The 133718-nt window shown below is 34.2% G+C and overlaps 8 protein-coding genes, 1 long non-coding RNA gene and 1 pseudogene across 15 annotated transcripts; 3 read left to right on the top strand and 7 right to left on the bottom strand.

The window, feature by feature from the left end:
- Nucleotides 1-24278: 24278 nt before the first annotated feature.
- Nucleotides 24279-24851, bottom strand: LOC126723683 (uncharacterized). Its single transcript, XM_050427411.1, has one exon. The coding sequence runs from the start codon at nucleotides 24849-24851 to the stop codon at nucleotides 24279-24281; it is 573 nt and encodes a 190-aa protein (XP_050283368.1).
- A 1671-nt stretch (nucleotides 24852-26522) lies between these two features.
- Nucleotides 26523-27003, top strand: LOC126723641 (uncharacterized). The gene is made up of 2 exons (XM_050427270.1): nucleotides 26523-26638; nucleotides 26796-27003. The coding sequence occupies exons 1-2, from the start codon at nucleotides 26523-26525 to the stop codon at nucleotides 27001-27003; spliced, it is 324 nt and encodes a 107-aa protein (XP_050283227.1).
- Nucleotides 27004-42017: 15014 nt separating this feature from the next.
- On the bottom strand, nucleotides 42018-46947 carry LOC126723190 (uncharacterized). The gene is made up of 3 exons (XR_007654192.1): nucleotides 46826-46947; nucleotides 42494-42734; nucleotides 42018-42405 (listed from the first exon to the last, which is right to left on the bottom strand). It is a non-coding gene; the product is annotated as an uncharacterized LOC126723190 (long non-coding RNA).
- A 5673-nt stretch (nucleotides 46948-52620) lies between these two features.
- On the top strand, nucleotides 52621-53260 carry LOC126713725 (uncharacterized). Its single transcript, XM_050413574.1, has 2 exons — nucleotides 52621-52932; nucleotides 53080-53260. Exons 1-2 carry the CDS (start codon nucleotides 52632-52634, stop codon nucleotides 53145-53147), a joined length of 369 nt encoding a protein of 122 aa, XP_050269531.1. The 5' UTR covers nucleotides 52621-52631; the 3' UTR covers nucleotides 53148-53260.
- A 1174-nt stretch (nucleotides 53261-54434) lies between these two features.
- Nucleotides 54435-69664, bottom strand: LOC126723167 (uncharacterized). 5 transcript variants are annotated; one of them, XM_050426486.1, is made up of 11 exons: nucleotides 69642-69664; nucleotides 60674-60786; nucleotides 59224-59290; nucleotides 58565-58630; nucleotides 57417-57510; nucleotides 57161-57277; nucleotides 56766-56866; nucleotides 55510-55584; nucleotides 55330-55422; nucleotides 54817-55155; nucleotides 54435-54715 (listed from the first exon to the last, which is right to left on the bottom strand). In XM_050426486.1, exons 2-10 carry the CDS (start codon nucleotides 60685-60687, stop codon nucleotides 54853-54855), a joined length of 930 nt encoding a protein of 309 aa, XP_050282443.1. In that variant the 5' UTR covers nucleotides 60688-60786; nucleotides 69642-69664; the 3' UTR covers nucleotides 54435-54715; nucleotides 54817-54852. The 5 variants fall into 5 exon arrangements, with proteins under 5 accessions (XP_050282443.1, XP_050282418.1, XP_050282437.1 ...); XM_050426461.1 differs by lacking the exon at nucleotides 69642-69664 and adding an exon at nucleotides 62364-62518; XM_050426480.1 differs by lacking the exon at nucleotides 69642-69664 and adding an exon at nucleotides 62268-62289.
- Nucleotides 69665-72581: 2917 nt separating this feature from the next.
- On the top strand, nucleotides 72582-84923 carry LOC126723139 (uncharacterized). 3 transcript variants are annotated; one of them, XM_050426444.1, is made up of 3 exons: nucleotides 72582-72936; nucleotides 83688-83808; nucleotides 84601-84923. In XM_050426444.1, exons 1-3 carry the CDS (start codon nucleotides 72745-72747, stop codon nucleotides 84771-84773), a joined length of 486 nt encoding a protein of 161 aa, XP_050282401.1. In that variant the 5' UTR covers nucleotides 72582-72744; the 3' UTR covers nucleotides 84774-84923. The 3 variants fall into 3 exon arrangements, with proteins under 3 accessions (XP_050282401.1, XP_050282396.1, XP_050282389.1); XM_050426439.1 differs by lacking the exon at nucleotides 83688-83808 and adding an exon at nucleotides 73173-73293 and having other exon boundaries at nucleotides 72607-72936; nucleotides 84601-84916; XM_050426432.1 differs by lacking the exons at nucleotides 83688-83808; nucleotides 84601-84923 and adding exons at nucleotides 73173-73293; nucleotides 74082-74644 and having other exon boundaries at nucleotides 72614-72936.
- LOC126723122 (serine carboxypeptidase-like) lies at nucleotides 75039-79418 on the bottom strand (annotated as a pseudogene).
- Nucleotides 84924-85751: 828 nt separating the features above from the next.
- Nucleotides 85752-90137, bottom strand: LOC126723129 (serine carboxypeptidase-like). The gene is made up of 9 exons (XM_050426422.1): nucleotides 89842-90137; nucleotides 89539-89707; nucleotides 87369-87491; nucleotides 87082-87225; nucleotides 86853-87006; nucleotides 86583-86671; nucleotides 86203-86467; nucleotides 85962-86095; nucleotides 85752-85874 (listed from the first exon to the last, which is right to left on the bottom strand). The coding sequence occupies exons 1-9, from the start codon at nucleotides 90135-90137 to the stop codon at nucleotides 85752-85754; spliced, it is 1497 nt and encodes a 498-aa protein (XP_050282379.1).
- A 9112-nt stretch (nucleotides 90138-99249) lies between these two features.
- Nucleotides 99250-103109, bottom strand: LOC126723158 (serine carboxypeptidase-like). The gene is made up of 9 exons (XM_050426454.1): nucleotides 102607-103109; nucleotides 102310-102478; nucleotides 101010-101129; nucleotides 100745-100888; nucleotides 100519-100669; nucleotides 100256-100353; nucleotides 99877-100141; nucleotides 99637-99770; nucleotides 99250-99547 (listed from the first exon to the last, which is right to left on the bottom strand). The coding sequence occupies exons 1-9, from the start codon at nucleotides 102915-102917 to the stop codon at nucleotides 99428-99430; spliced, it is 1512 nt and encodes a 503-aa protein (XP_050282411.1). The 5' UTR covers nucleotides 102918-103109; the 3' UTR covers nucleotides 99250-99427.
- A 19239-nt stretch (nucleotides 103110-122348) lies between these two features.
- Nucleotides 122349-127552, bottom strand: LOC126723113 (serine carboxypeptidase-like). The gene is made up of 9 exons (XM_050426400.1): nucleotides 127242-127552; nucleotides 126946-127114; nucleotides 124129-124248; nucleotides 123840-123983; nucleotides 123610-123760; nucleotides 123349-123437; nucleotides 122987-123245; nucleotides 122746-122879; nucleotides 122349-122658 (listed from the first exon to the last, which is right to left on the bottom strand). Exons 1-9 carry the CDS (start codon nucleotides 127550-127552, stop codon nucleotides 122569-122571), a joined length of 1467 nt encoding a protein of 488 aa, XP_050282357.1. The 3' UTR covers nucleotides 122349-122568.
- Between the last annotated feature and the right edge of the window lie 6166 nt (nucleotides 127553-133718).

The following is a 133718-nucleotide window of genomic DNA, read 5'->3' as shown; positions in this document are numbered from 1 at the left end:
TCATCTGTTTTTCTTGATCCTACACCTTCTTCTTCAGTTTTTGCTGATTCCATTGTTCAGTTTCACACTACAAAAAAAGCGGGCTATAGCCGTGTTTACAAAAAACGCGGCTATAACTAACCTATAGTTGCGTTTGAGTCGAAAAATTTTGAATTTGAGGGTGACCTGTAGCCGCGTTTTAAAAAAATGCTACTATAGCTAACTTAAAACGCAGCTAAAGTTAAGCTGTAGCCGCGTTTTAAAAACCGCAGCTATAGGTCCAACCGAATGATTTTTTAAGGTGGAATTGTAACCGCATTTTTTAAAAACGCAACTATAGGTAACCAGTAGCTGCGTTTTTCGTGTTTTAAAAAGCAACTAAAGGTTACCTACAGCCGCGTTTTTAAAAAACGTGGCTATAGTTCTAGCTATATATTATCTTAAAGGTGACCTATAGCTGTTTTTGTGATTTAAAAACGCGGCTATTGGTCACCTTTAGCTGCGTTTTAAAACCCGAAAAATGCAGCTACAGGTTACCTATAGCCGTATAAATTTTTTAAAGGTTGATCTATAGTCGCGTTTTTAAAAAACGCGGCTATAGGTAACCTGTAGCTGTGTTTTTGCGATTTAAAAACGCAGCTATAGGTAGCACTTAAAAAAAAAAAAAAAAAATTCCTGAAACTTCCCACATACACCTCCTTTCCCACCTACACCCCCACTTTCCCACCTACCCCCACGTACTCATCTTTTCTTTCTCTTCCCTTTCTTTCTTCATTCTTTAGGTTTTCGTTCTATCTTTTTTTTTTTCTTTTTCTTTCTTCGTTCTTCACATCTGGGTAGCTCTTTCTTCTTCCTTTTTTTTTTTTTTTCTTCCTTCTTCACATCCAGGTAACTCTTTTCTCTTTTCTCTTTTTTTTTTTTTTTTTTTCTTCACAGGTTTGTGTTCTTTTGTGTTTCTGAGCTTGTGCTTTTGTTTTCGTGAATGGAATTAGTGTTAGATTTGGTTGGTTTTGTTGAATGAGAGGAGATTCATGGGTTTGTGTTGTTATATTTTAGAGCACGTTGTGTTTGATTTTGAATTTCCTGGGTGTGTTTGTATTGTGAGTATGTTGTGTTTGATTTTTAATTTTCTGGGTTTGTGTTTGATTTTGAATTTTTTGGGTTTATGTTTGATTTTTAATTTTCTGGGTGCATGTGTTTGTATTGTGAGTATGTTGTGTTTGATTTAGAATTTTCTGGGTGTGTTTGTATTGTGAGTATGTTGTATTTGATTTTGAATTTTCTGGATTTGTATTTGATTTTGAATTTTTTGGATTTGTGTTTAATTTTGAATTTTTTATATTTGAATTTTGAATTTTCTGGGGAAAAAAAAAACCCAGAATTTTTTTTTTTTTTTTTTTTTTTTGTTTTTTGAAAAACCTATAGCCACGGTTAAGAAACGCGGCTATAAGGCAAACCTTTAGCCGCGGTTACAAAAACGCGGCTATAGGCTTATTGCTGCACTGCTTAGGCCGCTTTTGTAAACGCGGCTGTAGGAAACGCGGCTCTACCCTATAGTCGCGTTTTTGGGGTCTATAGCCGTGTTTTTTAAATGCGGCTACAGACCCATTTTTTTGTAGTGTCATCATGATTTTGATGAAGACATTTAGGATTTTCTTGATGCTCTTGAAAATCCTATTTCTGAGCTTCCTCTTGTATCTGATGTTCCTAGAAGGTCAACTAGGATTTCTAAGCCTCCTTCTTATCTTAAGGCTTATCATTGTAATCAAGTGTCATCTGCAACCATTTCTAATCAACCCCATTCAGGTACTTCTCATCCTCTCTCTTCTTATCTTTCCTATGCCAACTTATCTCCTACCTACAAATCTTTTTGTTGTTCTATTTGCACTAGCACAGAACCAGCACAATTTTCACAGGCAGTTTTTGATCCCAAATGGCAAGAAGCCATGGATGCTAAGATTGTAGCCTTGGAAGCCAATAATACTTGGACTATTACTCCTCTACCACCTAACAAACATCCTATAGGGTGTAAGTGGGTTTATAGAATTAAGTACAAGGCTAATGGGTCCATTGAAAGGTATAAGGCCAAATTAGTTGCTAAGGGGTTCACTCAAAAGGAGGGTTTGGATTACATTGAGACTTTCAGCCTTATTGCCAAAATGGTTTCTGTCAAGTGTGTGCTTGCAGTGGCTGCCGTGAAAGGTTGGTTTCTCAGCCAACTTGATGTCAACAATGCATTTCTTCATGGTGATTTGCATGAAGAAGTTTACATGGCTCTTCCACCAGGCTTTCACAGCAAGGGGGAACAGCTTGTATGCAAGCTTAATAAGTCTCTCTATGGTCTCAAGCAAGCTTCAAGACAATGGTTCTCTAAATTTTCAGCTACATTGATTCAGCTTGGATTCGTTCAATCCAAGGCAAACTATTCCCTCTTTACCAGACAACAAGGAGCTTCATTTATTGTTTTGTTGGCGTATGTTAATGATGTTCTCATAGCAAGCAATGATAAACAGCAAGTTGATCAGTTTAAGGTGCTGTTAGATTAGAAGTTCAAATTGAAGGATTTAGATGAGTTGATGTATTTTCTTGGGTTGGAAGTTGCCAAGACAGCTAAAGGTATTTCTTTATGTCAAAGGAAGTATGCCCTTAAGATTTTGGAGGATGCAGGCCTTCTTGGTTGTAAACTTGTCAAGGTTCCTATGAAACATAATTTAAAACTTAGTAAGTATGAGGGCTTATTACTTGATGATCCAGGGAAGTACAGGAGGTTGGTAGGAAGATTGTTGTACTTGACCATCACCAAGCCTGATATCACTTATGCAGTGCATAAGTTGAGCCAATTTATGGCTAAACCAAGACAACCACATCTTGAGGCTGCACTTAAGGTTTTGCAATACTTGAAGAATGAACCTCGTAAGGGTGTTTTCTTTTTTGCAAATTCAGAGCTTCATGTGAAAGGTTTCATGGATTTAGACTGGGCATCATGTCCAGACACTGGAGATCAGTCACTGGTTACTGCATTTTCATGGGGGATTCATTGGTTTCTTGGAAATCAGTTGAAGCAGAATATAGGGCCATGGCCATTTCAACTTGTGAAATTGTTTGGATTCTTTACTTATTGAAGGATCTTCAAGTTAATCATAACAAAGAGGCATTCTTGTTTTGTGATAGTTAGGCAGCACTACATATAGGTTCTAATCCTGTTTTCCATGAAAGAACAAAACATATTGAGATAGACTGTTATGTTGTGAGAGATAAGGTGTTGGCCAAGGTCATCAAGCTGATTCATGTTAGAACTCAGCCTTTAAGTCAAGCAATTTTCAGAACTCTTGTCCAAGATGGGACTGATTAACATTTATCAACCATTAGTCCATCTTGAGGGGGAGTATCAAGGTAGTGTGCATCAACATAGCTTACATACAAAGCAAGTTCATGAACCAGAGTAGAGTGAACAAGCTTCAGCAATTGCTCGCAGCAGTTGCAAATTAGTTAGACACCTTCAAGCATCAGTTGCAGAATGTAGCAGTAGCAGATTTAATAAGGAGGAAAAGAGTTGGATCAGAAACGACTGTAGTTTAGGCTAAAATACGACATGTAGCTTTAGTTTTCTGCATAAGTGTTCACACGTACACACGTGCCTGAGTTTGTTAGAAATTTTGTTTTGGTTGGTTAGTTAGTTTTGCTCTTCTCTCGTCTGGGTTTAACCCGATACTTTATATACGGCTAGTACCATTCAATTAATAATTAATTTACCTTTCTCCCAATTCTGTTTTCTGTTACCCACACCATAACTATTATATAAAATGCCAGCTCTTGCAGCTTCAAACTGATCTGCATCTCCAACCCCCAATATCTACTAGTAATTCTAATTCTATGATGGAATAAAAGTAAAACCTTATTATCGGTATTTGCATTCCCATTGTGTATGACGTTATATTATGTAATTACACATTAATATTTTAAGATTAATTTTACATTAAATGATCAAATCTCTTAATCTTGACCCCCTAAATTAAAATCCTGATTCGCCACTAAGTTGACGTGTCCCTAACATTATTCTTTACAAAAACCAGATGATAAGGAATCTCTTCCATTTGAATGTGGCCTTGAAATTTGACATTTGCAAAGCTTGGGCTTATATATTCAAACATAGTGGGAAGGATTACGTGTCTTTCACTATATAAGTATGTAACTGTAGGGATTGTCGTTTGAGAAAAGCATGCATGCATATGTATTCATAATGATCTATATCTATTAGATAACTGAAGGAGGATAGCTAAACTTTATTGCTTCGTCAAATATATATATGGGTCTGGATCAGGCACGTGGTCCACTAAAACTCAAAAGCCTGTCAATAAGATGGTGGCATCGGGTCAAAATATGTTGTTCTAAGAATTTAAATCGCGGTCCTAATTTTGAGAAGATCAATTTTAGGATGTTGCCTAAACATAATCCTGTTCCTCCATCTGGGCCTATCATTCAATTGTCTCGTGGTACTCCCCTTAGTACTCTCACATAGGTGTGAGAATATTTGTCATTAGTTGAAATTCTCTTAATAAAAAGAAAAAGCCCGGAGAATATTGTAAAAAGAAGTCACGGTAGGGACTCAAAAATGTTGGATCGCTGAGAACTATGTTTTTTTTATTGGCCCTACAGTACTTCCTACTTCAACTTTGTAACTCCAACCACCTCTTTTTTATTCTATGGTGTAATGTAATAAATCATAAATTAATTTCTTGATCTTGTAATAATCCAACTATGATCTTATAATATATTTTATGTGTTCTTTTTATTGGTTAGTCTTATACAAAACTTGCCCACCTTTTCACTTGGCTAACCTCATGTTTATATCTTTGCAACGTGCGCTAGCTAGTAGTGTGCATCCAACCCACTAAAACAGCGAAACCAATCAAACCCGATGACTTTGATTGGGTTTTTATGGGTTTGTTTGGGTTGATTGGATTTTTATTTTGAGTTTTTGATTGAATTAAGCTGAAGTTGATATTTTTTCAACTCATCTAACCCAGCCCAATCTAACATATATAATTTTACCTTTTATCCTTATTTTAATGTGTTTAGTTTGATTTATTTTGATTTATTTTGAGAATTAGTTTTAATATTAATCTAGAAATCTGAAAAGTAATTTAGCTTTTATTATGTGAAGCGTAATAATTTATTTTAAAAAAAGTTTTTAGATAATTTATAAAAGCCAAAATTTTTACAAGACATAAACATTCTAGCACAAGCACAACTCGTCTACTCAATCTGAGGTGCTGATGGTTTTTACACATGCAATGGTAACAAGTTTGGGTTGGGAAATTTTCATCATGAAATTAAAAAGTCATGTTAGATTGAAAACGCTTCAATCTTACCCATGTACACTCATAGTTCAGTTGACACTTAACTATCATGTGTAGTGGGTTGCTTCAAATTTCTGATATTTTGGGATATATTCTACAATTTTATGTGTGAATAATCAAAATATTAATATTTTAGGTTTGAAAAATATTTTACTTCAAATAGAGTGTAAGTTTCTCTTTGGGAGTTTTTTCACTAGCAAACGACTTAGATTATGGAGAAATTTTAACATCAGAGTTTCTTCTCCACATTTGAAGCATTTGCTGGTGCAAATTCAGAGAACGGATCTCATGCCCCAAATTCATAAAAATATCGAAAACAAATTAGCACTTCAATGAAAAGATTCTTAAAGAAAATATTAAAACAAAAACTATCCAATACCATACCACAATCGTAGTTTTAGGTCTTGATAATTCAGTTATTGTCTACAAATTTTTTTTTTTTGGTAATAAGTTTTTGTTAAATATTTTGGGCCAAAGATCTATGGTTGTTTAGGCTGGTATGTGGTTTTGTAGTCTGATTTTTAATGTTATTTGAGCCAGTTTTTGGTCCAAAACTGGCATGATTTTGGAAGGGGCCAATTTCTTTTTTCTTTTTTTTCTTTTTTTCCTTTAGGCCCAAATTCAAATTCAGCCCTAATATATATATACATACTATTAATAACTAGATTTCTAGTTTGGGTTTCAACATTTTATGAACTAAAATACCCTCCCACAAATTCTTAAACTTTCTTAAATACCCATATCTTTTAGTTAAATAATTTAAATTAAAAAAGACAAACTGGTTAAAAGAATAATTATTGTTCCTAAGTTTTAGTTTTTTTCCTTTATCTTCTCCAGACTAAAACTTAGGACATTATTTCTATCTCATTTTAAAATATTATTCTATATTACTTTACTTCTTTCTTTAAAAAAAAAAAATTACAAAATGGTTATTTATATATCACTTTTAAAAATTATAACACTAAACCAAATAAAAAAATATAAAAAAGAGTATTATGATGAGTCTAGTATATATATAACTATATATATACACATACTAGACCCATCACATGTGCTTTACATGTGCGATGAGACTCTTTTTTATTTTTTTATTATTTTGAGTCTAGTGTCATAATGTGAGATAAAGATAATGTCATAATTTTTAGATTTTTAGTTGATAAAAGTTTGAAAAATTGAATTAAAAATAAAAAGTGATAATTCAAATTTGAGAAGAGAAAAGAAAAAGTTTAAAACTTAGGAACTTTTTAAAAAATAGTAAATTACTCTTTTAATTCATTTGTGTTTTTAAATTTATAATTATTCAACTAAAAGATAGTGGTATTTTAGAGAGTTTAAGAATTTGTATAAGGATATTTTAGTACGCAAAATGTTGAAACTTAAACAATGAATCTAGTTATTAATATATATAGTGTGTGTGTGTGTGTGTGTGTGTGTATACAGATACTAGACTCAATAATGCTCTTTTTATTTATTTATTTTTTGTTTATTGTTATAATGTTTAAAAGTGATATATAAATAACCGTTTGCATATTTATTATTTTTTCAAAATAAAGAGGTAAGGTAAAATGGAATAATGTTTAAAAATGAGATAGAGATAATATTCTAAGTTTTAGGCTGAATAGAGAAGATAAAGGAAAAAACTTAAAGGCGGAAATCACATTTTCATCTCTACATTTTCGGGCGATTCCTACTTTGGTCCCTAGATTTTATTTTTACCGCTTTTAGTCTCTATCCTGAAAAACGATTCCCGTTTTGGTCACTGCCATTACATCAAAGACGGAAAATGCATACGTGGCAAACGACAGAATTAAAAAAATATTAAAAATATTTTATTTTATTTTAAAATAAAATAAAATTTTAGTTATCAATAATTTTAAATAAATAAAAATATTAAAAATTTTAGTTAAAAATAATTATTCTTCATGTTCTTCCCTCAAGAACATGGTTGCCCAGAAAATAAGAAATTCAAGATTTTCTTCTCTTTTATTTCATTTTCTTAGCATCCAAACAAGCAAAAACATGTACTCTAACACAATCAACTAACAAAACCCAAAACTTATACCACAACCCCTCTTCAGAAACAATGTTGTACCCACCATTCTCTCTCACAGCAAACAAAAGCTTTAGCAAATCCACACGTTGCCCATTTCCAAGCATTGGAGGTAGAGGTTGAAAACAGTCCTGACCGTAGATCTCCTTGCCAAAACGTAGAAGAAACCCTTCGAACTCGCATCGAAGCTTATCGGAATCTAGTTGGATATCGGATCAATTGGAACCCTGTTTTAGATTGACCCAAAAATTGTTTTGCTTTAGCTTCTTTTCTGGGGTTTTGAAGCAATCTAAAGCAGACCCATCAGCAAGCATCGACCACCTTGCCATTGGATTTCGAATTCAAACCCTAAAAACCAAATCACACTCTGTTTTGTAAACTTTTTTTGTTTTCTTCAACAACAAAAGCTATCAAAACCCACTTACACACACACACACACACACACACAAACCCATAAATAAATATAAAAAAAAAAAGAGAAAAAACGGATTTGAAAGAGTTATGAAGTGAATATGAAGATGAAAGACGGAAAAAGGGACCGATTAACCATTTGGGTCATGCTTGGAAAAAACCATGTTTTGTGTTTTGTTAGTTGATTGTGTTAGAGTATCTGAGTTTGATAATGGTTTTGTATACGTTTTTGCTTGTTTGGATGATAAGAAAATAAAATAAAAGAAAAGAAAATCTTGAATTTCTTATTTTATGGGCAATGTTCTTGGGGGAAGAACATGAAGAATAATTATTTTTAACTAAAATTTATAATATTTTTATTTTAAAATTATTGATAACTAAAATTTTATTTTAAAATAAAATAAAATAAAATATTTTTAATATTTTTTTAATTCTGCCATTTGCCACGTGTGCATTTTCCGCCTCTGATGTAACGGTAGGGACCAAAACGAGAAGCGTTTTTAGGATAGGGACTAAAAGCAGTAAAAATAAAATCTGGGGATCAAAGTGAGAATCACCTGAAAATGTAGGGATGAAAATGTGATTTTTGCCAAACTTAAAACTTAGGAACAATAAATTACTTTTTTAACCAGTTAGTTTTTTTAAATTTAAAATCATTTAACTAAAAGATATGGGTATTTTAGAGAGTTTAAGAATTTGTGTGAGAGTAGTTTAGTACACAAAATGTTGAAACTCAAATAGGGAATCCTCTTATTAATAGCATAGATAAAAGAAAAAGCATGTGACTTTTTTTAAGAAGTTATTTGTATGTGGTTTAAAGTTTGAAAATTTAAATTTAAAATAAAAAATGGTAATTCAGATAATAAAGATAAAAGAAAAAAACTTAAAACTTAAGAATTGTAAATTACTCTTTTAAGCAGTTTGTATTTTTTTTAGTTTAAAATTATTTAACTAAAGAATAGGGATATTTAGAGAGTTTAAAAATTTGTGTAAGGGTATTTTAGTACACAAAATGTTGAAAACCAAATAAGGAATCTTGTTATTAATAGTATGTGTGTGTATATATATATATATATTAAATTTGATAATTACGATAATTATTGATGAACATTTATTTTGATTTTCTTTATATAGAAAATATTAAATATAAAATTTAATAATCATGGTAGTTATTATTTATTAATAATTAATAGGTATATTATGATTATGCGTTTATAGATATTTATTATGATAATTATTATCAAAAAATATTTATCATAATAACCATGTTAGCTTCTTTTTAATTTTTAATTTTTTTAGGGTGTAATTCATTATGTTTTCTTTTCTTATTGAATGTAGTTAATATATCATGTTTCTTTCCTTAGACATCTGTTTTGGGTATTTGAATCTACAAAAACGATAAGGAAAATATAGGGTTTTGATGAGTTGTTTGAAAAATGATATTTAATTTTCATTAGGAAAATTCATAATCTCCTTAATTTATTTTCCTTTGAATCAGCAATCAAATTTCAAATTGAAAACCCTCCTCAACAGGAAGATGTTGATTATATGATCATTTGTTAACTTCCTATTCTAACACATTTCATTTAGATTTTGCCTCTTTGAATTGGCAAATCCACATCGGGTGGAATCAACCTTAATTAAAAAAGTATACTATGAAATTTCAATATATTTAAATTTACGGCAAGATTATATGGGTGAGATTTTAAAACAATTTATTTTATCACAGATTCATTTTGCCAAAGAGTCAAAGTTATCCAAAAAAGCAATTGAACTAATTAAAGCTTCAATTTCAATTTTAAAAAAAGGAAATAAACATATACAATTACATCCCTATTGGGATAGGTTTAAATTATTATAATATATTTAAATTGCTTAATTTTCAAATTAGCTAATGAATTTAGGTTTGACTTGCATGTTGGTAATCTAGTTTAGCCAAATTCCTTGTCATGGAAGACCAAATTCAAAATGGGATTCAAATTTGGAATTAAAGTTGAGCATTTTGATTAGTGATTTATATTAAAACTAGTGTATAGCTCTGTGCATATGTATGGTATAATTAAAAATAATCATAATTATACGGTTCAAATTATACCATTTGTTTTAGAAGATGTTCAAATTATACATGGTATTAGTTTACATTTTTTTTAAAACCATACATTTCTAAAATATGTAATGGCTTCTCATTATATATATATATATATGATTTAGAATTTAATTGCACTCGATAATTCACTTGCCATAAAAATTAAAAACTTAAATGGACACATGGCAAAAAATTCGACTCTAATTGAAATCTAATTTTGAATATAATTGAATTTGAAATTTTTAATTTTTACATTTAATAATTCACTTTGCACAAAATTAAAAATCCAAAAAGACAGATGGTACAAAATTGAGAATCCAATTAAAATTTAATTGGATTTTTCTTGAGTTTCGGCTATTAATATATGTATGTGTGTGTATATATATAAATTCCTAATAATTCTTCAATTAAAATTTAATCTTTTACATAATTAATTATGTTCGCAGAGACTCTATAATTTGGGTTGCTAGAAACCTCGTTGTGGCAAATGTAGGGTCTGCTGGTAGTGGATGTATATTAAATCATTATGTAAGCAGAGTGATACAAATCCAGCTGCAGGACACAACTACCTTCATTCCTTTGCTTAGCAAACCAGTTCTGCCATTGTAATTCAATTCGCAAACCAGTTCTGCCATTTTAACTGAATTCGCATAATCCATGCTAAAGTCCTGAAGCTGCTATCTTTGATGGGCGGTCTGAGGGTGAATTGGTAAGTACTCCATATTGTGTTTTCATATAAAATTGGGTCAGTAATATTTGGATTTCAAATTTGAATTCTGTGATGGTCACTCCACAAGTATAAGGATACGTTTGGTACATTGAATGTGGATTACAACAAGAATGGTAATTTTTATTACCGGGAATAAAATGTGTTGTAATGGAATAATTAAACCTATTCATTAATTTGGTTGTGAATTGTAACATTAGAATAAAACTTATGATCTAGTTTATGAAATATCTCATTCATACAATTATATTTCCTAGAAAATAATATATTTTAAATTTTAGAGAGATGAGTTATTTTTTGATGATTTTTTATTTCCATAATTGTTAGGTGGATATAGAAAGTTTATTTAGTTGGAAATATATTAATGTTAGAAGTTATTACATCTATTAAGGAATAACTATTACAACTCTTTTAGAGAGGAATAGTTATTCCTCATTTTAAAGAATAGCTATTTATAATGAATGACTATTTCCTGTAATAAAAATATAACCAAACCATTGAATAGCTAAACCATAAGAATAACTATTACATTACAGTACCTGTTACAATCTACCAAACGTGCCCTAAGTGTCTGTGGGGTGTAGGGGTAAGAGCTGAGATTTAAGTCTCCAAGAGGGAGTTTTACATATATATACACTTAGATTAGGGCCGTTGGAGTATAATTTCTATTTTGTATATAATAAATTTTGAATCCTAAAAATAATTGTAAAATGCAGAGGCTTTAATGAGGTGATTTCTATTGGAATTAATGAGGTGATTTCTATTGAAATTAAGTTCTTTAATTAAATTTTAAGTTGACATTTCAATTGGGAAAGTTTTAAGAAATAATAAGTAATTGAATTTTTTCTCAAATAAGTTAGGCCATTAATACCAAGAGATTTCCTTTTAAGGTTTAATTCAAATTTGAATGGGAAATAAAACATGGAAAGTATAAAAGATTTTTAGGTATTAAATGAGGAGATTTGGTCAAGGTTTTAAATGGGCAAACAAAATAAGAGGGAAATCCATTCTCAAAAAGAAAAAAAAAAGAAAAAGAAAAAAAGAGGGAAATCTATAATAGGATTTTTTATTATTTATAATTGGAAATAAAAATATATAATTTTTAAAAGATGATATTTTTTTGGGTTTGAAAACATTATATTAGGGAATATTAAATCAAACCTGCCAAAGGTACAAAAAATCAAAAAGAAAAAAAAGAAAAAAACGTAATCGGTACGTACGTGTTGTGGCATTTACAAAGCCAGATGTTAAGGGATGTCTTCCATTTGAATGTGACCTTAACATTTGACATTTGCAAAACATGCATCATATATGATTTCCAAATACAGCAGGAAGGATTACGTGTCTTTCATTCGATGAAGTAACTGTAAGATTGTCATTCAACCAGAGGCTAGCAAAGGAAAGCATGCATCATGCATGCATTGCATAATGATCTATCTGATTAGGTAACTGAAGGGTCGCTAAGGTTCATGCTTTTCTTCACACCTACTATTATCTATAAAGTCTCTGGATCAGGCTATTGTGTCCATCACTCAAAAATTCCTGTGCAAAAAGATGGAGCTAGCTAGTCAGAATAAGATGTGGTGGCCGGCCTTATTTGCTATGCTAATTGTCATACTCCTAGCTTTTCCTGCAGAGGCCTCTAGAGTGCTTGATGAGAATGTGAAAGTAAAACGAGGTCCTAATTTTGAGGGGCTCAATTTTGGGATGTTACCCAGAGGAGCTATTGTTCCTCCCGCTGGGCCTAGCCGTGGATTGTCTCCGGGTACTCCCCCATTACCCCCACATAGGCCTAGGCCTGAGAATGTAAGATCTGAGAGGATCAATTTTGGGATGTTACCCAGAGGTGTTATTGTTCCTCCCGCTGGGCCTAGCCACGGAACTTCGGGTCCTCCTCCACCTCTCCCTCAAGGTCTGAGAGGATCAACTAGGAACTGAGAATTAATGTTAAATCGCCGAGAACTAGGACTTTTATGTACTGGCCTACACCATAACTATTACCTAAATATCACCTCTTGCAGCTTCAAACTGATCTGCAACTCCAACCACCTATCTACTACTAATTCTATGAAGTAATAAAAAGTAAAACCTTGTTCTCGGTATTTGCATTCCAATTGCGTATGATGTTATAATATATGTTTTATGTTTGTTCTTTTCGCCTTGCTTGGCCTAATGTTTATAATTTATATCTCCTTATAGATTAGCAGTGCACTTTCTGGTTCAAGCTGCTTAGATGTTCTATACTTTCATTTAGAAAATAATTTGAGATCACAACCTGCAACGTTGACACTATCCAACCCACTAACCTGATGTAACTGACCTTAAAAATATTGATGTGTAATGACCTTAAAAACTTATAAGACAAAATATTATGTAGGCACACGGTGAATACATTACACATCAGTAGTAAAATCTCAAACCTCCTACCCTCCCAATAAGGTTACTTTCCACAAATCAAAATGACTAAAAATTTATAAAACAAATAAACAAGTGAAACAGAAACATACACACACAAAAAAACCAAATAATAAAGGAAAACTAAACTATTGTACGTACGTGTGACATTTACAAAGAATATACTTCTCTTATAGACACATCTAAATTCACAATATGTTTGAGTGTAAACTTATAATTAAATGTCAGTACTTAATTAACACAAATGATCATCATAAATACTTGTGGGAGGAAACAATAAAAAAAAAATGCACCAATCATAATATAATACTTTAACATATTGTAATTTTGAGTGTGTAATTGATGCAATGGCGGAAGAGGGGTGGGGGTGGGGTGGTGAGAGGGGGCAATTGCCCCCGAGCTCGAAAGAAGACTAAAAAGACTGAAGACTTCTCAAAAGAAAAATGCAACAATTATTTTCGTTTTTTTCCTACACAAAAGAAGATGACCAGAGGGGAAAATCTTTCCAGTTCATAAAAAAGAAGATGACCAGCGGTCCCATTAAAAATAATTTATTAAAATTTATTTGCCATATCACATACTCACTCTCCTCACAGCTAGTCAAGACTCACGTCATTCAGCCATAAAGAAATAAATAAATAAATAAGTCAACAGTACTCACGTCAAGATTAAATAGCGGGTTTCACAATATTTTTATTTTTATTTTTAAAAATAATCTCTATGCAATATTACGTATAAAATATTTTATAATAATTTTATTAGTTATTATTTATTTTTATTTGCATCTATCACTGACATATACCATTTACAACTTGTCTCTTCAATGGTCGGAAATATTTTGTGGCTCTATACTTATTGCTAAAAGAAACCTTAAAAGTTAAAACATCCACTAACCTTTTCTTTCTCTTCCATCTCTTCATATTTTCACAGTATCAAATATTAAAATTTTCCATAATCACAAATTTCAACTACTTAGAAGAATAAAAGAAGAAAAGTTGAATTTTACAGAATTTTTTAAAATCATTTAAGATTGTGAAACACATACAAATTTTTTGCTATTTTGCTATATTCTCTTCCTTTTTAGTATTTGTCAAAAAACACTTTTATTTATACATTTTCAATTTATTTAAAGAAATCAAATTGCAAGTTTAAACTTTATATATGCATACAAAATAATTTCTCAATTTGATTTTCATCAAGGATTTACATCGACAATTGAGTAAATTAAAGTAAGTATAATTTTTTTCTTCTAGAAAGTATGAAAAAATAAATTAAAGTTGACATATATATTAGATTATGTGTAGTAATATTCAGGCTCCCTAAATTAATATCCTGGCTCACCACTAAGTTGCTGTATCTCTAACATTATTTTTTACAAAAACTTGATGATAAGGAATCTCTTCCATTTGAATGTGGCCCTTTAAATTTGATATTTGCAAAGCTAGGGTTGATATATGCAATCATATATAGTAGGAAGGATTACGTGTCTTTCATTATAGATAAAGTATGTACTGTAGGGATTGTCGTTCAACCTGTGGGTGGCAAAGAAAGCATGCATGCGTGTGTATTCATAATGATCTATTATCTATATCTACCAGATAACTGAAGAAGGGTAGCTAAACTTTATAGCTGCGTCAAATATATATATACACAACACAAGACCTGGATCAGGTTTGTTCAGGTCCACCAAAACTCAAAAGCTTGTCAATAAGAATATAAGATGGTGGTAGCCTGTCAAAATATATGTTGTTCTGAGTGGCCTTTGTTGTGCTTGTCCTAACTATTGCTTTTTCTACAGATGCCAGAACGCTTTCAAGTTTCAACATATGGAGAAAAGGCTTCCTTTCAACTTGGTGCATGCATGAGAATGAAAAATAAAGATGCTCTTTTTGAGAGGGTGAGATTTGGGATGTTGCCCAAAAAAAAAGAAGAAGTCAAAGTAGGGACTCAAAAATGTTGGATTGCTGAGAAATAGGCCTTTTATCGGGCGCCCACACGGTAACTGTTTCATAAACACCTCCACCTCCTACTTCAACTCTGTAACTCCAACCACATATTACTTATTCTATGCTGTAATGTAATAAATCATAAATTTCTTGTTCTTGTAATAATCCAACTATGATCTTATTATAATATATTTTATGCGTTCTTTTTATTGGTTAGTCTTATACAGAACTTTTATACCTTTTCACTTGGCTTACCTCATGCTTACATCGCCTCATAGATTAGCATTGCACTTTCTACTTCAATCTCCTTAGTCCTTTTATTTAAAAAGGAATATGAGATCACATCTTTGCAATGTTCACTAGTAGTGTGCGTCCAACCCACTAAGACAGCAAAACCAATCAACCAAATCAAACCCTTGGCCTTTGGTTGGGTTTTTGTGGGTTTGTTTGGGTTGAGTTGGATTTTATTTTGAGTATTGGATTGAATTCAGCTCAAGCTGATATTTTTTCAATCCATCTTACTCAACCTAATCTAACATATATAGTTTTACCTTATTGCCCTTATTTTAATGTGTTTAGTTTGATATATTTTGATATTTTGAGAATTAATTTTAATGAATTTGGAAATTTGAAAAATAATTTTGGCTTATTATGTGAATCGTAATAATTTATTAACGAAAAAGTTTTTAGATAATTTATAAAAGCCAAAATTTTTACAAGGCATAAACATACAAGCACAAGCACAACTTTACTACTCAATCCGAGGTGCTGATGGTTTTTACAAATGCAATGGTAACAGGTTTGGGTTGGGAATTTTTCATGATGACAAAGTCATGTTAGATTGAAAATGCTTCAAACTTACCCATGTATTCTTGGAGTTTAGTTGACACTTAACTATCATGTAATGGGTTGCTTCAAATTTCTGATATTGCGAGATATATGCTAGAATTTTTATGCGTGAATAATCAAAATATTTTACTTCAAATGGAGCGTAGGTTTCTCATTTGGGAGTTTTTTCAATAGCATATGGCTTAGATTGTGGAAAATTTTTTACATTTTCTTCTCCACATTTGAAGCCTTTGCTCATGCAAATTCAGAGAACGGATCTCATGCCCCAACTTCATAAAAATATCGTATACAAGTTAGCACTTTTTTTTTTTTTTTTAGAGAGTTTCAACCTATGACATCCGCTTCTGATAATAGCTCTTTATTATCAGACCAAGATACCAGTCAGTTTTTGGTGTAAGCGGAGATTGAACCCAAAAATTAGCACTTAAATGAAAAGATTCTAGAAGAAAATATTAAAACAAAAACTATCCAATACGTACCATACCACAATTGCATGCAGTTTTAGGTCTTGATAATTTAGTTATCCTTTGCTATTTCATTTTTTTGTAAAAAAGGTTTTGTTAAATATTTTGGGCCGATGATCAATGGTTGTATAGGTTGGTATGTAGTTTTTTAGGCTGATTTTTAATGTTGTTTGAGCCAATTTTTGGTCCAAACGGGCAAGATTTTGGAGGGGGACAAATTTTATTTTCCTTATGCCCAAGTTCAAATTTAGCCCTAGCATATTTTCAAAAAAAAAAAAAAAAAAAATTAGACCTAGTATATATAATTAGGTATATTAAATTTGATAATTATGATAGTTATTAATAAAAATTTATTTTGATTTTCTTCATATAAAAAATATTAAACATGAAATTTGATAATTATGGTAGCTATTATTTATTAATAATTAATAGCTATATTATGGTTATAGTTTTATAGGCATTTATTATGATAATTATTATCAAAAAGTATTTATCATAATAAAATTATCTATCATAATAATTATGATAGCTTCTTTTTAATTTTTAATTTTTTTAGGGTGTAATTCATTATAATTTCTTTCTTTATTGAATATAGTTAATATATCATGTTTCTTTCCTTAGACATCAGTTTTGGTATTTGAATCTAAAAAACCAATAAGGAAAATATAGGGTTTTAATGAGTTGTTTGAAAAATGATATTTAATTTTCATTAGGGAAACTTATTGAATATTCCAGGAGTACCATAAATACATACTTCCCTTCTCACATGAATTGTGGGTCCCTCTATAAATTTAATTAGTAGGACCTACAGTTATGTAAGAGGGAAAAATACGCATTTATGATACTCCAAGAATACTCATTAATTACCCAATTCAAAGACCCTTCCCAGTAGGAAGGCGTTGATTATATCATTTTGTTAACTTCCTTTTCTAACACATTTCATTTAGACTCTACCTCTTTGAATTTGCAAATCCACGTTGAGTGGAATCAACCTTAATTTAAAAAGTATACTATGAAATTTCAAAATATTTATATCAACAGCAAGATTATGGATGAGATTTTAAAACAATTTATGTTAAGGACAAAGTTTAACTACAAAATTGATTGTAGTCTAAGATTATAACCTACGTTATAACCAATTTTGTAACTAAATTTTGTTCTTTATTTGATCACTTATTCATTTTGCCAAAGAGTCAAATTTATCCAAAAAAGCAATTGAACTAATTAAAGCTCCAACTTAAGTTAAAAAAAATAAAAATACAATCACATCCTTAGAATATATTTAAATTGCTTAATTTTCTAATTAACTAATGAATTTAGGTTTGACTTGCATGTTGGTAATCTAGTTTAGCCAAATTCCTAACTATCAAGGGAAGACCAAATTCAAAATGGGATTCAAATTTGGAATTAAAGTTGAGCATTCCGATTAGTGATATATATTAAACTAGTATGTAATCTTGTGCATATGGACTGGTACAATTAAAATAATAACAATTACACGGTTTAAGTTATACATTTTCTTAAAGAAAATGTTGAAATTATACATGGTATTAGCTTACACCATTTTTAAATCATAGATTTCTAAAACATGTAATGGTTTTTTATTTTAAAAATATATAAAATTTAATTGGATTAGAGTCCGTTGGAAATAGCTTATTTAGCTGAATTGAAAAATTTTTGCTGAAAATACTGTAGATAAAGTTAAAAGCTAACTGAAATAGTACAGTGAGATCTATGAATAGTACCAAAAATTACAATAGGATCCATAAATAGCAGTAAAAATAAGCTGAATAGTAGCAAAATTAAGATAAATAGTAAAAAAACTGTCTTTTTTAGCCAATACCAAACGCAATCTTAGACGCTTCGGTTTTTGTGCCCAATAATTCATTTGCTACAAAAAATTAAAAAATTAAATAGACACAAGGCGCAAAATTAGATTCCTATTGAAACTCAATTTAGAATCTAATTGGATTTAGATTTTCGATTTTTACACTCAATAATTCACTTGGTAAAATTAGTTAGGACACATGACGCACAATTGGATTTCAATTGAAATTCTAGTTTGATTTTCTTTGAGTTTTGCCTATTAATATATATATATATATATATATATATATATAGACAATCACAATTACATAGTTTAAGTTATACACTTTTTTAAAATAAAATGTTGAAATTATACATAATATTAGCTTACACCATTTTTAAATTATAAATTTCTAAAATATGTAACAATTTCTCATTATATATATATATATATATAAATAATTGGATTTAGATTCTTCGGTTCTTACATCCAATAATTCATTTGACACAAAAATTAAAAAATTAGATGGACACGTGACACGAAATTGGACTTCAATTGAAATTTAATTTAAAATTTAATTGAATTTGGACTCTTTAATTTTTACACTCAATAATTCACTTGGTACAAAAAAAAAAAAAAAAAAAAAAATAGGACACACGGCGCACAATTGGACTCCGATTGAAATTCTAATTTTTGACTTTCTCTAAATTTTACCTATTAATATATTTATAGATTCCTAATAATTCTTCAATTAAAATGTAATCTTTTACATAATTAATTATGTTCGCAAAGACTATAATTTGAGTTGCTAGAGACCTCGTTGTGGCAAATGTAGGGCCTGCTGGTGGTGGGTGTGTACTAAATCATTATGTAAACAGAGAGATACAAATCCAGCTGCAGGACACAAGAACAGACTTCAGTCCTTTGCTTAGTAAACCAGTTCTACCTCTGTAATTGAATTCGCATAATCCATGCTAAAATGGACCTCATTCTATATATGTTCAACAAGTTTATTTATTTATTTATTTATTTATTCTTTTGAGGGGAAATGTTGAACAAGTTCTAGGAGTAAGAACTCCTGAAGCTGCTATCTTTGATGGGCAGTCCGAGGGTAAATTGGTAAATGCATATTGTGTTTTTAAATAGAATCTGGTCAATAATGTTTGGATTTTAAATTTGAATTCTAAAAATCAATTTGGAAAATGTAGAGGCTATAATGAGGTGATTGCCATTGGAATTAAGTTCTTAAATTAAAATTTAAGTTGATATTTCAATTGGGAAAGTTTGTAATAAGTGATTGAATCTTTTCGCAAATAAGTTAAGTCATTAATGCCAAGAGATTTCCCTTTTAAGGTTTAATTCAAATTTGAATGGTAAATAAAACATGGAAAGTATAAAAGATGTTTGGGTCTTAAATGAAGAGATTTGGTCAAGGTTTAAAATGGGTAAACAAAATAAGTGGAAAACTATAATAGGATTTTGTGGGGCCAGAGAATTTGTGACCCTGGTCCACTCTACATTAGGGCCCAAGGCTTGAACCGAGGAGAACTATTGCCGATGACGCATAGTTAAAGTCCAAAAAAGGCCCAAGAGCATGGCCGAGGACGATCTTATGCTCGGCACCCCATAGAGCCCCTAAAGGAAAGGACGAGCTCAGTGCAGGAGCAGGCCAAGTGAAAAAGCTGCCAATATTGCAGTAAAAAACTCTGTGTCTGACAGGTTCATGCTCTTCACCATGCTATTCAGTTTTTACAGCCACCCCCAACCACTTTAGGTATGGGTTGATAGGACAAGTTTCAACCCTAGAAAGTGGAGCTTGCATGTGGACACTGGAAGGAGGGTAAATGTTAGTATAAAAGGAAAAAAGAACCAATTGAAGAGGAGGTCGTCTCCCAGACCAAAAAGTCTAAAAGAAGGAGAATAACAAGCACACTAAGCTCCTCGGACGAGGTCTAAAGACCGGAACTACACATGCCGCATCAGAAGAAGGTCTTGTTAGACACGTCAGGTTCACCTTCATGTAAATCTCCATAGAAACCATGGCTAACCGCTGTTCGGTGACCCAGGCCTAGCCTTTCAAACCCACGCTCTACAAATTATATTGTTTGGGCCTTTAAACGTACGAACCCAATATCATTTTTGGGGTCGTTACAAATTGTGTCCTTACAGATTTTATTATTATTATTATTCATAATTGGAAACAAAAATATATAATTTTCAAAAGATTTTTTTTTTTGGTTTGAAAACATTATATTAGGGAAAATTAAATCAAACCCGCCAAAGGTGTAAAAAATCAAAAACAAAAAAAGAAGAAGAAAAGAAAAGATATATATATATATATATATATATATATATAGAGAGAGAGAGAGAGAGAGAGAGAGAGAGAGAGAGAGAGAGCTGTAAGAAGGAGGTAAGGTAATGTGGAATAATGTTTAAAAATAAGATAGAGAACTGTAAGAAGTTGAAACTCATGAGATATTTGAATTTATTGATTGGGATAAGAATTGTGATAAGTAAAAAAAATTGAAAACAAAAGAAAGATGATATACATTAGTGTGGATGGATGAAAATTTGTGATAACTGTATAGAATTTGGATAACAAAAATTTTGGAATGTTTTAAGAGGGTTTTTTGTTTTTTGTTTTTTTTTTTGTAAAGATAATTGAAGTATTTGAGTTCAAATAGATAAAAATATAGATAGGAATCAAAAATTGGAATACAAATGGGTGGTGAGAATAACAGTGGTGTCTTTTTTTTTTTTTTTTTTTTTTTGTATGTGAGATAGTACTACTGTTTTAACCTTATTTGGTTTTTTGTGGGGGCAAAAAAAAAAAAAAAAACTAAATGGTATATTATTTCAGAATTTGATAATTATGATAATTTTTTTTTAGAGAGTTTTAATCTATGGCGTCTGTTCCTGATAATAGCTCTTTATCATTAGATCAAGACAGTAATTAGTTTTTGGTGTAGGCGAGATTTGAACCCTAGATCTTTTATTCAACTATCAAAGACTTTACCAATTAAGCTAACTGGAACCCACACGATAATTATTAATAGACTTTTACTTTGATTATCTTCGTATATCAAATATTAAATAGGGAAAATTATAACTTACCCACCTATGATTTGGCTGAAATTTAAGTTGCCTACTTGTGGTTTAACAATTGACACTTTACCTACCTGAGGTTTGACCAAAATTTAAGTTACTCACCTGTAGTTTGAAATCTCATAATGTAAGTGTTCTATTTTATTCTTTTTGAACCGATTTGATCTCGTATTTTTATGTTTTTTGTGTTTTTGGAGGAAAGAAACATAAAAGTGAAAGCAAAATCATATATTTAATCATGTTTTTAATAGATGTGGGTTAAGGAAATCTAATTGAACTAACCTCAAGTGGGTAAAATGTCAAATTTCAAATCACAGATAGGCAACTTAAATTTTGGCCAAACCATAGAGGAGTAAGTTATAATTTTCCCTATTAAATATGAAATTTGATAATCATGGTAGTTATTAATAATAGGTATATTATGATTATACTTTTATAGATTTTTATTACAATAATTATTACCAAAAAATGTAGTTATGGTAAATTAATATTAATAGATATTTATAATAATTATGTTTGAATATAAAACTATCAATTCTATTATTTAAAAAAAATATGTGACAAGATTCTAATTGTACGTTTAATTATAGAATAGAATTCAAACTCAATTACAATTTACAAATAGACATTAAAATATTGATATATGAAATCTTAAAAGCTTATGTGATATTATATTACCAAGGCACACAGTGCATAAATTACATATTAGTAATAAAATCTCAAACCTATTACTTAATTTCCTAAAAAGGTTACTATCCACAAATCAAAATGACTAAATTTTAGAAACAAATAAACAAGTGAAGCCAAAAAAAAAAAAAATGTGCCATTTACAAAGCCAGCTTTTGACAAATCTCTTCCATTTTTTTTTTTTTTTTTTGAGAAGGCCCTTCCATTTTAACGCGACCATAAAAGTTGACATTTGCAATGCTTGGGTGATAGGAGTAACTATAGGATTAATACCATTCAACTTGTGGTTGGTAAAGGACAGCATGGATGCATGTATCCATGATGACCTATATCTATCCGATAAGGTAACTAATGAAGGATATGTAGCTAGATTCATGGTTTCATCACACACACACATATATGAGATCTGGATCAAGCTTGTGTTCCACCAAAACTCAAAAGCTTGTAAAGATGGTGATAGCCAGTCGAAATATCTTATTTGTGGTCGCCTTTGCTTTGCTTGTCCTAACTTTTGCTTTTCCTACAGAAGCCAGAAGGCTTTCAACAAAGGCTTCTTCCAACTTGGTGCATGTTGAGAATGAAAATAAAGGTCTGACTCTTTTTAAGAGCATGAAATTTGGGATGTTGGCCAAAATACCAATATTGCCTCCTTACTCCTCCACCGCCCCTATTACCACATTTCACCCCACACTAAAGGCTGAGAGTGCAAAATCAGGTCCCAATTTTAAGAGTATCAATTTTGGGACATTGCCAAAAACTGTTCCTAGTACTTCATCTGTGACTACCAATGCAGGTCCTGTGCCTACCAGTCCAGGTACTGACCCTACCACTCCTGGAACTGACCCCTCCATTATCCCCATTATCCCCCCTCCAGGTACTGACCCTACCACCCCAGGAACTGACCCCATTTTCCCCGAGAATGTAAAACCAGGTCCTGGTAGGGACTGAGAATGTTGAATTGCCAAGAACTAGGCTTGTTATTAATTGGCCCACATGGCAAATATACCTTAATACCACCTCCTATTTCAACTCTGTATTTCCAAACACCTATTACTCATAAAGTTCTTGTCATCGGGATTTGCAATTATTGCATTCTAGATATGAGGCAATAGTATCATTAAAAAAAAAAAAATTGTACTCTTTTTGTTGGTTAGTCTTATATCAAAATTCGTCCACCTCTTCACTTGGCCTCGAACTTACGTCGCCTTATAAATTAGCATTGCACTTTCTACTCCATGCCGCTTAGTTGTTTAATTTAAATGGGAACATGAGATCACATCTTTGCAACGTTGACATTAGGAGTGTGCATCCAACCCACTAAAACAGTGAAACCTATCAACCCAATCAAACGTGATGCTTGTAATTGGGTTTTCGTGGGGTAATTTGGGTTGAGTTAGAATTTTATTTTAAGTTTTAGATTGGATTGAGCTCAAGTTGATATTTTTTCAACCTATCAGATCTAACCCAATTTAACATATATAATTTTATTTTATTACCCATATTTTAATGTGTTTAGTTCGTGGCTGATTTTTTCTTTAATGAAATTCACTGTCTTCCTTCTCAAAAAAAAAAAAAAAAAGAAGTTTGATTTATTTTGATATTTTGAGAATTAGTTTTAATGAATCTAGAAATTTAGATAACAATTTAGGCATATTATGTGAAGCATAATAATTTGTTGACAAAAAAGTTCTTAGATAATTTATAAAAGCCCAATTTTTCATGTAGTAAAAAAAAAAAAAAGAGGCTTTCAACCACCAAACATACTAGTTACAAGAGAATACATACAAGGGTCAATTACACTTTACCCTCATATTGTTTAGGCTAGTTTTAGGTTGCTTAAGAGCATTAGTATTAGTGGAGGCAAATAGGTAAAATGCTATATTTAGCAACTAAATATAACAAAAGTGGAAAAAAAAGGCTAATGCATAAGTGGAGCAAAAGCCATATTTTTTTGCTGTTTTTTGGTTGTGCATTGTAGCTAAGATGGTAAAAAAAAAAAAAAAAAAAAAAAAAAAAAAAAAATTAAAAGATATATTATTTTATTGTGGTGGTGGTGGTGGTGGTTGTTTATTGTAATAGATATATTATTTTATTGTGTTGAATACTAAAATAAAACCACTAATGTTGGGTGTTTTGTAAAGTTAGGTGGTAAAATAGATAAAATAGCTTTTTATGGTGTCAAATTGTTAAATTTTTGGCACCACCAATGTTGATGCTCTATTACTTGTGACTTCAAAAGTGTCACTTTATCCATCTAAGCTTGGCTCCATTATGCAGCTGTAATCCATCTCTTTCTTTTTTTTTCTTTTTTTTTTTTGAGAAAAAGGTAAGCGAAATTTTATTAATAATAAAAAAACGAACTACAAAAAAAGCAACGAAACAAAAACCCAATTCAAGGAAGATCCGACTGGAAAACAACATCCACGTCCTCGGGTAAGTCTTCTACCCAAACCTCAAAACCTGCAGATAAAACTGCTTTTTTAGCTAGACAGTGAGCTAATCTATTCCCATCCCTCCTGACATGTTGGAACATACAACGTCGTAATACTCCACCAAGTCTTTTTGTCTCATCAATGATATGGCCAAACAGCAGCGGGCAGGGGCCAACACGCAGCAAAGCCTGAATAACAGTAAGCCAGTCACCTTCAACAATAATGTCAAACAAACTCATCTCCTTGGCGAAAATCACAGCTCTTCGAGCAGCCAAAGCTTCAGCCATCTCAGCTGACTGCACCTTGCCCAAATTCTGACACAGAGCCGCAATAGCTTGCCCGGAATGATCTCGACAAACTACACCAATACCTGTTGAACCCGAATCCTCAAAATAAGCTGCATCAAAATTTATTTTGAAACGATCCTCAGGCGGAGGAGACCAGCGAACCATTGAACGAGGGATAGACGCACCATGCTCTTTTGAATTCACGTTCCAAAATTCATCAACCATCCTATGCGCATGTCCATCCATCTCTTTTTATTAATTGCCGTTAGTGTTATTACTTATGAAACTAACAGAACAATAGCGTGGCATCATTTTTTATTAACGTGACATTTATTTTTATTAAAAGGAAGAAAAATAAATTTTACATGTGTTATGCCACAATTAACTTTTAAATAACCCCCTTAAAAAAAACTTTTAAATAAATTTACACTTACACGTTTTAATTAATTAATTCATCATTTTGTTAAAATCTTAAAAATAAAAACTCAATAAGTCTCCCCTTATCTCTTTCTCCCCTTCTTCTTCTGCCATCTGCAAGCAATACCCAAAATCAAATTAACTCTAATCTGGCTGGTTAATTCGCACAAAACTAGAGTACCTTTTGAGTCAGCAGTGAATCCAATTGTTTCAATTTCAAAATTTCTTCTTCTCAAATCTGAATTTAATATAAGTCTCCCCTTTAGTTTCAATTTCACTGGGTTTCTAAAATAATATAACCTTGATTTTCTTCTCAAATCCAAATCTATGTGTTCACAAGGCATGATGAAGCCATATGGGAAAAAGGAGGAGGAATAGCTCCATATAGGCATATACAACCAAATTCAGATCCTTTTTGTACTAAAAAGGACCACAATTGTTTCGGATACAGTTGCTTCAACCAAAAAAAAAAAAAAAAAAACTAAAACAGAAAATCTGGAATGGTGTTTGAAAGTTCAAATACTAAACAGGCATATTCGGTATATGAAAGTTCAAAAACACCAAAAAAACAAAGACTACCCACTCTTGGTTTTGTGTCCAACGCAATAATAACCCAAAAGAAAATCAACATTGCCAATAAACCCACTCTCGCCCTCTTCAACCTCAAACAAAAAACTAAGGGAAAAAAAAAAAAATCAATAAAATCTCAAATAAAGCAAATAGAACTTATGGCAAAATGGATGTTCCATAATACGGCGAAGTAGACAGAATGGAGATGAATAGTCGGCTTACATTGGGGAATTCTGATGTTTTGGTGTTTTAACTCTTTTAGGTTTTCACCACAGTTTTTTTTCTACACTTCAGGTTGATGTAGCTGGTCTTTCTTAATTTATGCCGATATGTCTTTTCTCTCCCAAAAAAAAAAAAAAAAAAAAAAAATTTATTTTAAATCTTAAAAAAATAAAATATGACCTGTAAAAGTATTTTTTTTTTTTTTTTATAAATATTTCAAAACTGCCACATTAGTTTTGTAAAGCACTTGTAGTAATAAGATGCCACATTATTGTTCCTTTAGCCACATAAACCTTAACAAAATGACTAGGCGTTAGTCCTTACATTTTGATTTTTTTTTTTTCTATTTTGATCCTTACATTTTAATTTTACCACTTTTAGTCCCTAAATCAATTAACACGTGACATTTAAGTCCTTTTTGCCACCCAAGTAACGGGGAAAGCTGAAGTGGTTGACGGAGAAATAAAATAATAATATTTTTTTACACATGGCCCCAAACCTAGTCACGTGTATGTCACGTGAGGCACTTACCAACCAATCTGGCACACAGGTAAAGAAAAATCCTCAAATCAGACTTTAATCCCTAGATCGGCCTCTTTGTCTCTCTCGAACCATTAGCCTCTCTCTCAAACCATCTCTGCCACTTGAAGCCACCATCATAATCAACCATCTCTCAAGATCTTCAACCATTTCGAAGTCCTTGATTAGATGGAAGCAAGCTCTTCAACCAGTTCAAGCTTGAGGAGGAGAGCTCCATTTAGGTGCTACTATGCTGAAAAACCAGTGTTAGTCATTTCGTGGACAGCAGACAACCCTGGCAGAAGGTTTTATGGCTGTCCAAACTACTGGGTATTTCAATTTAAGTATTTTGTTTTACTGGGGTTCAATTTTTTTTGTTTAAATTCTTCTTTAGTGGTGGAAGTTTATTTTTCAATTTTCTTGTGTTGTGTTTCATTATTAAGTGCTTGGTTTGCATTTCAGGTTGGGCGAAAAGTGTAAATTCTTCCAAAGGCATGATAATGAGATATGTGAACGTGATAAAGTGCTCATCCCAGAGCAAAGGCAACAGATTATCAGACAAGAGGCCGAGGTTGCAAGATGCTACAAGAGAGAGAAGTTTTACACTGTGACTTTGGCATTCTTATTAGTGATATGTGGGATTTGTCTCTTTAATTGTATGCGTAGTTAGATAGGTAGTGGAAGTTTGGTTAGGCAGCAAGTGGGAAGTGTGGAAGTGTTTATGTTTGGTTAGGTGGGTGGTGGAAGTGTATGTTTGGTTAGCATGTTACATAGATAGGGGAGTTTCAATATCCTATAATTGCTAATGCATAGGGCTGGCAGTGTGTAAATTTTTTGGTTAGGTAGTTAGCATGGAAACACCTGTTGTTGTTTTTTTTTTTTTTTTGGTACCATTCCAGGAATGAAATGAATACCCCTGTTCCTTGATGACTGGACTAGCAGTGTGAAGTTCTCTCCGTGTTTTGGTTGGTCAATGTTTTCTACCTGTGTTTTTCAATGGTAAAGTATTAATAATGATCCATTCTCTCCTTTGTAACATTTCTGCCACATTGAATGATTTGGAATTTTTGTGTGCTTAACATTTTTTTTTTTTTTGTATTCATCAATGTAGGGCTACTGGAATGTGTGTATCTATGTTCCCTTTCCATGGGTTTGTCTCCCAAAAACAGAACATTAAATATTTTTAATAGTATTGTCTATCTGTTTGTGTGTTTGATCATCTGAACATGTCAGTCCATTCCAGCTGCCTATGTGAACTTTGGCAGACCAGTTCTCAAGAACCCCTGTAGGATCAATGCTGAAGGAACAAAAAGTTAAAGAGAGACCACTTGTGCTGAAGTGAAACATATAATTTGTCCTTTTCTTTTTCTCTAGGCTCTACTTGCTGTGAAGTTTAGAATGGATTTCTACCATAGAACAAAAGATTTTCTATAGTTGTACAAATTATAAATGAAAAATAAAAAAGAAGAAAGGTTCCCTATTATGTTTTACTTTTAATTTTGTTTTAGAATCTACTAGAATTATTCTAAAAAAGATTTTTTTTTTTACTACGTAAGAGAGGTGGTCAAAATAACCTCATAGATTGTCAACCAAATAGCCATAACCCCATCATGTTACTGAAATACTAGGATGCTTAAGTTGATAATTGGTCATTCTATATTTTTTGCTTTGCTAAACAATTCCTTGACCAAGTTTATTCGGCTATCAAATGGTGAGTATGAAACCATCAAATCAAAAGATAAAAGAATACAATTAGTGAATCAGATTTAGGCCTTTCTTTTATGTATTTATTTTATTCCTTTTTGCGTGTCTCCAACTTTGAAAAATTCCATCTCAACCTAATGTGATAATAGACTGTTCCAAAACAAAAAATCTCCTCACTCTTAACCTAAACTACCTAATTCCAGATTAAATACAAGAAGAAAACAGAAAAACAAAACAATCACAATGCTCAATTTCACATGATAATTGATACTAGCTGCATCAATCATGTTCATATACAAATAAATACAAGAGCATGTGCTCAATTTTGCCTGCTACTTGCTGCTAAAAATTTTTGCCTCCTAAAATTTCTACTTGTTGCTTGTTATAAAAAGCATTAAATAAAAATCCTCCTTGCAATACAAATTTCTGCTGTAAATAAAATTTGTTGCATAGAAAATATTCTGCTGCATTAAATAAAACTCAGTAATACAAATAAAATTTGCTGCATTAAATAAAACTCAGTAATACAAACAAAACCTGCTGCATTGAAAAAATTCTATCGTATTAAATAAAACTCAGTAATACAAATAAAATTTACTGCATTAAATAAAACTCAGTAATACAAATAAAATTTGTTGCATTGAAAAAATGCTGCTGCATCAAATAAAATTTATGTTGCAAATTTCTTCAAATAAAAATTTTGCTGCATTGATTAAACATATATAATGTTATCACTTTCTACAAAACAAAGGGCATTGTTCCATAGTTAACCCTATCACCATTACCATCACTTTCTACAAAACAAAGGGCATTGTTCCATAGTTAACCCTATCACCATAAATACACAAAACAAGCTAAAGACAAATGATCTTATGCTCTCTTCATTTCCTTGGACCATGCACAGATGATTGACTCCCACCATGTTTGATTGCTTCCATGTATCTGGATGCATTCTTAGAAGCCTTTAAAGTCTCTGATGTGACCACTCTTGTCTTTTTCTGCCTTGGATTTGAGTTACTGCTGCTGGAGTTCTGATTTGCACCTAGATTCTGTGTAGTGCTACCTGACCAGTGTGGCGCAGCTGGAGTGGAGCTGTGTTGCTGTGTATATGAGTGGATGAATGTGCTTCTGCTGGCCTGAAATGGATTGGATGAGCTTGTCCTGGCATGAGGTATTACATTTGGACTGGATTGGTGCATCCTGGTCTGAGATGGTGCAAACTGAGTGGCTAAGCTTGTCTTGGCTTGAGATGGTGCACTTAGCCTGAAGCTGAGCTTGCTGCACTTAGACTGGCTGGGCTATGCATGTTGGACTGAGGTGGTGCACTTGGATTGGAGCTGAAGCTGTGCATGCTGGCCTACAAATAAGAAATTCACACACATTAATATTGAATATTGAAAAGAAACTATTTCACATACATGTCCATATATTACCTTATTAGATGTACTAGTTTTGTTTGTGGTGCCTAGTAGTGAGGAGTTCCCTCCAATCTCACCCTTGTAACTTCTTCTATTATGCCCTAACTTACCACAGGCCTTGCATTGCTTAGAGATGCCAGCTCTCCTACTTGTTGGCTCATTAGGTTCCTTTGCTCTCTTCTTCTTAGGTTTGCCAGGTGGTCTTCTTTTGATGGGTGGCTGAACTGGGGTCACACCACTAGGTCTCCACATATTCTGTCCATTGATTGATGATATGATTGGTTCATAGCAGGCCTTGTATATAGAGACATGATAACATGAGTGAATATACTACTCAGCATCTTGTCTGTTGAAAAATATGTAGGTGATTGCATGAGCACAGGGTATGCCACTTATATCCCACTTCCTACAATTGCAGTGTGCTGTGGCCAAGTCAACAGTGAAACTTTGCAGACCATTTTTTACTTCAAACTGGGTTTGCCCTGCCCAACAAGCTAACCACCTACTGGCTGCCAGTTTTTCCTCGTGCAACCTCTTCAGAACCTTGGCACAAATATCTGACTCTACTCTCAGAATCTTCTCTTTATTCTCTTGAAACCTAGTCATGAGATATAGCCTGATACACTCAAGCTGTAAGCACATACAAGTACAATGAAACATTAAATATTAATTGCAACACCTGCTAAAAATAGTACAAAACAATTAACCTAATTAACTGTAGGTGATCACAAAGACTCTTACCATGCTAATTATAGGCTTAGACTTGAATTTAAGAATCCTGCTGTTGAAACTCTCACACATATTGTTTACTATAGTGTCAGTCAAGGCATCCTCACTAAACATGTGTCTGGCCCATTTTATTGTTGAATGAGCATCTAACCAACTATGTGCATCAGTATTAATACCCTTCAGTTCATCCATCACCCTATTAAACTTTTCTTGATAAGTTGCCTTGGCTGCCCTTCAAAACAGTTCTCTGATCAGAAGACAAGGATGGTTCTTCCTGAAGTTGTTGTAGAGGTGCCTGCAGCAAATCCTATGTTCATACTGTGGCCAGTTATCAATGAAAGTTTGTACCAACTCTTGTCACAAACAGTATCAAAGTAAAATATGTCTTAGAGATAGATACAATAAGTAAATGAAGAAAAAAAACTAAATAGAGAATAAACTACACACCTTTTGTTAGTCTGACATAAACACTCATCTCTTATTCTGACCTATGTTTGCAAGAAACAGATTGATAAACCAAGTCCAAGAGTCATTAGTTTCAGCCTCTACCACTGCATATGCAAGTGGGAAATACTCCTCATTAAGATCTCTGCATACTTCAGTAATCAATTGCCCTCTGACTTGTTCTTCAAATGGCAAGCATCCAAACCAATGAATGGTCTGCATCTAGCCAAAAACCCCTTCTTGCAGCCCTCCAAACATATGTATAGCCTTTCAAAATAAGGCATCGCACACACCAAATCCATATCAGTTGCTAAATCACCATCATAGAAGGTATGTACCTTCATAAGTATGGTACTACCAGGACTAACCCTCCTTAATTCCTCACAGTACTCTCACAGCTGGTTGTACTATTGTGTATAAGCCCCATCAACATATTCTCGAGCCTTATCCCTAGCCCTCCTTGCTTTTCTTGCACTTATGTTTAGGGTATATTTGTCATGGATAGCCTCTTAGATGTCTCTCAGCTTGATATTAGGAAGTCTTTTCACATTCTTCATCAACTTCTTCCCAATGTATGATAAAATACATTTAAGATTCTTATAACTTCTAGAACAAGTGTGTTCCAATGTCAATGTCCTTAGTTGGCAGCTCCTCTCCCTTGGCACTTTTGTTAGATAAGTAATAAACTTGCAACCTTTTTGGCAAACAGCTCTTACCCTTTGTAGATCATTTTTAACAAATCTGATCTCCCATTCACCATGAACTGCATAATATGTTATAACTTCCTTGAATTGCTTAGGTGTAATAAACAACATATCTTTCTCAAAATAAATATGCTCAGCCTTAGCCACTGGCTTAAACACAGGGGACTTCCTTACTTGCTCTTTTTTCTATTCCCTTTCATCTTTCACATGTGTCCTATTATCATCCTCAGACTTATCATTACTATCATACCCAAGCTCATCATCAGATGATGATTCCACAAGACTATGCAATTCCTCACTCTCATAATTAGAGTTCATTACACCAACACCCATTTGGCTTGGTTCATTAACATCAGCATCATCCTTACCATCCCAACTATCACTACTATCTTTAACAAAGTACGTCCCTAACACCATGGTTCAACTCTACATCATCTTCTAGGCCACTTTCCACACTATCACTACTATCACTTATATGAAAGACCTCAGGTGGGTGCTCAATGATAGGTTCTTTACCTACTCTCCTTGAACCCACTTGAGAAGCAGCCACCTCAATAGGAACATCAGCATTAACCTCAAGCTCATCCTCATTGTTAAAAGTTTGATCATTAGCATACATGCCATCACTATCATAAAAACTGTAAAAATCATCCCCTATCATAGTCATCATGTTCACTGCCATCATCATTGTCATAATAACCTGTAAAGTCTTGTTCCAATGCCAATGGCTGCACGCCCTCACCAACATCCTAGCCTTCATCAACTAATATAGGGTCATGTATTGGGTGCTCTATATACACATGAATATTTTCATGACCCCTCACTAATTCTGTCAGGTACATGGTATCACTATCATCAACAATCAAATGGAAGTCTGCCAGTTCTTGGTCCACTCCAGGCATTTTATACCACAGTCTACTAACAAATGTGTACTAAAAGTCCCTACATATACTCTCTATCTCAACCTTGGACCACCTTTCAGGGTCACAATTATCAACTACATCTACTGCACCTCCCACATATTTTCGGCCATTCTCAGTAAAATGGCCACCATGATGCGCAAATATACTAAATAGCTCATCCATTTTGCATGCAACAAAACCCCAAAACCAATTAAACAATGCTAATTACAAAACAAAATATATATTATATTTAACAAAACAACACTCATACCTAATAAAATATTCCATTCTGCATGCAAACAACACAACAATTAATCAAATATTTAAGTAATAATACAACACTTACTTCAATAGTTTTGTCATACTAAAAGAAACATATGCATAGTTATCAACACTTGAATTACACAAAAAAAAACCCTCATACAATAACTCTCTTCAACAGGAGCACGCAAGGAACACATGGACCACAATGTAAACCATAAACAAACACATGCAGACAAGGACTAACAGATAGTCAAAAAGCCAAAATATACAAAAACATTGTGGCGCCTACTAGGAAAAAGCCAACAAGCATATTGTAAAGCTATAAATAAGGACAGAAAGAAGAGAGAGAAGACCTTTTCACAAAGACAGAGGTCTCCTAGCTTTCATTTTCTCCACTATTTGAAAAGTGTGGGTACCAAGTGACAGAGATTGACAGAGATGGTGGTTTTGAGAGATGGTTGATGATGATGGCACTTCAAGTTAGTGTCTTTCAGAGATGGGTTTTGAGAGATGGTTGATGATGATGGTGGTTTGAGACAAAGGCTGTTCGACAGAGGTAGAGAGGTTGATCTAAGGATTAAAGTCTAATTTGGGATTTTTCTTTACCTGCGCACCAAATTGGTTGGTGAGTGACATACACGTGATTGGGTTTGGGGTGAGAAAGCCACATGTCGAAGTGGGTGGGGCCATGTGTAAAAAAAATAATCATTATTTTATTTCTCCGTTAGCCACTTCAACTTTCCCCGTTAGTTGGGTGACGAAAAGGACTTAAATATCATGCGTTAATTGCTTTAGAGACTAAAAGTGGTAAAATTAAAATGTAGGGATCAAAATGGAAAAAAATCAAAATGTAGAGATTAAAAGTGCATTTATGCCAAATGACTAATAATGCTTATGTTTAAAATTTGAGGGATCAATAGTGCTCACCTAAAATTTAAGGGACTAATTGTGCTCATGGAGCAAATTTAAGAGACCGGTTTTATCCAATTTTTGTTATCATTGATTCATTTTGCAAAAGAGTCAAAGTTATAAAAAAAAAAAAAAAAAAGAAAAAAAAGCAAACCGAATGTAAGGTTTTTTTTTTTTTTTTTGAGAAAGGAATACTTGCTATATTAATAATCAAGGATTTGGAAAATCAATCAAAACAAAAGACATAATATCTGGTGGAACACACTAACTAGATTTGAGATGAAAAAGATTGTCTTGCTCTCTAGGCTAAAGTATGTGCAACTGTATTGCCTTGCCGACCTACATGAGTGAAAGAAATACTTTAAAAAGAGTTTGATTAGGACATAATATCCTTGATGAGATACCCTTCCTGAGAGTTTTCCATGCCTTTACCCTTTAGCGAGTTTATGATAGATTCAGAGTCACCTTCATAGACAAACTGTGCATAGCCTGATTTTGCAGTGAATTTTACTGCTCGCCTGGCAACAAGAAGCTCAAGGATTTCCACTTTTGGAGGTTTCACAATCAGCTCTGACAGGGTAGTCAGCACCTGGCCTTCACTATTCTAGATTACTACACCTATTCCAACCTTATCTGACTCCTCGTGCATGGCTCCATCATAGTTTATCTTCACCAAACCCGTTGCAAGAGGAAGCCACCTTCGAGGAACAGCCCAATGTCTATAGGAGGAGGTGCTTTCCAGGTCCCTAAATTTGTGGAGATAGTCCTTTGCAAAACCTACAATATTGCGTAGGGGCAGGGTGTTTTTTTGGAGGCGAGATTTATTTCGTTGATACCAAAGTGACCAAGCTGTTACTGCAAATAGAGATAATAATGCAAGTTTGGCTTGGACTTTTTGTAATAAATCCGAGAAAGATTCTAAGCCCATTGAGCTCCAATCCACCCAACCAAAATCATTATCCTAAACCACTTTTATGCATTCACAACTCCAGAAAGCGTGCACTACATTCTCTAATTCTCTAGAGCAATGATGACAGATCGATTCTTGAAGAATTTTCCGCTTCAATAATTTTCTTTTGTGGGTAGCGAGTTAGTGCATGCCTTCCAAAGAAAATGTTTTATCTTACTGTAGGATGATTAAATTTCTAGTTCGAAATAAGTCAAACAAGTAAAATAGTTTCACAAATGCGAATTTGTATTGATGAATATGTGGTACAATTCTCTGTGATTACAAAAGAGTGATCCTCTGATTTGATCTCCTTGAAAGATTTGTTGATTGGAATTGTGGTAATGTAATTTTGACTTGAACACCAAATATCCTTCAATTTGGTTGAAGGATGAATCGAAGACCCTTGAAACAAAATTACAATGAATCTCTGGCTATGAGCTTGATAGAAATTCTTTGTTCTTCGTGTTTGTCTTCGAAGGTTTGAGGTGGAAGTTCTTTGGTGCTTTGGAGGCTTGAATCCATAGAGTTTTGCTGATTTATGGTTTGTTGAGGTTTCTGGAGGCTTTTGAGCTTGATTCCAGTTAACTTTAAGGTCTAGGAAGATGATTTGGATGATTTCTCTTCGAATGTTTTTCGTATTCGAAGGTTTGTGGCGGAAGTTCTTCGGGGTTTCGGAGGCTTGAATCCATATAGCTTCACCAATTTGTAGTTTCTTGAAGTTTCTGAAGGCTTTTGAGCTTGATTTCAGTGACCTTTGAGATTTAGGAAGATAATTTGGATGATTTCTCTTCGAATGTTCTTCGTATTCCAAGTTGAAGTTCTTGAAGTTCCTAGAGGCTTCAAGGCTTGATTCCAGCAGAGCTTCTGTACTTCTGAACTTCTGATTAGAGGAGTTTTAAGACTTTTTCTCCAAGAAACGTGGCATCTTTTGATTGGCCAAAATGTTTTTATTTTCAAGGTGACACATGTTAGCAGCCGATTGGACTACTTATGTCATTGCTTACATGCGTCAGGTTGCTTATGTCATTGCTTACATGTGCCGATGTGTGATTGATTTTTGCATGCATTTTATGTCTCTATTTCAATGACACTTGGCAAATTTCCGTTGGTTTCTAAATAGTGATAGCAAAACCTAGTAGCAGTACGTGGCGCTTTGTAATTGGCCGTACTTTGTGGACTTGGTAGTATGATGTGTTAGCTTGTGCTAGGTCGGAAATTTTCTCTCTCTACAGTTACCTGGAACCTTCAACTTCCAAATGCTTTTCCAAAAACCTTTCTATGATTCCAAAGCTTGTGGTCTATTCATGTCAAGATCATGAAGCTCACAAAGAATTTTATATCCTGACTTCACTAAGTAGCTACCCAATTTTTCTGATTTTCAAATCAAAGTATCAGGTTATAGGGTAGAACACAAAGCCAGAGACTTGATAAGTTGAGCTTCAGGTGGGTAAAAGCATAAATCAATCAGACTAATGTTCCACCAACCCATTGCAGCATTTATCAAAAATCTACTATGGAATTAGATGCTAGGTGCGATGCAAGAGAACTGATTCTGCCTTCAGGTCTCGACAGCCAGGCATCTTGATATATACGGACAAATTCACCACTACCAATTCTCCAAGTTAATCCTTTGTCAATTAAATCCTTAAACCAAAGAATATTTTTCCATGCAAAGGAGCCGGTAGAGGGGTTTGCTTCAAAAATTGAACAATTTGGGAAATACTTCGCCTTAAAAACTCTATAAAACAGAGAATTCGTATCATGTATCAACCTCCACACCTGTTTAGCTAACATGGCTTTATTGAATTTGCAAAGATCTTTAAAGCCTAATCCCCCCTCACTTTTTGGTTGACACAAGACCTCCCATTTTGCCCAATGAATTTTTCTCCTATCTCCCCTTTGTCCCCACCAAAATTTTCGAATGAGCATCTCAATATCTTGGCAAAGACCTATTGGCATCCGGAAATAACTCATGGAAAACGTGGGGATGGCTTGAACCACCGCCTTCAATAGAACTTCCTTGCCAACTTGCAACAATATTTTCTCTTTCCATCCTTGGAGCTTACCACAAACTCTATCTTTTATGAAGTTCAAGCTCATCTTTTTTTTCCTTCCAACCACTACAGGTAAGCTCGAGTATCTTTCAAGCAGATTTTTAATTTGTTCCTTTGTAGTATCAGAGGAGTTGTTGCTAAAAAAGAGAATAGTCTTGTTCGAATTTATTTTTTGTCCCGATGCCCGCTCATATTTTCCCAAAATCTCCTGAATTTTTTCAACATCCTCCACTCTTGCTTAGCAAAACAAATGGCTATCATCTGCAAAAAAGAGGTGAGATATCTTTGGGCCATTTCTACAAAGAGAAACACCCTCAATATGTTTACCATCCACTGCATGTTCAATTAAACCATTTAGACCTTCAAAGCATAATAGAAAAAGATAAGGGGAAAGAGGATCTCCTTGACGAATACCTTGAGTAGGAACAATATGGCCTTTTGGTTTGCCATTGACTAGAATAGGATAGGTCACAGATTTTATGCACTCCAAAATCCAGGCTAACCAAGTCGAATGAAAACCCATCTTCTCCATGATCCTTTGAAGAAACACACATTCCAAGCAATCATAAGCTTTGCTCATATCTAATTTTAAAGCCATATGCCCAATTTTTCCCTCTTGTTCAGCTTCATATGATGTAAAGTCTCAAAAGCCACCAAGATGTTATTGGAAATAGCTTTATCCGATTGAAAGGCACTTTGAGGTTCAGAAATAATCTGGGGTAAAAATTTCTTCAACCTGTTTGCCAACACTTTTGAAACAAGTTTATATAAAATATTACAAAGGGCTATGGGGCAAAATTTAGTAACAAATTCAGGACTCTTCACTTTGGAAATTAGAGTGATAAAAGTATGATTCAAACCTGCTGCTATTGAGTTTGAGTTTTTAGACAAGATAAAACAACTCTGACTACATCATCCCCTATACTCTCCCAATAATGTTGGAAGAAAATTGGTGGCATTCCATCTGGGCCCGAGGCTTTCAAATGGGTCATTTGCTTCAAAGCTATCTCTACTTCATCCTTTGTAAGCAAAACTTCAATTTTGGTTTTTTTTTTTTTTTTTTTTTTTTTTTTTTTTTTTTTTAAGGAAATAAACATATACAATTACATCCTTATTAGGGTGAGTTTAAATTATTAAAATATATTTAAATTTCTTAATTTTATCATTAAATAATGAATTTAGGTTTGACTTGCATGTTGGTAATCTAGTTTAGCCAAATTCCTAATTTGTCTTGGACGACCAAATTCAAAATGGGATTCAAATTGGGAATTAAATTTGAGCATTCTATATAGTGATTTATATTAAAATTCCTAATAATTCTTCAATTAAAATGTAATCTTTTGCATAATTAATTATGTTATCAAAGACTATACTTTACGGATTCAGCTCCCTTCTTCGGCTATAATTGTTGAGCTCTTGGCCTGCCGCAGGGCAATGTTGTTTGCAAAAGAAATGAGGATCACGCACTGCACTTTTGAGGGTGATGCTGAGGTTGTTCTTAAAGCAATTTGGAAAAAAGACTCGACGCATCCGGTATATGGTCATGTCATCACTGATGTCCTATCACTAGCTACAGATTTCCAGTTTTGTAGTTTCTCTTTTGTAAAACGTATAGGCAATGTAGTTGCCCACTATTTAGCCAGAATTTCTAAGTCTGGTAATGAGCTCCAGGTTTGGTCAAATTCCATCCTTGAGGATATAGCTCCTCTAGTTGCTCGGGATTCATTGTAATTCATTGTTTTTCCATTCAATAATACAGGGCCTTTAGGTCCGGTTTCTCATTAAAAAAAAAAAAAAAAAAGACTATACTTTGGGTCTAGAAACATTGTTGTGGCAAATGTAGGGCTTGCTGGTGGTGAGTGCATGTTAAATCACTATGTTAGAGTGATACAAATCCAGCTGCAGGGCACAACTACCTTCGGTCCTTTGCTTATTAAACTAGTTCCGCCACTGTACTTGGATTTGCATAATCTAAGCTAAAATGGACCTCATCCTATGTTCAACAAGTTCTGGGAATGTCTTCTCATAAAAGAAGAAGGTTCTAGGAGTGAAAAATCCTGAAATTTTTATCTTTGATGGGCGGTCTGAGGGTAAATTGGTAAATTTATATTGTGTTTTTAAATAGAATCGGGTTAGTCAAAGTTTGGATTTTAAATTTGAATCCTAAAAACTAATTTGGAAAATGCAAAGGTTTTAACAAGGTAACTAAAGATAAGATCTTTCCATTGGATCCAAATTTAAGTTAACATTTCAATTTGGAAAGTTTTTAAAGGGTGATTGAATCTTTTCTCAACTAAGTTAGGTCATTAATGCCAAGAGATTTCCTATTAAGGTTTAATTCAAATTAAGTGGTAAATAAAACATGAAAAGTATAAAAGATGTTTGGGTCTTAAATGAGTAGATTAGGTCAAGATTTTAAATTGGAAAATGAAATAAGTGGGAAATCTATAATAGGATTTTTATTTATTTATAATTAGAAATAAAAAATGTATAATTTTCAAAAGATGATTTTTGGTTTGAGAACATTATATTAGGGAATATTAAATCACACTTGCTAAAGCAGTAAAAACTCAAAAAAAAAAAAAAAAAAAAAAAAAGAAGAAGAAGAAGAAGAAATTTCAGGATCGGGTGGGTCGGGTGGTTAAACCCAAGACTAGCTTGAAAGCTGAAAAAAGCCTGAACTTGAGACCCGAACCTGACCCGAATGTCCACCTAACTTACCTAAAGCCCTTTGGTTAGGGTAGGGTCAGGCAGGTCCCTGCTAAAAAAGTCAACATTTTATAATATATATAGATTAGTAATGAAATATTCTAAATGTTTATAAAAATCTCTTTACAAAAATTTAACCAGTAAAAAATAACTAATAAATTTAGAGTAAAAGAGAAAATTTATCAAACACCAAAATACTTGCAACAGAAAATCTCTCCATGTCCTATTGAAAAAAGAAAAGAAAAAGAAAAAAAGCAAAATTCACACTTGATATTTTAAAATACTCTTTAATTAAAAATTAAAAAAAAAAGAATTTTAATTATGAAATAAGATAATTTTAGAAACCCTTTAAGCTAATGGCAAGTTAGTACATAATATTTTTAATATTAATTTAACAAAGTTTGGTCAATCAGATGTTATGTCCTATTGAAAAAAGAAAAGAAAAAGAAAAAAAGCAAAATTCACACTTGATATTTTAAAATACTCTTTAATTAAAAATTAAAAAAAATGAATTTTAATTATGAAATAAGATAATTTTGGAAACTCTTTAAGCTAATGGCAAGTTAGTACATAATATTTTTAATATTAATTTAACAAAGTTTGGTCAATCAGATGTTAGGGGGAAAATGTTTTTTCCTTTCAAATTTGGGGTGAACTGTTATTTCCCCAAATCTTAAGGGAGGGAGTTTAGCCCAAGAAAATATGATGTGACAAGATTCTAATTGAACATTTAAATATATAATAGAATTCAAAATTATTTAAAATATACATTAAAATATTGATGTGTAAAATTATGAAACCTTAAAAGCTTGTGTAAATTATATTATATTAGCAAGGCATACCAAATTACCAAGGCACACAATGCATACATTACATATTACTAGTAAAGTCTCAAACCTCCTACTTTCCCAAAAAGGTTTCTATCCACAAATCAAAACGACTTAAATTTAGAAAAGAAATAAACAAGTGAAACCAAAAAAGAAAAAAGAAATAAACAAGTAAAACCAAAAAAGAAAACGAAAAAGAAAAAATCAAGAAATATGGCATTTACAAAGCCAGCTGTAAACGAAACTCTTCCATTTTAATGTGACTTTAAAATTTGACATTTGCAAAGCTTGGGTGATAGGAGTATATAATTTCCAAACACAGTAGGATTGCGTATCTTTTATTATATAAAAAAAAAGGTAACTGTAGGATTGTCATTCAACCTATGGCTGGCAAATGAAAGTTTGCATTCATGTCTGCACAATGACCTATATCTATCAGATAAGGAAATTAATGTAGGGTAGGTACGTAGATTCATGGTTTCGTCACATAAAAATATATATGGGGTCTTGATCAGACTTGTAGTACACCAAAACTCGAAAACTTGTCAAGATGGTGATAGCTAGTCAAAATATGTTGTTCTTGGTGGCATTTGCTGTGCTTGTCCTAACTTTTTCTTTTCCTACAGAAACTAGAAGGCTTTCAACAAAGGCTTCTTCCAACTTGGTGCATGTTGATCAAAATGAAAATAAAGGCCTGACTCTTTTTAAGAGAGTGAGATTTGGGACGTTGGCCAAAATACCAATATTGCCTCCTGACAACTTGGTGCATGTTGAGAATGAAAATAAAGGCTTGACTCGTTTTAAGAGGGTGAAATTTGGGATGTTAGCCAAAATACCACTATTGCCTCCTTACTCCTCTATTATCCCTGAGAATGTAAAACCAAGTCCTCGTAGGTACTAAGAATGTTGGATCGCCAAGGATTAGTCATGTTATTGGTCCACACAGCATATATTACCTAAATACTGCGTCCTACTTCAACTTATATTTCCAACCACCTATTACTAATAACCTATGGTGTAATGTAATAAATCATAAAACTTCCTCTTCTCGGCATTTGCAATTATTGCCTTATTCCAATGATGATGTAATAATATATATTTTTTTCTTTTTATATGTTAGTCTTCTACATAATTCATCCATCTTTTCACTTTGCCTATTCTCAAGTTTACAACGCCTCATAGATTTGCATTGCACTTTCTACTCCATGCTGCTTAGTTGTTTAATTTAAATGCGAACATGAGATCACATCCTTGCAATATTGACACTAAGACTAGGGGTGTGCATCCATCCCACTAAAATAGCGAAACCAATCATGAATCTTGGTCTAACCCAATCTAACATATATATTTTTATTTTATTACCCTTATTTTAATGCATTTAGTTTGATTTATTTTGATATTTTGAGAATTAATATTAATGAATCTGGAAATTCGGAAAATAATTTGGGGATATCATGTGAAGCGGAATAATTTATTGACAAAAAGGTTTTTAGATAATTTCTAAAACCCCCTTTTTTTTTTACAAGGTATAAACATACAAGCACAAACACTACTTGTAGACTCAATCCAATGTGGTGTTGGTTTCTACACAATGCCATGGTTGGGTTTGGTTGAAGAATTTTCATCATGACAAAGTCAGGTTGGATTGAAAACACTTCAATCTTACCCATGTACACCCCTTGTTGACAATGGCACTTAATAATCTTGTAAAGGGTTGCTTCAAATTTCTGATATTGCAGGACCTATGCTAGAATTTTAAGTGTGAATAATCCAAATATTCTCTTTGCTCATTAGATTGAGGATCATTCCCAATCAAGCCGATAACCCCCTAAATCCAAAAAAAAAAAAAAAAAATTCAACCACCACCCAACAAGCTACCTTTCTTTCTAACAACAAGATAATACATATATAAGAGTGAATTACACTTTATCCACCTATTGTTTAGGCTAGTTTTAGGTTCCTTACAAGTGACTTCAAAAGTGTCACCTTATCCATCTAAACTTGGCTCCATTATGCAGCTATAATCCACCTCACAAACAAATAAAAAAAAAAACATTTAAAGAAAATATGATTTAGGTCTCACTAACTTGCCGAGTAAATTTTAAATATATATATTTTTCATCACTAAAATCACCATCCATACAAAATGCCTATAATCTCACGTGAAATCCCATTCGGGATTCCACAATTCAACTTCTCAAAAAAATTCTTGACCAACCTATAAAGCAATCCTTCATCTAATTTCATTTTATTTCTTAAATTAAAAAATATATAAATACTCATTATTTTCCAGCATCAAGGCTTAAGCGCAAATAACGAGTTCATGTCTGATTGTCTTTGTGTTTGTCCATTCCTCTACTCTTCCTCAGTAGCAGACTCAATACTCTTGCTGTTGTGCTTCCTCGCGTACCTCTGATTTCTTCAGAACTTTAAAAATTCCATTCTACACCTACAATTTACTGAAACCCAAAAAATAATTGATTTTTTTTTTAAAGATTAAATTATATGCATAATAATTTTGAAAAAAATAATAAAAATGCAAAGTACCCCTTTGGTTGACAGCACAAAGGCACACCCTGTAAATTTAAGGGATCTTGATATCTTGCAGAAGTCAAAGCTGCCATTGAGCCATATCTTTTAGCTTCAAATTCATTAAGTTTTTCATTCAGGAGTTTTTTCATTAGCATACGATTTAGATTGCGGAATAATTTTTACATCAAAGTTTCTTCAACACAACCGAAGCATTTGCTCATGCACATTCATAGAATGGATCTCATATATGCCCCACCTTCATGAAAATATCAAAAACAAATAAGCACTTCAATAAAACAATTCTTGAAGAAAATATTGAAACAAAAACTATCCAATACCATACCAAAATTGTAGTTTTAAGCCCAGATAATTCATTTATTGCCTGCAATTTCATTTGTTTGTAACAATTTTTTGTTAAATACTATGTGTAAAGTTGTGATTTACAACTATGTATTTAGTTGGCTTTTATTTCGTGCCAAATTTGATTGTAATTTTATTCAATCTTTTGTACCCTATATTTATTGTGGGATTTGATTGTAAAGGTTGTGTGATAGAGAGAAAGAGTGTGAAGACTCAAGCTATTGAAGACTGAAGAGGTTTTCGCGGGTATCTCGCGACTTAGCATCCCGCGAAGTAATGCATGTGCCCTGCACATGACTGGAATGCGAAGAGTCAGTACAGATAGAGACAGCTGTGTCTCGCGCGTATCTTGCGGGTAAGGCCTTCCCGTAGGACACCCGCGAGACATTCTGTTTTGCTAGATTATACTATCTGATACACACTTTCTATACCTACACTATATATACCTACATTACCCACAAATGTTAAGGAGTGCTTCTGAGAAAAAACTCTAGCCAAACACCTTGAGAGTTAGAGATTGTTATACCTACAATCCTCTACACAATAGCTTAGCCAAACACCTTGAGAGTTAGAGATTGTTATGCCCACAATCCTCTACACAATAGCTTGTCGATTTTCCTCAACTTCTACCTCTCCATTTCCATACCATTGAGAGGTTGATAGTTCAAACACTTATCACACCTTTTCAGAGTGTCAAGTGATCGTTTGGTACTGCTGGGAAGCAATGGAAGAAGCCAAGGATGGCAGATGCAACATGGAGCTTGTTGCGGGATCCGGAGAGCTAGACAAGACACAGTTCCGAGAAGCCTTGTTAGAATAGGAGCTTGGAGGGTTTAGGTACAACGGGTAGATTAGGCTTGGAGGGTATTTTGCTAACCCATGTATTCCAACTGATTGTCTAGTGGATCGATTACCGCTTGGAGGGTGGCGGAGAGGTTTTTTGCCGAGTTCTTCGGTTTCCTTTTCGATAACACATCGGCGTGTTATCTGTATTTGCATTCTTCTTCCCTACTCTTTTACATTTCATTTTACTGCTGTAATTATATGAATATGTGTTAAAGTAGCTTGTTTGTTTATCCGCTCGCATTTACACTATTCCGCACTTAGAATTAAGTTAGTGTAAAATCTATCAAGTCGTAACTTTTATTTGGGGGTCTAAAAAGCTCTTGTGTTTTTAACACATTTTCGAGCTTTCACTTTGGGCCAATGATCTATGTTTGTTTGGGCTGGTATGTGGTTTTTTGGTCTAATTTGTAATGTTATTTAAGCAAAAGATTGTGGAGGGGGGCCAAGTTTTATTTTAATAAGGCCCAAATTCAAATTCAACCCTAATATGTAGGTATAATTTTATATATAGGAAATTCGATAATTATGATAATTATTAATATACATTTATTTTGATTGTCATTGTATAAGAAATATTAAATATGAAATCCGATAATTATGGTAGTTATTAAAAATTGGTATATTATGATTATGATTTTATAGATATTTATTATGATAATTATTATAAAAAATAATTATTGTAATAATTAATAGATTTGTACCATTATTTTTGATTATATGTAATTATGGTAAATATTAATAGATATATTTTTTAATGATTATGTTTGTATATAAAACTATCTATTATACTAATTAAAAAAAAAAAAAAAAAAAAAAAAAAGACAACTTAAAAGCTTGTCAAGATGGTGATAGCCAGTCAAAATATGTTGTTTTTGGTGTCATTTGTTGTGCTTGTCCTAACTTTTTCTTTTCCTACAGAAGCTAGAAGGCTTTCAGCAAAGCCTTCTTCCAACTTGGTGCATGTTGATCAAAATGAAAATAAAGGCCTTGGTGTCATTTGTTGTGCTTGTCCTAACTTTTTCTTTTCCTACAGAAGCTAGAAGGCTTTCAGCAAAGCCTTCTTCCAACTTGGTGCATGTTGATCAAAATGAAAATAAAGGCCTTGGTGTCATTTGTTGTGCTTGTCCTAACTTTTTCTTTTCCTACAGAAGCTAGAAGGCTTTCAGCAAAGCCTTCTTCCAACTTGGTGCATGTTGATCAAAATGAATATAAAGGCCTGACACTTTTTAAGAGGGTGAGATTTGGAACGTTGGCCAAAATACCAATATTGCCTCCTTACAACTTGGTGCATTTTGAGAATGAAAATAAAGGCCTGACATATATTAATAAGGTGAGATTTGGGATGTTGGGCAAAATACCAATATTGCCTCCCTCCAACTTGGATCATATTGTTAAGAGTATCAATTTTGGGATGTTGCCTAAAAATGTTCATACTCCATCTGAACTGAGGCCCACACATAATCCTGGTGATCCTCCATTGACCCAATTACCCACAATTCACCCCACACTAAAGGCAGAGAGTGTAAAACTAGGTCCTAATTTTGAGAGTATCAATTTTGGAATGTTTCCTAAAAATGTACCCGCTCCATTTGGACCTAGCCCCATACATAATCTGGGTGATCCTCCATCAACCTCATTACGCACAGTTCACCCCCACACCAAAGTAAGAGAAGTGTAAAACTATGTTCTAATTTTGAGAGTATCAATTTTGGGATATTTCCTAAAAATGTTCCTATTCCTCCATCTGGGCCTAGTAGTGGATAGTCTCCCTGTACTCTCCCATCACCCTCACAAAAGGCTGAGAGTAAAACGAGGTCTAGGTGGGGACTAGAATAAATTTATATGTTTGAATACACACACACATCTATATATATATATATATATATATACTGAGTATGGATGAAGTACTATACATTTTTCGTCTTTTGTAGATTTTTTTTTTTTTTTTTTGTGAAGATATGTTTGTATTATTGCCATAGATTTTATTGCAATAGTGACGATATTTTTTCATTGCAATAGAGGTTTATTGCAACAATTTGAAGTCTATTGCAACAAAAAATTTCATTGCAATAAATTTTTTTTTTTTTCTTCTTGTGGTGCAAGGACTAGGCATGTTATTGACCCATGCAGCAAATATTACCTAAATACCACGCCCTAATTTAACTCATATTTCCAACCATTTATTACTAATAATCTTATGGTGTAATGTAATAAATCATATAATAATTAAATCATAATTAATCCACTTTTTTACTTTGCTTGGCCTCAAGTTTATATTGCCTCATAGATTAGCATTGCACTTTCTACTCCATGCTGCTTAGTTGTGTAATTTAAATGGGAACATGAGATCACATCCTTGCAATGTTGGCAATAGGGGTGTGCATCTAACCCACTCAAATAGCAAAACCAATCAGTCTAAATAAAGTCGATGCCTCTAGTTGGGTTTTTGTGGGTTAGTTTGGGTTGAGTTGGAATTTTATTTTAAGTCTTGAATTGGGTTGAGTTCAGATTGATATTTTTTTCAACCAATCTGGTCTAACCTGATCTAACATATATAATTTTATTTTGAGGATACCTTCTGTTCGGAGCTGGCAGAAAATGGCTTGTTTACGCCACCAATTAGGAGCTGCCACGTCAGACATTTAATGAGGAAGCAGTACACTCAATAACATAGGATTATAACCCAAACCCATCTAAAACATTCTTCTCAAAACCACGTAAAAGGTAGGTTTGGAATTGAAGAGAGATGACACCAGTACAAATTTCACTTGCAATGTGGCTTTTTAAGATCTTCCCTGACCCCACTGCTCACCTTTACCATCTTAGCCAGGGTCCAGGGACCTTTCCACTATTCAATTAATTGATAGTATTATTACTAATGTCTCTCTTGTTAAAGTAACTCCAAACCCAGACCCAAACAACAAATCTAGGGACACATCCAAGATTTCTATAGAAAACTTTGGGGAAATAAAAATCCATGAAAATACCAAAAAGAAAAAAAGCAAAATCCATATAACTCAACAAAACCCACACCAATATGAACAGATTGATATCCAAAAAATAACCCAAACCCATCAAAATTTCGAAACCTAAATTTTGGGGAAAAAACTAATCAAACAATAAACAAAAATCAGCTCAAACCTTGAGGTTCGGTGCGTCGGCGCCGGCTCAGAATGACGCCGCCACGGCTCCAGCGATGAGGTAAAGCTCCGGTGTTCAGAGGAGAGGAGGAGATGGCTTGGTTAGGCATTGGTAAGGTATTCTCCAGGTTTGCTTTTGAATACGTGTTTGATAATTTTAGATGGGTTTGGGTTACAATCCTATGTTATAAAGTGTACTGCTTCCTCATTAAATATTTGACGTGGCAGCTTCTGATTGGTGGCATAAACAAGCCATTTTTTGCAAGCTCCGAACAGAATGTATTCTCTTTTATTTTATTACCCTTATTTTAATGCATGTGTTTAGTTTGATTTATTTTGATATTTTGAGAACTGGTTTTAATGAATCTGGAAATTTAGAAAATAATTTAGGCATATTATGTGAAGCACAATCATTTATAAAATCCCAATATTGACAAGTTAATATAAATGCTCTTAAGGTCATCAAAGAAAAAGGGCTAGGTTTTCTATTTTTAGGGGACAAAGATGGTGTTTTAACAATAATGTTGTTGTTGTTGTTTTTTTTTTTTTTTTTTGAGAAATAAATTAACTTATACACACACATTTAATTACTTTCTCTCACCAAGCTCAAACACATTAACGTTGTTAAACACAATTGTTTATATATATGAATATTGATAATGATGATTGTGGGGCCAGAGAGTTTGTAACCCCAGCCCATTTCATGTTAAGGCCCAAGGCCCGAGCCGAGGAAGGTTATAGCCGAGGATAGGTAATAAAAGTCCAAATAGTCTTGAGACACAGCCGAGGATGATTCTGTCCTCGGCATATCCGAGGTCCCCCTGGAAGGAAGGGCAAAAACGATATAGGACCAGTTTGGGAAAAAATCTAAAATATCTATGTCAATAAAGAAGGGTACGCTGGATAGTATAACGACCAAGGACAAAGGGAAAGCTGCCCTTACTGCCATTCAATACTCTGCACTTGACAGAGCCATACTCTTCAACTTTTACAACCACCCCCAACTACTCTGGGTATGGGCTGATGGGACAAGTATCAGTCCTGAAAAGTCGAACCCACACGTGGACGTTGGGTAATGGATACAAGCCAGTATAAAAGGAAAAGTAAGCAATTCAGAGAAGGGGGCTGGGAAAAATGGCCAAAAACCAGAGCCTCCCAGCCCGCCTCCAAGAGAAAGACTCCTAGGGCGAACACGATTTAATTATGTATGAACACCACGGAAAACTACTGTCTTGTGACCAAGGCCTAGCCTTTCAAACCCACGTTCTATAAATGATATTGTTTGGGCCTTTTTACGTGCGAACCCAACATTATTATGGGTCATTACAAATTGTGTCCTTACAATTGGCGCCGTCTGTGGGAAGGCTTGTGTGTTGGCACAGGCGGTAGGTCGAGACAGTCCCCTTGTCATTTCTAACAGCCGGTTGTAGTGTTCTAGCGTAAAGTTCCACTAGGGGCTGCGCTTCGTAGCGTCAGCAGCACGGATGGTTCTAAGGGCTTGGCCGAGGAGCTAATTCCCCTTAAACCAAGGTCCTACACCACAGCCGAGGGGTTGATTCCCTCAACTACTTATCAAAATCAAGTTTTGGACAGAACCAAGGTATTGCATGGTCCTCGGACTCAAACCTATGGGGAAACCAACTACTTATCAAAATCAAGTTTTGGACAGAACCAAGGTATTGCATGGTCCTCGGACTCAAACCTATGGGGAAACCAACTACTTAAATATCAAGTTTTGGACAGAACCAAGGTATTGCATGGTCTTCAGACTCAAACCTATGGGGAAACCAACTACTTATCAAAATCAAGTTTTGGACAGAACCAAGGTATTGCATGGTCCTCGGACTCAAACCTGTGGGGAAACCAACTATTTAGAAATCAATTTTTGGACAGAGCCAAGGTATTGCATGGTCCTCGGACTCAAACCTATGGGGAAACCAACTACTTACCAAAATCAAGTTTTGGACGGAACCAAGGTATTGCATGGTTCTCGGACTCAAACCTATGGAGAAGTCAGCTACTTAAGAAGAATTCTAAGTCACTCAGTCCTCGGGCCAAATACCAGAAAAGGTTAAGGCTATGAAAGTTATTAGGAAGGTGGCGAAACGCCTTATTATTCAGCGACCTACAGGGGCTGTACATTTTGGGTTATATATCCTCGGATGATTACTTCCTACATGGCATCGAGCATTCAGCCCTCACCTCGTTCAAGTTTGGGATATACAACCCATTTTCAGGTCGGTTTTATTTTACACGATACCTCTAATAAGTTCATAATGGCATCTTTTTTCTTGGTAAGGGATTTCGGCCCTAAGTATTGTTTTCTCAGGTCGGCGTTATTATGCCAGCCAGCTCTAATAAGCTCATCATAATATCTTTTCCTTCTCTTCTTAGTAAGGATTCCAGCCCTAAGTATCATTTGTTCAAATCGGTATTATTATGTCGGATAGTTTCGATAAGCACAGAGCAAGGTCTTTTTATTAACTGAGATTTTGGCCTTAAGCATCGTTCAGAGTATAAAAATAAAAAAGAAATCACAGGGTAGTACGTCTATTCACGGCATAACCATTTCAAAAAGAAGAGATAGAATATACGAAATAAAGCAATGATGACTTTTATTAGTATAAAGAGTTATTACAGCGTACAATGGAGGGCTTAAACAAGTCTATATAGAAAACGAATTACAAAAACAACAGAAACAAACAAACGACCAGAAGTCTTTTTAAGTTCTGCTCCGAAATCTTTCCAAATTCTGCCCCAGTAGCACCCATATTGAGAGGAGGACCTCCCTTGATGGAATAAGAGAAGAAGAGGAAGAAGGAAAAGCACCAGGATGGATCTAGTGATGGGAAAGAAGAAGAAGGGGAGGCAAAAGGAGGAACCAGTGAAGGAAGAGAGGAAGAAGCAGGGATACTTTGTCCTTGCGTCAGTCTTGACTCCTAACACGCTGGTGCCATGTTAGTTATGCTTATAAGAGAGCGGCTGGTACTGATAATGGGTGACCCCAGCTCAGTCGCACCAAAAGTTGGACGCGACGAGCCCCTGCTTCGGATTTTGGCTGAAGGAAGGATGAGAAGTATCTTGAGTCTCTGCCATCCCTGCCCTGACCGTGCCATTTTGAGCTTCAGAAGAACATGGCATTTTTGGGAAGGGTGTGGTCCCTTCATTCCCGCTTCTATCTCAAAAGTATCACAATTTAAGGTGTAAACTAGCAGATAAAGTAAACTCTGGGGAAGGCTAAGGGTTTCAGACTTTAAAAGGATTAAAAGGGTCTCTGTGTAAAAGAAGTAACCTCTTACCTCTCTTCTTATATGAGGGACAAAACGGGAGGCATTTAATCTATCCAAATTTCCAAGAAAATCTGTAAACGAGAATATGCCCATTCCACTTCCCCACGCCGTTAATAACCGTCGAATTTAAATGGTCTCATAAAGGGAAATCATTAAAGGCACGTTTCGAATAATGAAACGGCAGGAACGCAGTGTGAATGAATTCAGAGGAATATCTCGTAGCCTGGTATGTTCCCTGGATAGATGAAGAGACACCCGCATTAATGAAAGGCAGATCTAAGTAGACCGCAATAAAGGCGTGGCATTACCAAAAGCCTCCTCTCCGACCAAGAGGTTGGACAGCAGGATTTTGAGGGGCTATTGTGGGGCCAGAGAGTTTGTAGCCCCAGCCCATTTCATGTTAAGGCCCAAGGTCCGAGCCGAGGAAGGTTATAGTCGAGGATAGGTAATAAAAGTCCAAATAGTCTTGAGATACAGCCGAGGATGATTCTGTCCTCGGCATATCCGAGGTCCCCCTGGAAGGAAGGGCAAAAAAGGTATAAGACCAGTTTGGGAAAAAATCTAAAATATCTATGTCAATAGAGAAAGGTACGCTGGATAGTATAACGACCAAGGACAAAGGGAAAGCTGCCCTTACTGCCATTCAATACTCTGCACCTGACAGAGCCATACTCTTCAGCTTTTACAACTACCCCCAACCACTCTGGGTATGGGCTGATGGGACAAGTATCAGTCCTGGAAAGTCGAACCCACACGTGGACGTTGGGTAATGGATACAGGCCAGTATAAAAGGAAAAGTAAGCAATCCAGAGAAGGGGGCTGGGAAAAATGGCCAAAAACCAGAGCCTCCCAGCCCGCCTTTAGGAGAAAGACTCCTAGGGCGAACACGATTTAATTATGTATGAACACCATGGAAAACTACTGTCTTGTGACCAAGGCCTAGCCTTTCAAACCAACGCTCTATAAATGATATTGTTTAGACCTTTTTATGTGCGAACTCAACATTATTATGGGTCGTTACAAATTGTGTCCTTACAATGATAATTATTAATAGACATTTATTTTAATTGTCTTATAAAAATAAATGATTATCCTTTAATATACATTTATCATTATATAGGCATTTATCATTATATCATTTAATAATATGTAATTTTGGTAAGTATTAATAGATATTTATAATGATTATTTTTTTTAGAACCGATATTTATAATGATTATGATTGTATATAAAACTATCTATTCTACTAATTAAAGAAAATATGATATGGCAGGATTCTAATTAAGAGTTTAAGTATTGAATAGAATTAAAACTCAATTAAAAATGAGTAATGCTAGAGATATAAACTTTTTTATAAAAAAAAAAAATTACAAATTGCTAATGTGATGAATAATTATTGGTAAATAAAAAAGTAATATTAATGGTGGGTTTAGATGAAAACCAATAAAAAGTTTGTCACATCAGCAGTTTGTAAAAATGTTGTAAAATAGTTTGTGATTGTAGTATTACTCATTAAAAAAAAATATATTAAAATATTGATGTGTAAAATTTTGAAACCTTAAAAGCTTGTGGAAAAATATAACATGAAATTTGATAATTATTAATATAAATTTATTTTGATTAGATTTTTATATGAAACTTTAAATATAATATAATAATTATTATGGTTATTAATAGGTATTTATATTTATTATGATTGTCTATTTATAGATATTTAGTGTGATAAGTATTATCAATAGATGCCATTTATTAAGTGTGAAAGAGATGGAAAAGTTAACGTCCTATTCACCCTTAAGTTAGTGGATAGGTGTTTAAATTTTAAAATAAATACATAAAGAATAATACCTAAAATACTGTATCTAAGTTTCACCCTTTTAGTTTTTCAAAAAAAAAAGTTTCACCCTTTTATATTAGTAGTAAAATCTCAAATTTCCCATTCCCAAAAAAAGTTACTATCTACAAATCAAAACGAATTAAATTTAGAAAACAAATAAACAAATGAAAAAAAAAAAAAAAAAAAAAAAAAAGGAATGTGGCATTTACGAAGCCAGATGTTAACAAATCTCTTCCTTTCGAATGTGATCTTAAAATTTGACAGTTGCTAAGCTTGGGTGATAGGAGTATATGATTTCCAAATACAATAGGATTAGGTGTCTTTGAGTAGATAAAGTAACCGTAGGATTAATACTAGCATCACCATTGGTGCTGATAAAATAGCTTTTTATCACCTCAAACTCTAATTTAGTGCCCAAAATCGGTGGAGTAGCCAAATTTGTTTGCCTTCTTGCTACAGTGAACTACTAGTGCATGTATGTATAATGATCTATATCTATCAAAAAAGGTAACTAATGAATGGGACATAGCTAAAGATCTATATCTATCAAATAAGGTAACTAATGAAGGGTACGTAGCTAGATTCATGGTCTCATCACACACATATATATATATATATATATATATATATATATGAGGTCTGGATCAGGCTTGTGTTCTACCAAAACTCAAAAGCTTGTCAAGATGGTGATAGCCAATCAAAATATGTTGTTCTTGGTGGCATTTGCTCTGCTTGTCCTAAATTTTGCTTTTCCTACAGAAGCCAGAAGGCTTTCAACAAAGGCTTCTTCCAACTTGGTGCTTGTTGAGAATGAAAATAAAGGCCCGACTCTGACATCTAGACTTAGCCGCAGAATGTCTCAGAGTTCTCCTCCATCACCTTCAACACCCCCATTTCCCCCAATATTTCACCCCATTCTAAGGGCTGAGAGTGTAAACTTAGGTCCTAAATTTGAGAGTTTTAATTTTGGGATGTTGCCTAAAGGTGTTCCTATTCCTCCATCTGGGCCTAGCCGTGGAACATCTCCAGGTACTCCCCCATTACCCCCGACTCTTACATCTAGACTTAGCCACAGAATGTCTCAGAGTTCTCCTAAATTTGAGAGTATTAATTTTGGGATGTTGCCTAGAGGTCCTGTTCCTCCATCTGGGCCTAGTCGTGGAACATCTCCGGGTACTCCCCCCTTGCCCCCCATATAAGGCTGAGAATGTTAGATCGCTAAGAACTAAGCCTATGTTGTAATGTAATAAATCACAAAACTCCTTCTTGTTGACATATTCAATTATTCAATTCCAACTATGATGTTATAATATATTTTTGTGCTCTTTTTATTGGTAATTCGTATACAAAACTCGTCTACTTTTCACTTTGCTTGGCCTCATAGATTAGCATTGCATTTTCTACTTCAAGTTACTTAGTCCTTTTATTTAAAAAGGAATTTGAGATCACATCCTTGCAACGTTCACCAAGGATGTGCTTCCAACTCACTAATACAGCAAATTCAATCAAATCTTATGTCTCTGGGTTTTTGTGGATTGGTGTTTGGTTTGGTTTGGGTTGAAATTTTATTTTAGTCTTGAATTGAGTCAAGCGCAAATTGATATTTTTTTTCAACTCATCTGACCCAACCTAATTTAATATAATTACCTTTATTTTAACATTTTCTTTTAATATGAATTAGTTTCAATGGATCTGAAAATTTGGAAAATAATATAGGTTTATTATATGAAGTGTAATAATTTTTTGACAAAATAGTTCTTAGATAAATTATAAAAGCAAGATTTTTTAGAAGTCATAAACATTTTTGAGCTCAAGTATAACCCATCGACTTAATCCATGGAGTTGTTGGTTTCTACGCATACAATGGCTAGATTTGGTTGGGGATTTTTCATCATGACAAAGTTAGGTTAGATTGAAAAGAAAGAAAAAAAAAAACGCTACAATCTCTGCTCGTTAAGATTGAGGACCATGCGCAATCAATCACGAGCAAGTAATGGCCTATCGTAAAATCAAATTTAGACATGAATATCTTTTTATATATAGTTATATAAGTGAATTCTAAGTAACTAAACTAGTAAAACCTCTAATTATTGAGGATCATCTCAATAACAACTTTGTCTCTTAACATGCCCAGTAAATTATAAATATACATCACTCGTCATCACTAAAATCATCCACTATCCAATAATCTTCCTAATAACAACTTTGTCTCTTAACATGCCGAGTAAATTATAAATATGCATCACTCATCATCACTAAAATCATCCACTATCCAATAATCTAATGTAACGTCAACCCTCGTTCAAAGCCTTAGCAAACAATCTTAACCAAGGTATAAAACAGAATACAAGCTCTCGTGTAATTCCAATTTATTTCTTAAATCAGAAAATATAAAATTTCCATTATATTTTCAAGCATAATCATTCATCAACTTCACAAATTTCAACCACAATAATCAATTCCAAAAAAAGCACAAACAAAGACCATAGGCTCCAAACAAATGCTTAATTAATACCTTTAACTAAAAGCATTTTTAAACAAACATCAGTAACAAGGTGTGAGAAGTACTGCCCTAGTTAGGAATTGAAAATAACCCATCAAATCCCTATCTAAAACGTAAAGTAAACCATAGATCTTAAAACAAAAAACAAGTTCATTGATATTGTCTTTCTGTCTATCCATCCCTCCACTTTTCCTCGGTAGCAGATGCAAGACTTTCGTTGTGCATCCTTGCATACATCTGATTTCTTCAGAACTTTGGATCCAACTACACCCACAATTTACAAAACCCAAAAAATATATACTAATTAATTAAATTAAATTATATGAAAAATAACTTTGGTGAAGAAAAAAAAGGAGGCAAAGTACCCTTTGGTTGACTTCACAAAGGCATGCCCTGGAAATTTAAGATATCTTGACATCTCGCAGAAGTCGAGCAGCCATTGAGCCATATCTTCTAGTTTCAAAATCATTTAGTTTCTCATTTGGGAGTTTTGTCACTAGATCGCACCCTTCCTCCACTAAATCACCAACAGAATCGGTCACTTTTTCCTCCTCACTGCTTCTCCCATCATTCTCCTCCGTACTTGTTTCAACCTTGTCACTTTCTTGACCACTCCCCTGATCTGTGTTTTCTGTATTACTCTCTGGAGGTTTTGATCCCATGATGAACAGTTGAATACTTGGATGCTGGAATGTGGTGTGCATCTGCATAGAATGAGTGGTTAGTAGAGTCCAAAGAGTTAGTGAGTGAAGTGGTAGTATTTCTTCTTGCAGAATATTCGGTTCTGAACTTTAAATTACATTTAAAAGGTATACACTGTTAAAAAAGAGGACCAAAGTACTTAAGAGTAGAGAATTTGCATAAAACACTATGCATACCTTAGATTGTGGAACAATTTTAACATCAAAGTTTCTTCTCCACATCTGAAGCATTTGCTCATGGACATTTGTAGAACGGATCTCATACCCCAACTTCATGAAAGAATCAGAAATAAATAAGTGTTTCAATGAAAAGGTTCTTGAGGAAAATATTAAAACAAGAACTATCCAATACCATACCAAAATTGTAGTTTTAGGTCCTGATAATGCAGTTATTGTTTGCAATAGTGGTTCCAATAGACGCTCTGCATAAACCTTGAATCCAAAGAAATTAGAAATTCACTAGATCACATTCATCACAGAAATGCTGAAGTAGCAGCAAATCAATCAATTAGCAAGACTTTCAATACTTAAATTTCTTTAGAAGAAGGTTGGAAACTTCATGTGTCTGTCACTTACCAAGTAAAATTTAAATTTGCAAAACCATTTAGTGGGGTAATTTAAATTTGGGACTAAGGCTTGGCTATTGCTGTTGTTTTGTTGTTTAACAATTTAGTTGGGTAGGCAACAATAAAGTTTGAATAAACCAAAGCTACCAAAATTGCAAAGTCAATACAATAACTTATAGGAAAGCACTACAATAACCCAAATGTAGGGAAAATTTTAAACCGCAGCATGGTCTACTGCCCAAAATAAACCCCACCATGTCCTTCACATGTTGCTTTTTGCACCTTGAATTTATGACTTAATATACTGAAAACACGCCAAAGTTCCAAACCAAGAGTTGAATATTTTTAGGTCCCCATTCCCAAAACTAGAGACCTCCATTCTCAGGGAATGAACATGCACCAATTAATCTAAATCAATAAAAGATTATATCTGAGAGGCATCAAACACGATCGTCATTTATCAGTGATGTCTCATCTAACATTAAGCATATTTTCCCAAAAATCAGAGTATCATTGCATCCGTGTTATACAAAAGAGAACACGGTGCCACCATAAAGGTTTTGCAACAATTTCTGTTTTTTAAGTAAAAGAGGCAATTTTTTTGGTGCAAAGCTCAAAAGTCTATGACTGTCAAACACAAGCACATGGGTCTAATTCTGGGCTAGCGAGCTGTCAGTTTATGTAAAAGGGTTCAAGGATTAAAATGTATTCAGATCTCCACTCTCAAAACCTTACTTTGGTAGGACCAACACTTGGTAATGAACTTTTAAGTAAAGGAGAAAGCATGCACTTCATACCCCTCAGAAAATCACAAGGGATTTCATAATCATAAGCACATAGGCAGCAAACAGAATTTGCAAAACCAAGTTTGATCATGAGAAATCCCAAATTCCATTTATATGTGTGTATGATAACATCTGATACATAAGAAACATAATTAAGAAATTATTTGTTTCTTAATCTGGGAACAGTCTGTAATGGAGATAACTCAGTTCCTTTTTTTCTTTTATCAGTGCAAAAAAAATGTTTAACATTTCATAAACTTACAACATCAGTGCCAATGATGTAGTCAAACGGTGGACCAACAGCCCTAATATGATCATCATTTCCCCAGTCTAACTCTGCAACCTGAATTGAACCAAATGAATCTACAAAGAACATAAAGATTCAGGTAAGATACAAGTCATACTGCTACTCAAAACTCTCTAAAAAAATAATTGCCCTAATTTGCCAAACGATTCTATAACTAGAGTAGTTAGAGTTATCACTCCTATCACTGATCCATTCCAAGTATAAAATATGGTCAAACTCAATATGACAGTTTTACATAGAATTTGGCACTACCATGGAGCAATGGGTAAAAAGAAGGGGGGGAAAAGACGTATACTGAAACTGTAATATGCAAAAGGCAATGAAAATTGTTTCAAGGTTGAAGAGCACACCAGAACCAGGATTCATCTGTAAAATTCTTGAAGTATTACGTTCAATATTTCTCATAAGCAATGGCAAAACTTCAACTTGGTCTGTCGCCACTACATCACATCCCAGCAAAGCCATGCCTGAAAAGAGCAGTCCAGATCAGACTAAGTAGGACCTACATCAAAAAGCTAGACCCTCTTCAAGCAGGAAAAAAAAAGTGTACAATGTACAACACTGAATAGATTAATTCTATTTAAGAAATCAGAAATAGATACTCACCAAAGCCAGCTACTCCACAACCTGCCCCAAGTTCAATAACACGTTTCCCTTTTAGTTTAGAAGGGCAGAACCTTCCCTTTCTGCAATTTTTCTCCTGAAAAGAAAAAAGAAGGGTGTCAAAAAAGATTTAGAAACGTACAAATTTTCAAATAAATGTAAAGTAGGTTTGCAGTGCATGACCTTTGAAGAAAACAAATACGTCAACAACAACAAAACCTCAATCCCAAAAATCTTGGGTTCGGCTATGGATACTCAATAGATTAATTAGGGTCGGTCATATGTATTTTTTCCCTCCATTCCATTCTATCTTAAGTCACACTCCTCTTTTACTTCCTTAATTGACAAGTCATTTTTTACTACTTCTACTAATGTTATTTTTAGTCTTCCTTTACCTTTTTTTCATTCCCTCAACTTGAATCAACTCACTCTTTCTTACCGGTGCATTAATCGCTCTCCTCTAAATATGACCAAACCATCTAAAGTGACTCTCCCTCATCTTTCCATCAATAGGGGTCACTCCTATCTTTAAACGAATATAAAGGAAATCCTAGCTCCCACTCTGCTTGAAAGGATCTGATTAATTGAATATTGTGATATTGTCTCTACAGAAAAAGGAATTTGTTGTATTGATAACATGAGGCTTGCTTGAGGAACGGGGTTTCCCTTCAAAATAAATGTAATAATTAATTGTAAAGCTTTTCGGATAACAAGGTTATATCTAAGAACCAAAGTAATAAGACTGAATGGAATACACCATCAAGGACCAAACATTATTGATTACTTCCGAACAGAATCAGTATTCTCCTCATTGGATTATATAGCAATTTTTTGGAAATCATAAGCAGAATCTCATGGAAAAATCAGTTTTAAGGCTTTATAATATCTTAGGCACCATGTCTGCATTTTTTTTTTTTTTTTGTCTCTACCCTTGATTAAGGAACATTGAAAAAAAAAATTAACCTGATCAATGCTTAAGGTTCCCATACTGCATTCAACTTGACAAAAGTTGGCAAAGTTAAATCCCACTCACCTAAACCTATATAAATGAAAGAAAGCTATCACATACCAGCTGATTAAGAGCACAGAATATGAGGAACAAAAAGTACCAACAATGTTTTTAAAGCATACAAAGGGATAATAGACCATACCAGAAATTTGACAAACACAAGTGACGCATCCCAAACTGTCGTTCCTAAATGCTTGGAATTTGGATCCTACCACAACGATAACAAGTTTTGTCAGTGTTGGGAACTTATTAAGAGAAATTCAAGAGAATCAACGTAACCAAATACTAAGAGATGTAGACAAAATTAGTGTTCCTAAAGTGACTGACTTTTATACATGGTAACCGAAGTAACAAATATAGAAAAGGCAAAGCCATGGTATTTGATAGCTGATAAAAATGTCGTGTGCAGATTTAAACATACTTTCAATCAGATTGAAAATAAGCAACAAAAATTTCTCTGGCAAAAATAGATTCATGAAATGAAAATTCTCCATTCTGTTATTACTTATTAGCAAATACTGAATTGACTAGTTTTCCGTGCTTTCCAAACTTTAGGGAAATGCGTACTTTAAAATCTCTATTACAAAGACAAATAAAAAACTAGTTTATTATTGCCTCATAGGCGATCCTTCATGTGGTGTATTGTAAGTTGAATTTCAGAAGGCATAAAATTGCAAAGGTCAATACTCTACTCTAGCCCCACACAAACCACCCCCCCCCCCCCCCCCCCCCCCCCGCTTTTTCTCAAAAAAGAGAAAAATGTTTTGCATATAACAAATAACATAAAAGCAAAATCCATACCTGAGAGAACTGCAATTCATGGCCTAAAACCTCAAGAGGCATTGAAAAAGTAGCTGGAGAATTTAACCTGATGAAGAAAATCATACAGCATAAAAACCATTCTTCAAAGAAATATGTGATGTAAGACGTTGCACAAAATCAACCAAGTATGGTCACATGAGATCATATGTATCCACGAGAAAAAGGTTATATGTCCATATATAGTATCAATATTCACCACACTACCACTCAGTAGTACCCAGAGGCCATAGCAGTATTTCATCATGTTAGGAAGGAGTGCAACACAAAGGTTGTCAGACTTAAATAAAAATCATAACCTCATTGTATGATATGTAGACATGGGAAGGAATGATTAAACATAAAGTAGAGAGTAAAACTCAGGAAGGCTTCATTCTGTAGACAGAACAACTCTACACATGATGAGTTTAAAATTTTCTAAATACAGCAGATTTCTTTAGTCATAAAACATAAAGAACTACATTGATGCATGGAAATATGTCTCATGTGTCAAATAAGAGAAAGCCAAAGTTCAAAGACTCATCTTATATGTGAAGGAAAATAATCAAGTCTCTAATAAGTATATATAGGATGATTAGGATCTTGACCAGATAAATTGACATTGAGAAATGAAAGCACTTTCCACAATTTTTTAGGAGGTCAAACTACATTTGCAATACTCTAACCTTGGGGTTGGTTTATGAGCTCTAGCAATGTCAGAGGCTCGAATTTTCTTAACTTGGAACTTCAAAGACCAAATATTAGCAACCCAAATGTTGGAGGTTTAAGAAAGTACCCCCTTCCCCCCATCCTTAAAAAATTATTACAGTTCTGGTACAATTGTTTACACATTTTGGGGGTAAGTCAATACCTGTAATTGCTTAGGCCAGATTAAATGTCTGGAAAAATTTCTTAAAAGCTAGCAGTCTACAATAAAATGCCTGATTAATTCATCATTTAAACTTGAGAAGCAGTATTTTCATCACAAATCCTAAATCTTAGAAGCAAAAACCTCGTGTGATTTTTAACATAGGTATATAACATAGAGACAGATGTAAGAATCAAACAACCGTTGAAGTGCTGAAGAACTTAGAGCAACACATCTCTATTCTGTCTCTCTAAGAAATCAGATCTAATAGAATATTTGTTTAGCCTGAGGCAGCAAATTGGAGAAAATGGGTGGGATGACATCAGAAACTAATAAGCAAACAACAATGGAAGACCTTAATTTAGATCTAAAGGAACTTAGTCTGCGTATTAAGTCCTAACACAGCACCCCACCCCCGCCACAGCAGGGGTGGAGGGGAGAGGGCAACTGAGGAAGTAGATAATCTTTTAAAGCACAAAATTATTACTTGCACATAAACATAGAATCAGGTTGCAATTTGACCGTGAAGAGTTGAAAATCATTCTCTTTTAAATATTACTAACTGGAACAAAATATGTAAAATACCTGTCAGGCTCCATTTGAATGCTGTTCCTTGAAGCAAACTGAGATTAATACTGTACTAGACTCAAAAAGCCTTAGACCCTAGCTAAAGAAACCTCTTGATCTGAGCTAATTTGCTGTAACATGTGAGACAGAAAGAGGGTAAATTAAGTAGAGAAATGCAGACCATATGACAAATAAAATAATTATATAAAATATTCATCTACAGCCATAACTAGAGGCATTAGAATATAGTGAGTAGAATTTATACTTGTTGATGAATGTCGATGCTTGAATAGGGATGCAATATCAATAATTTGTGATCATCTGATTGCAACTGTAATATGAATTTTTTCTTTTGAGTCTGTGTTATGTTTTCCTAAGAAAAGAAACTCCCAAAACACATGTATGTGGGTGCAAGTGTGTATAACCCAAACACATCAGTTAAAGCATTAAACAAGGCTATGACATTTACATAGAAGTGTAAACATATTTTGAAAATAAAAGTTCATTCAAAAATCCAATATTAATCACTCACAACCTGGATGCAATCAACCCAATATTAGGGGCTATTTGGTAGTGTATTTTGAACAACAATTTTTAGTGTTTAAACAACATTACACGTATTTGCACACATTTTTTCACCCACACATATTTTTAAAAAATACAACAACATTACTAGAACAACATTACCAAACATGCCCTTAATCACTCAAAATCCTCATCATTTTTGTCAATGTAAAAACTTAAACAAATCCCAGACACGTGATCATGCATGCAAAATCACTCACAAACATACATACCCCCAAAGCACAAAGTAGCTAAAGTAGATTGGCATAGAACATATTCTACTCAATTGTTGAAGCATAATAAAAGAAGGTACCTTACTCCACTGCAAAGTTGTATTTTACTTGCATAACACCTCATTCACCCTATAGCTAATTCTAAAGATTAAATCAACTGAGTAAGGGCCTTGTATCTCAGTGGCATTGCCTACTCTCCTTTATAAGAAGAACCGGGGTCCGAATCCCTCCTCCTCATCATTGTTACTATTGAATTGTCAAAAAAAATTGACACAACTGGACCCATCAATTTTTATCATTAATGGGTTTTTTATTATTATTTTAAACTCACACAGTGCCTCTACTTTTCCCTTCAAGAAAAAATCCTATTGCTGCTTACAATTATCTTTACTTATAGCATATTATTGCTACTTCTAGTTTTTATTTATTTTTAATTAAATAATTAATCCTTAAACCTTAATCCACACACCGACAATAAGCATCATTCTTGTCTGTACTGTGTTACATTCAAACCATAGCACGTAAGAAACATCTAAGAATATTTAATATTCAGATAAAAAGTAAAGCTTGCATTCGTCAATCAGTTAGAAAAATAAAAAGTGCACACCAAAATCCAAATTACAAAGATCAAAGAATATACTGCAATTTTATTCATTGATCCAACCCCAAGTCAAAAAGTGCATACACATCAATAGTAAAATTTCAAACACACTGACACTCCCAAAAAAAACAAAACAAAAAAAAAAAAAAAAAAATACCCACAAATCAAATCGACTTAGAAAACGAAATTAACAAGAAAAAGAATTAATCTTTACCCATTTAACAAAAAGAAGTAATGAAACGAAAAGAAGAAGAAGAAGAAGATTAAAGTATAGAAAGAAAAATGAACAACGCATAGCTTAAGAGCTAACCTGAAATGGGTCTGAATAAACTCGGTGGGATATTGTGCTTGTTACCTTCTCACAGAGCAGGAAAGGGTGCGTAAAAAAATGAAAAATGGGTCTCTTTAAAATTTTAGGTAAAATTGAATTAAAATACTTTTTTTAAATTGCCTATTTTTCATTTTAATTAATTTTTTTTAACAAGCCTATTTTTCACATCCACCACATTCTCTCTATTTTTTTTTTTTTTATGTGTGTATATATATACATATATATATATATATATATTATATTTAACGGATATATTTGTTAGTTTTCTCCCCCCAAATAAGCTCAGGCTGGTTTATGAGCTATTAAATTAATTTATTCTTACATATAATTAAAACTAAATTAATAATCAAAATTATATTATTAATGTTAAAAAGATAGAGTGATTTTCATTTATTTACAAACTTATTAAAGTCAGATTCACCAAACTTGTATTTTAAAAAATTATATAATTTTTACTTCAAAATGCATTTTTTGTATTATCAATAACATAAGAATATTAATCTAATATCTTATTTACAAATTTATGCAATCCAAATTAAATCTATAAGAGTACATTTTTATACATATAAACATATAATGTAGGGATAAGGGTCCAAGATCATATATTGGGTCTTGAGTTTTGTCCGAGGACATTGAAAGATCTGAGGAGGAACAAATAGTTATTAGGGGTTTCAATTTAAAGTCTCATAAGTAAGGAACGAATGGAAGGTGATTTGAGGGGGAACTCCTCCTCGGAGATATGATGAATGCAGCTCAAATATCTATTCCAACAATTAGAATGACCTTCCAGAAAGCTCCAATGATAAGAACATGCCTCATGAACATACGAGAATGAAGGAAATCCAAAAATATCTAAGGAAAAATTGCTACCACTGCATTAAATGTACTGCAACTACTTTTCTAGCCGCATTTATGTGGAAAAGACCTCTGAACAGTGCTGTCTTGGCTATCACAACTCATAGAAAGCCAAAGAGGGTGTCTGATGGGACAAGTACTCAAGTAAGAGCTTAGACGATCAATAAGTGTAGGATCAAGATGATCCTAAGGGTGCTATATAATATGAGAGATCCTCCATGAGAAAAGGATCGAAAAAATAGAAAGAGAATATTGTAGCAATCTAAATTGTTTTTATCTCCAATTGTGATCAATTTATACAAGGTGACCTCCTCAGATTGAAAGACTATTGGTATCAAAACCTTTTATTTGTTTTGACCGTCATTTAATTCAGTACTAGCCATTGTTCAACTCACTAGGGTTTAGTTCTTTGACTTACTCTCTACAAATTTATTGTACTAGGCTTATTGGGCCAAGATCACATACATCTTGAGCTTGGACTGTAAATCTGGTCCTTACAATTAGCGTCGTCGTCTATGGGAAGAACTGGTGTGAAAGTGAGTATGACGTCTAAATATGGTAGGATCAGGTCCTCATTGAGAAGAATCCATGGGTTTTAGGCGACAGGATGATTTCCTTAATCTTGAACGCAAGCGAGATCGAGAAGGTAGCGCACACACCACGCATGCTAGTAAAAGTCACTCTCGGGTTGGGAGTCATGTCTCTCAAGAACAAAATGAAAGAGCCATGCAAAGGGAGATTGACGATTTAAAGAAGAAGTTGCGCCATGCATAACGGAAACAAACCTCTTCCAGTTCTGACGTCTTCTCCAATGATGAAGAAGATGCTAGTTATAGGCAAAGGTCAAGAACTCCACCAAGCAAGTCTTTCTCCTATGATGAAGAGCACTACCACAGGCAAAAATACAAGAGCTCGCCTCATAAAGGCTTGGGAAACAACACTATAAGCAAAGCGTTGAATCAAATCTCCAAATCACCTTTCATGAGCAAGATAGAAAGGGCAAAACTTTCTCAGCGATTCCATCAGCCCACGTTCACCATTTACAATGGTCGAACGGACCCTGTAGAACATGTGAGCCAGTTTAACCAAAGGATAGCTATCCACTCTAAGGACAAGGCTTTGATGTGCAAAGTATTTCCCTTCAGTTTGGAACCTGTGGCGATGAGATGGTTTGACGGTCTGAGAGCCAATTCCATAGACTCCTTTAAGGAACTCACCCAGGCCTTTAACTCTCATTTTATCACGTGTAGTAGGGTACCTCGGCCCTTGGATTTGCTATTGTCCTTGTCCATGCGAGAAGGGGAGACCTTGAAAACGTACTCAGACAGATACTAGGAGATATATAATGAGATAGATGATGACTTTGATGACGTGGCCATCAGCACTTTTAAGGTTGGCCTCCCGGCCGAGCACAATTTAAGAAAGTCTCTGACTGGCAAACCTGTTACTAGTGTGATCCAACTCATGGACCAGATTAATAAATACAAGAGGGTGGAGGAAAACCAATAGCAAGGAAAAGGTAAAGTAAAGGTTATCCCTCAAGAGAGGAGGGATTTCAAGTCGGATCAATTTAATAATAACCGACCTCGGAGAGATTAGCTAGACAGTCAGGGTCTGCCAACACCCAGGCAGTTAATGCAGTATTCTAAGAACTGGTGTATTAGGTTTTGGAAAAGATTAAGAACGAGCTATTCTTCAAATGGCCGAACAAGATGGTTGGAAACCCCACGAGGCACAACCAGAGCCTTTATTGCCAATACCATCAAGACCAGGGGCACACTACAGAGGACTGCAAGAATTTATGGGACCATCTGGACCAGTTGGTCCGAGAAGGGAAGTTGAAGCATCTGCTACACCATTCTAGTGGCCAAGCGGAGCAGACAGATTTAGATCCCCGAAGGGATGCTTCTTTAAGACCTCATCTGGGAACGATTAATGTCATTTTTGCTGCTCCTAGTAGGACCGGTTCTCGTCCCTCCAGAGTGATGTCTGTGGCTCGGCTATCTACCGAGGACAACAATTTGGAGCCAAAAAGAGCCAAGAAAGAAGCCCCACAGGTTCTGGGCTTCTTGGATGAAGATAAGATCAGAACCATCCAACCCCATAATAATGCTCTAGTGGTCACACTCAGGATAGGGGGATATGATGTGAAGAGAGTGCTGGTAGATCAGGGCAGTGCTGTCGAGATAATGTACCCCGACCTGTACAAGGGACTGAATTTGAAACCTAAGGACCTAACAGCGTACGATTCCCCTCTAGTAAGTTTCGGGGGGAAGACTGTTACTCCAAGAGGTCAGATTAAACTGCCCATATAGATCGGTTCGAACGTGGTGGAAATGGATTTCATTGTGGTGGACGCTTACTCACCCTACACAATTATTGTGGCTAGACCTTGGCTTCATGCCTTAGTAGCCGTCTCTTCTACCCTACACCAAAAAGTGAAATATCTGTCTGAGGGGGTTAAAAGGATTATGAGGAATCAGTCCATGGCTAAGCAGTGCATGGTGGCTACCATCTTACATTGGCCCAAAGCTGAGCGCTCGGCTTCTGATGAAAGGGGCATATAGCAATCAAAAACTCTGGTATTGCCCGATAATGGATCAACTGAGGAAGCAAAGTGCGAAGATCTAGAAAAGGTTATTGTTAGCAATGATCCGGAGAAGTTCTTTCAAGTCAGCTTCTAGCTACCTCCCCAAGAGAAGGAAGAGGTAATTGAGTTCCTTAGAAAAAATGATGATGTGTTTACATGGAGTGCCTATGAAGCTCCGGGGGTGGACCCAAACTTCATTTGCCATCATTTGAATGTCAATCCATCTGTTATCTCCAAAAAACAACCTCCTCGGTGCTCATCCAGAGACCATTCTGATGCTATCAAAGATGAGGTGACAAAGCTTAAGCAAGAATGGGCTATCAAGGAAGTTTTCCACCCTGACTGGCTGGTCAATATTGTGGTAGTGAAGAAAAATAATGGGAAATGGCGAGTGTGTGAATTTCACGGATTTAAACAAGGCTTGCCCAAAAGATCCTTTCCTTATGCCTCGAATAAACCAACTAGTAGATGCGACTGTAGGCCATCCTCGGATGAGCTTTTTAGATGTCTTTCAAGGATACCATCAAATACCACTAGCTAGACGATCAAGAGAAGACAACTTTTCTTACTCCCACTGGAAATTACCATTACAAGGTGATGCCCTTTGATTTGAAAAATGCAGGATCCACCTATCAAAGAATGATGACTAAAATGTTTGAATCCCATTTGGGCAAGAATATTGAGGTCTATATAGATGACATGGTGGTGAAGAGTAAGGTGGTGCCTGAGCATGCGAGAGATCTCGGAAACATTTTTGAAATTCTGAGGAAGCACAAGCTACGCCTTAATGCTTCCAAGTGCTCTTTTGGTGTGGGATTAGGCAAATTTCTGGGCTATATGGTGACTCATCAGGGAATCGAGGTCAATCCCGATTAGATTAAGGCAATAAACAGTCTATAACCACCTCGGAATCCCAAAGAAATTCAAAAGCTAACCGAAATGACTGTTGCTTTGAATCAATTTATCTCTCGGTTAGCAGGCAGATGTAGACCCTTCTTCCTATTGATGAATAAATAGAAGGATTCAAGTGGAACGAGGAGTGTGCTTTGGCCTTTCAGCAACTTAAAGAATATCTATCTTGGCCACCTATTATGTCCAGTCCTCAGGTAGACAAGGTCCTATTTACTTATATCGCTGTGGCCCTCCATGCCGTAAGTTTGGTGTTGATACGAGTTGATAGTGGCGTACAACGACCAATTTATTATATGAGCAAATCACTGCATGAGGCTGAGGTTTGTTATTTACCACTGGAGAAGGCCATCTTGGCGGTGGTGCATGGCACACAAAAGCTCCCCCATTACTTTCAAGCACCTACAGTTGTCATCCTGACTTAGCTTCCACTTAGAACTATACTTCAAAGTGCTGATTACACGGGGAGGATTGCTAAATGGGGCACGGTCCTAGGAGCTTTTGATATCAAATACATGCCTCGTACCTTTGTCAAGGGCCAGGTCCTCGCGGACCTAGTGGCCGAGTTCGCTAAACCCTTACTAGAAGAAGTAACAAAAGCACAGCACATAGATGAAAAATCAGTTGGTGCAATCTCCCTACAAGAACCTTTATTCTGGAAGGTATACGTTGATGGTGCGGCAAATCAAAGGGGTTCTGGAGTAGGGCTAGTTCCGATCTCATCTAAGAAGCTCACCATTGAGAAATCATTAAGATTAGGCTTTTCAGCCACAAATAATAAGGCTGAATATGAAGCTTTGCTGGAGTGAATGTCCATGGTTCAAAGAATGGGAAGAAAGTCAATAAAAATGTTCTCGGATTCAAGACTAGTTGTCGGCCAGGTGAAGGGCAAACTAGAAACAAAAGATGAGAGGATGCAAGGTTATTTAAGTCAAGTTAGGCATTTGCAATCAGAATTTGAATCCTTCAACCTATTGCACGTCCCCAGAAGTGGAAATACACATGCCGATTCCCTAGCCACGCTTGCAACCTCCTTGGCGCAGAGCTTGTCTCAGGTTATCCTTATAGAAAACTTGTGCAAACCTACAGAGTTAAAAGGAAGGGTGGTTCATGTTCACCAAATCAAAGTAGGGCCTAGTTGGATGGATATTATAGTACTATTTCTGAAAGAGGACATCTTGCTAGAGGATAAAACAGAAGCTGACAAAATACGGAGAAAGACGCCTCGTTTCTAGTTATCTGAGGACCAAAAACTATACAAGCACTCTTTTTTTGGGCCGTATCTACTCTACATTCACCCTGAGGCATTAGAGTTACTTCTTGAGGAATTACATGAAGAGACCTATGTTTTTTGCGGGTCAATTTGACCTGACCCGCGACCTAACTCGAACCCAAACCATTTTTTAAAACTATATTTTCTAGAATGTGTCTAGCTGAACAATGATATGATATTCATAAAAGAGACCAAATATAAATAAGTAAATAATGAAACTTTAATGTATATCTCAAATTGAAATAGAGTGCCAACCACAATTGATAATAGATTATAAAATTAATTTTCAAGATTATAAATTTCTTATATGTTTTTATTCTTTGTCAAATGAGTTATCCAATAAGTTTTTTATAATTTTGTTTTATATTTTAGGATAATGATATTGTGTAGAAATAAAACTTGTATATTTGTTTTACTTATCTTTGTGTTATTTTGTTTTAAATAACAATGTTAGGATTTGTATAATTTTAAAATTATTGAATAAGTATTAATAAGTTTAACTGAGTTCATTATTGATATAAGTGGTGAATTCAAAGTAATGCATTTTACATCAAGTAATTTGTTGCATGACTTTCTAAATGGTAAATACATGTTTTCTTTATTTATTTTTTTAAAAAAATCATGTGAAAAATATGGGTCAACCCGACCCAACCTACAAACCCACCCGACTCGCAACCCGATTGACCTGAACCCCTTTTTAACTTGCTTAAAATGACCCATTTATGACTCGCAACTCGTTTGACCCAACCCAAACCTAACCCGACCTGCCCATTTTGTCATGTTTATGTTGCTCTAGCAAGAGAGAAAGACGTTGAGACAAAGTGCAAAATGCAAACCCCACTGCCCAAAAAAAAAAAAAAAAAAAAAATTGTTGGATTAAAGATTAAACAACAATTATGAGAGGGGAAAAAAAAAACTCATTTTGGTAAGCTATATGGTAGTTAGAGTCACCTTTGTCGATGTAAGAGCATCTCCAACAGTCACTCTATCTCTATTTTTTCTCCAAAAAAGTCATTGTTCACACAAAAAAAACCCCTCCAACAGTCTCTCCATCTCCAAATTTTTTTTATAAATTTGCTATAGTAGCTCTCCAAGCTGGAGAGCTACTGTAGCTCCTCTAAACAATATCCTCCCTTAAAATATTACCCGGCTAAATAAAAAATTACTTTTTTTCTCTTTCCTCCCTTTCTCTTTCTTCCTCACTCTCTTTCTCTCTTCTTTATCTCAACGGCTACAAAACGCAAAATACAATCCAAACATGAAAATAATTTTTTCATAAACCAAATGAAATCAGAAAAATGAAAGAAAAAAAAAAAGAAAAAAGAGAAAATAGAGAGACCTGTTGAGCAAAAGAATTAATTCAGTCTCAATAATCACAACCGATTAAAATATTTAATTTTCACTCAATAATCACAACGGTAACAACATAACTATTCTTGATCTTTTCTCTCAAACATCTCTAAACTCAGTCTCAATCAAATATTCAAAACGGCTACAAACACTACAATCATTTCTCTTAAACATCTATAAACTCAAGCATAATCAAAATACAAACTCAAAAACACAATCTTAAAATTAATCAAATCATAACAATAAAAGCAAAAAAAAAAAAAGACAGAAGCCATCTGACCCACGGTGGAGCAAAAATGAGACAACGCCTGCCTCTGTCCTTCGATCAACGATGGAGCAAGCAATCACTTGTTCTTAATTTCTCTGTTTCTTATCACTGTAGAGAGTGTTCTAGAATCAAGTAGAAATATAAAAAGTAAAAAAAAAAAAGAGAGAGCTAGAGAAAGAATGAGAGAGCTGAAGAAAGTGAAAGTGAGATCCGGAATGAACTAGAAAAAGGAAAAGAGAAAAAAAGAAAAAAGAAAAAAGAAAAGAAACGTATGGATGTAATTAAGTTTGGAAAAATAATATAAAAAAAGAAAGAAATTGCAATTAAGAAATGTTACCACAATATTTTCACAATAAATTTTAAGTAATGGAATGTTATTAACTAATATTGGTGAGTAAAAAAATAATTTCAGTGATGGGTTCAAATTAGAACTAGTAACAATTTTCCACATAAGATTTTGATGTGATTCTTGTGAAAGTATTACGAAAAATATTGTGAATATAACATTTTTTATTGAAAAATATAATTGTTGGGAATGAATATAGGAAGAATAAATGATGATAAAAAAAAAGAATAAAGAATGAATGAAGAAATAATATTTAAATGAGATAGAGAAAAGGATAGAGAGTTTGTTGGAAAGTGTATTTGAAAAAGTAAGTAGGCAAAGGTAAAATAAACTGTTCACTCTCCAAACAGTATAAAAATTTGAAGAGGTTGCTGGAAATGCTCTAACTAGCAATTGTTTTGGCTAGTTACAAGCTAGGCCAATTTTTGGATTAGAAATCAAAATTTAGTTTAGCTAACTAGATCATGACTATTAGGATATTTAGTGTTAGGGTAAATTTCGTTATAAAAATTTTTAGTTGTAATTGAATAATGTCATTGTAATAATATTTCAATTTCAATTCTAATTGTATAGTGTTATTAAGGATAATGTTCAGATAAAAGCTATCCAAAGTGCTTAAAAAAAATGAATTTCGATTGAGTGAGTTTGCCTTGTCGAGCAAGCTATCAAGAGAGTTTGATAGATGCCAAAAATTAAGTACACATAAAGTTTCGTATGTAACTCGGTTGGGCAAGTATGTTAAGGAAAGTCTATTTTATATCGTTTTCACAGTTAATTTATAGCCAATCAAGCCTCAATTGTGACACTTACATGAACAAAATCAAAACCCTAAAATCATTATGGAGGCTAAGACTATCTATTTCCATTTAGAGAAAACCTACATAACTTGCTTACCTTAACCCTTTCCAAATTGATTTGCTCTTGAGAGGAGATTCCATCAAAACACCTTGGTCATTAATAGCCTGTTTGGAAGTTTAGAGAAGGAGGAGAGTAGAGGGGAGGAGAGTAGTGAGGAGGAGAGTAGAGGGGAATGGTTCCCTTCCACCTTGTTTGAATGTTTTTATAATTTGTAAAGGGGAAGGGAGTAATTAGCCCTTCTCCTTGTTTGGATGTTTTAAAAATTAGGATGGAGAGGAGAGGAAATGATTAAAATAGACAAATTTACCCTTATTTGAAAATAGACTTGCAACATTGGTCTATTATTAATTTAGAAAGGGTAAATTGGGAAATTTATCTAGTCAATAATTTATCTACTCTACTCTCCTTCCGAATCTCTCCAATTTGGGGGAATTAAAAATGAGGGGTTAGAAGTGGTTGAAACTCCTCCAAACTCCTCCCTCTCCTTCTTTAAAAAAACTTCCAAACAAGGAAATTGAATTACTCTCCCTCTCTCTACTCTATTGTCCCTCTTTTTCTAAACTTCCAAACAAGCCATAATTGTGTATTGGATTATTGCTAGAAACAATAGAGGCAATTACAAACCTTCAAGAAGCAAAGAGACTGGCTTTGCAGTTAGCGATAGACCTATGGCATTAGATTGCTTTGAAGAGAACCGGCTGGTGTAGCCTTGTTGTAGCATGATCAGGGAGCTTAGATACAAGTGTATTACCTATACAAGAGGTTTTGTAATTTGTATTGTATCACACTTATCTTTTAAGTGGATTTGACCAATTGAGCGTGGCCTTAAAGTGTTTTTCTTATTTAGATTTATACTTTATAAACAATTCATCGTGTTTAGACACATGAGTTGTGGTTTGATTCCGATTTATCGTTTGTCCATATCATGCATGAAAACAGTTAATTAACTACTTGAATAATTGATTGTGAATTTGATAATACTATCAGTAAGCTGTGTGTAAGGGGTCTAAATGTAACTTCATTAACAATATATATTTCTTCAATGGACAAAATTTAAATATAATATTTAGGTAGTGTTCCTTAGGTTCTATTATTAAAATTCAGCCTCAATAAAAAAAAAAAAAAAAAATTCAGCTATGTGGTTTTTATTTTTTCATATGATGGAAGTGTACTTTTAATTAAGTATAGCCATGTGGCTAAATTTTAAAAAGAGAATCTAAGGAATTACACCTAAGTAATGTATTTAAATCTTACCCTTCTTCTATTATATAATTGTTCTATTGTGTAAATCATAAGTTGAGTATCATCAAACAAAGAGTTAAAAAAAAAAAAAAAAAACTTTAATCTCCTTGTTTATTACCATAAAAGCAAACTAAATTAAACATTTGATCCCTAAAGTTTATGATTGTTTTGATTTTGGTCTTTTAAGTTTAGATTTTTTATTTTGGTCCACCGAGTTTGATTATGTTTTTTAAATTGTAATTATGTTTATGTCCATGACCATGGCTAACAGAACAGTTAAAAAAGAGAAGTAATGTCGTTTTATTGGCACTTAACGATTAGATCAATTGCATAGATGGATAGAAGGACCAATTTAAAAATAAAATCAAACTTTTTATTTTGAGAAGGAAAAAAAAAATAAAATCAAACTTTTGTTGATAACCTAAAATGAAAAAATTTTCACAACTTTTAAAGCACCAAAAATGAACAATTTACTAGTGGTGTATGTTTCGCATAATACAGGCAGGGAAAAATAAATGGGTTACTTATAATGGCAAAGACAAGAGGCCCAAACCTAGTACCAGTCCAAATTTCCTTGTTCGTTTTCCATAGAGAGTTCAAGTTTCAAGTTTCAAGTTTCAACAAACCCTTTGAGTTTGAGAGGTAGAAACCCATCCAAAAAAAGAAGCAATGGAAGGTGAGAAACCAACAACGCTAGTGTGCACAGTGTTAGCCATAAACCACACCAACTTATGCTACAGGGTCTGCGCTGTCTGTGAGAGGACTCGCCCTGACAACGATCCCACTTCTCTCTGCAAATTCTGCAACTTCAATGCCTTCAACTCCGTCTCCTCTGCTTCCAAACGCCTCTTCCGTGTCCTTGTAAGTCACTTCCCAAACCAATTTCCTCTCTGTTTCCATTGAAATTACTTTCTCCAGAAAATTAGTTTCTATTTTGTGGAAATGGAGTTCCAAGAGAATTGTGTTTGTTTCTACAGAATAAAACATATCGATTTTATGCTTTCTTGGAAAAAATTTCAATTTTTGGAAATATGGGGTTTCAAGAATTTCCTTTTTTTAATAACAAAATGTTGGGTTTTATTGGATTGGTTTGGTAGATGTCAATAGCATCAGATACAAAGGTGTTCACGGTGATATGCTTTGACAGAATGGCTAAAGTTATTTTTGGGTGCTCTGCTGATGAGTTCTTTGACTTTGCCAAGCTTCATCCTTTTGCTGGTAACCTCATTTCCTCACTGAAATTTTCATCATTAATTTTTAAGATAAAATAATGTCTTCACTATTTTAGCAACTAGCAAGTAGCCGCATGAATAGTTTTATCTGGTACATGTTTATGAAATCATGGTGAAACATATAATGCCTTTGTTTTGTATATTTTTCTTTTTTCTATTTCGGTCTTTTTGCGGTAAGTGCCTTGTGTTTTGGTAGATAGCTTGTTGAAATCGAGGGTAAATTGGGTTCCTAATATAGCCACAAAAGCTTAGTCTTGTTTAAGCTTTTCATATTCCAATTACTTCTGCAAGTTTTTCTAGGTAATCTTAATGGAAGTTTTTACCTTCCCTTTTGACTGGTGAGGAGATGCAGGCTTAAGTGTTTCAAAGAATCAGTATTTTACTTAGTTGCGGTGTCTTGGACAATTGGTTTTTAGTTTTCCCATGGATCATATTTTGCTGTCATATTCAAGCAAGTTGCTCTGCGATCATCACCTGGAATTCATTTGTGCACTTTAGTAGTTTAGTCTTCCATAAAAGTCTCCATGAGATTTAGGCTCCATTTGATATGTAAGTTTAAATACATGTTTTTAATTTTTAAACAATATTACACATATTTGCACACACTTTTTCACCTACACGCATTTCCAAAAAAACTAAAAACTGTTATTTAAACACATGTACCAAACAGGCCCTTAACCTCCTTAGCATATGCCCCATCTTGGTAGAATTATTTGATAGTTGAGGTGCACCAAACATGACCATGTCCAGATTTTTTTTGAATGTTTTATGCAGCTGTATCTGCTAGTAGAATTCTTGAGGGAGAGATGTTTAAAATGACACTGTCCAAACCAAAGAATGGTAATGCACAACATCTGCGAGTTGTTTCCATTGTTCCATTGAGAACAGGTTTTCAGCCAGCAATTGAGACATTAAGAAAATTATATGGAAAACGAGTTGGTTGTTAACTGTTTTCGCTTATTGTATCTATCACTGGGACTTCTATGTACTTATCTAAGGTTGAAGGACTCTGTCATTTCGTCTTATACTTGGGAGGGCTGGTTTAGATGCCTTGTCTCAGTGTTAGAGGGATTTAAGAAAAACAAAAGCCAAAATCAAAAAAGAAGAAGCAAGATTTACTCAGTGGCTGTTTCTCACAGGTATTTAGACTGGGATTGTTGATGATTTTGTGATCAAATTAGTTTCTAATGTATGAGACCTCATCTTTGGGGTGCAAATCATGACGAGATACAAACATATATGGTAAAACTACAATTTTCTCCCCTCTTAATGAGATCCAGCCTTTGTACAAATTATAATCAAAGACCATATATCATGTTCAACTGAGTTTTAGTTAATGTAGATGCCAGAGTAAATCAATGATTAGAACCATGGCGTCTTCTTCTCGATTTGTTGAAGTTGAGAACTTGCATTTTTTAAATGCTTACAAATTCATAATTGTGCCATATGGAATCAAGGGCTTTCTCTTGGCATCATCTATTATTTTTCTTATAATTTTGATCAATTGTAACTGAAATTCTGCTATAGGTTGTTTATAGCAGGTCCTGCTATAAGTTGATGTTACAGACTCTGTGTATCTTCCAATAACACCAGAATTTCCAAGCTCTTATTTTATAGCCACGTAATGATCTCACAAATCAAGCAATCGTTATCATTTTGTGCAAACTATGCCCATTATGAATATGACAGTATTTATAGCCCAAATTAATATATAGCATATGATATTAAACGTGTGTATTCACTGAACATTCATATGTGTAAAAGAATCTTTATGTTCCATTCTAGCAATAAAATATTTTAAGGAGTTGTTGAAAATAACAACCTTGTGGTCACTGGAGGACAAACATGTCACAACTAGTCCTACCCAGACACCATTCCTGAAACCCATAAATATAGGCACCAGCTAAGAAAGATTATGCCGGGTTCATTGAGGCCATCACTTGGGAGAACCCCTATGTTTGCCTTAGACTTGGTTAATTTCCCTTTCATCCACCTCCTCAGCATTTGTAGTGATACATTGGGCTGATCCATTGGAACCAAATGACCTGCATCACGGACCTATGTGTTGCGACATGGAACAAAGTTTGGCAAATTAGGACAGACAGAGAGAGAGAGAGAGAGAGAGAGAGAGAGAGAGAGAGAGAGAGAGAGAGAGAGAGAGAGAGAGAGACCTTGAGGAGAGTGAGAGGCCCATGGCTCTTGAGCAATCCTGCTTCCGCACCATCAACTACAAATGGAACAGTTGGGGATGCCTCATACTGTTTCTGTCCTGACCATTCAAGGGCTTGAACCCACCGTGAATTCCCTGTTGAGAGAGAAAGGAATCAATTAGATATACTAAGAAAAACAAGCACTACATTCCTTGAGGTGTTTATTTCAAGTTCCTACTTCTGTTGATCCAAAGAGGCTTACCCAGCCAATTGCACATGAGGTCATACTCCCCAGCATACACAAGCACCTTGATTCCATCCTCCAGAAGAGCAGGAATACCTACTGCAAGATTCTTTGCCCAGTCAGTTCTCATGGCTTCATATACTGGACCACTGCATGAAACGAATGTTATGTTCCCAACCCCTAGAGCATTCCTAACTAACTCCTTGTTCAGGAATTTCACCATGGTCGAGAAATCATAACAATTGTCATAGGTTGCGATGCATTTCTTTCTAATATCATAGGACTGCAGATCAAAGATATAACAAGTTTTTCATCAAAGTTGAAAAGCATTTTATATGTAATGATTTCGTAACAACTACAAAGTTGAAAAGTTGAAAAGCATTTTTTATCACAATGTAATGATTTCGTAACAACTACAAAATGATAGTTGTTTTTTGTCTTCTTACATTTATACCAGCGTTGATTCTTAAAATCTGATCCAATAATTCTGCGCAAGTGTCAAATGAAGTATTACAAGCTTTTCCGCCATAAGTGCCTGACAATGCAGTTCCATATGATTGATCAATGGATAATGATAGAGTAGTTGCAAATTTATTAAATCTGCTTGTAGGTCATAAAAGTTACAGAAATCAGTAATCTTTGAAAGTCATATGATGTTGTACCTACATGAAAATAAGAATGGGAAGTAATTAGAAATTAAGAATTAGAAAAATTACCACACTCTTTTACCGCCTGTTCACATTGTGGCAATTTCATCTTGTTAACCCAATTGTAATCATCATTATTAAGTAACTTCATTTCCAGTGCATAGTCAGTGTATGATCTGTACTGGATTTCGGGATTGGTTAGCCCATTACCAATAGCAAATCCCTGTTGGAGCATATGAGTTAAATTTCTGAAAAAGTGGGACTAAAGCAAGTAACTCTGGTTAAATCTACCACTGAGAGGGGTGGCCTGGTGGTTTGGGTGTGTGATTGCTGCTATGAGGTCCCTAGTTCAAGCCCGGGCAGGTACTTGGGGAGGAATGTGGGAATCCTCTTGTAGCTAGCCTCTGGCTGCTAGCTCTCTCGTGGTGCTAGGGTGAGGTCTATGGTTACCTCGGATCACAGTAGTTATGACTCAATCCAACATTCCCTGGGGGGAGGGGGTGCCCCTATGGTCACGCCAAGGGGGGTGAGTCATAATGGTAGCCCCCGCCTCCCCTTCTTCCATTCATAATAATAATAATAATAATATAATTAAAAAAAAAAAAAAAACTCTGATTAAATCTAAGAGCTACCTTCAACTTTATATGAATTCCTTCCTTTGCTTTGTTTCCTTGGTGAATCCGAGTAGCTAATGCTGGAATGAAGTGCCCAGCATATGATTCTCCTGTTATGTAGAATTTATTTTTAGCAAATTGAGGATGCTCCTTGAAAAATGCCTGAAACAATGTAGAAAAGTTTGTGAATCTTTAGCTCAGAAACCTATCCTGACAAATTCCAGTCACATGTAATCAAGCATGAATGCATGATTCATGTTTCTTTTTTCATGGAAACACAAATACACATGGGAAAGAAAGCAGACCTACAAAAAGTCATACAAGTCATTGCTAATTCCGACTTCATCACTGCGAATATCACTCGTATTATTAGCAGTGTAACTGAATCCAGTTCCTGTAGGCTGGTCCACAAACATAATGTTTGATGCTTGAGAAAAGAGAATAAAAATTTTATTATTTTATTGAGTAGCTTGAAAAGTATGTACATCATGAAAGGTTTTGACAATGTTAAGCCCGCTTTGTACAAAGCTGACTGTATAGAATCCATAGGTGTTATACTAGCATGAAATTTAAAGTTTTTTTAGTTACAAGTTAACAACATGGAGGAATTTGAACCTTGAGTATTTTTATTGGAAACACTAAAATGTGTCAATCAGTTAAAATTTAAAGTTTTAATATACTATGAAGTAATTGATGTTCTCGTTTGCCCAAATAAAATATCGTTAAGAAAGCCTTTGAATCATTTCTGTTGAATAAAAGGACTATAAATTTTCAGTATATTCTTAAATTTTATCAAAGTTTTGCTATTAACATATAGTAGCAACTAACAATTGTAATATATATACACACACGTACGCGTTCAATTGGCCTATAATTTCTCTTTTTTGTTTGGTGATTTTTATAATTTCTCTTTTAAAAGATGGAAGATTCAATGTTTTTTTTTATTATTATTATTTTTTAATTTTAGAATAATCCTTTTGGGAAAAAGTTTTTCTTCAATACATTATACATTGTCTCATAAAACTATTTATGTATATTTTTTAAACAAGTTACATAACTCATTAAATAAGTCATATAACAAAATATACACATGTATGGTTTTATCAGTTGTCATGCTTTCCTCCAACTTTTTCTATCCTTTGTTGCTTGGGATTTGTTTTAACTAAAAGAATAATGTAACATACTTATGACTTTAGAGTTAGAAAAGTAAAAGGATAGAAAATGAGGGAGAGGAAAAAAATAGGGGAGTTAGAAGAGATTTTAGTTTTCTTTCATGGGGTTTGGTTTGGACCAAGGTGGAAAGTGCAAGAATGAAAAACTCTTTTGTTATGATAGAAAATATTGTTTGTTGAAATTTATTCTCATTTCCTTATTAAATAATTTTTTATATAAATATTTTATTAGGAAAAAACACTTAGAGTTGGGTATAAAAAATCATACCAAACGTTAACTCAAGTGAAACAAAAATATAGAAAGAGAGAGAGTTAGGGGCTAATGTTAAACATTGGGGGAAGGAGTGGGGGCAGAATGGAAATTACCATCAGACCCCCATTTTCTTTCCTATTTTAACTCTCCTTTTTCTATCTTTTCTATTTTCACTCCAATAAATTAGACCCTTATAAATACCATTTCTCTCTTTCTTTCTTTTTTCCTCACTATTGCCTGAAAGCTTAAAGAACATTTCAATAATATTTTATTTCCAGAAATCTATCCAGGAACATTTCATGGTATGAGTCTAAGAGATTCTTGAATAACTTGTAAGGAAATTACGCAAAATGCAGATACAAATTATGCTGCAATAGAAAATACTAGCTGATTTTCTAGCTTATTGAATTATATATTCAGTACATACCATGTCCCAGCCATAGTTATTCCACTCTAGAGAAAAGTTGTTTGTAATGTGGAAAGGACCATTTTCAAAGAACAAAGCCATTTCACTGCCCCACCCTGGCCCTCCAGTCAACCATATGACAACAGGGTCTTTCTTCTTAGTTCCGTGATTCGAAGAACAAATAAAACATCCTGCATATAGTAAATAACCCCTCGAAATCATTATTAAAAAAAATATTGGAACTATGTATATTCCCAAAATAATAACAATCAAACCAAGTAAAAGTCAAGGAACTAATTTATATGAACAACATTGTAAGGCCCACCTTGCTGCTTTGGAATGTGGAAGACTATAGTAACCAGCATGGTGACCAAGATCTTCAACTGAAACGCCAGAATTATTCAGAGAAGGAAAACAAAACGATTTCTCTACAATCTTTGGGGCAACAAATGAAGGGTCAGGGGATGCAATGTTAATGGAGTCCGTAGGGAACAAGTTGAGGCTTCTTATGAGCTTTTCTGCTAAGTGATGGTGGTTGTTTGCATGTTTTGCACATGAGAATGGTGAAGTGAGAAGAAGTAAGAGAAAAGAGAGAGAGAGAGAGTTGAATGAAAGTTGATGCCATTGTAATTCGTAACGTATCAAAAGTTTAGAGTATGGAATAGCGGGGATTTATAGTGTTTTGGTTAGGCATTTTGGTAACATAAAAGCGTGTTTTCAAAACTTAAAATTTTGTTTCACAACAGTAACTTCTCGTAATTTTTTTTTACGCACACTCATTTTAAACCAAAAATTCCGTTTTGCAACAACTCCTCATAAGTTTTTTTTTTATAAACACTTGTTTTAAACTAGAAATACCGTTTTGCAACAGCTTGTACAACCCATGAACAAACTTGGCAAATAAAGCTGAAAGAAAGGTGGAGTGGGAAATGTATATAATTCCATGTTAAAAAAAAATTATAATAAAAAATGTCTAATGCTATATATATATATATATATATATATATATATATATAATTTGATATGGTCGAAGGTAAATAAGGCTGAAAGAAAGGTGGAGTGGGAAATGTATATAATTCCATGTTAAAAAAATCATAATAAATGTCTAATATATACTATATATAGTTTACAGCAAACAATAGATGCATCTTAGTTAGAACCTCATGGAGTGTGTCATTGCTCCATGAGCAAAGATTATATATGTATGCTAAAATATATAGTTCTATATACACACACTTGTAAGGACTTGGTTTAGAATTTTAGCCCAACAGGTATATGGACTTAAGCCCAAAAAAGCCCAAAACCATAAATTTGTAGAGAATGGGTTGGAAAACTAGGCTTTAGTGAATCAGATAACAAAAAAATAGATTTTGATGGCAAAGAGAGAAAGGTAATAGAAGTTTATTAAGGAACTATGTTCTCGGATTGGTCCAAGGACACTGATTCTTAAATATTTGCTCTTAAAACTTTGTTACAGGTTTGTTTCCCAGTTTGTGATGATGTTTTTCTCTCCTTCCCCCCCCCCCCCCTTCCTTATGGGGGGTTTCTCACATTATATAGCCCTCTTTGGGCCATCTTGATCCTACACTTGTTGATCATCTGAGCCATTGCTTGATTACCTGTCCCATCAGATACTCTTTTTGGCTTTCTGTGAGTTGCATTCGCCAAGACAGCATTGTTCAGAGGTCCTCTCCACATAAATGCGGCCAGAAAAGTAGTTGTAGTGCATTTAATGGGATGGTAGCAACTTTCATTTAAATATTTTTGAGTTTCCTTTCCTTCTTGCACGTTTATGAGACACATTCCTATCACTAGAGCTTCAGGGTTACCCTAATTGCTGGAATATATACTTGAGCTGTATTCATCATATCCGAGGAGGAGCTCCTCCTCGAACCATCTTCCATTCGTTCTTCACTTATGAGACTTTAACTGGGAACCCCTGATAACTATTTGCCCCTCCTTGAACCATTCAACGTCCTCGGACAAAAGCCCAAGGCCTAACATATTATTCTGGGCCTTTATCCCTACAACACTTATTAATAATAAATTTATATTAATAACCATCATAATTATAAATTTTCATATTTAAACCAAAAAAATATAAATAAAAGAGGGATAAAAATTATATTATATTAAATTACTTTTGATTGACGTAATGATATTTTGTCACATAAGTTTTTGAAGTCTCAAAATTTTACACGTTAATATACTAATAAGTGTATATATATATATATATATTTATTTATTCAGTTTAAACTCTATTCTATATGTAGGTTTCATTTAGTTCAACTAGTAAATCTCTCGTCGTTAAATAAGAGATTTGGAGTTCGAACCCTGCCTATACCAAATATCAATTAGTGTTTTGGCCTGGTGATAAAGAGCAACCATTATGGAGTGGATGTCATAAGTTGAAATTTTATCATATTTATCAAAATAATTCTATATATTTAAAATCTCAATTAGAATCTTGACACATCATGTTTTCTTTAAAGGGGTTGTCTCACCTCTGGTTTGGAAATATCATGTTTCCTTCCATTTTTAAATAGATGATTGAAGTGTGGAAAAAAAGTGATCCAACAGTTAGAAAAAGCCAACAATTTCTCATCTCTCTTGCCTCTCCCCTTCACCATCTCTTGAGCCAAACTGATCTGCAACTTCACCTAAAACCACCCTACCACCATCGACCAAAAATCCACCATACAACACAAATCATGGTTACCAACATCACAAATCCACCATTGTGACCCATGATTCTGCCAAGTCTGCAACCCATACCTAGACATGAAAATTAGTTGTTCAACAAAAGACCAATGCTTTTGGTCCTACCTTGGATTGCCACTGGCCATCGTTCCTTTGATGTTAATCATTGATGGGAAATGTGGTGTAGAGAATAGAGAGAGGTGATCTATAGAAGAGCAAGGCAATGGCTATGAAGATCTGTCTCAAATTCATCGTTGCCTCGGTAAGGTGTTGTTCCCTAGTGATGGCTACGATGGTTAATTTTCTCCCACTGTCAACTGTTGGCCCGAGTCTGATGGAGTCCTTGCCTTTTTCCTCCACTTTTTGGGTCTGTTTAAATACCGCTTATTGCTGAAAACTAAAAATTGAAAATACTGTAGCAAAATAATTTTTAAATATCTGAATAGTGCCGTGAGACCCAGTTTTAAAGTTGTTTTTGCTGAAAAAAGTACTTGCGGGTCCCGTGAACAGTGCACAGGACTCACAGAAAAACAACGCAAATGTGCAACGCAAGCTCAAAAACGCTATCCAAACTCCACCTTTATTGCAAAAGAGGTTTTCTTTTATTTTTGAAACCACACGTTGCTTATTTTTCTCCCTTTAAGTTTCATATTTATTCAATTAAGGCTTTCCGTTAATTTTTGTTAATTTTTTTTTTTTAAATCTGGAAAATATTTTTCAATCATTAATTGAATATTTTTAATTTAAAAAATTTGAAGAAAAATTTATAAAATTGAAAAATTAACCACAACATATAACAAAAGTTGATGGAAAGCCTTAATTGAATAAAATTGAAAGTTAGAGGATTGAAATAAACAAAAGGAAAGTTAGAGGACTGAAATGAAATCTGAAAAAGCTTAGAAGGTCAGTTTTGCATTTTACCCTTTTTTTTTTCACATGTCACTAATTTATTTAAGGGTTTGGCTTACCTCCAATATTTTTTTAACTGAAATCTCTTTTTGTTTTAATAAAATAAAATAATAAACAAAATTAGCCTTTCACAATTGTCATTATTATACTTCCACAAAAACTAAACATGAAAATCACTATAACAAACTACAAAATTTGTACTAAAATTATAAACTTTGACACTTTCATTGACGATAACTCTTAAACAGGTGTAGGAAAAATTAAATTTGAAATCATAATGGAGATTAAATTATAAACTTACTATTGCAATCAAATTTAACAAAAGATTGGAATAATTAAAACAAAACAAAAAATTACCTCTCAAATTGCCCCCATAGTTTCAGAGTCCATTAAATCCTATGCAGAATCAAAAATTGTCCAACAATAATGAAACGAATCAAAGGAGATTTGGCAATTCTAGGTCACGTGATATGATCATTCTTTGTTGCTTAGCCACCAAATAGGTGAATGTTTTTTGTTGTTTAATTTAGTCACCAATTAAGTAATTCAATAAAAAATAGAGAAACAAAAGATACCAATTTTAAATTCATTCTTCAAATGTTACACCAGCAAAATCATTAGAGAGAGAGAATTACAGACAGACAATGACAAAATTGGTGAATCTGCCAGACAAAATATGATTTTGAATAGCATATTACGTGCTTAGTTTCAGCCTTTGTGTGTTCTCTCTGAGTTTGAGAGAAGCGGATGAAAGGGGATGTGCGAGAGTGGTTGGTGTTTTAGGGTTTCAGAGAAGCGGATGAGAGAGGTGCGTGAAAGTAGCTTTTTAAAATAAAACGTAAAATAAAAAGAAAAAGAAAATAGTTGTGATGTGAAAAATTTTAGGAGCTTCAAAAAAAGTCAACAAATAGTCAAAGACTTAAGTTTTATAATATATATATTTATATATATATATATGAGAAATTGTCACGTCATTCACTAACTAAATAAAAGGTAAAGATTAAAACCTACTATCATTTGCCATTGTGTATTTAAAAGAAAATGAGACTTCCAATTAAAAAAATACTAGAGGTAAGTCAAACCCTTTATTTAAAAATGGGAGGAAAAATGAGATTTCTAAACTGGATGTGAGCCACTCCCTTCTTTAAATTGCGTTTGTTTCTACAAAATAAAACATATCGATTTAATGCTTTATTGGAAAAATTTTCAGTTTTTGGAAATGGGGTTTCAAGAATTTCCTTTTTTTAATAACAAAATGTTGGGTTTTATTGGATTGGTTTGGTAGATGTCAATAGCATCAGATACAAAGGTGTTCACGGTGATATGCTTTGACAGAATGGCTAAAGTCATTTTTGGGTGCTCTGCTGATGAGTTCTTTGACTTTGCCAAGCTTCATCCTTTTGCTGGTAACCTCATTTCCTCACTGAAATTTTCATCATTAAAGCAATTTTAAGATAAAATAATGTCTTCACTATTTTAGCAACTAGCAAGTAGCCGCATGAATAGTTTTATCTGGTACATGTTTATGAAATCATGGTGAAACATATAATGCCTTTATTTTGTATATTTTTCTTTTTTCTATTTTGGTCTTTTTGCGGTAAGTGCCTTGTGTTTTGGTAGATAGCTTGTTGAAATCGAGGGTAAATTGGGTTCCTAATATAGCCACAAAAGCCTAGTCTTGTTTAAGCTTTTCATATTCCAATTACTTCTGCAAGTTTTTCTAGGTAATCTTAATGGAAGTTTTTACCTTCCCTTTCGACTGTTGAGGAGATGCAGGCTTAGTGTTTCAAAGAATCAGTATTTTACTTAGTTGCGGTGTCTTGGACAATTGGTTTTTAGTTTTCCCATGGATCATATTTTGCTGTCATATTCAAGCAAGTTGCTCTGCGATCTTCACCTGGAATTCATTTGTGCACTTTAGTAGTTTAGTCTTCCATAAAAGTCTCCATGAGATTTAGGCTCCGTTTGATATGTAAGTTTAAATACATGTTTTTAATTTTTAAACAATATTACACATATTTGCACACACTTTTTCACCTACACGTATTTCGAAAAAAACTAAAAATTGTTATTTAAACACATGTACCAAACGGACCCTTAACCTCCTTAGCATATGCCCCATCTTGGTAGAATTATTTGATAGTTGAGGTGCACCAAACATGACCATGTCCAGATTTTTTTTTGAATGTTTTATGCAGCTGTATCTGCTAGTAGAATTCTTGAGGGAGAGATGTTTAAAATGACACTGTCCAAACCAAAGAATGGTAATGCACAACATCTGCGAGTTGTTTCCATTGTTCCATTGAGAACAGGTTTTCAGCCAGCAATTGAGACATTAAGAAAATTATATGGAAAACGAGTTGGTTGTTAACTGTTTTCGCTTGTTGTAACTATCACTGGGACTTCTATGTACTTATCTAAGGTTGAAGGACTCTGTCATTTCGTCTTATACTTGGGAGGGCTGGTTTAGATGCCTTGTCTCAGTGTTAGAGGGATTTAAGAAAAAACAAAAGCCCAAACAAAAAAGAAGAGGCAAGATTTACTCAGTGGCTGTTTCTCACAGGCATTTAGACTGGATTGTTGATGATTTTGTGATCAAATTAGTTTCTAATGTATGAGACCTCATCTTTGGGATGCAAATCATGACGAGATACAAACATATATGATAAAACTACAATTTTCTCCCCTCTTAATGAGATCCAGTCCTTGTACAAATTACAATCAAATACCATATTTCATGTTCAACTGAGTTTTAGTTAATGTAGATGCCAGAGTAAATCAATGACTAGAACCATGGCGTCTTCTTCCCGATTTGTTGAAGTTGAGAACTTGCATTTTTTAAATGCCTACAAATTCATAATTGTGCCATATGGAATCAAGGGCTTTCTTTTGGCATCACCTATTATTTTTCTTATAATTTTGATCAATTGTAACTGAAATTCTCCTATAGGTTGTTTATAACGGGTCCTGCGATAAGTTGATGTTACAGACTGTCTTCCAATAACACCAGAGTTTCCAAGCTCTTATTTTATAGCCACGTAATGATATAACAAATCAAGCAATCGTTATCATTTTGTGCAAACTATGCCCATTAGGAATATGACAGTATTTATAGCCCAAATTAATATATAGCATATGATGGTAAATGTGTATTCACTGAACATTCATGTGTAAAAGAATCTTTATGTTCCATTCTAGCAATAAAGTATTTTAAGGAGTTGTTGAAAATAACAACCTTGTGGTCACTGGAGGACAAACATATCACAACTAGTCCTACCCAGACACCATTCCTGAAACCCATAAATATAGGCACAACCTCAGAAAGAGTATGCCGGGTTCATTGAGGCCATCACTTGGGAGAACCCCTATGTTTTGCTTTAGACTTGGTTAATTTCCCTTTCATCCACCTCCTCAGCATTTGTAGTGATACATTGGGCTGATCCATTGGAACAAAATGACCAGCATCATGGACCTATGTGTTGCAACATGGAACCAAGTTTGGCAAATTAGGACACAGAGAGAGAGAGAGAGAGAGAGAGAGAGAGAGAGAGAGAGAGACCTTGAGGAAAGTGAGAGGCCCATGGCTCTTGAGCAATCCTGCTTCTGCACCGTCAACTACAAATGGAACAGTTGGGGATGCCTCATACTGTTTCTGTCCTGACCATTCAAGGGCTTGAACCCACCGTGAATTCCCTGTTGAGAGAGAAAGGAATCAATTAGATATACTAAGAAAAACAAGCACTACATTCCTTGAGGTGTTTATTTCAAGTTCCTACTTCTGTTGATCCAAAGAGGCTTACCCAGCCAATTGCACATGAAGTCATACTCCCCAGCATACACAAGCACCTTGAGTCCATCCTCCAGAAGAGCAGGAATACCTACTGCAAGATTCTTTGCCCAGTCAGTTCTCATGGCTTCATATACTGGACCACTGCATGAAACGAATGTTATGTTCCCAACCCCTAGAGCATTCCTAACTACCTCCTTGTTCAGGAATTTCACCATGGTCGAGAAATCATAACAATCACCGTCGGTTGTCATGCATTTCTTTCTAATGTCATAGGGCTGCAGATCAAAGATATAATAAGTTTTTCATCAAAGTTGAAAATGCATACTTTCTTTTCACAATGTAATGATTTCGTAACAACTACAAAATGATAGTTGTTTTTTGCCTTCTTACATTTATACCAGCGTTGATTCTCAAAATCTGACCGAATAATTCTGTGCAAGTGTAATATGAAGTATTACAAGCTTTTCCGCCATAAGTGCCTGACAATGCAGTTCCATATGATTGATCAATGGACAATGATAGAGTAGTTGCAAATTAATTAAATCTGCTTTTAGGTCATAAAAGCTACAGAAATTAATAATCTTTGAGAGTCATATGATGTTGTATCTACATGAAAATAAGAATGGAAAGTAATTAGAAATTAAGAATTAGAAAAATTACCACACTCTTTTACTGCCTGTTCACATTGTGGCAATTTCATCTTGTTAACCCAATTGTAATCATCATTATTAAGTAACTTCATTTCCAGTGCATAGTCAGTGTATGATCGGTACTGGATTTCAGGATTGGCTAGCCCATTACCAATAGCAAATCCCTGTTGAAGCATATGAGTTAAATATCTGATAAAGTGGGACTAAAGCAAGTAACTCTGGTTAAATCTGAGAGCTACCTTCAACTTTATATGAATTCCTTCCTTTGCTTTGTTTCCTTGGTGAATCCGAGCAGCCAATGCCGGAATGAAGTGCCCAGCATATGATTCTCCTGTTATGTAGAATTTATTTTTAGCAAATTGAGGATGCTCCTTGAAAAATGCCTGAAACAATGTAGAAAAGTTTGTGAATCTTAAGCTCAGAAACCTATCCTAATAAATTCCAGTCACATGTAATCAAGCATGAATGCATGATTCATGTTTCTTTTTTCATGGAAACACACATACACATGGGAAAGAAAACAGACCTGTAAAAAGTCATACAAGTCATTGCTAATTCCGACTTCATCGATGCGAATATCACTTGTATTATTAGCAGTGTAACTGAATCCAGTTCCTGTAGGCTGGTCCACAAACATAATGTTTGATGCCTGAGAAAAGACAAGGAAAATTTTATTATTTTATTGAGGAGCTTGAAAAGTATGTACATCAGGAAAGGTTTTGACATAATGTTAAGCCCACTTTGTACAAAGTTGACTGTATATAATCTATAGGTGTTATACTACTGTGGGTACCCAAAATATGGCTGTTGGGCTCAACCTCTACTTGGGCTTACAATCTATTTGTATTGTGGGCTTTGGGTTTCCTATTATGGGTGGCCCTATGCTCGGCAACTTGAATACACTCCTGTTTCCTCAAACTCTTCTCTTTACCTCAGAGTATCACTCCCTTTCTTCCTCAGAATAATTGTTCTCTTCCCCCTCTCTGTTCTCCCAAGAATTGCCAACCTCCTTTTTCTCATTCTCTTCTCCTATTTATAGGCTAGGATAAGTGGAGGAGCTATGATTACTCCCTCTTACTAGTGCGAATGGGGGTCCAATTCTATCATCTTAAAGTGGACGCTTTGTCGAGAAGGTGGAAGTGGCATTGGAACTGATTCCCACCTTCAGAAACCTGCTCGGAAGCGATGTTCTCAAAGGCACTACCGGGTAGCCAAGTGCAAGGCATCTTTGAGCAATAACTCTCCTGACCAAGTCAGAAGTGATCGGGGGGTTTGCTTGAGGTATTCAAGCTAGCGTGGTCTTATTTCAACTCTTGGGCCCAAATTGGGTCCTAAGGTGTCCGGGTTGGGGCTAAAGGTTCAAAGTGGGGATGGGAGGTGGGCTAGGCTGCCAGGTCAAGTCCCTAGGTCCAATGGGCTTGGAGCCCTGGCGCTCGTACAACTACCATGAAATTTAAAGTTTTTTTTAGTTACAAGTTAACAGCATGTTGGAGGAATTTGAATCTTGAGTATTTTTATTGGAAATATTAAAAAGTGTTAATCAGTTAAAATTTAATGTTTTAATATGCTATGAAGCAATTGATGTTCTCGTTTGCCCAAATAAAATATCATTAAGAAAGCCTCTAAATCAACTCTGTTGAATGAAAGGACTATAAATTTTCACTATATTCTTAAATTTTATCAAAATTTTGCTATCAAAATATAGTAGCAACTAACAATTGCAATATGTATATATATATATATATATATACATGCGTGCGCAATTGGTCTATAATTTCTCTTTTAAAAGATGGATGATTCAATGTTTTTTATTTTAGAATAATCCTTTTGGTAAAAAATTTTTCTTCAATACATTTCGCATTGTCTCATAAAACTATTTATGTATATTATTTAAACAAATCACATAACTCATTAAATAAGTCATGTAACAAAATGTACACATGTATGGTTTTATCAGTTGTCATGCTTTCCTCCTACTTTTTCTATCCTTTGTTGCTTGGGGTTTGTTTTAACTAAAATAATAATGTAACATACTTATGACTTTAGAGTTAGAAGAGTAAGAATATAGAAAATCAGGGAGAGGAAAAAAATAGTGGAGGGTTAGACGAGATTTTAGTTTTCTTTCATGGGGTTCGGTTTGGACCAAGGTGGAAAGTGCAAAAATGAAAAACTCTTTTGTTATGATAGAAAATATTGTTTGTAGAAATTTATTCTCATTTCCTTATTAAATAATTTTTTATATAAATATTTTATTAGGAAAAAATAAACTTGAGTTGGGTATAAATAATCATCCCAAACGTTAACTCAAGTGAAACAAAAATATAGAAAGAAAGAGAGTTAGTGTTAAACATTGGGGGAAGGAGTGGGGGCAGAATGGAAATTACCATCAGACCCCCATTTTCTTTCCTATTTTAACTCTCCTTTTTCTATCCTTCCTATTTTCACTCCAATCAATTAGACCCTTATAAAGACCATTTCTCTCTTTCTTTCTTTTTTCCTCTCTATTGCCTAAAAGCTTAAAGAACATTTCAATAATATTTTATTTCCAGAAATCTATCCAGGAACATTTCATGGTATGAGTCAAAGAGATTCTTGTAACTTGTAAGGAAATTATGCAAAATGCAGATACAAATTATGCTGCAATAGAAAATACTAGCTGATTTTCTAGCTTATTGAATTATATATTCAGTACATACCATGTCCCAGCCATAGTTATTCCACTCTAGAGACAAATTGTTTGTAATGTGGAAAGGACCATTTTCAAAGAACAAAGCCATTTCACTGCCACACCCTGGGCCTCCAGTCAACCATATGACAACAGGGTCTTTCTTCTTGTTCCGTGATTCGAAGAACAAATAAAACATCCTGCATATATTAAATAACCCCTCGAAATCATTATTAAAAAAAAATATTGGAACTATGTATATTCCCAATATAATAACAATCAAACCAAGTAAAAGTCAAGGAATTTATATGGACAATAACATTGTAAGGCCCACCTTGCTGCTTTGGAATGTGGAAGACTATAGTAACCAGCATGGTGACCAAGTTCTTCAACTGAAACGCCAGAATTATTCAGAGAAGGAAAACAAAACGATTTCTCTACAATCTTTGGGGCAACAAATGAAGGGTCAGGGGATGCAACGTTAATGGAGTCCGTAGGGAACAAGTTGAGGCTTCTTATGAGCTTTTCTGCTAAGTGATGGTGGTTGTTTGCATGTTTTGCACATGAGAATGGTGAAGTGAGAAGAAGTAAGAGAAAAGAGAGAGAGAGTTGAATGAAAGTTGATGCCATTGTAATTTGTAACGTATCAAAAGTTTAGGGTATGGAATAGCGGGGATTTATAGTGTTTTGGTTAGGCATTTTGGTAACATAAAAGCGCGTTTTCAAAACTCAAAATTTTGTTTCACAACAGTAACTTCTCGTAATTTTTTTTTTATGGACACTCATTTTGAACCAAAAATTCCGTTTTGCAACAACTCCTCGTAAGTTTTTTTTTTTAAATTTTTATAAACACTCGTTTTAAACTAGAAATACTGTTTTGCAACAGCTTGTACAACCCATGAACAAACTTGGCAAATAAAGCTAAAAGAAAGGTGGAGTGGGAAATGTATATAGTTCCATGTTTAAAAAAAAATTATAATAAAAAATGTCTAATGCTATATATATATAGTTTGATATGGTCAAAGGTAAATAAGGCTGAAAGAAAGGTGGAGTGGGAAGGGTCATTTTATACTGGTTACTGGTTAAATAGGTTATGTATATAAGCCAAAAAAAAAAAAAAAACAAACAAAATAAAACAAAATAAAACAAAAGAGAAAATAACGAATCAACATTCATCAACACTTTTCTCTAGCTCTGTCTCATCTTCTTCCTACTCTGTCTCATCCTTTTCCAGCTCTGTCTCACGTTTGTGAACCAGACAGCTCGAAGGCAACACGGACATAAGCCTTGTTGGCCTTGTTTCAATAATAATTTGATTTTTGTGAATCCTACAATTTATGTTGTGTTAGTGAATGCACCTTCTTAGGGATTTTATATTTAAGTTGTTTTTATGTATGTAAGTTATTTGGAACCTCTTTGAGGTGGGATTAATAGTTTCTTGAGTTACATGAGTGTTAGGTTATCCTTAATTATGGGACAAAAGTAAAAAGTTTTGATTCTTGGAATAGGTGTTCTGTGCAACCAAGTTTGAGGTTTTCTGGGTTTAGGCTTTTGTTTTATGGTATGCTTTGAACTCAGCCAATAGGATTGGTATTAATATGCCGGTCATGTTTGTATTAATATCGGGTCAAGTTTAGTTAGTGCGTTTTAGTGTTGGTTTGGATAGCACTTAAACGTGCTGCGTCTGTGTTTTCTCTTTCTTTTTTTTTTTTTTTTTTTTTTTTTTTTTTTTTTTTTTTTTTTTTTTTTTTCAGCCGTAACTGTTGACCCGGTTTTTTGTGAAACTTTTTATCAATTTTTTCATTAAAAATGGATCCTACGGTACTATTCACACATTTAAAAATTATTTTGCTATAGTGTTTTCAGTTTTCAGTTTTCAGTTTCAGCAAAATAAGTTCTATCTAAACAAACCCTTAATGTCAGGTTTAGGATTGGTATGAAATTTCCTTTCACTATTCTAGTTTGGGTGGCGGCATGTATTTTCAAATTTTGTCTCTCAAAGAATTTCAAAGTCTGAGCAATTAGTGTAGGAGTGTAACTATTGTGTGACTCTTTCACTAATCCAGTTTGCACATATGTATAACTATTGTGTGAATCTTTCAAATTATTAATGTTGAATTGTGTTCATACTTTAGGTATGATTGTGGCATGCATGTTATTAAACACATGCATACAAAAATTATCAAAGAGAATCTAACCTTTTTGGTAATAAATTTATTGGAAGTATATTTTACAATTTTCGCATAATTTGATTAAGCTACTTCTTCATCAATAGTGTCTACTTTTTGTAGGAGAACTAGTCGGAACGTTTTCAATACAAGTTGGCATCAAATCTAGTGCTTTCAAAGGAAGATGAACAATGTTCCAAAATAATAGAAAATGCTAGAAATATTCCACTACAAGATTATGTTCGGTCACTCAAATGACAGTGATTTGTATAAATTGATGACTGAGATATTGTTTATGATTTAGTGAATTGTTTTTTATTTTTAATGAATGAGAGATTGAATGTTTATCTTTAGCATTAAAAGAATTGTATTTTTTTTTTTAAAGGGAGACTGATTTTCTATTGGTCAAAAATAAAATTAGTATTTGACAAATTATTATATGAGAAGCTTTGGATATGCAAGCTGTGAACCAAAAAAAAAACAGCTGAAAAAATTATTATATGAGAATTTTTGGATGTGCAAGCTTTGTTGTGGTGCTTTATTTGCATGGAATTTGTGTTGGAGGAGGCTGAATATAAACTGTATACATTGAGAATCAGAGAATATATAAATAAGTAAATCTCCAAAATTCGTACCTATGTATTGATAATATATTTATAAAAAAAATAATTGGGGGGCCATTGCCCCCCAACGTCCAAGTCTCCCTCAACAATACAAAAGCCAAATGACAATAGTTAAAACCCAGATGGAAAAATAAAAGAATAAGGATGAGACGTACAGAGATTTAGAGATGAGAAATGGTGGAGATTTCGAACAAAAGGGAAAAGAGAAAGAGAGATAGAGAACAATGTGGCCGAAATCTGGAGAATGCATAATTTATAAGTTAATGAAGGTATTTTGGTAATATTTGAAGCATTGGAGTATTTTAGTAATTTTATATATTTTTAGGACTATTTTTTGAAGTCCTTAATTTCCAGGTATTTTTGTTAATTTTCAAGTTTATAACTATTTTGGGAAGATTCATTGTTAACATTTTAATTATTACCAAGATTATTTTGAATCGACAAAAGTACAGTATTATGTGATGTTGGTACTGCCTAATGTAACTAAAAATAATAGAACTATTTTTTTTTTTGGAGAAGAAAATAATAGAACTATTGAATATAACAAAAGTATAATCATATGTGATTTGATGCTGCCCAATGTGACATTAGAACTATCAAATGTGAGAAAAGAATAATGGTATCACCAAATGTGACAGAAGTACAATCAGATGTGATGTTGGTACTGCTCAATGTGATGATGAAACTGTCAAATATGAGAAAAAAATTAGAGTACTACCGAATGTGACAAAAGTACGGTAATTTTTTTAGGTTTTAAGTGTATTTAAGTAATTTTTTAGGTTACAGGTTCATTTTCGGTCATTTTTTAGGTTTCAGTGTCATTAAGTTATTTTAAAGGGTTTTGAAAGTATTTTGGCCATTTTCAAGTGTTATGGGGTATTTTTGGTCATTGTTTTAGGTTTTTTGGTTATTTTAATAATTTTTTTATGTTTTAGGGTAATTTCAGACATTTTTTTAGGTTTTAGGGTCATTTGGTCATTTTTTTAGGTTCTAAAGGTATTTTGATCATTTTTTAGGTTCTAAGGGTATATCGATAATTGTTGAGGGTTTCGGGAGTATTTTGGTCATTTTCAAGTTTAATGAGGTATTTTGGTCATTTTAAGATTTCAAGGGTATTTCAAAAATTTTTAAGGTTTTAGGATAATTTCAGTAATTTTTAAGGTTCTATGGGTATTTCGGTAATTTTTTAGGTTTAAGGTGCATTACGGTCGTTTTTTAGATTCAAGGGCATTATTGTCACTTTTTAAGTTGCAAGGTTATTTTAGTCATTTTTTAGGTTTCATGGTCATTTAGGTCTTATTTTTTAGTAGCTAAGGGTATTTCGATTATTTTTTTAGGTTTAGAGGGTATTTTAGTCATTTTTTAGATTTTAGGGTCATTTCAATCATTTTCTAGGTTTTAAGGACATCCTAATAATTTTTTAGAGTTTCGAGGTTATTTTAGTAATTTTTAATTGTTAGAATGCATTTTGGTAATTTTAGTATATTTAATGGTATTTCAGAATTTTAGAGATTTAGGAGTATTTTTGCTATATATATTCGTCGATTATTAGGTAATTCGGTGGGTTTGGGTTGGTTGGTTACACCCATATGTAATGTTGGTACAACTTAATGTAACGATGGAATTATCAAATGTGAGTAAAAAAAAAAAAAAGAACCATTGAATGTAATAAAAGTACAGTCATATATGATGTTGGTACTGCCCAATGTGACGATGGAACTGTCAAATATGAATGTGGCAAAAGTATAGTCATAAATGATATTGATATTGCACTGTGTGATAATGGAATTGTCAAATGTGAGAAAAAAATAGGGTACCACTAAATGTGGAAAAAGGTACAGACAAATGTGATGTTGGTACCGCTTAATGTGACAATGGAACTATCAAATGTGAAAAAAAAAAAGAAAAAAAAAAAAAAGGGAATCACCAAATGTGACAAAAGAACAATCACATGTGATGTTGGAACTACACAATATGAGGATGAAATCATCAAATATGAGAAAAAAAATAAAAGAACTACCAAATGTGACAAAAGTATAGTCACATGTGATGCTGGAGCTACACAATGTGAGGATGAAACCATCAAATGTGAGGAAAAAAAAAAAAAAAAGGAACCACCGAATGTGAAAAAAGAACTGTCACATGTGATGTTGGAATTGCAGAATGTGAGGATGAAACCAAGGTTATCAATTCCGTACCGTACCGGCCGGAATATACCGTACCGGCCAGCAATCCGGTACACTCGACCCCCTTGTTTCGTACCGGAAAAAATACCGGCCGTACCAGCCTCGTACCGGCCAATTTCGGGCAATACCGGCCGGTACCGGGTGTACCGGTCAGTACAGAAATATATATATATATATATATATTTTTTTTTTTTTTAAGTATTGTAATTTTTGAATTTTTGTTAGGACAGAATGGTAACTTATTTCTATTAACTTATTAGTATTATTTGTTTTCTTAGTATGCAATGGTAACTTTTAAGTTTTCTATTTTATTTTTTTTATTTTTTTTCCCTTTTAATTGATACTAAAGTCTAAATCCATGAATAATTAGTTCTGAATTGAGGAAATGTTTTATGGTAAACTTTTATATTTATTATAATATATATACATACACAGACACATACATACATACATATATATATATATATATATATATATTTATAAATATAAAAAATAGCGGTAAACTAGAAACGGTACACCGGTATTAATCAATATCCGAAATATATCGTACCGATGGCCAAACCGGTACGGCCTCCGGTACGGTATTGACATCCTTGGATGAAACTGTCAAATGTGAGAAATAAAATAAGAGAACCACCAAATGTGACAAAAGAACTATTATATGTGATGTTGAAATTGCACAATATGATAATGAAACCGTCAAATGTGAGAAAAAAAAAGTAAGAGAACTACCGAATGTAACAAAAGAACTATCACATGTGATGTTAGAACTGAACAATGTGAGGATGAAACCATCAAATGTGAGAAAAAAAAATAAAGGAAGCGCTAAATATGACAAAAGTACAGTTATATGTGATGTTAGAACTGCACAATGTGAGGATGGAATCGTCAAATGTGAGAAAAAAATAAAGGAACCACTGAATGTAAAAGAAGAACTATCACATATGATATTGGAACTGCAGAATGTGAGAATGGAACCATCAAATGTAAGAAATAAAATAAGGAACCACCAAATGTGACAAAAGAACTGTCACATGTGATGTTGAAATTGCACAATGTAAGGATGAAATTGTCAAATGTGAGAAAAAAAAGTAAGGGAGCCATCAAACATGACAAAAGAACTGTCACATGTGATGTTGGAATTACACAATGTGAATGAAACCGTCAAATGTGAGAAAAAAGTAAGGGAACCACCGAATTTGACAAAAAAACTATCATATGTGATGTTGGAACTGCACAATGTGATAAAAGAACTGTCATATATGATGTTTGAACTGCACAATGTGAGGATAAAACCACTAAATGTGAGAAAAAAGTAAGGAAACTACCGAATGTGACAAAAAAACTATCATATGTGATGTTGGAACTGCACAATGTGAGGATGGAACCGTCAAATGTGAGAAAAAGATAACCTGGTATAACGGGTTACCTACTAGTGGGTACCGTACCCCCCTTTTTTGAGGGGGTACGGTAGAATTACTCGGAGTGGGAAACATATATAATTCCATGTTAAAAAAAATCATAATAAATGTCTAATATATACTATATATAGTTTACAATAAGCAATAGATGCATCTTAGTTTTTTTTTTTTTTTTGAGAAATAATTACAACATATTGCTAATCCCGCAGCTCGAACCCTTTCCCTCCTAGACCCCCAAGCACTTTGTGCATGAGGAGATGCCAATTCAGCTACAAGGCCTTTGGCAGATGCATCTTAGTTAGAACCTCATGGAGTGTGTCATTGCCCCATGAGCAAAGATTATCTATGTACGCTAAATTATATAGTTCTATATACACACTTATTAATAATAAATTTCTATTAATAACCATCACAATTATAAATTTTCATATTTAAACAAAAGAAAATATAAATAATAGAGGGATAAAAATTATATTATATTAAATTACTTTTGATTGACGTAATGATATTTTGTCACATAAGTTTTTGAAGTCTCAGAATTTTACACGTTAATATACTAATAAGTATTTTTTTTTATTGAGTTTAAACTCTATTCTATATGTAGGTTTTACTTAGTTAAACTAGTAAATCTCTTGTCGTTAAATAAGAGATTTGGAGTTCGAACCCGCCTACACCAAATATCGATTGGTGTTTTGGCCTAGTGATAAAGAGCAACCATTATAGAGTGGATGTCATAAGTTAAAATTTTATCATATTTATCAAAATAATTCTATATATTTAAAATCTCAATTAGAATCTTGACACATCATGTTTTCTTTAAAGGGGTCGTCTCACCTCCGGTATAGAAATCTCATGTTTCCTTCCATTTTTAAATAGACGATCAAAGTGTGGAAAAAAAGTGATCCAATAGTTAGAAAAAGCCAACAATTTCTCATCTATCTTGCCTCTCCCCTTCACCATCTCTTGAGCCAAACTGATCTGCAACTTCACCTAAAACCACCATACCACCACCGACCAAAAAGCCACCATACAACACAAATCACAGTTACCAAAATCACAAATCCACCATTGTGACCCATGATTCCGCCAAGTCTGCAACCCATACCTAGACATGAAAATCAATTGTTCAACCAAAGACCAATGCTTTTGGTCCTACCTTAAAATGCCACTGGCCATCATTCCTTCGATGTTGATCATTGATGGGAAATGTGGTGTAGAGAATAGAGAGAGGTGATCTATAGAAAAGCAAGGCAATGGCTATGAAGATCTGTCTCAAATTCATCGTTGCCTCGGTAAGGTGTTGTTCACTAGTGATGGCTACGATGGTTAATTTTCTCCCACAGTCAACTATTGGCCCGAGTTTGATGGAGTCCTTGCCTTGTTCCTCCACTTTTTGGGTCTGTTTGAATACCGCTTATTGCTGAAAACTGAAAACACTATAGCAAAATAATTTTTAAATGTGTGAATAGTGCCGTGGGACCTAGTTTTAAAGTTGTTTTTGCTAAAAAAAGTACTTGTGGGTCTCATGAACAGTGCATAGGACCCATAGAAAAACAACACAAACATGCAACGCAAGCTCAAAAACGCTATCCAAACTCCACCTTTATTGCAAAAGAGGTTTGCTTTTATTTTTGAAAGCACACATTGCTTATTTTTCTAATTGATGGATCATTTTTTTTTTTTTTTTTTTTGTGGTTAAAATACAAAACTGACCCTCTAATTTTCTTCAGATTTTATTTAAGTACTCTAACTTTGTTTTTGTTCATTTCAGTCCTCTAAGTTTTAGATTTATTCAATTAAGGCTTTTCCGTTAACTTTTGTTAAAATTTTTTGAAAAAAAAAATTCTGGAAAATATTTTTTAATCATTAATTGAATATTTTTAATTTAAAAAATTTGAAAAAAAATTTATAAAATTGAAAAATTAAACAAAACATATAAATGGAAAGCCTTAATTGAATAAAAGCCAAAAAAAGAGAGATAAAAGAAAAAGAAGGTGAAGAAAAAGAAAAGCAAGCTTTACTCAGCAGATTTTTTTCACAGTTATCTAGAATGAGATTGTTGATGAGTTTTGTGAGTACCATGTCTTGTTTAAGCTTTTCATATTCCAATTACTCTCCCTGTTTTTCTAGGTAATCTAATGGAAGCTTTTACCTTCCCTTTTGACCGGTGAGGAGATGCAGGCTTAGTGCTTCAATGAATAGTTTAGGTGAGGAGATGCAGACTGTGATCATCACCTGGAATTCATTTGTGCACTTCAGAAGTCTTCCATAAAATCTCCATGAGATTTAACCTCCTTAGCATATGCCCCATCTTGGAAGAATTATTTGATATTTGGGGGCAGCACCAAACATGACCATGTCCTGATCTTCCTTTTTTTTTTTCTTTTTTTTTTTCTTCTGAATTTTTTACGCAGCTGTATCAGCTTGTAGAATTCTTAGGGAGAGATTTTTAAAATGACACTGTCCAAACCAAAGAATGGTAATGCACAACCTCTGCGAGTTGGTCCATTGAGAACAGGTTTTCAGCCGGCAATTGAGACATGAGAATTTTATGGAAAATGAGTTGGTTGTTAACTGTTTTCGTTTATTGTATCTATCACTGGAACTTCTATGTATTATTTAAGGTGGAAGACTTCTATCGTTTCTTCTTATTACTTGGGAGGACTGGTTTAGATGCCTTGTCTCAGTGTTAGAAGGATTTAAGAAAAACAAAAGGCAATAAATAAATAAACAAAGAAGCAAGCTTTACTTAGTGGCTGTTTCTCAAAGGCATGTAGACTGGGATTGTTAATGAGTTTTTTTTTTTAATCAAATTTGTTTCTAATGTATGAGAACTCATCTTTGGGATGAAAATCATGACAAGATACAAACATATATGATAAAACTACAAGTTTTTCCCCTCTAATGAAATCCAATCTTTGTACAAATTAAAATCAATGAATAACAATCACTGACAATATTTCATGTTCAACTAAGTTTTAGAATCTGTTTGGGAATAACTTATTTAGTTGAAACTGAAAACTTTTTGCTGAAAGTACTGTAAATAAAACTAAAAAATAGCTGAAATATACAGTGAAACTCATTAATAATACCAAAAAATGCAATAGGACCTATGAATAATAGCAAAAAGAAGCTAAATAGTAAAAAAAAAAACTTTTTTTTTAGGCCAATGCCAAATGCTACCTGAGTTATTATAGATGCCACAAAGATTTTTTTACTGTGCCTATTATGTCATAACTATGATAATAAATATGACTGTATCTATAGCCCAAATTAATGTATAGCATGTGATGGTTAATGTGTATTCACTGAACATTCATATGTATGAAATAATCTTTATTCACCATTCTTCAGGAAGCTTCATTCTAGCAATAAAATATTTTAAGGAGTAGTTGAAAACAAGAACCTTGCGGTCACTGATGGACAAACATATCACAACTAGTCCTACCCAGACACCATTCCTGAAATCCATAATATAGGCACATGCTTAGTAAGAGTATGCCTGGTTCATTGAGGCCATCACTAGGGGGAAACCCTATCTTCTGCCTCAGACTTGGTTAGTTTCCCTTGCATCCAGCTCCCCAGCATCTGTAGAGAAGCTTTAGGCTGATCCATTGGAACCATGTGACCAGCATCATGGACCTATGTGTTGTGACATGGAACCAAGTTTGTCAAATCAGGATACAAAGTTTGAGAGAGAGAGAGAGAGAGGGAGAGAGAGAGAGAGAGACCTTGAGGAAAGTGAGAGGCCCATGGCTCTTTAGCAATCCTGCTTCTGCACCGTCAACTACAAATGGAACAGTTGGGGCTGCCCCATACTGTTTCTGTCCTGACCATTCCATTGCTTGAACCCATCTTGAATTCCCTGCCGAGAGAGAAAGGAATCAATAAAATATACTAAGAAAACAAACTATACATTCTTTGAGGTGTTTATTTCAAGTTCCTACTTCTGTTGAGCCAAAGAGGCTTACCCAGCCAATTGCATATGAGGTCATACTCCCCAGCATACACAAGCACCTTGATTCCATCCCCCAGAAGAGCAGGAATACCTACTTCAAGATTCCTCATCCAGTCATTCTGCATGGCATTATATACATCACTACTGCATGAAATGAATTTTCTGTCCCCAACCCCTAGGCCATCCCTAAGTCTAACTGACTTCTTGTTCAGGAATGTCTCAATGTTTGAGAAATCATAACATAGCTCTCCGGTGCATTCCTTTCTAATGTCATAGTACTGCAGATCAAATTTATAACAAGTTTTTCATCAAAGTTGGAAATACATATTTTTCTTCACAATGTAATGCTTTCGCAACAACTACAGAATAATAGTTGTTTTACGCATTCTTACATTTATACCACCAGCTATGCTTAAGATCTGATTGAATATGTCACTGCAAATGTCATATGCTGTCACACAATCATTTTCGCCACCAGTGCCTGACAATGCTGTTCCATATGATTGATCAATGATAGAGTAGTTGCAAACTAATTAAATCTGCTTGTAGGTCTTAAAAGTTACAGAAATCATTAATCTTTGAGAGTAATATAATGTTGTATCTATAAGGCAATAAGAATGAGAAGTAATTTGAAATTAAGAATTAGAAAAATTACCACACTTTTTTGCTGCCTGTTCACATTGTGGAATATCCAAGTTAATACGATTGTAATCAGAACTATCAATTAACTTCATTTCCAGTGCATAGTCAGTGTATGCTTTGTACTGGATTTCAGGATTGGTTAGCCCATTTCCAATAGCAAATCCCTGTTGAAGCATATGAGTTAAGTATCTGATAAAGTGGGACTAAAGCAACTAACTCTGGATAAATCTGTGAGCTACCTTCAGGTTTATATGAATTCCTTCTTTTGCTTTGTTTCCTTGGTGAACCCGAGTAGCAAATGCTGGAATGTAGTGCCCAGCATATGATTCTCCAGTTATGTAGAAGTCATTTTTAGCAAATTGAGGATGCTTCTTGAAAAATGCCTGAAACAATGTGGAAAAGTTTGTGAATCTTGAGCTTCCTGACAAATTCCAATCACATGTAACCAAGCATAAATGCATGATTCTTGTTTCTTTTTTCAAACACATGAGAGAGCAAACAGACCTGCAAAAAGTCATACAAGTCATTGCTAACACCGCCTTCATCATGGCGAAAATCACTCTCATCAGTACTATAACTGAATCCAGTTCCGACAGGCTGGTCCACATAAAGAAGGTTTGATGCCTGACAAAAGACAATAAAAGTTGTATTGATTAGTAGGTGGTAAAAAGTTATCGAGTAGCTTAAAAAGTATGTACATGAGGAAAGGTTTAATACAACGTCCTGTCATGCACAATGCTGACTGTATAAGGTATTGATGTTATACTAACATGAAATATAAAGTTTTTATTTTATTTTTATTTTTTTATGTATATTTCAATAGTAACAAGGAGAGGGAGGATTTAAATCTTGAGTGTTTTTTTTGGAAACATGAAAATGTGCCAAACAGTTGAAATTTAATTAATGTTTCAATATGCTATGAAGCAATTGATGTTATTGTCTGCCCAAATAAAATATCATTAGGAAGCTTGTCAATCAGCTTTGTTGAATAAAAGGACAAAATTTTCAGCATATTCATAATTTTTTATCAAGGATTTTACTAATGTGTGCCCTAAGGGCACACATTAATTTTCATTTTTGGAAAAAAAATTTTCGAGAATTGAAAAAGTAATGACAGATTTTTCAATTCCTGAGAAAATGTTTCCAAAAATAGAAAGCTTAATGTGTACCTTAGGGCACACATTAACCGGACCCTTTTATCAAAGTTCATCTATCAACCTACACTAGCAATTGGAAATGGCCTCTAGATAGGCTAATTGGCATGTCGTCTCTCCTTTATTTATATATATATATATATATATATATATATGTTATGATAGAAAATATTGTTTGTAGAAATTTACTTTCATGCCTCTATTACATAATTTTTTATATGAATATTTTATTAAAAAAAAAAAAAGAAAAAAAAGCAGGAGTTGGTTATAAAAAATCGTACCAAACTTTAACATCAATTGGGAAAAAAGAAAGAAAGAGAGTTAACGTTAAATATTGGGGGAAAGAGTGGGGGCAGAATGACAATTACCCGTTTTCTCTCTATTTTCATTCCAACCGATCATATATACCTTATAGAGACCATTTCTCTCTTTCTTTCTTTTTTTCCTTGCACTATGCCTGAACGCTTAAAGAACATTTAAATAATATTGTAGTTTACTTCCGGAAATACATCAAGGAACATTTCATGGTATGAGTCTAAGAGATTCTTGTAACTTAAGGATATATGCAAAATGCAGATACTATTTACGCTGCAATAATAGAAAATACTAGCCGATTTTCTAGCTTAACGAATTCTATATTCAATATATACCATGTCCCAGCCATAGTCATTCCACACTAGAGACAAGTTGTTTGCAATGTGGAAAGGACCATTTTCATAGAATAAAGCCAGTTCACTGCCACACCCTGGCCCTCCAGTCAACCACATGACCACAGGATCGTTCCTGTTGTTCCGCGATTCGAAGAACAAATAAAACAACCTGCATATATTAAATAACCCCAATCATTAAAAAAAAGTACTAGAACTATGTATATTCCCAATATAATAACAATCAAACCAATTAAAAGCCAATGAACTTTTTTACATCTTCAACATTTTAAGGCCTACCTTGCTGCTTTGGAATGTGGAAGACTATAGTAACCAGCATGGTGACCAAGATCTTCAACTGAAGTGACAGAATGATTCAGAGAAGTTAAACTAAACGATTTCTCTACAATCTTTGGGGCAACAAATGAAGGGTCATGGGTGGCAATGTTAATGGAGTCTTTAGGGAACAAGTTGAGGCTTCTTATGAACTTTTCTGCTTGCTGTTTTGGGGAGAACTGAAGGTGGTTGTTTGCATATGTTGCACATAAGAATGGTGAAGTGAGAAGAAGCAAGAGAAAAGAGAGAGAGAGTTGAATGAAAGTTAATGCCATTGTAATTTGCAATGTATCAAAAGTTGAGTCTACAATGGGCCAATGGCTCTCTAAATAAACTATAAGAATTTTTTTTTTAACTGAAAATTTGTTACCATTTTTACCCTCGCAATCTAGGTCGATCAAACTCGTCGACTCGTCCACACTCAAATAATAATAATAATAAATGTCTAATTCTGTATATAGTTTCCAACCAGCAATAGATACATTGAACCTCATGGATGTCTAATTTTGTATAGCAATAGATACATTGAACCTCATGGATGTCTAATTTTGTATATAATTTCCAACCAGCAACAAATACATCGAACCTCATGGAGTGTGTCATTGCCCCAAGGGCAAAGATAATAAATGTATGCTAGAATATACATACAATTTTTTTCTTTTTTGAGGTGGTTACAATATGTTACTAACTTCGTAACTTTAACCCCTTCCTTTCTAAACCTTCAAACACTTTATGTATGACAATGTGTCAATTTAACTACAAAGTCCTTAGCTTTTACATACAAACTTAATAATAATAGTTTCTATTAATAACAATCATAATTATAAAATATCATATTTAAACAAAAAATAAAAATAAAAAAGGAATAAAAATCATATTATATTAAGGACATGTTTGGTATACTGAATGAAAATTACATTAGGAATAATAATTTTTACTATCCATAACTTTGGTTGGTACATATGGAAAGCTTGTAAAAGATGATGTATAAGGAAAATTTAGGGCATGTTTTGTAACTGTTTTTGTTTTCTTGTTTTCAAGGGAAAAAGAAAAAAAACAAATTTTTTCTGTTTTCAAAATGAAAAACACATTTGGTTGGTTGTTTTGAAAAACACATTTTTCAAAAACAAAATTCATGAAATTTGTTTGGTAGTTGTTTTTGAAAAAGTTGAATTTTGTATTCTTTGGTTAATTTTTTTTTAAAAACTATATTTATTCTAATTCAAAAACATGTTTGCTCCAAAGTATTTAAAATCCTTACACCTATTGAAATTATAAATCAGTTGTTTTGTATATAACATTCAAGCCTAAAACTTTAATCACATAAGTAAGATTGAAACTATAACTGTAGGTGCTCAATAATTTTTTGCCTTTGGCTTTGGCATTTTTGGCTTGATTGCCTAGCCTTGCCTTTGGCTTGAATTCCTTTGTCCCACATTGGAAAGATCTCTTTCCTCTTCATGCCATATAAGGCATGAACCAATGGTTGAAGAGTATTGCCTAACTAGTGGTACTCTTCAACCATTGGTTCATGCCTTATATGGCATGAAGAGGAAAGAGATCTTTCCAATGTGGGACAAAGGAATTCAAGCCAAAGGCAAGGCTAGGCAATCAAGCCAAAAATGCCAAAGCCAAAGGCAAAAAATTCTTGAGCACCTACAATAACAATTATCAAGTGTTATAAAAGATAATCAATAACTAAAAAGTTTACTTCATGGCATCAATGCCAATGGGAATCAATTTCAACAATGCTAAGCAATACTCCTATGGATATTACAGCTTTGTACTGATTCATTTCTTTTTCAGCTTGGTTTCACACAGTTCTCATAATTATAATACTTGAACATAATTTGCACAGTACTTTTGAAGAAGCAAAAATTGACAAGAACTATGTCGGGTGCAAGATGGAAAAATTCAAAAATGGTAAACTACCACAATTCTATGCTTTTATGAATTTCTAATGCACTTGAGGTACAATATACTAGCTTGCCTTAGACTGTCAATCATATGTGTAACTTAAGACATCCTCTGCCATTTACTTAGAAGGTCTTTGGCATTGCTACAATGATACAGCTATTTAGCTCATAATCTTCAAATGATTAGAAATACAAATTGAGTGCTAGAATTGTTGAATGACAACTTTATTAAACTTGCATCTCCTTACAACTAAGTAACCGCCTCAGACTATTTGACTTACAAGTTATTATATTTTTGCTTACAAATTACATCTCTAACAATCTAAAGTCCAACAATGCAAGATCCTTTTATTTTTCTTTCTCCAAAACTCCGGAAACAGAACCCAAAAGTTTGTTCCTTTTCAACTATCAACAGAGCACAGAAACAATGACCAAGAAACAATGAGAGTATTTGCAATATATGTCCTAAACTATAAGAGCATTTTTAATATGCACAACTAATTTGAATGATTAGATATCACAAATTATTCTCATATTATGTTGCTGATTACAAAATTTTGAAGTTTATGATACACATTATATATACATATTCATATAGTTTTTTTTTTTTTTTTTTTTGGAGATAAAAGATAGAACTTTATTGAAATTTAATCCAAAAAACCATTTACACCGTATAAGGGTATACCCTGTCCTGCCACTACCAGAACAGGGGGATAGACTACCATTCATTAATAAACAATAACACAGTCCAGTCAAGCCGAGGTTTGTTGCAGCTAGCTTCATGTGCAAATATCAACCAAATTTCATTAATTAAAGCATGACCACTATACATAAACGCATTTAATTGACCATATATTGTGTACAACCAAGAGTTGGCCATTTGGAAGTTTCCTTTGAAATTAAAATGTTATTAGACTTTCTTCCTTTCTCTCTTTTCTCCATTGCTCTATTTTTTTATTTAATTTTTCAGCTGTGAATGTGAAAACATGTTCAAGCATTGATTACTAATTTCAATTTGAATATGGCATTGCAAACAAGATTCTATATTTGAATTAATATTAGATTATATCATTGTGGACTATTTCTCATTGTTTACCTCGCACTTGAATAAACTCCATGGGATCAAGGACTTTCTCAAGCCTTCAATTTGGAATTTATACATATATATATTGGAAAGTTTTTTATTAAACAGAGCATATTAGACAGCTAAAGAAACAAAGTGAAAACATGTTCAAGAAACAGGGGATGTAACACTCAAACAGAGGTAAAAACAGGAATGCAAGACACACACAAACCCAACACCATAGAGCCCACAAGCATATCAACACGGGCAAAGCAAACCCAAAACCCCAAAATCCTAAATCAAACACACACAAAAAATACCCATTCTGAATAAACCCAGATTCAACACACATACCCAGATTCAATGCACATACACAAATTGCATTACGTAAAATACATAGCAAACTTCAAGCAATTTCGTAATAATCCATGAACAAAGAAAAAAGGAAAAGACCCGCACCTTTGAGTGATTGGGTCCCTAAAATTATGAAATACTTCCCCAAATCTGAGATCGCACAGACCTGCTACATCAGGCACACACCAAAAAAAAAAGAAAAAAAAAAGAAAAGGAAAGTGAGATAATGAATAGAAAAGGAATAGTAGAATCTGATGAAAAACAAGATGCAGTTATGAAGGACAATCCAGTGAAGACCATTCACTTACCTTACAAGTGGTTCTCTCAATCAAGGTTTTCTCTATGAGCAAGATGGATGCAGTGGAGGCGCAAAGGAAGATATAGAGTTATCGGAAACTAGGCGCTAAAATATTGAATGAAAAAAAAAAAGAAGCGCGGGAAAAACTTTGTCAGTCTTGTGGGTCAAACCAATGTGCTGGTTCATTAATTGGCTGTGTTTTAGCATGTTTTCTAAGGTGAGGGAAAACTGAAAAATAAAAACAGCCCAAGACCTGTCAGTTTCCTTCACATTTTGAAAATTGAAAATAATTTTTAATTTTTGCCTAAAAACAGTTACCAAATGTAAGGTTGAATTTATTCAACCATCTAATTGGCTTTATTCCATGCCAAATTTGCTTGTATTTCAGCATTTAGTAACCCTGTATTTGGTGGGCTTGTTGTAAGGGTAGTGAGTGAGATAGAGTGAAGTTTGCTCAAGAGTGTGCAAGAAAACAGAGACTCGCAGCTTGGCCTCGCGGGTGACTCACAGCTGCAAGCCGCCAGACGCAGCACACGTGCCAAGCATACCAGAAGGTGAACAGTCATGCTAGCTAGAGCACTACAGGACAAAACAGGACAACTGGCCATACGGTTATCTCGCAACTGGATCTCGCGACTCAATCAAGTCGCGAGGACAAGCCGCGAGCTAGCCCTGTTTTGAAAAACCTGACGTTTCACATTCCTCTCTCACCCTAGTATATATACCCCTTATACCCACAAAAGAAAGAGAGCTTCCAGAGAGAATTTTGAGAGAGAAACCCTAGAGTAAAACAAGATTGATTCATTTACAATCTTTACATAAGTGTCTCTTCAAATTCCTCAACTCTCTTCCTCTCCATTGCCAAACCCTTTAGAGGCTTTTTACCAAAATCTTGTTCTCACCATATCCATTACTGTGAGAGGGCTGTTTGGTGTTCTGGAAAGCAGTTAAGAAGAAACCAATTTTCATTGGTTGATGCTATGGTCTAGTAGCGGAATCCGGGAAGTTAGAAAAGAAAAAGGTTCGGCGCAACCTCGTTGGAGCAAGAAGCTTGGAGGGCTTAGGTGCACTGGGTAGATTAGGCTTAGAGGGTCTATTACTTTCCATGTGTCCCAACTACATTTTCTAGTGGATTGTTTACCGCTTGGAGGGCGGCGAAGAGGTTTTACGCCGAGGGCTTCGGTTTCCTCTTCGATAACACATCGCGTGTTGTCTTTGTGTTTGCATCTTTCTTCCCTTTTATCTTTGCCTTTTATTATCTGCTGTGGGTTGTGATTTTAATTTGGCTTAGATAGTTTTTCCAATTCCATATTATAGCTTATGTTAATTTTCCGCACACTGGTTGTTTGACATAATGCTTGAATTGGTTAAGTTGTAATTTGGGGGTCTAAACGTTCAAGGGTGTTTTTACACATATTTGAACTTTCACCAAAGGATTCAGATCCTCTAGATTTGAATTCATATATGATTTAATGGTCAAATTCAAATTATATTCTATGTTTAAACTCTCTATATGATTTGTTTCTTAAAAATTAAAATTAAAAAAACCATTAATAACTACCATAATTTCCTATTAAAAATAATCATATTAAATTTCATATAGAGAAAAATATATTTATAACTACCATCATTATCATATTAAAAGATTCTTGTTGAAGTTAATGATTAAACTTAAAATGTGAGATAATAAGTGACTTTAATCAAGTAAGCTATTTAAAAAAAGAAAGAAAGTAAATTTAACTTGTTTGATTAAAGTTACTTTCTATTTCACTTAAGAAAATAAATGAGCAAATATAATAAATTACTCATTGTTAAAGAAAGTTCCAATTGATAAAGGGTAACATTTTTTACTTCAAACTTATAGGGAAATCCAAATCCAAAATATGCACATGATATCCACTTCAAATTCTCATGAGTGATGATTCCACCATGTGATAATTGCCCATTAAATATAATGTAATTATTTTTGTGTTAAAAATGTAATGAAATAGTGATTAATAACCCTTTTTTTGAGAGATTTTAAATGCAATCCTCACTTTTCTCTAATTTGGAGAGAGAGAGAGAGAGAGAGAGAGAGAGCTATGTTTTATTATGGCCCCTAAAAAATGTTCAAAAATATATTGTAGCTGCTAAAAAATAGGTTCTACCGAATTTTTGTAAGAACGACCCTCTAAATGAAACTAATTGGAGCCTCATGTATCCTTAATGACTTGTTTCAAACCCATCACAAAAGACATGTGGATTCCACATTTATTTTGGCTCAAAGTTATAAATGTGAGACATGTCAACGAAAAATAAGTACCTAACTAACAAATGAAAGACATGTGTTAGTAGATAGTTATTTTTACATATATATCTCTCATTTATTGGATTTTGATACGGATGACGTGATATCATTTGATACAAAATACTTTTTCCACTCAAACACTTTGCAAAACCACATTTATCAAACACCAATTTGAAAATAAAATAAAACTTGGTAAGAGGAAAATCAAAAACCTTCTTTTGCTTCTTTTGGTCATTTGATTGAGGATGCTAAGGTTTTAACAGAATCCTTTGTTAATTTTACTGTTTCTCATGTTAAGAGACAAGGAAATTTTGTTGCTCATAAACTTGCTAGACATGTTAGTGATTTTCAGGTGTGGATGGAGGGTGTTCCTTCACACCTTAATGCTGTAATTGTTGCTGATTTGGCACCTCTTGTTTAATAATATTACAGCTATCTATTTCTCACCAAAAAAAAAATTCAAATTATGGTTTGTTTGGCATGAAGGCTGGGAAATGAGTCACTTTTATGGCCAAGACAAGAGGCTCAATCCTAGTACCAGTCCAGATCTTAACTCCATATCTGACCTTTTTTTTCTTATGTCTCCATGCCACATTTTGATTAAATCGAGATGGACTGCACGCTGAGAAGTGAGAATTTCAAGTTTTAACAAACATTCAAGAGTTGAGGGGACGATTCAAAAAGAAGCAGTGGAAGGTGAGAAACCAATAACGGTAGTGTGCACAGTGTTGGCCATAAACCACACCAACTTATGCTACAGGATCTGCTCTATTTGTGAGAGGACTCTCCCTGACAACGATCCCACTTTTCTCTGCAAATTCTGCAACTTCAATGCCTTCATCTCTGTCTCCTCTGCTTTCAAACGCCTCTTCCGAGTCCTTGTAAGTCACCTCCACCCCACAAACCAATTCCTGTTTTTTCTGTTTCGGTAGAATATACCTTATCAATATAATGCTTTCCTGGAAAAATTCCCCCGTTTTTTGGAAATGTGGTTTCAAGAGAATTATATTTGTTTTCAAAGAATAAAATATCTCGATGTATTGCTTTTTTTGAAAAAATTTCAAAATTTTGAAATGGGATTTCAAGAATTTCCTTTTTTTTTGGGGGGGGGGGGGGGGGGGGTGTTAGCATTAGGCTTCTATTCTGTGCGTGTGTGCGCGTTTTTTTTTTTTTTTTGGGAATAGCAAAATGTTGGGTTTTGATTGGTTGGTTTGGTAGATGTCAATAGCATCAGATACAAAGGTGCTCACGGTGATATGCTTTGATAGGGTGGCTAGAGTTCTCTTTGGGTGCTCTGCTGATGATTTCTTTAACTTTGCCAAGCTTCATCTTTTTACAGGTAACCTCCTTTCCTCACTAAAACTTTGATCATTAATCTTAATATTCATTTCAATTCAAACTGTGATTTATTTATGAGTTAGGAAGTATTTTTAAGGTGAAACAATGTCTTCTAGCAACTAGCCGCGTGAATAGTTTTGTCTGATACATGGTTAAGAAATCATGGTGAAACATGTAAGTCGTTCATATTATATATTTTTCAATTTCTCTATTTTGGTCTTTTTTGCCGTAAGTGCCTTGTGTGTCAGCAGATAGCTTGTTGAAACGGAAGGGAAGTTGGGAAGAGGAGGCCGAGCTATCTAGAAGCACAAAAAAGGTCAAGGACGTCCATCACGCTGGTTTCAATGATGGCTCAAGTGAAAGTGGACAATCTCATGACTATCAGAATACATGGGGGGCTTCTAAGAGAACGTTCAAAGAGAAGCTGGTGGGGGAGATTCCAGGAGCCTATGTCGAAGCTTTTGATTTTTCGGACCTTATGGACATGGAGGCAGAGTCAGATGATGAGGTAGAAAAACTCCGCAAGGGACTAGCAGCGGTGAAGCTAACCAACGAAACAAAACTCCGGATTAGGAAGCCTTGGGCAAATGCTTTGATCATCAAGTTGCATGGCAGAGCAGTTGGTTTTAACTTTCTTCAAAGCAAGCTAAACCTTCTCTGGAAGCCGTCTGGAAGGATTGATTTTGTAGACCTTGGAAAAGATTTCTATTCAGTTAAATTCTCAGCGAAGGAAGACATGAATACAGTCCTTAAAAATGGCCCGTGGTTTATTGGAGGACATTCGACCATGGGAGCTGTTTTTCAAGCCGGATTGTGCAAGTGTTTCGTCCATACAGTCTGGGTTCGGTTTCATGCGCTACTGTTGGAGTTGTATGAGCCTGAAGTTTTAAAACAGATAGGAGAATCCATTGGCAAAGTGCTCAGAATTGGCAACCACACAGCCATGGAGGCCAGAGGGAGGTATGCGAGACTCTGTATTCAAGTGGATTTAAACAAGCCGTTAATTGATACCATACTTATAGGGAGGTTCGAACAACCTGTGTCATACGAAGGTCTCCATAAGTTGTGTTTTTCATGTGGAAGAATAGGGCACAAGGTTGAAACATGCCAATACACCATTAAACGTCCAGAGATGCTGGCGGGAGGAAGTCCGGTGAAAGCAGGGGTGGATACTGCTTCAGATCAGAGTACCAATCCGCGTGGGGTGTATGATTTGTCCAGTACATCCTCAGGTAGTGGCACGAGAAATGTCAGGGAGCCAAGTGCGGAAGACGACAGATATAGGCCTTGGATGCTAGTATCACGTAGGAAGCCTGGGCATAATAGGACAAAAAATGCCGTTACTGGGGAGTCATCAAACTCTGGAATGCGCCAATCTTCGCTGGGACATGGGCTGGGTTCCTTCAAGGGATTTATGGGATGGGCTGGAACAAAGTCTAGCGTGGAGGCAAATGGGCTTATGAGAACTAATAGGAGTGTTGAGGGAAGTGGGCTTGTGAGGGTCGGCCTAGAGACAAAATTTGCTAAAGGAGGAGTTGACGAATGTCCAGGAAAGACATCCAGCCCATCAGTCAAGGGCAAAAAGGATATTGCAAGGAAGAAGGCTGTAAAGTTATTGACTAAGTCTGACTTAGCTGGGAAGCACTTGCACAACACTGATAACTCTTTCCTCTCTCGGAGCAAAAAGGGCGAAAGGGACCATGATCTCTTCCAGTTTAAGGCTGATGACCGAGCTGACTTATACCATCATCCTCGACGCTCAGGTTATGGTGATCTCGAAGCAGACTGGCGTGTTAAGCAAAGTGAGGTCCTCGCTGCCGGCGGCCAACACAAAGAGGATGAACCCACTGTGGATGGCACTGATCAGCGACATGGTTACAGAGGTGGAAGTACGATGTGCTTGGAGGATTTTGCTTCTTCTGCCCAAGGAGCAAAGGGCGCTAAAATTAAGGGGGATTTGGCACATCACCAAGGATTTAATTATGTCCAAAGCACCTCTAGAAACCAACACCAAGGCCACGGTGAAGGAGCTGAGTTTGGGAGTGCTGGAGCTCACACTGGTTCGGTCTTAAGGGAAGGGGAAGATTAGGTAATTGCTGGTAACACTGGTGATGATGGGATGGAGCTTGAGGAAGGTAGTAGAGCTTCTGGTCATTCATGTTAAGTGTTTTTTTTCCCCCTTTTATCATCCAATTATGAATATTGTAGTTTGGAACTGTAGGGGTGCTCTGAAGCCCAATTTTCAGAGTCATGTCAGGGAGTTAGCTAGGAACCATAATCCTGATATTTTGGTGGTCTTGGAAACCCGTATTGGGGGAGTTAGAGCCAGGGAGATTATTGATCGGCTTCCTTTTGATGGTGCTATTCACACGGAGACGATTGGTTTTTCTGGGGGCATTTGGCTTCTGTGGAATTCAGATAGGGTGGAGGTGATTCAGCTCGCTACCACGGAGTAGGAGATTCACTTCGAAGTGAAGGTACTCCCTTCTAACTTGTCTTGGATTTTTACTGCTGTTTATGCTAATCCTAGATATACTGAAAGACAGGTTTTGTGGGAAAATTTGTCTAAAACTGCTGACCTTCATAATAAACCCTGGATTATAGCTGGAGATTTTAATGAACCTCTTGCTGATGAGGATAAGTTTAGGGGTAGACCGGTGAGTATCAACAGATCTTTGCTTTTCAAGGAATGCCTGGACAATTGTAACATGGTGGATATGGGTTTTAATGGTCCAAAGTTCACCTGGACTAATAGAAGGGAGATTAACAGCCTTATTCAAGAAAGGATAGATAGGTTCTTCATGAATCCCAATTGGTGTCTGTTGTATCCGGATGCAAAAGTGTCTCATTTAACAATGTGCCACTCAAATCATTGCCCCGTGCTGATGGAAACCAATCCCTATAGGCCTATGCAGATGAATAGTCCTTTCAAATTCCAATCCTTTTGGCTGTCCGACCCCTCATTTCCATCTGTTGTAAATCAGGTGTGGAGACAACCAAGAAACCTTAGGGAAGCTATTGATATTTTTGCAACTCAAGCCAACATGTGGAACAAGAATCACTTTGGCAATATCTTTCGTAGAAAAAAGAGAATCATGGCTCGTCTAAATGGGGTGCAAAGGGCTATGGCCAATCAACTGTCATCCTCATTAGTTTTGCTAGAAAATCAACTTTTGAAGGAGTTCGAGGTTGTCCTAGAGCAAGAAAGGGATCTGTGGGCCCTTAAATCCAGAATTAACTAGATGATTTTAGGGGATAGAAACACTTCCTTTTATCATGTTTCAACGCTTGCTCGTAGGAAAAGAAACAATATTACTGGAATTAAGAATGAGATGGGGGAATGGCTGACCGAGGAAAGGGAAGTGGCCAGCCATATCAGAGAAGGGTTTTTGAAGCTTTATACTACTTCCTAGGAGGCAACAACCTGGGAAATAAACCACAACCAACACTGGCAAACCAAGCTATCTAATGAAGAGAGGGATAGTATAAGTCATATGGTATCAGATGAGGAAATTAGTAATGCCCTCTGGTCTCTAAAAGCTTTTAAAGCTCCTGGGCCTGATGGTGTTCACGCTGGTTTCTTCCAGAGGTTTTGGTTCACTGTGGAGGGATCGGTTAGAAAAGAAGTATTTTCGGTTTTCAGGGAGAAAAAAATTCCAGACTATCTTAACAGAACCAACATTGTTCTCATTCCGAAAATTCAGGGGCCAGAGACTATTGGTAACTACCAGCCCATAAGTCTTTGTAATGCTGTGTACAAGATAGTTTCCAAGATCATAGTTGGTAGAATTAGACCTTTTTTAGACCAGCTAATCTCTCCTTGTCAGGCAGCCTTTGTTCCAGGGCAAAGGGGGGTGGATAATGCGATCATTGTTCAGGAGATAATTCACACTATGGGGAAAGCTAGGGGTAATTGTGGTTATATGGCCCTAAAGATCGATTTAGAGAAGGCGTACGACAAACTAGAATGGAGCTTCATTAAGGGTATGTTAAGTAGGTATAATTTTCCTGAAAATCTCTCTGAGCTCATTATGAGCTGCATATCATCAGTGTCGACTTTTCTATTGTTTAATAGGGGGAGTCTTGAATCTTTACGGCCTTCGAGAGGCATAAGGCAAGGAGATCCTCTATCCCCATACATTTTTATCTTATGTATGGACTTATTGGGTCAGCTCATCCAAGAAAAATGTGAGGTTAAAGTTTGGTGTCCGGTTAAAGCCTCGAGGAGTGGCCCAGCTTTCTCCTACCTTTTCTTCGCCGATGATTTAGTTCTCTTTGCTAAAGCCAACATAGAGAATTGTGTTGTTGTAAGGGAGGTTCTTGATACATTTTGCAATCTCTCTGGGCAAACAGTGAGTGAAGCTAAATCTAGGGTCTATTTCTCCCCGAATGTAGACCAAGATGTTAAGGAAGCTTTTAGTGACATTCTTGGTTTCCATCAGACGGAGTGCTTGGGGAAGTACTTCGGTTTTCCCATTAAGCATCGTGGAGGCAATAATCAGGATTTTGGGTTTGTGTTGGATAGAGTGAAGAACAAGCTTGCAGGTTGGAAAGCTAGTCTTTTATCCATGGCAGGGAGGAAAGTGTTGATTCAAGCTTCTTCATCAGTTATTCCGGCATATGTCATGCAAAGTAACTTGCTGCCTAACAAGGTTTTGGATGGTATTGACAGGGTGAACAGGAATTTCCTGTGGGGTTCAGTTGAAAACAAGAGGAAAATGCATTGGGTGGGCTGAAATAAGATAACTAGACCCAAAGAAGAAGAGGGTTTGGGGTTGCAAACAGCTAAAGGTAGGAATACAGCACTCCTTGCCAAGCTAAATTGGAGATTCCATACGAAGGACAAGGCTCCTTGGGTGAAGGTGTTTAGGCTGAAATACTGCAATCACCAGAGGCTAAATTCGAGAAATGTGGATAAGCTTCCTAGCTCAAGAACATGGAAATGGTTGTTGAAAGGGGAGAAAACCTTTAGGAAAGGGACCAAATGGCTGCCGGGTTTCGAAAGCAAGATGGCTTTTTGGTATGATAATTGGTCTAATCTTGGTCCCTTGAGAAACATCATTCATGGTCCTTTGACTCTGGAATCAACCAAGCTGAAAATCAAGGATGTGGCGGATTACACAGGTAGCTGGAATTGGTCTATACTTCAAATGGAACTCTCGGAGGAGATCATTAGTGAGCTTAAAGCCACTCCCATCCCCCTTTCTAGTAGGTTGGAAGATAGATTGGTCTGGAAGTGTTCTCCCAAAGGTGTCTTTGATCTTAAAAGCGCTTATGGGTTAGCCACTAAGCCCATGAGGGTTATCCCTTTTAAAGGGTGCTGGATTTGGAAGTTGAAAATCTTGCCAAGAATTCAAGCTTTTGTGTGGAAGTGTATGCATCGCAGCATAGGGGTCAATCAATGCCTTTTGGCTAGAGGAATGCAAATTGAGCCTAACTGTTCCCGTTGTCATAGTGAAGTGGAGTCTATTTTACATGCTTTGCGTGACTGTCCTTTGAGTAAGAGTGTTTGGGATCAGCTAGGGAGGCGGACATCAGATCCCATTTTCTTTACTCAGAATCTGCATGACTGGTTGAATACCAATGCTACCTCGGGTCAATGATATACAACAAGTTAGATTCCTTGGAACCTTGTCTTTCTCTTTGGAATTTGGCTACTTTGGAAAGGTAGGAATCAGCTCCTTCTTAACAACAAGAACCAAAATCCAAATTTGGCAAAGGAAATTATTAACCGTGCTTCAGAGTACCATTTCTGTGCAAACATCTCTTTAGAAAAAAGACTGGTTCTGAAGAATGTCAAATGGGAAAAACCAGGGTATGGCTGGTTAACTTTGAACACAGATGGCTCGGTTGCAGGAAATATTGGGGTAGCTGGAGGAGGAGGTTTGATTAGAGATACCAATGGTGAGTGGGTCACGGGCTTTGCAAGAAGGATAGGGAAAACTTCTAGCTTCCTGGCAGAACTATGGGCTCTTCGTGATGGGCTTCAGCTTTACTTACAAACCCAAGCCCAAGCTGTGCTTATTGAGTTGGATTCGAAAACCATTGTGGATGCTTTGAATTCACAAGACTACTCAAACACTATTGTCTCTTCTATTATGGAGGGTTGCAAATACATGATTAGCCGGATTCCCCAAACACGTTGTAGACATATTTATAGAGAGGCTAATAGATGTGCAGATTTCTTAGCTAAAGTAGGTACCTCTATTGAGGGTGATTTTATTGTTTTTCATAGTCCGCCTGTGGACTTACTTAGTATTTTGGAGGATGATGCCAACGGGTTGCATGTAAACAGGCTCTGTCCTGCCCCTTTCTTTGTTGTGTAGTTCGTTTTATTCAATTCCAATTTACCAAAAAAAGAAGGGAAGTTGGGATCCTAAAGCTGCCACAAAGCCTCGTCTTTTTTAAGGTGTTCATATTCCAATTACTTCTCCTAGTTTTTCTATGGCAATCTAATGGTAGGTTTAACGTTCCCTTTGACTTGTGAGGAGATGCAAGCTTAGTGCGCGCTTAGATGTATAACTATTTTATTTAGTTGAGGTGCATTGGACAACTGTTTTTTCTTTTTCTCATGGATCATGTTTAATTGTCATGTTTTAAGTAAATTGGTGATAAAGAGTTTGATTATGGATAGTGTAGAGTGGCAAAGAAAAATACACGTGTTCAAACCCAATTAGTCTATTGAGGATCTATAGTCATCCCCAAAAATTAGGGACTAAGGTGCTAAGGTTGTATTCAAGCAAATTGAGCTATGATCATCACCTGGAATGCCTTGTGCACTTTAGAACTTTAGTCTTCCGTGAAAGTCTCCATGAGATTTAACCTCTTTTGTGTATGCCTGCCCATCTTGGAAAAAATTTTTGGTAGTTGGGACACCAAACATGACCAATTTCCTGATTTTTTTGAATGTTTTATGCTGCTACATCTGCTAGTAGAATTCTTAAGGAAGAGATGTTTAAATTGACTCTATTCAAACCAAAAAATGGTAATGCACAACATCTACAAGTTGTTTCCATTGTTTCTTTGAGAACAGGTTTTCAACCAGCAATTGAGACATTAAGAGAATTATATGGAAAACGAGTTGGTTTTTAATTGTTTTCACATATTGTGCTATCACCTATCACTTGGACTTCTATATGTACTAATCTAAGGTAGAAGGCTTCTGTCATTTCTTCTTATAGTTGGGAGGTCTGGTTTTGATTGCGTTGTCTAAGTGTTAGAGGGATTTAAGAAAAAGAAAAGCAAGCTTTACTCAGCAGATTGATTTCACGGGTATCTAGACTGAGATTGTTGATGAGTTTTGTGAGTTTCTAATGTATGAGAATTCATCTTTGGGATGTAAATTATGATGAGATACAAACATATATGATAAGTTTTGTACATTTTTAGACCCTTTAAAACACAAGTTGTTTAACCTAGTTATTTAGCCAAGTGATTACTTAGATAAATTATTCAGATCTAGGTTAACACAATCAAATCATATCATGTAAGTAATGCAGAAATATAAAGAACACACGATATGATAACCCAGGAAATCCAAATCGGTAAAAAACCTGGGGAGGATTTAACCTAACTATCCTCAAGTTAAAATAGATCCATTATAAAAGAATTGAAGTTTTATAATAGCGATATAGACCACTGACATCCTATCGCTACCTCGAATAGAAAACTTATTACCACGACCACGTGACAGCTCCGAGTCCACGGACTACTTCTTTCCTTGATCCACAGCAACCACAAGTACTCCCACTTGTGTTTTCTTTAAGCTCTTGAAATAGCAACCGAAGAGATCACCAAGTTCTTGACATCAATCTTGATCTTGATAACTCTAAGTATGTATGAAGATAAACATTTTTAAATCTCACAAGAGATTCACACACACAGCATATCAACAACCTTTAAAACGTGGATAGGGTTTTTCCTTTTATACTTGAAGCAAAACATAAAACCCTACACGTCATATGGGCTTGGGCTGAGTTGGAAATTCTGCAGAAAAACAATCTACACGAGCTTCGATCCATTGAGTCTAATTTTCAATCGATCGAGCCTTGCAGAAATTGAATAGTAATTTCCTGTAATTACTCGATTCCAACTTTACACATACGCACACTTTGAGCAGCCTAAATCTAGACTAAACGCTTTGATCATGGTTTGTCAACATATAAAAATTGAAGTTCTAATACATTAGTTCCTAAAGTCTTAGAACCCAACAAGCTTCAGTTTTAGCCCCTTTGAAGAAATATAGTCTTTGTACAACTTCCAATCATTTAATAACAATTACAAACCATATTTCATAATTAACTGAGTTTTAGTTATTGTATATGCATGCCAGAGTGAATCAATGACAATAACCACAGCCCCCTCTTCTTGATTCGTGGAAGTTGGGAACTTGAATATTTTAAGGCATACAAATTTTTAATGGTGCCTTTCAATCAATGGCTTTCTCTTGGCATCATATATTATTTTTCTTATAATTTTAGATAAATTGGAGTTGAACATCTGCTATAGGTTGTTTCTATAATAGGTCCTGCTCTAAGTTGATTTTACAGATTTTGTGCATCTTCCCATGATGCCAGAATTTCCAAGCTCTTAGTTAATAGCCAGTCAATGATCTCACAAATCAAAGAAACATGATCACTTTTGTGCCAACTATGCATATGTCATAACAGAATAATAATATATGACAGTATCTATGGGCCAAATTACTGTATGGCATATGATGGTAAACCTATATTCACTGAACATTCATATGTCTAAAATAATCTTTATGAACTGTTCCTCAGAAAACTCCATTCTAGCAATAAAATTTTACTTAGCTGAGGTGACATGGACAACTGGTTTTTAGTTTTCTTATGGAACATATTTAATCATCATATTCAAGCGAAATTGTGATAAAGAGTTTGATTATGGATAGGATAGAGTGGCAAAGAAAAATACATGTGGTTGAACCCAATTGGTATATTAAGGATCTATAGTCATCCCCAAAAGTTGGGGACTAAGATGCTGTTGTTCTATTAAAAAAAAAATTGATCTGTGATCATCACCTGGAATGCATTATGCACCTTAGAAGTTTACTCTTCCATGAAAGTCTCAATCAGATTTAACCTCCTTCGCATATGCCTACCCATCTTGGAAAATATTTTTGGTAGTTGGGACTCCAAACATGACCAATGTCCTCATTTTTATTGAATGTTTTATGCATCTGTATTTGCGAGTAGAATTCTTAAGGGAGAGATGTTTAAAATGACACTGTCCAAACCAAAGAATGTTAATGCACAACATCTGCGAGTTGTTTCCAATATTCCATTGAAAACAGGTTTTTAGCCTGCAATTGAGACATTAAGAGAATTATATGGAAAATGAGTTGGTTATTAATTAACTGTTTTTGCTTATTATACCTATCACTTGGATAAAGTTTCTCTCTAAACTAGTTTGGAGAGAAATCCTTCAAAATTTTCCTATATCTTTATATTAGATATGAATTTTAAAAATTTAACCGTTGGATTGCATGTTCTTTATTATATCTATCATTGCGATAAGGTTTCTCTCTAAACTAATTTGGAGAGAATCCTTCAAACTTTTCCTATATCTTCATATTAGATGTGAATTATAAAAATTTAACTGTTGGATTGAATATTTTTTATGTTCTAAACATGCAATCAAATATCGTTTAAATCGGATGTCATTCAAACTTTTCCTATATCATTATATTAAATGTGAATTTTAAAAATTTAACTGTTGGATTACATGTTCCTTATGTTCTTAACACACAATTAAATATTGTTTGAATAGGATGTTATTTACTATACAATCAATAAATTTTTATTTTATGCATAATTTAATACTATAAAAACTTTAAATTTAAACATTTGATTAATGACATAGCTATTGATCTTTGATCTTCTTGAAATTTTGCAAGCATGAAAGATATAGTAAAAAATGCAATTGTTTGATTTTCAAAATTTATATCCAATAAAATGATATGAGAAGAGCTTGAAGGGTTTCTCTCCAAATTAAACTAGTATGAAGAGAAATGTTTTCCCTCTCACTAGGACTTCTATGTTATCTAAGGTTGAAGGATTCTGTCATTTCTTCTCGAGAAACGATATGTCCATAACATTTTCACAACATTTTTACAATAAATCCTAAGTGGCAGGTTGTTACTGGTTGTTATTATTGGGGCAAAAATGTAATCTTAATGTTAGGTTGAAATTTGAATCAATAACAATTAACCACCTATAATTTGTTGTGAAAATATTGTAAAAATGTTGTAAACATAGCATCTCTCTTTCTTCTTATACTTGGGAGTACTGATTTAGATACATTGTCTCAGTGTTAGAGGGAATTAAGAGAAACAAAAGCCAAAAAGAAGAAGAAGAAGAACCAAGATGAACAAAGTTTCTCTCCAAACTTTTTTGGAGAGAATCTCTTTAAACTTTTCATATATCTCATTTCTAGGTATAAAATTTGAAATTCCAATTGTTGAATTTCACGTTTCTTATATGCTTAACATGTATATCAAATTTCGCTCAAATTGGATGTTATTTACTATTCGATTAATAAACTTATTTTTATATATAATTTTAGATCACAAAAATTTGAAATTTTAACATTTGTTTGATTAGCAATTGATTTTTGATCTTCTTGAAATTTTGCGAACATGAATGATATAATAAAAACATATAATTTAATGGTTAGATTTTCAAAATTTACACTCAATATAAAGATATATGAAAAGTTTGAAGAGTTTATCTCCAATTAGTTTGGAGAGAAACTTTGTTCAAGCAAGATTTACTCAGTGACTGTTTCTCACAGGAATCTAGACTGGGATTGTTGATGAGTTTGTGATCAAATTTGTTTCTAATGTATGAGCCTCATCTTTGGGATGTAAATCATGGTGAGATACAAACATATACGATAAAACTACAATTTTCTCCCCCCTAATGAAATCTAGTCTTTGTACAAATTAAAATCAAAGACCATACTTCATATTCAACTAAGTTTTGACCCTATTTCCATTTTAGTCCTTACTTTTTAATTTTACCGCATTTAGTTCCTAAAATCTAAAAGCGATCTCGTTTTGGTCATTATTGTCATCTCACTAGCGGAAATAGTCTACGTGGCAAAAAGAGTGCACCGTTTGCTACGTCATCCTTTAAATATAAAAAATTAACTAAATAAAAAAGGGAAAAATAAAAATACAGAAATAAAAACTAAAAATCTTATAAATTGAGATCTTGCATTATCTTTGAAGAAGATTAGACAAGTACACAAACCCAGAAAATTCAAAACTAAGAGCTTGAGAGCTTTCAGTTACTTGATTGTGACACACTTGTGAAGGCCGAGATCGAGGCTCCAAATATAATGTCATTTGATTATTTGGAATATTTAGGATCTTTCTTCCAATGATTACTTTGCTATGTTCGGGTATAAATCACGCAAAGGTCTCACTGTTAACGAGGTTGCACCCAATTCAGCAGTTTATGCTCACAGCTCACGCAAAGGACTTTCTAGGTTTTTTGGCCGTTGCAAAACGTTGTCCTCAATTTCAGAAGACCGGGTATTTTCATCTTTAGAACTTCGAAGTCTCCAGTCATTGAAAATTCGAAACCCAAATGGGGAGTGATTTAAGAAATATGGTGGTTGGGTTTTGGGTTTCAAAGTGGGTTTGGTGATTGAAGAAGTGTGGGTTTGGTGATGTGGGTTTTGATATATTGGGAGTGGTGGTTTTTGTTCCACCAATCTTGTTATTGTGACCAATGTTTTGTGTTAATTTTCTGGGTTTGTTTTAATTGCGTTAAATTTCTGGTTTTGTATTCTTTGGGTTTTGAAAATTTTGGGTGCTTGTTGTTTCGGTTGCAAAGTTTTTTGTTCAAAATACCGATCTGCAATCAAGGGCTTTCTCTTTGCATTATCTATTATTTTTCTTATAATTTAGATCAATTGTGACTGAACTTCAGCTATAATGTTACAGACTCTCTTTGTCTTCCAATAACACAAGAATTTCCAAGCTCTTATTTTATAGCCTCGTAATGATCTCACAAATCAAACAATCGTTATCAATGTTGTGCAAACTGCGCCCATTATATCATAACTCATAACTATGAATATGACAGTATCTATAGCACAAATTAATGTATTATTTATAGCATATGATGGTAAACGCGTATTCACTGAACATTCATATGTGTAAAATAATCTTTACGTTCCATTCTAGCAATAAAATATTTTGAGTTGAAAACAAAAACCTTGAAGTCACGGGAGGACAAACACATCATAACTAGTCCTACCTAGACACCATTCCTGAAATCCATAAATATAGGTACATGCTCAGAAAGAGAATGCTAGGTTCATTTTTTATTTTATTTTAATTTATAAATTTTATATGCAGTGTAAGAATAGTTTTTAAGAAAAAAGCCAACCAAGTACATTGGAAACGTGTTACAGCAGCATAAATCAAGAATCCAAATTACAACGATCAATAAGATCGGGTAGAGATAAACAAGAACAAGAGGGCGTAACTAGACTCTAATCAAGGAGAGAACCAAAAAAGAAAGACTTAGGGTGGGTTTGGCATAAACTTTTAGCTTTTATTTATAACTTTTTAAAACTTTATTTTTTCCCGCCTTTTCTCACATTACTAGGGAGAATCCCTATCTTTTGCCTCAGACTAGGTTAATTTCCCTTTCATCCACCTTCTCAGCATCTGTAGTGAAACGTTAGGCTGATCCGCTGGAACCAAATGACCAGCATCATGGACCTATGTGTTGTGACATGGAACCAAGTTTGGCAAATCAGGACACAGTCTCACAGAGAGAGAGAGAGAGAGAGAGAGAGAGAGAGAGACCTTGAGGAAATTGAGAGGCCCATGGCTCTTTAGCAATCCTGCTACTGCACCATCAACTACAAATGGAACAGTTGGGGATGCCCCATACTGTCTCTGTCCTGACCATTCCATGGCTTGAACCCATCTTGAATTCCCTGCCGAGAGAGAAAGAAATCAATAAGATATACTAAGAAAAACAAACTCTACATTCTTTGAGGTGTTTATTTCAAGTTCCAACTTCTGTTGAGCCAAATAGGCTTACCCAGCCAATTGCATATGAGGTCATACTCCCCAGCATACACAAGCACCTTGATTCCATCCTCTAGAAGAGCAGGAATACCTACTTCAAGATTCCTCATCCAGTCAGTCTGCATGGCATCATATACATCACTACTACATGAAACGAATTCTCTGTCCCCAACCCCTAGCGCATCCCTAACTGACTCCTTGTTCAGGAATGTCTCAATGTTCGATAAATCATAACACAGGTCTCCATTGCATTTCTTTCTAATGTCATAGTACTGCAAATCAAATTTATAACAAGTTTTTCATCAAAGTTGAAAATGCCTTTTTTCTTCACAATGTAATGCTTTCGTAACTACAAAAGTTGTTTTAATTTCTTACATTTATACCAGGGTTCAGTGTTACAATCTGATCGAATATTGCATTGCAAGTGTAATATGAAGTATTGCAAGCATTTCCACCATCAGTGCCTGACAATGCAGTTCTACATGATTGATCAATGGACAGTTGAACTAATTCAATCTGCTCTTAGGTCTTGAAAGTTACAGAAATCAATAATCTTTGAGAGTCATATGATGTTGTATTGATAAGGCAATTAATAAGAATGAGAAGTAATTTGAAATTAAGAATTAGAAAAATTACCACACTTTTTTGCTTCCTTTTCACATTGTGGAATGTTCAAGTTAATACTTTTGTAATCAGTATAATTAATTAAATTCATTTCCAGTGCATAGTCAGTGTATGCTTTGTACTGGATTTCAGGATTGGTTAGCCCATTTCCAATAGCAAATCCCTGTTGTAGCATATAAGTTAATTAAATATCTGATAAAGTGGGACTAAAGCAACTAACTCTGGTTAAATCTGAGAGCTACCTTCAACTTTATATGAATTCCTTCCTTTGCTTTGTTTCCTTGGTGAATCCGAGTAGCAAATGCTGGAATGTAGTGCCCAGCATATGATTCTCCAGTTATGTAGAAGTCATTTATAGCAAATTGAGGATGCTCCTTGAAAAATGCCTGAAATAATTAAGAAAAGTTTGTGAATCTTAACCTCAGAATCCTATCCTGACAAATTCCAATCACATGTAACCAAGCAAGAATGCATGATTCCTATTTCTTTGTTCATGGAAACACACAAATACACATGGGAAAGAAAACATACCTGCAAAAAGTCATACAAGTCATTGCTAACATCTTCTTCATCATGGCAGATATCACTCTCATCAGTAGCGTAACTGAATCCCGTTCCAACAGGTTGGTCCACGTACAAAATGTTTGATTCCTGACAAAACACAGTAAAAGTTTTATTGATTAGTAGGTGGTAAAAGGATATAAGTGTAGCTTGAAAAGTTTGTAAATCAGGAAAGGTTTAACACAACGTTCTGCCATGTACAAAGTTGACTGTATAGATGTTATACTACCATGAAATTTTAAGGTTGGTTTTTTTTTTTTTTTTTTTTCGAGATATTTTGATAGTTACAATAGAGGAGAGAGGATTTGAACTCTAAGTGTCTCTGTTGGAAACTACCAAACAATTGAAATTTAATGTTTTAATATGCTATGAAGTAATTGATTTTATTGTCTGCCCAAATAAAAGATCATTAAGAAGCTTCACAATCAACTCTGTTGAATAAAAGGACAAATTTTTTTCAGCATATTCATTATTTTTATCATAGTTCTGATATCAACATGTAGTATCAACTAGCAATTGCTAATGACCTCTACCTAGGCTAATTCGCATGTGATCCTCTCTCCTTTATATATATATATATATATATATATTATTTTTTCTTGTCAGGGCCAAGGAGATTTAGAGCAAGTTGGGCCTAGGTCGGAATCTAAAAGGGTCCAACCAGATGTTCAAATGGGTTATGTGGTCTTAGATAGATAGAGGGAAAAGGTCATCTGAAGACGCAGTTGGTCTGAGGAGGCAATAGAGGGAAGAATAGACCGACGAGGTTGAAGAGCAGTTGTACCAAGTCATCATGTTGGTCCAAGAAAGGTAACAGTAACTAGCCTGAATAAGAATCGAAGGAAGCTTCCTGATAAAGCGACTATCCCCTCCATATTAAATGCTTTGCAACAACTAAGCATGCTACATTAATGGTTGAATGACACTTGAACAGTGTCATAACAGCTTATTACCTGCTCATCACAACCTCAAAAGAAGGGGAGGAGAAGGATGAGACAAGTATCTTACATGAAGAATGCATCCACCCCTAGGTGGACGGCCATGATCGACTCATTAGAATTATCAATAGGAAGAGATCTTCCATGTACAGGGATAGAGAACCAAGGGCGGCTTGATGCATTTGGGAGCCTAAGACAAAAATTGATTATCTTGTTTTAGATACAAAATTACTACTAATTAACATGAACTACGTAGAATTTAAAAAAAAAAAAAAAAAATTATAGACAGAAAAAATTTGACAAAATTTTTCATATTTGTTGGTGTGGCAGATTGATAATAGTGGCAGATTGATAGTAGTAAGTAAAAGAGTGATGTTAATGGTAGACTTAGATGAAAACTAGTAAAAGTTTGCTAACTAAACTCTTATTATTATTATTATTTTTTTTTTAAGAAGTGCAATATTCACAATATTTTTTACAACAAATCCTAGGTTTTAAGTTGTTTTTTGTTTTCCATTTGAAAATATCACTATAATTATTTTTTTTTCCCATCAATAATAGGTTGTAACAACCTGTTACTTAGCATTAGTTGTAAAAGTGTTGTGAAAAATATTGTGGACGTTACATTTTTCTCTATTTTATATTTGTTTTTCATATGGTAAAAAAAAATTATTTTATTTATTGATTATAAATAACCCTGTTGGTTAAAATTTAGGGGCTTTTTTTTTTACTTGGGGTCTTAGGCGACCGCATCTCTTGCTCTACCATTCAGCCGGCCCTGTTGAGAATAGAAAGATAGAGAGAGATGGGGGAAAAAAAAGAGAACACTTTTAGTATTGAGAATGAGAATATCCTAATCCTATATTTTCATCTAAGTGTAAACATTCCTTGGGGTAATTCCGAGGAAGAAGAAATAAGATCCAAGTCTTAACATATTTTACAAATTTTACTTATGGTACTATGGGCCCGTTTGGTACGTGTGTTTAAACACATGTTTTCAATTTTTTTGGAAATATGTGTGTGTGAAAATGTGTATAATGTTATTTAAAAACTGAAAACATGTGTCTAAAATTATGTACCAAACAACCTCTATATCTTCAATTCTCTTTGGGGATATACTGACTTAGACTCAACTATTGGTTCTATGGTACTATATCTTTAATTCTCTCTTGGGAAATACTAACTTAGACTCAACTGTTGGTTCTATAAACCCATCTCTTTAAAATTAATTGTTTCAGATATAAACCCAGCCCATCAACTTGGGTCTTCGGATTCCCCCCCCCCCCCCCCCTTCCCAACACACACATATATATAATTGGCCTATAATTTCTCTTTTAAAAGAGGAATGATTCAATGTTTTTTTTTAGAATAATCCTTTTGGGGCAGTTTTTCTTCATCATAGTACGTGTTGACTCATAAAACTAATCACGTATATTATTTAAATAAATCATATGACTCATTAATTAAGTCATGTAACAAAAAGTACACAGGTATGATTTTATCAATTATCATGCTTTCCCCTAATTTGTTTGGAGGTAAACTTTTTTTCTATCCTTTTGTTGCTTGGAATTTGTTTTAACTAAAATAATAGTGTTAGGTACTTAATACTTTAGAGTTAGAGATCATTTCTTTCTTTTTTTTTCCTCCCACTATGGCCTGAATTCTTAAAAAACATTTCAATAATATTGTTGTTTACTTCGAAAATCTATCAAGGAACATTTCAGGGTATGAGTCTAAGAGATTCTTGTAACTTGTAAGGAGATTACGCAAAATGCAGATACTATTTTACGCTGCAATAGAAAATACTAGCTGATTTTCTAGCTTAATGAATTATATGGTCAATGTATACCATGTCCCAGCCATAGTCATTCCACACTAGAGACAAGTTGCTTGCAATGTGGAAAGGACCATTTTCATAGAACAGTGCCAGTTCACTGCCACACCCTGGCCCTCCAGTTAACCATATGACAACAGGGTCTTTCTTGTTGTTCCTTGATTCGAAGAACAAATAAAACAACCTACATATATTAAACACGTAAATAACCCTACGAAATCATTGAAAAAAATACAAATCGCAGTATAATAACAATCAAACCAATTAAAAACCAAGGAATTGATTTATATGGTCAACATTTTAAGGCCTACCTTGCTACTTTGGAATGTGGAAGACTACAGTAACCAGCATGGTGACCAAGATCTTCAACTGAAAGGACAGAATAATTCAGAGAAGGAAAACTAAATGATTTCTCTACCATCTTTGGGGCAACGAATGAAGGGTCATGGGTGGCAATGTTAATGGAGTCTTTAGGGAATAAGTTGAGGCTTTTTATGAGCTTTTCTGCTTGCTGTTTTTGGGAGAAGTGAAGGTGGTTGTTTGCATATGTTGCACATGAGAATGGTGAAGTGAGAAGAAGCAAGAGAAAAGAGAGAGAGATTTGAATGAAAGTTGATGCCATTGTATTTTGTAATGTATCAAAAGAAAGAAAGGTGGGGATTTATAGTGTTTGATATGAACAAACTTGACGGATAAGGCCGAAAGAATGATGGAGTGGAAAATGTGTATAATCCATGTTAAGAAAATCATAATAAATGTCTAATACTATATGTAGTGTACAACCAGCAACAGATGTATCTTAGTTAGAACCTCATGGAGTGTCTTTTCCCTAAGGGCAAAGATAATAAATTTATACTAGAATAGAATATATAGTTCTGTATACAATATTATTAAGAGCGGACGTTATAGGTTGAAACTCTCTAAAAAAAAAAAAAAAAGTTCTATATACAAACTTAATAATAATAAATTTATATTAATAACTAAGGTAAATTGCAAAGTACACCCCTAACATTTAGGGGTGATTGGATTTTACACCCCAACGTTTGGTTTTGTTAACAAATCACCCCCCCGGTTAGTTTCTGTTGTTAATTGCCATGTAATATTGCTGACGTGTTTTTTTTTTTTTTTTTGGGTGCCAAATAAGCTCCAAAATGACACAGTTTCAATGAAAATGAAGTGCAGAACTGGCAAATGCAAAATGGCACCATTTTGCCCAAAAAAAAAAATCGATTTTATACAACAACTTTAGCCAAACTCAAATATAAAAACCCAAAACCAACGGTCCTCTTCCAGTTCCTCAGTTCCATCGTCAAAGGGCTCCAAGCGGCGGTGAATTCTTTTTCTCTTCTTTCCAGCTCTCTTTCTCTCACTCTTTCGCTTTTTCTTAGGATTTATGTTGCTGGATTTGGACTTGTTGGGTTTTTTTTTTTTTTTTTTTTTTTTATGGATGGATTTGTAATTTCTGGAATGTATGTATTTTTTTTATTGATGGATTTGTGGATTTGTAATTTCTGACTTTGTGAGTTTTGTTTTATATTGATGGATTTGCTCGGCCATATCATTGTTGCTGGAATGTAATTTCTTTCACTCTTCTCTTTGACAATTTTTTTGAGGTTTTTACTGTGTAATTTGTTGGGGTGTTTAATGTGATAGTTGTTAATTAAAGGTTGTTTTTTCTACGTATTGGGATCCCATTATGTTTGATAGATCATTGAGAGAATATAGGGGCTGAATTATAGTATCTTATATATCTGTATTTGCAGTTAACTTTGGAGTCTACTTTTATTACATATGTTGCTGCATGACATCAACTTCCAGGATAGGGGCTGAATGCTCTAGATTGAATTTAGTATGAAATTGCTATACTGATGGTTTGATTGCTTGATCAAAAAACGACATATTAGTAGCAGCATGGTTCATGGTCGTGGACTTTTGCTAATTTACATTGAATATTACAATATTGCATTAGACCTTACACACCCACTAAAAAGCATCTATACACACCACCTCCTCTAAGAGGGTTGCTCTCAAATCTCAGAATAAATTAATACCACAATTGTTATAGTTTTGTCTTCAATAGTGAAAACTCTCCATGTAGCAGGTGTACAATATTTATCTAAAATTGTCATGTAAATTTTCACACAAACTTGACCCAATTTTGCAGTCAATGATACATAATCTTATCTTACATAGCTGTGTGACTACTTGAGTTATATCTCATCTTATTTTGCAGTCATATATTTAATAATTAATAACTATGACTGCCTGAAATTACATATTTTTTTGAGGGACCAGAATTTTTTGGAGGGAGCAGATTTTATTTTATCTAGCCGAAAGAAAGGTGGAGTGGGAAATGTGTATAATCCATGTTAAGAAAATCAAAATAACTTTCTCAAAAAAAAATCATAATAAATGTCTAATACTAATTACCAAAACCTACAAAGTAATTTACAATTCTTAAATTAATAAAACAAAACTCCCAAAAGTTATATATATATATATATATATATATATTCACACACTTAAAACTAATATAAACTACAAAAATACAATTAAACAAAGACCATGATATGAGGAAGAAACATCATGCTACAAATTTGAGCAATATGACTTTCTCAATCTTACTTAGTCGTAGTAATAACAATATAGACAATTCAAAACATGGAATGATATCAAAATTATAACACCTAATTCCATTATCTTTTATGTTAAATCCAAACAAATAATTAATTGAAATTAATCCAAACAAATAATTAATCAACCAAAAATTATAGCTTTAATTAAGAAAACAAAAAGTCACATGAACCCAAATAAAAATTCACAATAAAGCAAAAGCATATAAGGTGAAGAATTAAGATCAACCTGATGAGACGCAAATACCAAAAACCCCAAGACTTAAAACTTCCAAATTTTATAGAATCCCCAAATTCAACTTCAAAACCATACAAACCCCTTCAAATTCAAAAAAATTATATATAATATACCAAATAAAAATTTAACATTCCCTGGGCTGGAAGATATAGATTGCACCTTTGATTTTTCTCCAAGAAGTAGAGATACTTCATTTGCCATATACAATATAAAATAATTATTAGAAATTTCAACCCAAAAACCAAACTCAAACCCACAAAAACAATGTCAATATAAATATGGATATTAACCCAAATACTCAAAAGAAAATCAATTCTAAACATAACAAAAGAATAAGATAGAAAGAAAATCTCCTGCACATATGAAAGCAAATAAAAAAGAAAGAACGTTGTGTTACCAAGTTTAGGGTTTCAAGGTGGTAATTGCTAGGTTTTGAGGAGGGAAGAGAGTCCTAACAGGAGTCTCACTCTTTTTTTCTCAATACTAACTTCTTCTTTTTTACGTGAGTCTCTCCTCTTCTTTTTCTTTTTCTTTTTTTCTTTTTTTTTTTGAATTCTAAAGTGAAGTTAAGTTTCGGGTTTTGAGGTGGTAATTGCTAGGGTTTTGAGGAGGGAAGAGAAAGTCCTAACAAGAGAGTCTCTCTCTCTTTTTTTCTTAATCCTAAAGTTTTATTTTTTTTACATGAGTCTTTCTTTTCTTTTTTCTTTTTTCTTTTTGAAACCTAAAGTGAGTCCTTTTTTTTTTAGATTCAAACGCGAAGTCTAATTAAAAAAATTTATAATTATTTTTTTAATCCTAATTCTAATGTAGGTCTCTCAAAAAGTTAAAGACTTCAGTTTTATATTATATATAGATAATAATAATGATGTGGCAAGCTCTGGAGAGGTCAACAAAAAGTCAAAAACTTCGGTTATATATATATATACTAGTCGTTAACCCATGCGATGCATGGAAGAGTTGAGCAAAAATTGTAAATTTTCACTTTTGCTTAAAGTTATGATCACTTGAAAATAAAAGTTACAATTGAGAAGGGGAAAAAAATTCTAATATCAATGATAAGTCCAACACCAATAATAATTTGGTATTTCTTTGCTACCAATAATAATTTGTTATACCTAAAATTTATGCTAAAGATGACATTAATATATAATTATTCCCAATACCCAGAAATCATACTCAATGGGAACAATATTTTTTTTAAAAGATTAAAAAAATTGTTAACAAACCTAGAGTAGAAGTATTATAAGTTATTAAAATGTAAAGGGAATAATGTAAATAATCTAATATAAAAAGATTAAAGAAATTTTTAACAAACCTGTAGTAGCAATATTATAATTTATTAAAATGTAAAGGGAATAATGTAAATAATCTAATATCACTCAACCTATTTTATAATTTTTAAAAATCAATCAATGAGCCCATAAAAAAAAAAAAAAAAAAATCAATCAATCAATCAATTAATCAATGAGTACCGCAGAAGAGAAAAAGTGACATGAGGATGAGGGTGGGAAATTACTTGGGTAAAAAGAAGTTTTAGAGTCTGTTTGGATATCGCTTATTACTGAAAACTGAAAACTGAAAACACTGTAGCAAAATAAATTTTAAAGGTGTGAATAGTGCCATGGAACCCAGTTTTAAAGTTAAATTTGTATTTTTCTATACTTACGGGTCCCATGAATAATGCCTATGGACCCACTAAAAAATGCAATCGCATTGAAAAACGCGCAAAACGCACTATCCAAACTCACACTTAGTGTGCGTTTGCATGCAAATGATTCAGCGTTGTGTTTGAGTTTTTGTTTTTGGCTGGGTCCCACGGCACTATTCACGACCCAGCCAAAAATACAAAAACGCGCATGCCCATACATTTCTGCATCCCATAGCACTATTTACATCTTTAAAAATTATTTTGTTACAGTGTTTTCAGAAATAAGTATGCAGTTTTCGGTAAATAAACGACATCCAAACATACCCTAAATTCCTAAATTACATGAGTCCAATCCGTATTTTCCTTTCTTTCTTTTTTTTCTTGCTCCACCATTTTTAAAATTCTCTCATATTTATTTCTTTGTTTTTTTTTTTTTTTTACTATTATCTTTTTTTATGAGAGAAAAGGGAGGGCGGGGGTTACCATTGTGACTCACCCTCCTAGGCATGACTATAGGGGCACCCCCCGCTAGGAAATGCTGGATTGAGCCATAACTACTGTGGTCTGGGATGACCACAAACCTCACCTTAGCACCTCGAGAAAGCTGGTAATCAGGGGCTCCTCAGTAGGGATACCCAAATTCCTCCCTAGGTACTCACCCGAGCTCAAACTAGGGACCACAAATCTGATTCACGGATCCCAACCACCAGGCCACCCCTCTTGGGGCTTTTTTACTCTTATCTTGAATTATTCTCATCCACACATTTAAATTATTTTTACTTTCCCAATACCTTGACTTTTCTTTCCCAATGGCTCCACGTTCAGATGTTCTATTCTTCATTCTCATCCTCACAAATCTCTTCCTCTCCCTCTGTCCCAGTCTCTTCATTCTCTTTCTCAGAAATTAGTTTCAATAACAGAAACAATAAAAATGCATGATTTTTTTTACAAATTGCGTCATCATCGTGCTCCTCTCTCTCTCTCTCTCTCTCTCTCTCTCTCTCTCTCTCTCTCTCTCTCTCTCTCTCTCTCTCTCTCTCTTTTTCAAAAGATTTTACAGAAGCATTCATCTCAATGTTTTGACAAATCTCATGGTGGTTGAGGCTTCAACAATAGTGATAAGGTGTTGTGAGCTTGTAAATACTAATTAAAAACAAAAAACAAAAATCTTCCTCTTTTTTTCATGTTTTATTTTCTCAACATCAGATCTTTTGTCATCGTTATAGTATAGTACTATTCTTTTTTGCAATGATCTAAGTTTTAACATAGTGAGCATTTCAGGGGCATTTCAATTGTTTGGGTTTCTATTACAAATATTGTAATATGTTACTTGATATATCCTATTGTCACCCTAATACTTCATTTGTATTTAATACCCAATTTTTCTTTATCATACAATTTTTTTTCTTTACCATACATTTCAGAAAAGGTATCTGACCTTTAAATTTGCTTTGACACTTCGCTATCCGATGTTATTGAAAAGAGAAGTCCTTGCTAATAGGAGAAAATTTTCATGGAGAAATTTGTTTCAAAGTTGTCCATAGGAAATAAATTTCGGAGAGAGGGAGGGAGAGGGAAAGAAGAGCGTACAAAGATAAAGATAAAAGAAAGAAGTGATGTTTAACTACTATCAAACGTTGTGTCTAGAGTTTAGTATAGGCAGTTGGGCTTTTAAGGGGCGTGTATATAAGGCAAAAAAGAGTCAAAATATTTTGTAACTACTGTCCAAAGAGGCAGAACATTGTGTCTCTAATTTACCATAGATGACCGAATATAATGGTTCTAAAAAGTAAAAATATCACTAAAACTTCCATCAAACGAAAAGACACAACTATTCAGATTTTTTTAAATGTACACGTGGCATTAATCTATGCAGCCACATGGTGCAATAAAGAGTGATCAACAAAAAGTGAAATGTTTCAGCTATTACTTATTATATATATATATATATATATATATATTAGTCTTTCTTGCACCTTCTACGGTTAAGCTTTGAGAAATTGAGAATAACTTGTAGGTGTATTATTATACGAAAAAATTATTTCACCCATTAATGCATAACACTTATCACACCTTTAGGTAATTTTATGATTGGAAAATGTAGTAATCCCGAATTATAATAAATGAAAACTATTAACATTTTTACCAAAAAAAAAAAAAAATTAGAAGAGCCTCTAACTACGCACTCACACGCCTACTCAGAAGCTAGTAATATATAGAGATTATAGGGAGAGAGTAACTAACTTTTCGAATCCTCTTAATATATAAA

This window comes from Quercus robur, chromosome 1 (assembly GCF_932294415.1).
Source record: "Quercus robur chromosome 1, dhQueRobu3.1, whole genome shotgun sequence".
In the NCBI taxonomy this organism is placed as follows: domain Eukaryota; kingdom Viridiplantae; phylum Streptophyta; class Magnoliopsida; order Fagales; family Fagaceae; genus Quercus; species Quercus robur.
This window is presented reverse-complemented; position numbering and strand designations above follow the sequence as displayed.

Coding starts and splice junctions, on each gene's coding strand:
- LOC126723683 (XM_050427411.1), bottom strand. CDS start 24,851: ATGGATGGACATGCGCATAGGATGGTTGATGAATTTTGGAACGTGAAT.
- LOC126723641 (XM_050427270.1), top strand. CDS start 26,523: ATGGAAGCAAGCTCTTCAACCAGTTCAAGCTTGAGGAGGAGAGCTCCA. Junction 26,639..26,795: donor GCAGACAACCCTGGCAGAAG/GTTTTATGGCTG, acceptor TTTGCATTTCAG/GTTGGGCGAAAAGTGTAAAT.
- LOC126713725 (XM_050413574.1), top strand. CDS start 52,632: ATGGTGATAGCCAATCAAAATATGTTGTTCTTGGTGGCATTTGCTCTG. Junction 52,933..53,079: donor TTTTGGGATGTTGCCTAAAG/GTGTTCCTATTC, acceptor TGTTGCCTAGAG/GTCCTGTTCCTCCATCTGGG.
- LOC126723167 (XM_050426486.1), bottom strand. Junction 58,631..59,223: donor ATGAATTGCAGTTCTCTCAG/GTATGGATTTTG, acceptor TCGTTGTGGTAG/GATCCAAATTCCAAGCATTT. Junction 57,278..57,416: donor TTGTGGAGTAGCTGGCTTTG/GTGAGTATCTAT, acceptor TGCTCTTTTCAG/GCATGGCTTTGCTGGGATGT.
- LOC126723139 (XM_050426444.1), top strand. CDS start 72,745: ATGGAAGGTGAGAAACCAACAACGCTAGTGTGCACAGTGTTAGCCATA. Junction 72,937..83,687: donor AACGCCTCTTCCGTGTCCTT/GTAAGTCACTTC, acceptor TTGGTTTGGTAG/ATGTCAATAGCATCAGATAC. Junction 83,809..84,600: donor CAAGCTTCATCCTTTTGCTG/GTAACCTCATTT, acceptor TGTTTTATGCAG/CTGTATCTGCTAGTAGAATT.
- LOC126723129 (XM_050426422.1), bottom strand. CDS start 90,137: ATGGCATCAACTTTCATTCAACTCTCTCTCTCTTTTCTCTTACTTCTT. Junction 87,226..87,368: donor ACTTGTATGACTTTTTACAG/GTCTGTTTTCTT, acceptor ACATTGTTTCAG/GCATTTTTCAAGGAGCATCC. Junction 87,007..87,081: donor GAATTCATATAAAGTTGAAG/GTAGCTCTCAGA, acceptor ATGCTTCAACAG/GGATTTGCTATTGGTAATGG.
- LOC126723158 (XM_050426454.1), bottom strand. CDS start 102,917: ATGGCATTAACTTTCATTCAACTCTCTCTCTCTTTTCTCTTGCTTCTT. Junction 100,142..100,255: donor GCATAGCTGGTGGTATAAAT/GTAAGAATGCGT, acceptor TTTGATCTGCAG/TACTATGACATTAGAAAGGA. Junction 99,548..99,636: donor GGCCTCTCACTTTCCTCAAG/GTCTCTCTCTCT, acceptor CACAACACATAG/GTCCATGATGCTGGTCACAT.
- LOC126723113 (XM_050426400.1), bottom strand. CDS start 127,552: ATGGCATCAACTTTCATTCAAATCTCTCTCTCTTTTCTCTTGCTTCTT. Junction 123,246..123,348: donor CACTGAACCCTGGTATAAAT/GTAAGAAATTAA, acceptor TTTGATTTGCAG/TACTATGACATTAGAAAGAA. Junction 122,880..122,986: donor CCTCATATGCAATTGGCTGG/GTAAGCCTATTT, acceptor CTCTCTCGGCAG/GGAATTCAAGATGGGTTCAA.